General features: G+C 39.3%; 5 protein-coding genes across 66 annotated transcripts in view; 2 read left to right on the forward strand and 3 right to left on the reverse strand.

The window, feature by feature from the left end:
- Window positions 1-5611: 5611 nt before the first annotated feature.
- On the reverse strand, window positions 5612-28492 carry PRKRA (protein activator of interferon induced protein kinase EIF2AK2). Of its 8 annotated transcripts, XM_027055397.2 has the most exons (8): window positions 28354-28492; window positions 27633-27802; window positions 24227-24308; window positions 22049-22127; window positions 20873-20990; window positions 19304-19398; window positions 9933-10107; window positions 5612-6326 (listed from the first exon to the last, which is right to left on the reverse strand). In XM_027055397.2, exons 1-8 carry the CDS (start codon window positions 28416-28418, stop codon window positions 6169-6171), a joined length of 942 nt encoding a protein of 313 aa, XP_026911198.1. In that variant the 5' UTR covers window positions 28419-28492; the 3' UTR covers window positions 5612-6168. The 8 variants fall into 8 exon arrangements, with proteins under 8 accessions (XP_026911198.1, XP_026911200.1, XP_026911202.1 ...); XM_027055399.2 differs by lacking the exon at window positions 27633-27802 and having other exon boundaries at window positions 24178-24308; window positions 28354-28488; XM_027055401.2 differs by lacking the exon at window positions 27633-27802 and having other exon boundaries at window positions 28354-28405.
- A 26-nt stretch (window positions 28493-28518) lies between these two features.
- PJVK (pejvakin) lies at window positions 28519-37682 on the forward strand. 3 transcript variants are annotated; one of them, XM_015086721.3, is made up of 7 exons: window positions 28519-28649; window positions 30046-30791; window positions 31645-31840; window positions 32389-32530; window positions 34191-34308; window positions 35716-35814; window positions 36030-37682. In XM_015086721.3, the coding sequence occupies exons 2-7, from the start codon at window positions 30581-30583 to the stop codon at window positions 36320-36322; spliced, it is 1059 nt and encodes a 352-aa protein (XP_014942207.1). In that variant the 5' UTR covers window positions 28519-28649; window positions 30046-30580; the 3' UTR covers window positions 36323-37682. The 3 variants fall into 3 exon arrangements, with proteins under 3 accessions (XP_014942207.1, XP_053071300.1, XP_053071301.1); XM_053215325.1 differs by lacking the exon at window positions 28519-28649 and adding an exon at window positions 28743-28878; XM_053215326.1 differs by lacking the exon at window positions 28519-28649 and having other exon boundaries at window positions 28743-30183.
- A 1360-nt stretch (window positions 37683-39042) lies between these two features.
- FKBP7 (FKBP prolyl isomerase 7) lies at window positions 39043-50574 on the reverse strand. 4 transcript variants are annotated; one of them, XM_015086738.3, is made up of 5 exons: window positions 50371-50574; window positions 49124-49666; window positions 47682-47833; window positions 43032-43165; window positions 39043-39367 (listed from the first exon to the last, which is right to left on the reverse strand). In XM_015086738.3, exons 2-5 carry the CDS (start codon window positions 49330-49332, stop codon window positions 39206-39208), a joined length of 657 nt encoding a protein of 218 aa, XP_014942224.1. In that variant the 5' UTR covers window positions 49333-49666; window positions 50371-50574; the 3' UTR covers window positions 39043-39205. The 4 variants fall into 4 exon arrangements, 3 of the variants coding, with proteins under 3 accessions (XP_014942224.1, XP_053071304.1, XP_053071305.1); XM_053215329.1 differs by having other exon boundaries at window positions 43032-43162; window positions 49124-50574; XR_008295462.1 differs by lacking the exon at window positions 39043-39367 and adding an exon at window positions 44421-44535 and having other exon boundaries at window positions 43031-43165; window positions 49124-50574.
- A 721-nt stretch (window positions 50575-51295) lies between these two features.
- PLEKHA3 (pleckstrin homology domain containing A3) lies at window positions 51296-75327 on the forward strand. Its single transcript, XM_015086754.3, has 8 exons — window positions 51296-51690; window positions 55698-55814; window positions 61842-61997; window positions 64135-64271; window positions 65705-65869; window positions 68967-69010; window positions 70984-71099; window positions 74014-75327. Exons 1-8 carry the CDS (start codon window positions 51651-51653, stop codon window positions 74139-74141), a joined length of 903 nt encoding a protein of 300 aa, XP_014942240.1. The 5' UTR covers window positions 51296-51650; the 3' UTR covers window positions 74142-75327.
- Window positions 75328-93266: 17939 nt separating this feature from the next.
- Window positions 93267-143213, reverse strand: part of TTN (titin) — a 275212-nt gene continuing 225265 nt past the window's right edge. For 49 of the 50 annotated variants that reach the window (XM_053215372.1, XM_053215354.1, XM_053215355.1 and 46 more), the window contains 38 exons: window positions 126724-143213; window positions 125844-126140; window positions 125159-125746; window positions 124763-125065; window positions 124349-124645; window positions 122397-122684; window positions 121986-122285; window positions 121456-121758; window positions 121053-121358; window positions 119176-120942; window positions 118565-118858; window positions 117576-117863; window positions 117163-117462; window positions 115013-117079; window positions 114614-114916; window positions 114207-114512; window positions 113802-114092; window positions 113409-113705; window positions 112976-113281; window positions 111526-111831; window positions 111159-111440; window positions 110353-110946; window positions 109945-110232; window positions 109543-109842; window positions 108760-109062; window positions 107912-108214; window positions 107224-107808; window positions 106799-107104; window positions 106385-106684; window positions 105093-105668; window positions 104667-104972; window positions 103700-104293; window positions 97949-103563; window positions 97665-97821; window positions 95843-96534; window positions 95587-95740; window positions 94743-95045; window positions 93267-94610 (listed from right to left, as the gene is read on the reverse strand). The exon at window positions 126724-143213 is cut by the window's right edge and continues 616 nt beyond it. In XM_053215372.1, the coding sequence (XP_053071347.1) occupies window positions 94312-94610; window positions 94743-95045; window positions 95587-95740; window positions 95843-96534; window positions 97665-97821; window positions 97949-103563; window positions 103700-104293; window positions 104667-104972; window positions 105093-105668; window positions 106385-106684; window positions 106799-107104; window positions 107224-107808; window positions 107912-108214; window positions 108760-109062; window positions 109543-109842; window positions 109945-110232; window positions 110353-110946; window positions 111159-111440; window positions 111526-111831; window positions 112976-113281; window positions 113409-113705; window positions 113802-114092; window positions 114207-114512; window positions 114614-114916; window positions 115013-117079; window positions 117163-117462; window positions 117576-117863; window positions 118565-118858; window positions 119176-120942; window positions 121053-121358; window positions 121456-121758; window positions 121986-122285; window positions 122397-122684; window positions 124349-124645; window positions 124763-125065; window positions 125159-125746; window positions 125844-126140; window positions 126724-143213 (37654 nt within the window). In that variant the 3' untranslated portion in view covers window positions 93267-94311. The remainder of the gene's footprint in view (window positions 94611-94742; window positions 95046-95586; window positions 95741-95842; window positions 96535-97664; window positions 97822-97948; window positions 103564-103699; window positions 104294-104666; window positions 104973-105092; window positions 105669-106384; window positions 106685-106798; window positions 107105-107223; window positions 107809-107911; window positions 108215-108759; window positions 109063-109542; window positions 109843-109944; window positions 110233-110352; window positions 110947-111158; window positions 111441-111525; window positions 111832-112975; window positions 113282-113408; window positions 113706-113801; window positions 114093-114206; window positions 114513-114613; window positions 114917-115012; window positions 117080-117162; window positions 117463-117575; window positions 117864-118564; window positions 118859-119175; window positions 120943-121052; window positions 121359-121455; window positions 121759-121985; window positions 122286-122396; window positions 122685-124348; window positions 124646-124762; window positions 125066-125158; window positions 125747-125843; window positions 126141-126723) is intronic. The other variant, XM_053215357.1, reaches the window with a different exon arrangement.

The raw sequence follows: 143213 nt of genomic DNA on the forward strand, positions 1-143213 counted from the left end.
GAAAGAGGCACACACACACACACACACAAAAGCAGGAAATCGTGACACATTCTGAATATGTGTCACATATTCAACACAATGTTGATCACGGATGATTGTACCTCCCAGCACTGGAGGACCTCTGGAATCACTGTTCTCTGCTGGGCCTCACGAAATCTTACCCTGCACACTTATGCCTTAGTGTTTGGGGTCCCTGGGCAGGATTTGGAGGCTTCTTTCTACAGCTCCCTTCCCTCTGGGACCTGGCCCTACACATTCTCACCAATGCAGTATCTCTTATATCTCACAGATTCTACTTTTCCACACTGCAGTCTGGAATGTGCCCTAGGCAAAGAGCTACTAGAGCACCTGGGGGCTTCCGTCCTGTGTTTCCCCTCTCTCAGCTTAACAGTCCATGCTGTGATCCCATGTCTGAAAATAGCCTTGGGTCTTCTGTGCAGTTTTGCAGTTGCTTACAGTGGGAAGGCTAACCTAGAATCTGTTATGCCATCATGCTGAAAGCAGAAGTCAATTACTCTTGTATTAGAGGTGAGAAAATGGAAGAATGATAAGGTTGAATAACGCATCCAAAATCACACAGCAGTTTAAGTATCAGAGCTGGAATTCAGACCCGGGCAGTCTGACTTCAGAGCTCCTCATTTAATTACTGAATGAAAAATGGCCTCTATATACATGCAAGCTGTTTGGTTCAGTGTCAGGAGCATAGTATGTCCTTAACAAAGGGTAGCTGATTATTCTTAAAGACCCTAAATTATGAATTGGTATCAATCCTAGCTCTTCAAAACAGAAGATGGTCAATAGGACATTCGCACCACCACATGAGTTGGGATTCTTGATTAATACTAATCTTTACTACCGTCCTACCATTAACAAATGAAAAATGGGCATTTGCTGAAGTCCTTTATTGCTTAAGTCCTGCTTATTTGCATGCACAAAATATTAAATCCTTAGTCGGCTTTTTTGCCATTAAATTCTACCTTTATTCATTAGAAATATAAAGCAAAACAAATAAAACAATCCAAGCAATCAGGCATGGATGGGGACTCCTATCAATTTCAAATCAGTAGCTATTGTACAGTAATACCCCCATCTGGCCATAAAGCAGATTGCAGCAGAATGAGGGCACAAGTTCACAAATGCAAATATTTGTAATAAAACCCTGCTCTTAATCTACCATCTAATATTTAATTCTTTTTTTAAAGTTTCTTTTTGGGGGGGAGGGGCAGAGAGAGACAGAGAGAGACAGAGAGAGAGAGAGAGAGAGACAGAGAGACAGAGAGAATCTCAAGCAGGCTCTGTGCTCAGTGCAAGGACCAATGTGGGGCTCAAACTCATGAACCATGAGATCATGACCTGAACTGAAATCAAGAATTGGGCACTCAACTGATGGAACCACCCAGGCACCTCTAATTCTTAATTCTTAATCTACCACCTAAATGAGTCTAATTTTCCATCTTCTATAAAAATTGATAATGAGACCTCTTTAAGCCCATGCCTTTCCTTGGTTTTAGCCCATATGCTTGGAAAAGTTTGCCTCTGTCTTCTGCCCCTCCCCGCCCTTTTACTGAGATCTGTTAATTTCTTTCAAACTTCAGTTCTCTCTACTAGCACAGAATGCAATAGACACATGGCAGTTGTGCACTCACTCTGATTAACACAGGAAGGAGAACTAGTTTATTCAGATCATCTTTCCACTCCAATCTTGCTCCGGACCAAAAAGGCCACACAAGTAAACATGTATATATTCCATTCTATTGATGTGATATTCAAATTAACTGAGTAGCAGCTGGCAGATCATTGCACATGTTCTTTGTAAATGAACCTTTTGATAAATCCTAACCTTAAAAAACTTACAAAGGGAAATGACAAAATCAGGAAAAGGTAAATTAAATACATTAAATCAAGGCTTGTTTTACTGTTACCTTCCAACAAGCCCAAACCTTCCCTTCCTTTTTTCCTTTGCTCTTTTTAAAATTGGAAGTATCATCGATATATAGTATTATATTCATTTCAGAAGTATAACAAATAATTTGGTATTTTATGTATTGTAAAATGATCACAAGTCTAGTTAATAAGATTAATAATCATCACACATGATTACAAATTTTTTTCTTGTGATGAAAACTTTTAAGATCTCCTCTCTTAGCAATTTCAAATATAGAATTCAGTATTCCTAACTACAGTCACCATGTTGTATGCTACATTCCCATGACTTGTTTTATAACTGGAAGTTTGTAACTTCTGACCACCTTCATGCATTTCACCCACACCCACGGCCCCCCCACCCCTGGCAACCACCAATCTATTCTACATATCCATGAGTTGGACCAAAATTCCTTTTTTTGATATCAGCTTTACTGCTGGGCAGAAAGCCATCATCATCTCCTATCTGTGAATAATTCTGAATATGCTGTCAAGTTAGTAAAATGTTCAGAGTGGACCACATCTTCAGTAATCTCCACAAGTTTGCAATTTTTCAGGTAAAGCTGTACTTTAATGTGTCCAAATAAATTCATTGTTCTCTCAATCTAATAAAAGCTTTTCTTTGTTCTAATACTCAGAAGTTGTCAGGCTGTGAGTCTATACTTTTTAGAACTCATATTACAATATGGGGCTTTCATGATTTTTAACTGTTCTTCGGCCCTTGAAGTACACTGTTATTCTGGATGTAGGCTTACTCATGGTGGGCTTTGTCCTCACGTTAGGGTAATTTATATTTCATTTCTTACATATCTTTTAGATATCAAGAGGAATTTTTTCCAAATGCAAATATGCCTTGCCATGGGAGCACATACACAGATCACCCGCAGAGGCCCACTAAAAGAAAAAACTACCTACAAATTCATAACCAATCCTTTCTCTAGAATTATAAAAGGCAAAAGATATATCTAAAGAGAAACCGGAGTATTCCAGAGTTGTAATTTTGTATGATTTATAAATTACATGATTAATCTGATTTTTTCTATTAATATCTTTTCTCACTAAGCTATAGTCTATATCTTTGGTTGGCTTCCCGATGGAGCAGATGGAGAAGGAGACAGTGGGATTGGAGCAGGAGGTTTATTTAGCAAATGTTTTTGGGATCCTCATCTGTGGAAAGAATGGGAAGAAATGGGGATTGAGCGGAGGAGGAGTTGGTTTGTGATATAATCTCAACCAAGTTCTCACCTGACCCCATGGGAATCTCCGAAGCTGGATGGCCCTTCAGAATTGTCCCAAATTAGAGTAAGAGGGTCAGATCTTTGTTTGCCTGGCACTGGATTTAGCCTGCCAGAAGAAGGGGATGTGACTGACTTGAATGAAGTGACTCTTCAATTTCTAAGTTACTTCCAAGTTCTGATAGCCAGGGCTGGCATCGTGGATGTGCAACTTGTGTAGTTACACAGGGCTCCAAGCTTAGAAAGGCCTCACTCTTAGTTTAATACTCTGCCATCTTTGTCTTAAAACTCTTAATTTTTTATCAGGGAGCCCCAGATTTTCATTTTGCATTGGGCCCCACAAATTATGTCATTGGTCCTTTACAGGGTTCTTCCTCTTGGGCACCCAGATTCTCTCCTTTCAGTCAATGGGTCTGGGTCCAACAACTGGCTTGGGTCTGGAAACTGGATGAGGGATCATTTTTATTGAGGTGTTTGCCGTCAGCCTACTGATCATCCATCTTGATTTGACTGTACAGATAGAGCAGTACCCTTGCTAACTGACCATCTGTGTTACCATGTTCTTTTTTTAAAACTTTTTTTTTTTTTAACGTTTATTTATTTTTGGGACAGAGAGAGACAGAGCATGAACGGGGGAGGGGCAGAGAGAGAGGGAGACACAGAATCAGAAACAGGCTCCAGGCTCTGAGCCATCAGCCCAGAGCCTGACGCGGGGCTCGAACTCACGGACCGCGAGATCGTGACCTGGCTGAAGTTGGACGCTTAACCGACTGCGCCACCCAGGCGCCCCTGTGTTACCATGTTCTATAGACCCTCTCCATATCTTTCAGGCTGGCATGCTGGACTGGCCACTTATCATAATTGCAGCCGTCAGGTTTCTAACAGTTATGTACTAACAGTTATGTACCCTCCATTAATTGGGGTCCTATCATGTCCCTTGCTATCAGTGAGCCCAAATGGGTATTTATTACATAATGTAATGTGGGTCAACACTGTATCCCAGAAGCCTGTTTTAGTGCTGGGCACATTGGTGTTCATAATTTATTAAACTCATATTATCATATTGGGCTATTGCTACCTTTGTCACTCTTCTATTCATCACTTGATGCCTATCATGTGTTAGAACTGATGCCTTGTTAGAACTGAGGCTATGGCATTGTTGCCTGCTCAAAGCCTATTGGGAAATTCACCTAATGTGGTTAACAGGTAAAACTGATTATATGGGTTAAGAGCCTTAAGAAAATGGTGAAAATGTTATTAAAGATCACCTGATGGTGCAGCTCACTCCCTAGCAAGTCCCAACAGAGGGGACATTTGAACAGTATCTTTAAAAACACATGCTTCCTCCAGATCCAGAAAGCAGCAAACAGTCAGCAGGAGGAGTAGGATTTCTGGGCACCTTATACTCAGACCTCATCATTTCATCAGTACTATTTAGAACCAAATTATAGTCCTTCCCGTCCTCCTCTCCACCACCACCCCCCCCCCCCACCAGGATCTTTTCTTTTTCCAATGCCTTATGAAATCTTTCCTCAACTTACCCTCTTCAAAGTCAGCATTTTGCTGTGCAGAAGTCTGTCATCTCTAAAGTTCATTGTGCCCCTTCTATATTCCAGAGCATTCATAAAAACCTAAAGTAGTCTAAACTTAATGACCCACAAGTTCCTGTTTATGCCTAAATTTGTTTCTAGACTGTGTATTCCTTAACTTCATCAAGAACAGATCCTTAGAATTCCATGGTTTAACTGATATGTATAGCTATAATATGAAACAGTGTTCTTTACAGTTTTAAATAAGTTACATGCATTGGTTTTCCTTTATTGTTTTGTTCTTCTCAAAGGATTCCACTTAGGTCTGATTTTTTCCCAGACAGAAAATACTTGTTACATACTTCCTGCTAGATTATCACTTGAGATTGTCAAAACCTACCTTTATCATTCAGCGCTCTCTTGCTCTGAAGCTTTCCCTGAGCTCTGAAAACAGGCCTGAGACTTCCATCTAATCTACAAAAGGAGCACTATCCACTGGTGCTGGCAGATGGACCGCTTGAGGTGTTAGATGATGATATATGGAAACATAAAAGGCAAAATTAAAATTTGCTCATGAAGCTTCTCTCTTAACCTTTCAATCATTCATTGCTTTGTTTGAAACATTCTTGCAATGGAATTGAGTTATAATTCAATTTTAAGTTTTTGGGTTTTTTTGGTAATCTTACTAATGCTTTTTCAACTGCTAACTCATCTACAAACAGTTATGTTGAGGAAAAAGACCAACTTGCAGTTGCTTAGAGAAAATATGGAAGTGATTCATCACGTATACATTTGTAAATTTTTGCTCAGGCCATAGGTTTTTTCCTCAACTTTGATCTTCAGAAGTACACTAGAGATATTTAAGTAACAGAATATCCACATTATGTCACTCACAAGAATGGCTAAAAAGAAGGGGCCAAAGTCAGGTCAGTAACACTTTAACAAAACGAACGGAATCTGTTATAACAACAGCTTTTTATTACATGGATTCAAATGAACAGCAGACCAATCATGTTCCCTGAAATTCAACACTCACATTCAACAGAGGCCTGATAGTGCACTCCTCAACGCTTGTAGTTCTAAGGGGCTTCCTTCGAATTCCCTTTACAAAGCCTTGCGCAAAGAAGAGGTTAAGCACCAGTAAGAAAGACTGTTGCTAGCAGTTTTAGTCTTCATCATCTTCATCATGGTCATCAACAACAAACATGCAATTTCTTCCTTCTATGTACATGGCATTGTAAAATGGGTGCTACACTCTGCCTATGGTACAAAGTTTATAAATACAATATACCAATACAAAGTTGAAGCCATTAAAAAGAGCTTAATAACTACCAGGAGATAATTAAATCTGGGGTGTTGATGGACTCTATGAAGAGATTTAGAAATGACACACAAACTCAAACATAGTAAACATTTTACTTGGGAAGGGGTGAAAGGGGGACTTCTTATGTGCTACGGGGGGTTTCTAAGTTGCTTCAGGCTTACTTTCTTTCTGCTATTATCTTTAAATACTGTAAAGCATTGTGAGCTGCATCACTCTGGGCATTGCCACAGGAGATCCCGGAGCCATGACAGACTGTGATGGGACTGGTGGATAGTTCAGCGAGACACTGATACTGTCCATTGGCACTCAGCTCTTCTGCAATGACATTCAAACGGCACAGTTAAGACCAAGTGGATAGAAAGCAGATTCTCTGTGAAAGCAAGTTTTTACTATTGTCTTCCTTTATAGACCTATGGTATAGGACTCTGCTTCCTCCACATCTTTATCACCCTTATACAAACAGACACCAAAACACAACTGATCAACTCTAGTAGCTCTCAAACACAACTGGGCTTCATAATCACCTGACGGAGCTCAAAAGAAATGCAGGCTCAATCAGACACACAGGACTAGGGGTTGGAGTAGCCAGATTCTTGCATTTCCTCTTAAGAGCTCCCAAGGCAATTCTAATGTGTCTAGTTGAACAGTGTTTGCAAACTGAACCACAGTGACTTTTTTAGAGAGGAAAAAGCCATTTGCTAGAGAACTAGAGAGATTGTCTTCTTCCCTATGAAGTCTAGAGTTACTTTCAGTAGACATCTGAACCAGGAAATACAGGGTTCAGAGCAAGACTTCTCTCTTGCCTTCAATGTTCTTTTGTTATACATCTATGCAGATAGTCTAGTTCCATACTGCATATGGGTTAGGATGTTTTAAAAATACCTAAACTCAGGAAACAAATGTTATTCTCATCAATGGATCAATCACTGTCACTAAAGACGGTTAGATGACACAAGGGAAAGAGGTAGAAACAGGTGAGTTACAATTTGTTAAAAGTGGTCATGATTAAACGCTATTTCAGCTAGAGTCCATATAACAGGAAACATCCAGATACAGTGGAATGACTTCATGTGTGAAGAGGCTTTCTAGTGCTGGCGTTGAGACTCTTTTGTTTTCTTTTAAATTGAGGTAAAATTCACATAACATAATGTTAACCATTTTAAAGTGAACTATTCAGTAGCATTTAGTACGTTCACGATGTTGTGCAACCACCACCTCTCACTAGTTACACAACATTCACAACATTTCATTTCCTCCAGAAGAAACACCAGATACATCAAGCAGTTGCTCCGTTTCCCCTCCCCTGAAGCTCCTGGCAACCATCTTGGATTAACCTACCCTGGATATTTGATATAAACGGTATCATACAACATGACCCTTTTGTGTCTGGCTTCTTTCACTTAGTATGTTTTCGAGGTTCATCCATGTTGTAGCATGTAGCAGAACTTCACTTCTTTTCATGGCTGAATAATAATAATTGCACGTATATCCCATGACTGATTTATCCATTCATCTGCTTATGGACATTTGGGCTGTTTCCACCTTTTGGCTACTGTGAAAAGTACTACTATGAACATGTGTGTACAAGTATTTGTTCGAATACCAGTTTACAATTCTTTTGGGTATATACCTAGCAGGATTGCTAGGTCATATGGTAACTCATTCGAAGAGCAGCAAAACTCCTGTTTTCCACTGCAGCTCAACCATTTTCCATTCCCACCAGCAGTGAGGAATGCTACAATTTCTCTACATCTTTGTCAACATTTGTTATCTCTTATTTTCTTCATCATAGTCATCATCCCAGTGGGTCTGAATTAGTACCTCACTGTGGCTTTGATTTGCATTTCCCTGATGACTAATAATAGTGAGATCTTTTTGTATGCTTGTTGGCCTTTTGCATATCTTTTTTGGAGAACATTTAGGTTTTTTGGAAGGTAACTGCATGGACGTTAGGCCAAATTAGGGGCGCCTGGGTGGCTCAGTTGGTTGAGTGTCCAATTTCAGCTCAGGTCATGATCTCATAGTTCATGAGTTTGAGCCCTGTGTCCAGGCTCTGTGCTGACAGCTCGGAGCCTAAAGCCTGCTTCGGATTCGGTGTCTCCCTATCTCTCTCTCTCTGCCCCTCCCCAGCTCGCTTTCTGTCTCTCTCTCAAACAAATAAACCGAATTAAAAAAAAAAAAGGCCAAATTAGCTGTGGTTTTTAGATTGCTGTTCTATATTTACAAGAACTACTTAGTTCTTAAAATTGGTAAGATTCGTTTTAAAGGCATCATTAATTCATAATCTCAAAGGCCATCTTAAGTTTCCTTCTTTTCCCAGATTCAAAACCATCCATAGTCCTATTCATAACATGGCTTATTCATCTCTGTATCTTAAACACTCAACAAAGTGTAGATACTTACAAATATGTTTGTGGGAGATGCAGGAGAGAAGCATCAAAGGAAAAGACTTCAAAAGGGAAGGGCTGGAGAAGGTACAAGGCCTTAGGACATGTTTACATAGCTGACCGCTGCTGCTGCTGCGTAAGGAATGCCTAGAGCCATTAACATTGTCCAGGGCCGATCCTCCTTCACACCTGACCCTTCCTAGTGTTGTAGAAACCAATTAACTCGAAATTCAACCTTGAAAAGCTAAGCCATTAGATTGATTAACACTTGCTTAGCTGACTTTATGCACGTAGTCTTTAGCAATTATCCTAATAAAAAGAAGCTTCATTCTGGGGGTCTTCATTCTGACTCAAGTATGAGGACCTTCACTTAACTGCACTTTGTTTGTGGACTCATCTTTTGTGACTCCGGCCATACTCCCTGCAACATATTTATTGAATGAATCGTCTCCCATCCACCATCTTTTCTGACAATGTGTCCGTACTAAATTCCCAGGTTCTGCATCATTTTCAGTATATTAAGATACTGCACTCGGGAAGTAGCAGACAATCAGAAGTTCTTTAAGCACCTAAACACCACAGCTAACAGCTCCTTCAAGCTAGGTCCCCATAGCCCACTGGGGATGCTATAAGGGATATCAAATTCTTCACATATTACACATGTTAAGTCAAGACACCAAAGGCACATGCACACAGGCCACAAACACAGGCTGGCTTTATAAAGCTAATTAAAATCCAAACTGACTTTCTATGTAATTTGTCCACATTTGTCTATCTAAGTGATTAAGAGCTCGAGGAAATCTAGAATAGCTGGGATGGAACAGAGTTATAAAGTACTTGTCCCCACTGATCTCCTTGAATGGGCATATGGTGACAAAGTGGAGAGAAGGGGTCTGGCCCCCACAACCTTGGTACTTATTCTATAAATGTGGGTGCCTTTTTATTTGTCAAGCTCTCCATCAGGGCTAGTTTAATAGACACTGTATCTGTGTCTGGGGGCCAGACTGTATCTGTGTCTAGGGGACTCCTCCCCTAATCTGACTCTACCACTAACTAGCTGTCATCTCAGGCAAGTTTCCGAACCTCTCCTGTGCCTTACTTTCTTTCCTTATATGTAAAAATAATAGACCTATTTCACAGGATTAGTTTGAGAATTCAGTTAAGTTGAAATATGTAATATCCCCACAACAGTGCCTGGCCTATAATAAAACTATAAATATGAGCTACTGTTTTTATTATTACAACTGTATAGATGATAGCTATTAGCATTATTTATAAGAATAGGACAGACAGATCAATGATAAATATTACTATTCTAATTATATATATGTATAAAATATGTATTTATTATAAATAAAAATGTATTTATAAATGTGTGTGTGTGTGTGTATATATATATACGCACATATGTATATATATATATTTTATATTTGTAATCCCTGGTCAATGAAATAAATTATAACACAGGTTTTGTTTTTCAAATACATTTTAAAAAGAAACAGGTTTTGCGGTAAGCTAAGGAAAAAAATCATACCTATATCCAAATATGTTATATTAAAACCTTGTTCCTTGGCGATTTCACTAAGCAGCTGGATGTAATCTGTATTTGGAATACTGAGGAGGCTTCTTTTCAGTAAGTTGATCTTTTCACCAGGAGAATTCCTCAAGGAATGCCAAGTACATCCTAAAGAATGTCCTACTACATTTGTCTGAAAAACAGAGATGAAAATTAAGACTTTTAACTCTGACTGAGCTCTAATGCTATGATATAATTAAAAGTATTTATTAGGCACATTTAATGCTCTCTACCAGAGAGCGTGTTTAAAAGGATACCATTTGGTTAAACTTCCCATTTAAAGTAGACAACACCAACAAGGACACTCTTAACAAATACCACAATGTTACAGAAGAAAGAAACACATACAATAATATACTGGAAGTATTTAAAAATACTTTTGTGTAGGACAAAGGTCTCTCAGCCAAATTTTCTGATGGCCACATTAAGATGCATGTTAAAAAAAAGATGTCTTAAGAAATTTAAGAGCAGTATAAACCAACCTGAAAATAAGTGAATCTGCCTAATGGAGCAATTTACAAATTAAAATAAAAACCAATGTTCTTATCTTCATGATTTCCTGTATTAAATACCAACCAATCACTGTAACTAACAGCTGTAGAGCAGAAAACAAACTGTAGAAAAGGTGTGATGTGCAAGTTAGGTTTGAGAAGAACAAGTCATTCAAATGAAAGGAAGGACGTCTAAAAGTTCTTATCAGACTTTTCCCAGATCCCAACTGAGTTTATGGTTTTTGTTTTCTTTTTTCCCCTTTTCTTTATTCTCCCTTATATCCTTCCCTTTCTACCATGTTTGTTTATTTTTCTCAAATTGCTTTCATATCGTACGCCAAAAACAAAGTAGGGCAAGCTATTCTTAGTCTTATTTATTTTTAAAATTTTATTAATATAACTTGTCAAGTTGGCTAACATACAGTGTATACAGTGTGCTCTTGGTTTTGGGGTAGATTCCTGGGATTCACTGTTTACATACAACACCCAGTGCTCATCCTAACAAGTGCCTTCCTCAATGCCCATCACCCATCTCCCCCTCTCTCCTATCCCCTCCATCAACCCTCAGTTTATTCTCTGTATTTAAGAGTCTCTTATGGTTTGCCTCCCTTCCTCTCTGTTTATAACTATTTTTTTTTCTCCTTCCCTTTCCCCATGGCCTTCCGTTGTTTCTCAAGTTCCATATGAGTGAAAACATGTATCTTTCTCTATTTCACTTACCATAATATCTTCCAGTTCCATCCATGTTGCTGCAAATGGCAGGATTTCATTCTTTTTTATTGCCAAGTAGTATTCCATTGTATATATAATCACACCTTATCATTTCATCAGTTAGACATTTAGGCTCTTTCCATAATTTGGCTATTGTTGAAAGCACTGCTATAAACATTGGGGTACATGTGCCCTTTCGAATCAGCACTCCTGTATGCTTTGGATAAATTCCTAGTAGTGCCATTGCTGGGTTATAGGGTAGTTCTACTTTTAATTTTTTGAGAAACCTCCACTCTGTTTTCCAGAGCAGCTGCCCCAGTTTGCATTCCCACCAACAGTGCAAGAGGGTTCCCATTTCTCCACATCCTCACCAACATCTGTTGTTGCCTGAGTTGTTAATTTTAGCCACTCTGACTGGTGTGAGGTTGTATCTCAGTGTAGTTTTGATTGGTATTTCCCTGATGTTGAGTGATGTTGAGCATCTTTTCATGTGTCGGTTGGCCATCTGGATGTCTTCTTTGGAAAAGTGTCTATCCACATCTTCTGCCCATTTCTTCACTGGATTATTAGTTTTTTGGGTGTTGAGTTTGATAAGTTCTTTATAGATTTTGGATACTAACCCTTTATCCAATATGTCATTTGCAAATATCTTTTCCCATTCTGTTGGTTGCCTTCTAGCTTTGTTGATTGTTCCCTTCACTGTGCAGAAGTTTTTTTATGTTGATGAGGTCCCAATAGTTCATTTTTGCTTTTAATTCCCTTGCCTTTGGAGATGTGTTGAGCAAGAAATTGCTGCAGCTGAGGTCAAAGAGGTTGTTGCCTATTTTATTCTCTAGGGTTTTGATGGTTTCCTGTCTCATATTTAGGTCTTTCACCCATTTTGAGTTTATTTTTGTGTATGGTGTAAGAATGTGGCCCAGTTTCATTCTTCTGCATGTTGCTGTCCAGTTCTCTGAGCACCATTTGCTAAAGAGACTGTCTTTTTTCCATTGGACACTCTTTCTTGCTTTGTCTAGGATTAGTTGGCCATACATTCGTGGGTCCAATTCTGGGTTCTCTATTCTATTCCACTGGTCTATGTGTCTGTTTTTGTGCCACTACCATACTGTCTTGATGATTACAACTTTGTAGTAGAGGCTAAAGTCTGGGATTGTGATGCCTCCCACTTGTTTTCTTTTCAACATTACTTTAGCTATTCAGGGTCTTTTGTGGTTCTGTACAAATTTTAGGATTGTTTATTCTAGCTTTGAGAAGAATGCTGATGCTATTTTGATTGGGATTGCATTGAATGTGTAGATTGCTTTGGGTAGTATTGACATTTTAACAATATTTGTTCTTCTAATCCATGAGCATGGAATATTTTTCCACTTCTTTGTGTCCTCTTCAATTTCCTTCATAAGTTTTCTATTGTTTTCAGCATACAGATCTTTTACATCTTTGGTTAGGTTTATTCCTAGGTATTGTATGGTTCTTGGTGCAATGGTAAATGGGATCGATTTCTTGATTTCTCTTTCTGTTGCTTCATTAGTGGTGTATAGAAATGCAACCCTCAAGAAAGTTGGGATAGAAGGAACATACCTTAACATAAAAGCCATACATGAAAAGCCCATAGCTAATATCATCCTTAATGGGGAAAAACTGAGAGCTTTCCCCCTGAGATCAGGAACATGATGGGGATGTCCACTCTCACCAGTGTTGTTTAACATAGTGTTAGAAGTCCTAGCTTCAGCAACCAGACAACAAAACGAAATAAAAGGCATCCAAATTGGCAAAGAAGAAGTCAAACTTTCACTTTTCGCAGATGACATGATACTCTATGTGGAAAACTTGAAAGACTCCACCAAAAAGCTGCTAGAACTGATACATGAATTCAGCACAGTTGCAGGACAGAAAATCTTAGTCTTAATTATTAGTGAGCCTGACAGAGGTTAAAGAATTTTCAAAAAGATCACAGGGATGCCCAGTATATAGAACTGAATAATCTACAAAATCTATTAAATAGAGGTTTTTTTTACTAATAAAATTGTAATTATTTTAAGTTTTTATTTAAATTCTAGTTAATACATAGTGTAGTACTGGTTTCAGGAGAATTTAGTGATTCATCATTTACATATACCACCCAGTACTCATCCTAACAAGTACCCTCCTTAATAGTCCTCACCCATTTAGCCTATCACTCAACCCATATCCTCTCCAGCAACCCTGTGTACTTTGTCTCTTATGGTTTGCCTTCTTCCTCTCTTTATATTTTTCCTTCCCTTCCCCTATGTTCACTTATTGTTTCTCAAATTCCACGAGTGAAAAAATAGGATAGTTGTCTTTTTCTGACATATTTTGCTTAGTATTAACACATTCTAGTTCCATCTATATTGCAACTGGCGAGACTTCATTCTTTTTGAATTTTGTAATTGTGTACACACACACACATCTTCTTTATCCATTCATCAGTCAATGGACATTTGGGCCCTTTCCATAGTTTGGCTATTGCTGATAATGCTGCCATAAACATTGGGCTACACGTGCCCTTTCGAATCAGCATTTTTGTATCCTTTGGCTAAATACCTAGTAGTGCAATTGCTGGGTCATAGGGTAGTTCTACTTTTACTTTTTTGAAGAACTTCCACACTGTTTTCCAGAGCAGCTGCACCAGATTGTATTCCCACCAGCAGTGCAAAAGTGTTTCCCTTTCTCCACATCCTTGCCAACATCTGTTGTTGCCTGAGTTGTTAATTTTAGCCACTCTAACTGGTGTGAGGTGGTATCTCAATGTGGTTTTGATTTGTATTTCCCTGATGATGAGTGATGTTGAACATCTTTTCATGTGTCTGTTGGCCATCTGGATGTCTTCTTTAGAAACGTGTCTATTCATGTCTTCTGCCCATTTCTTCACTGGATTATTAGTTTTTTGGGTGTTGAGTTTGATAAGTTCTTTATAGATTTTGGATACTAACCCTTTATCTGATTTGTTGTTTGCAAAAATCTTTTCCCATTCCATAGGCTGCCTTTTAGTTTTGTTGTTTCCTTCACTGTGCAGAAGCTTTTTATGTTGATGAGGTCCCAATAGTTCATTTTTGCTTTTGTTTCCTTTGCCTCCAGGGACATGTCTAGTAAGAAGTTGCTGTGGCCAAGGTTGAAGAGGTTGCTGCCTGTTTTCTCTAGGATTTTGATGGTATCCTGTAGGTCTTTCATCCATTTTGAGTTTGTTTTTGTGTTTGGTATAAGAACATTGGATATTCTTTCCTGCTTTGTTGCAGATTAATTGGCCATACATTTGTGGGTCCATTTCTGGGTTCTCTATTCTGTTCCATGGATCAGTAGGTCTGTTATCATGCCATTAATATACTATCTTGATGATTACAGCTTTCTAAAACAACATGAAGTCTGGGACTGTGATGCATCCAGCTTTGGTTTTCTTTTTCAACATTATTTTGGCTATTCAGGATCTTTAAATAGAATTTCATATTCCTTAGTTGGAAATTTAAAATTTGGTTTTTAAAAAGTATCATTCTTTGATATAGTAATTGCAATAGGAACAAATATATAATGAAAAATAGTCTCTTTTGCTTACTATCTCTACCCAGGAAACTTATGTTGCCCTCCCCAGAGGTACTTAATGTTGAAACATTTCTTCAATATCCTTCTATAACTGTTCTAAATTCAAGCACACACAGTCTCCTTTTCAAACAAAAATGATAGCTTACTCTTCTACATCTTGTTCATTTTTCTCATGTCAATGCACATATATGCACTATATTTATCTTACCAGTCTTCAATTACGGGTTTTAGGTTATTTCTGATTTCTTGCTTTTACTAACAATGTTACAATAAAACTCTTTTGCACTTGGATGTCTTTACCTGTAGGATAATTTCTAGAAGTAGAACTGAGTCACAGAACATGTATGCTTTTAATTTTGATAAATACTTCCAGACTGATTTCTAAACCAATTTATACCTCCATCAACATTCTTGGAGGGTGCTTGTTTTCGGATACCCTCGCCAACAGCAGGTGCTATCGAACTTTGTAGGTTTCATCAATCTAAAAGGTGAAAATTGTTATCTAGTTTAATGTCCATGAATGAAGCTGATCATTTTTTTTTTAACCATTTGTATTTCTTCTACAGGGTTATCTTTTTTATTGATGTGTAAGAGCTTTTTATGTGGTACAGAAAACAGTCCATTTATAGATCAGTGTTCCAAATAATTTCTTCTTTCTTATTCTTAGTTTTATTTACAGATTTTACTGCCATATAATAATAGGTTTTGTGTAGTCAAATTTATAAATCTTCTACTACTTTATAGCTTATAAGTTATACTAAAATGTTTTTCCCTATGCTAAGAATTTTAAAAAGGAAAGCTCTTCCAAGTTTTCTCATACTTGGTTTCAATTCTTATGGTCACACTTTTTTTGTTTTTTTTATTTTTTTTAATTTTTTTTTTTACACATTAATTTATTTTTGAGAGACAGAGAGAGACAACATGAGCAGGGGAGGAGCAGAGAGAGATGGAGACACAGAATCAGAAGCAGGCTCCAGGGTCCGAGCTGTCAGCACAGAGCCCGATGCGGGGCCCGAACCCACGAACCGTGAGATCATGACCTGAGCCGAAGTCGGACACTTAACCGACTGAGCCACACAGGCACCCCATGGTCATACTTTTTTTTTAATGTTTAGTTTTGAGAGAGAGAGTGCGAGCAGCGGAGGGGCAGAGAGAGAGGGAGATACAGAATCCAAAGCAGGCTCCAGCTCTGAGCTGTCAGCACAGAGCCTGTCAATTCTTATGTTCACATTTTGATCCATCTGAAATTTATTTAGATATAAGGAATAAGGAAGCAACCTAAATATGTCACACATGCACAGGTATATACAGCTTCCTCTCCCTTCCTCCCTGCAAATGTGGCTGTTAAGTTACTTCTACATTATTTATTGAATAATCCATCCTCTTGCCCATTGATTTGAAATCTCACTGTTATCATATCCTATACTCCTATATGATTATGGTCTATACTTGGGTTCTCTATTTTATCCTTTGTCTATTCCTGTACTGGTACGTGTTTTATCACTATAGATTTACAGTATATCTGGTAAGGTATAACCCCACCTTCGGCACTCTTTCTTTTCAGTTTTCTTGGCTATTCTTGAGAGTTCATTTTTCCAGATAAATGCAGTAAAGCTGTATTGAGATCCAAAGTGAATTCCAGTAGATTTTTTGTTTGCTTGTTTGTTTGGTTTTTAAAGTTTATTTTGAGAGACAGAGGAGAATGAGCAGGGGAGGGGCAGAGAAAGAGGGAGAGACAGAGAATCCCAAGAAGGCTCAATGCTGTCAACCCAGACCCTGATGGCTTGATCTTATCAACAGGGAGATCATGACCTCAGCCCAAATCAAGAGTCAGATGCTTAACCAACTGAACCACCCAGGTGCCCCAAATTCCAGTAGATTTTGAGACTACATTACCTTCTTAAGTACTATATTAACAATATTGAGTCTTCCTATTTTTAATAAAGAAACAGCTTTACATATATTCAATTTCTGTTAAATCCTTCAGTAAAGTTTTAAAGTTTTTTTCACATGGGTCCTGCACATTTCATTTTACGTTCATTCCCTGGCACATTGTCTTCTTTTCTATTGTTGAAAATAAGATCTCTTTTATTCTACCTCTTAATATCTATAAATAAACTGTTGATTTTTTTCAAGTACACTTTAAAAAAGATTTCTATTTTACTATAAAATGATCAATGTTACCAAGCTCCATAACTTTTGTTAAGTAATACACACACACAACAAAAAGTCAAATAGTACAGAATTATAAAAGCAATAATCCTGAGCTTTGCTCCATCCCTACCTTTGGTCCCCTTTCCAGAAGCAATTTTTAAGTATCCTCTTTAATTATTGTGGTGGTTACTTTCATAACTGTAAATAATATGAAAAGCTATTGATTTTATATATTAATTTTATGATCAATTACCTTGATAAATTCTCTTATTCTAGCAGATTTTATAGGAACACAATCATATTATTTGCAGTTAATGATCATTTATATCTCCTTTTTTTGATTTTCAACCTCTTATTGTTTTCTCTTGTCTAATTATATCGATTGGTACCTCTATAACAAGGTTTAAAAAATGCCATTAGTGGATATCATTGTCATATTTATGAAATTAATGGGAAGGGATGTAATAAGTAAATACATAACTATGATTTTGATTTTTTTTTGAGGTATATATTTTGAATCACAATAGGGATATGTTAATAGTGTTTATCAATGATTGTCAAATATCTTTTTGGCACCCATTGGGAAGATTGTTTTTCTCTGACCCATTAATGTGATTAATTATAGTAACAGATTTACTAACCTTGAAATATCCTTGCATTCCTGAAATAAACCCAACCTCTCTATGGTATATTATTCTTTTATTGTTCCACTGAATATATTACTAAGATTTTTCACTATAAGGGAGATTAATCCATAATTTTTTTCCACCAGGATTTGCTATTGTCAGGTTTTGGTGTTAGTGTTATTGTTGTTTTTGAAAAATAAATTTAGAAGCTTCCCCTATGTTATAGACGTATTGCCTGGAAGAGTTTAAATAGCATTGGAAATTACCTCTTCCTTGAAGATTTAACAGAATTCACCTATAAACCAATCTGTGCTTTGTGATTCTGGTGTCATCTCTGATCCAATTTTAAAAGAAGTGGATGCAATGTTTTATGTTTTTCTATTAAAAAGGTAAAACCAAAATCATATTAATGTGTATGTCTTTGACTTTTTTTCTCTAAGAATGAGCCCTTATTTTATCATAAACTTGGCACTGCTATAATCTTCACTTCTCATTCCCTACCTCATAAACACTCAGATAATGAATGTACCACAAGATGTATCTATCTCTAAATATCAGAATCGCAAGTAATATGTCACTTGTAGCCTAACCTCTTAAGCTTTACATTTGTTTGCCCAACTGCCTACTATCTTTACTTAACATATTCTACAAACATTTCAGATTCAATACATTCTGCATTTAACTTACTATCTTCTCCCCCTTAAATCCCACTCATCTTCTGTGTTCCCCATATTATTAAATGATGCCATCATCTACTCAGTTGCCAATCTAAAAATGTTTATTTCCCTCGTTTTCCTTACTCCCCACATCCAATCAGTTACCATGCCCCATTCACTTCGGTTTTCGAAATAATTTTTACACACTGACCATTTCAACTGCCACCAGTGTAGTAGAGGCCACCATCATTTCTCATTCGTTTTCTGTAACAATATTCTAGCACGTCTCTAAGACTTAGTCACTCACCACAGTGCAGCCGGTGATTCCACTTCTAATCCTGTCCTTCCCAGATTAAAATTCCTAATGATTTTGCTCTGCCCTCAGGATAGAATTTAATCTCTTTACTATAATAGTCCCTTCCAGATTTAATCCCTCTTTGCCTCTCTGGCCTGACTGTTTGAGACACCCTCCTCCAAATTTATGCTCTATCCACACCAAATTATGTAGAGTTCCCGGATGGCATATAATGTATTACTCCTACGTGTCTGTACGTGCTTTTTTTTTTTTTTTCCTTTTTGGGTTTCTTTTCTCCTGTTCTCATCCTAAGGTCTTGACTTAGATATTACTTCCTGCAAGAAGTCTTCCTGAAACCCCTGGTCTTGGCTGGATCCTTCTCCTACGTTCCCAAGCACCCTCTCTATGGACCAGTTTGTTGGGGTCTTTTCTCTTTCAGTAGGCTACAAATTCCCTAGGGGCAGAAACTGTCTTATTCACAGTATGCACAGCACTTGACACAAAGTTTGGCACACAGTATGAGCTCACTAAATGTTTGCTGAGTGGATAAATGAATGCATGAACAAAGGCATGGGAATGCATTGTTAATTTGAAGGCAAAAATGGCACTACTGGCCTATCATTTTAGAATCCATCATATGATTTTGAATTTGTGTCTCCCAAGCCCTCTTACCTAGTCACCCCATGACAACTAAAACTGGGGTGGTGTAGAACTGAACAGTAAGGAGATTTTTAAAAATTGCAACCCTGAGGTGTCTATACAAGAAGGAATCTAGGGAAGTTTCCTACAGTAAGAGCTACTTAATCACATTGACATCATAGGTGTCTTGATCATTACTCACTAAAGAAATGTGGTTCTCCGGAGAAATATTACTGAATTTGGCAAGAAACTTCTCAGCAGCGTTTCTCTTGGCTTGTTTTTTTGATGCCCCCTTTCCTAAATAATTAAAAAAAAAAAAAAGTAGGTTTAGGAAAGAAATTAATGTCCACAGAGAATAATCAGATGTATAAAATATTGTTTTTGATGATTTTTATACACTATTCTTTTGCTGACCTGCCATCTTTGCTTGTCGTACCTCATACAACTGTTAATTCTTACATTTCTGAAGGCACTTCTTTGGCAGTTTATCTTTAATAAACTTTAACTATCTTTAATAGTTATACTTTGTGTTTGGAACAGCTCTATTTCCCTATGCCTAGCTTCAGTGAATCCCATTTGGTTTAACTGTGACCAAGCATTCACATTTATCAAGGTACATTTGAATTGTAACTCTTATCTCTTGATGCCGACTTCTTGCTTGTAACCTTCTATACACTGACAACTGTGTGGAATTTTTTTAACATGAATAAAAAGGGCTTAGGGAAGATAACTGCAGTTGAAAGACATCATAAGTATCATCTACTTCCATCTTGTTATTTTATAGATTTAAAACGTGAGGCCCAGAGGGATTAGTGATAGGCCTACCTTTGCACACCAAGGACTGCATCAAGCATGGTTCAGTGCTTTCTGCATTGGTCCACACTGCCTCTCAAGGGCAAACAGTTGCTTACTATTTGAAACTACTATCTAGCCAAGGTAAAATTTCATTTCATGCCATTTTAAGAATGATAGAAACAGGCTGCAGAAGTGAAAATAGGAACCCTCACTAGTGCTCTATTAAGAGACTTTTTCCTTGTAGTTTCTGGCCTTTACAACATGGAAGTTAATAGCATTCAAAAGGATGATTTCTATTTTATTTTTATCTCACGCTAGTTTTTGCCACCTAGCCTCTTATTAATCATCTTGTCTTCAAATGTGATCTTCTTCTAGTCCTCCAATCTTCTACGATAGTTGTTGAAACTCCTAAGAGGTTCACTATTGCTTTTTTCTAAAATGATTTTTAAGTCACTAACACATCAGTGCAGACTGTGTAAAGGGTCAATTATTTGCTAGTTTCCATTACATGATTTTCCATGATTCTGAAAAATATCAAATTAATAAGAATTCTTTAAAAAAAAATTTTTTTTAAGTGTTTATTTATTTTTGAAGGAGAGAGAGACAGAGTGTGAGCAGGGGAGGGGCAGAGAGAGAGAGGGAGATAGAGAATCCGAAGCAGGCTCCAGGCTCTGAGCTGTCAGCACAGAGCCCAGCACGGGGCTCGAACTCACAAACTGCGAGATCATGACCTGAGCTGATCATGATTGGACGCTTAACCGACTGAGCCACCCAGGCGCCCCTGAAGTATAAGAATTCTTAAGCCAAATATTTAACTTAAGTTCAATTGCAGAAAGAGACAGTAGAACAGGAGTGTATCAATTTTTCCCCACAGAAATATTTGAAAGGAAATCACAACAGAAATTTCTATAGTCATTCATCATGTAAAAGTATTTCAAATGTCTTCAGTTTTAAGAGAGTAAAAAGAAGTAACTACCAGTTTCCATAAATGACTCGAGCCTGCAAATTGTGGTATATTCTCTCTTGTGAGCAGGTCCTCCCTCTTGGGAAAGGGTATATTCAGGAAGTCTCCAGCCATGATGAATAGCCAATTCCTAGAAAGTGGAGATGCGGCTTTAGTAGTAATTTTTCTATGCAATGGCTTAATCACATAAACGATATTCTTTCATGATTTTGATCCCATTTCTAAGTTTGAAAGGAATAATGATATTCTGCAATGAAAAAATGGGGGAAGACCCTACATTCCCCATAAATACTCCAGCATTTTATATCTTGCAAGCCCACAATACTAAAACTGAAGCAGTTTACCGCTAGGATAGGAATGGTGTTCTTCCATTAAGCCATAGAGAGCCACTATCAAAGAGCTCATAGAGAAAGAGGAGCTACTATTGCCCTCTCGGGGAACATCAGTGAGGACATCTACAGGTCTCACTGTCATTCAGTTCCTAATGCCTCTCTTTCCTAGTTATAGACTTCCTGCCCACAGCTAGCTAACTACTGCATTGCAACAACAGCAAGATGAGCAGAGGCGGCAAACAGACAGACTTGGACAAAGCTGAGGAAAGATCAGGGGAGAACACTATGGAAAAACTCAGACAGCAGGAAAGGGACCAAAGGACTGGCTGGGTAATAGGGAGGGGAGCTGTCCAACAGAGCACATGGATAATCTGCAAGAAGGATATTCCGCATGCAGAAATTCAAAGCTGAGGTTTTTTGTTTGTTTGTTTGTTTTATAGAATAAGCAAATAAACTACTTCCCCTTTCTTGGGTTAGGCTACCCGATTTGGGTTCTTTATAAAGTCTTCTGTTCTAAACAGAAGTAGAAAGAGGTTTGTCACAAGAGTGGCAAGAAATATTCTTAAAGTATAAAACACTCTACCCATGTGCACTGAGGTCCTGTTGATCTCAAATGAGAATTCCACAAACCAAAGGCAGATACTGTATATGGAAGAAAATCCAAAACGTAAATAAATAGGAAAATAATTTCAAGTTAGTGCTGTAATATCTAATGATCACAACTGGGAAAACAAAATATCATACCATCTTATCTCTAAAATATTTATTCCTTATTTCAGCCCTTGTGATATCATCAATACATGACATCTTTCTTCAATAGACAACATGTTAAGTAAGGAAAAACTGTGCAACGTACCTGTAATGAACCAATAGGATTAAGCTGGTTCTTTGGTTGCTTAGAAGGGTCGGGCATTAAGGGGTCAGGAACTGCAAAGCTAAACATTTTTTTAAAGTGTTATAAAACAAAATACTTTTCCCCAAACTATTAAATAAATGACAAGCATTTCCTATTTAATCCTCTATGCCTTTGCTCTTGCTTCTTCATGGAATGCTTTTCTTTCCCACCTGAATGAGAACATGATTTATCTATTATCCGAGATATATCTCAAATGCCACTTCCACTAAGAAACCTATCTTGTTACTCCAATGAAACATAATCTCTCCCTCCTTAGAACTGTTGACATTTGGGTTGACCCTTTCTTAGGCAAATTATATGACCATAAATTATACTCTTACAAATACATGTAATTTGTCCATCCCTCACCACACCTCTCCTGTGTTCAGACTGTCAAATCCTTGATGGTAGGGCCTACGGATTACTTACCTTCATAAGCCTTGTAGTGCTTTGTATATTATGTGTTCAATAAAAATGTATTTAAATAAAGCATACTAATGTTATAGCCACAAAAAGGGAAGACTAACAATTAGGCAATTTAGCCTGGTAAGGTGAATGATACAGGTCATAAAGTTGTTTTTTCCCCTCATATAATTATGGAAGAAAGATTTGTTTGATATATCATCTGCTCTATGCTAGAATGATCCTCCTAAGACTTACATATATCCTGCATAAAATAGATGGCCTGCATGAATCTGGTTCCAGCATGTGGGGACTGTAATTAGGGAAAAAGAGAACAATCTCTTCTAACTAGTTTAAATTTACTAGTTAGTTGGGGGATGAGTGTGTAACACTGAATAAAGCTGCATTCAAGGTTACTATCACCTACAAGGCTGAAGAGTCATTTCTTTGGTGACAAAAAAGGTTCAGTTATTGGCACTTCTTCAAGTTTCCTTTCCACCTGCCAGAACTTCAAGCTTTACATAGGCTGATGAGATATGAATATTCACTTACAATGCTGCACGCCGAAGCTACCCAAATAATTGTGATGGAGAAGTGAGAAAGTCTCTGTATTAAATCAGGCCACTTTAGCCCTGATTACAGCTTAGTAATTCCCATCTTATCTGTCAAGAAGCACAAATATATAGTAAAGTTTGTTAGCCTTTTTTGCTGACAAAGCGAAGTGCCCATGTGCAGAAAGGACACTACGTACACTCATTTCTACAAATGTACTCAACACTTTGGGTTGACCTTTGGACTGCACAGAAATAGCATGGTCACCACCAGCGAGGGGAGAATCCAATACCTGCCATGCCATTTGGCATGTCTAGAAAGCCAGCATAAATCAACTATAACATATGACCCCAAAGAATCAAGAATCATTTTGTGAGATCTGAAGTTTGTCAATGCTTCATTCTAAACTACTCAAATGGTTTGGAAGAGCTTAGAAATGGGAGGAGCACTGCATGAGGACCTAAGTACGTGCTAAAGCAAAAGTTTTGAGGCTGGAGAAAAACTCATCCTAAATTCCCATGGGCCTCTGCTGTCAACTATGAGCAGATAAACCAGACTGAACTCCAAGAATAACTGAGTGCACGTAAAGAGAATCTGAAGGCTCAGCATGCCCCAGGACGTGTCCATCAGAAACCAAAGGACATCATCCAATGAGACATGAGATGCTCCAGGACCAATACTCTCCAAAAGCACCTGAAGTGATAACACAAATTCATTTTGGAAAAATCATGTCAAGAATTAACATCCCCCTTAACATCTTCTTGTATTTGTTATACATTCCATAATAAAAGGAAATCTCTTTGTCTCCTTCTAAATTAGAATTCCTAAGAGTATTTTCCACTGATCTTTTTCCACTTCATTCCTTGTTTTCTGTAGTACAGAAGTTATTAAAGTCTTAATACAGTAAGATACTTGCCAGAAAAACTGGGGTTTTGTATTGTCGCATCCCAGTGAGGGGGGAAAACGCCTAGTTCACGAGAGCTTTCATTTAACAGTTAATTGGTGGAGTGAATTTCTTAAGGATAAAGTTGTCTTTATGGTGACAGGTTTTTACAAGGAAATAGAATTTTAGAGCTAAATACTAACAGCTGTTGACTTTGTTGCTTTTGTGACCATGTTCAAAATTTTAATCTTACCTCAGCCATGATATTTTTGAGCTGCAGAATACAAAGAAATTTAGCTCACCAAATACTTGCATTGGCTTTCAAAATGTTTATGGCAGCCTCTGCAGCTCTATGTTTCGCCAGCTTCTTACTTGTACCTTCACCTGAATTAAGGTTAAGAAAAAAATGTTTTTATATGCTGTGAAAATATGAGGCTTGCATAGCTGTTTGCATAATGCAAAACAAAGTCAGTACAGTTTTTGTATATATACACGCAGGTAATAAAAACATACTACATACTGTAACAAAATATTCACCATATGAAATTAATATATGAAAAACCCATGATTTTAAACATTTTACCTATTTAACTTTATGAATCCCTATATTAAAAAAATCTGTATATGTTTATTACATAAAATGGTAATGAAGTAGGCCATGCCACACTTTATGAAAAATACAACTTAGTATTTTACTTTTCCTTATTCCTAGAGAGAGAGGAAATTCTTCTGTAGCAAGAAGTTTTCTTCAAAGGAGCAGAGCTACTTATATCAACCCTATTTGACAGCAAAATGTACACAATTTTATTCTAATCATCCATCCTATACTGGATTAAAGCCCTGACTGGCTAAGCAGTCCTACATACATGTTGGGTACAGTGGGAGAAGGTTTATACAGGTAAGATGAGAATTTATGTTATGTGTCTTTGATATAATCTGTATCTCTTAGTAGTCAATGGGGTGGCAGGGGGTAGGCCTGACTAATCACTGAAATTGAAGCCTAATTTCAGTAAGAAATCACACCTGATAAATAGTAAATCCAACTAATTTCCTTCTGAGTTCAAACTAGGTGTTGAGAACCCTTCAAAAGTGGTACCAAAGTGCTGATGTCCATTTCTTCACTGTGGAAGAAAGAAAAGGGATATGGAATGAATTTCAACTGTGACTCTCAAATGTCTGAGGACATACAACCCATATGCCTTTATCTACTAACATAGTTATGAGGGATACGGTGGAATAGGAAACAGAATCCCTGCCCTCAAAGAGCACACAGCCCAGTATGGGATTTCGCCTGTAAATACGAATCTGAAATACAGTCGTATGTGTTACAACAAGACTAAGTGCAGGCTGGAGGGGAAGCACACAAAAGGGGTAGCTCCTCTACTTGGGAAGGATTCAGAAAGTTTTCATGCAGGAAGAGAGAACTCAATGAGGACATAAAAGATTAGTAAAAGCTAGTAATGTGAAGAAAGTTGGGGGTTAGGAAGAGTATTCTAGGCAGAGAAAAGAACACCTGCAAAGGTTCAGAGGCGACACAGAGCATGGTGTTCTCAAGAGCTCCAATCAGTTGGTAGGTGAATGCTTAAGGAGATGAGTTTTGAGATGAAAGGCTACAGAGTTGGAGGGTAGGAAGGGAGATCAAAGAACAGTCTCCGAAATCTGTGCTTTTCAAACTTTAATGTCCCTAGTAATTGCCTGGGAATTTTGTTAAAATGCAGACTCTGATCCAGCAGGTCTGGCATGGGGCCTGATATTCTAGAGCACTTGCTTCAAGTGCCCAGGTGATACTAATGTTGCTGCTGATCACACATTTTGAGAAGCAAGGCTGTTAAGTCCTATTAAGAAACCTGTATCTATCCAGAGGATGATGGGCAAACCACCGAATGGATTTTAACAGCAAGAAGGACACAAAAAGATTTGAATGCCAGTGTCCTTTGAGGAATGGACAGCCTGAGACTGGAAGCTGAGAGAGCATCTGTGAGATAGCAGCTGTGGCCCAAGTGCGCGAAGACAGCGGCCGAGACACCAGCAATGAAAACAAAAGGGAAGGAGGCAGGTACCAGAGACGTTTAGGAAGTAAGACTTAGTGGAAGAGTGGCCAAGAGGCAGAGGGATGGGAAGGAGTCAAGAAAATGAAACCCAACACTCTACTATGAGCGAATGGGTGATGGTGGTGCCTTTACTGAGCTAGGGAATAGAGGTGGAATAGATCTAAGGGAAAAGAGATGGATTCAGTCTGGGCCATCCAAGTGAAGATGCCCAGCAAGCACAGGTTGGACGACTGTTCTGTAACTGGGGCTGGGTTGAAGACAGATTTCAGAATTATCAACCTTTAGATAGTATTTGAAGCTGTGGAGGCACATAAACTTGCATAGGAAGACAGGGCAGTGTGGGGAGAGTAGGGGACCTACACAGAATAGTTGGTTGCCATAGGCTGTTAATCTTAAAGGGAAAAAGACCATTTCTTTTCTTAAATTTTCGCTGAATATTTAAAAATAGATCTGCTAAAGGAGTAATGTGATGATTGTATGGTTCATAATGAGTAAACTTGTAGCTGGCATTTACAATCCACCTGTCTCATATAGACAAAAAAGCCTCAAGATTTTCTTAAAGCAGTTTCAAGGAAAATAGTGGATTCCAGATTTTCAGGGACCTAAGCAAATGATGCCTTTCGTTTACCAGATGGTGCAACTCCAGCCTTCTTGTGGAATTGTTTTCTTAGCATTCTTCCAAATTTAGTATTCAATATTTTTTGTGTTTGCAATTAAATATACATAAGAAATAGAATGCCTACATTTACAAATGGGCAACTTCAGTTATCATTTGTTCAAGCTCACAGACCATAATAAGGGGAGTCTGAACTCTGAAACTTCATTGCTATGTGACTTTGGGCATGTTACTGATAATCTCTCTGAATCCGTTTCCTCATGTATAAAAAGGGAGATGAGGGGCACCTGGGTGGCTCAGTCAGTTAAGCCTCCCACTTTGGCTCAGGTTGTGATCTCATAGTTCCTGGGTTCGAGCCCTGCATTGGGGGCACATCGGGCTCTGTGCTGACAGCTCGGAGCCTGGAGCCTACTTCAGATTCTGTGTCTTCCTCTCTCTCTCTGCCTCTCCCCTGCTCGTGCTCTCTTTCTCAAAAATAAAATAAACATGAAAAAAACTGAAAAAAAAAAGGAGATGACATCTTACTAAAACCTGTACAGGGTCAGGAACTAGAAGGTGCTATGAAATGCAGTATTTGAGGCTTCTGTCTTCCTCATTTTGTTTGGATACAGAATCAAGTGTGGTACAACGGGCCTAAAGTCCCAGATGGACACTATGGACAAAGAGAAGAGGCTCAGAATATTTTGGGATCAGGTCTCTTGGCATCTGCTATAATCTATGACACTATGAAACTTGTCAGCACCTACTGACCCAGCTATGGTTGCTCCAAAAACCTTTCCTGCTTCTAATTCTTGGAAGAACCGTAGGAGGATCCTAAGGTATGTTTCTAAGCTTCTCTTGGTGTCTGGAGAGGAGAAAATGAAGGAGAGAATCAGATGAAGTTGGAAAGTCCCCATGACCCGAGATGAGAGGTCTCAGTTTCAAGAGCCTGCTCCTCACAGCTGTCCCTGGTTTAAAAAGGGCACTTTTCCGAACTGAAAAGCAATACCAAGTCTTGCCGGCCAACCCACATGGTCATCGGGGTTAACTGAGCACACAGACCTGTGCAGGTTATGTCACCAACGGTTACTCTGAAGGTGAAAGTGGGTACGTGTATTTGCACATCGGATCTTTCACATTCATAAACCGGGATGTTCTTGGTCTTCATGCCGTATTCGTGTAATACTTGAATCGGTGTTTTCCCTGGCTTAGCTGTAATCATCTTCCCCAAACTGCAAAAACCAGAAAAGGTGTGCCTTGCATGCCAAAGCGGAGAGGGAAGCAGAAGCATACAGAGGCTAGATTTGACTGCTACCAACAGTGATGCAGGAAGCGCCGAAGCTCCCCTGCGGCCAGCACCAGCGATGGCGAAGCGCACCAGTCTCCCAGCCCCGCTGCGGCGGGCAACCGGCAGGGTGAAAGGGGCTGTAAGGAGACAACTTAAAAGCGGGTGGGGAGGATTCGCTCGGGTCTTGGGTGCTGTTACCGCTCAGGACCAACCCCACATAAACCCCCTCCCGGGCGGCAGCCGCGGGCCATCTCCGCCCACCCCGCGCGCGCACCGAGACCGCAAGCGGGGCGGGGCCAGGCCGCAGACCCCGGCCCGCGCGCCGCCGGGAGGGCGGAGCCGAGTGCCGGCGGGTCCGCCCGCAGCCGCGCGGGCGAAAGCGCCGGGAGGGAGCTCTACCCAGAATGCCGCTGGAAAGCGGGCTCTCCCGCCCCGCCTCTTGTGCCCACCACTCCCGGCCCTGCCCGGCTCGGCCCCGACCGTTCGGGCGCTGACCTGAAGGTCCCGCTGTCCTCCCGCTCCAGCGGCGGGGCCGCAGCCCGATGCCTGCTCTGGGACATAGCGAAGAAAGGACGGTCTGGCGGCAGGCGGAAGAGCGGTGCCGAGCGACGTCCTCGCTCCCCGGGTCAGCCGGTCCCCGAGAGGAGCGCTCCAGCGGTGCCGCCTCCTCCGACTCCCCCTTCCCTCCCGGCTTGCGTCCCTCTTGCGAAGGGGACGGGCGAAGGCGGAGCCTCGGTGCAGCAGCGCCGGCCACGCCCCCTCGCTGTCTGGGCTGCGGGTCTTACTCTAAGGTGGGCCCCGCCTGCTTGTTCGCGGGTCTCCTGGGCGTCCGGCCCGCCCCTTTTCTTTCAGACTCCGCCCCTCTCTCGGTCCCGCCGGTACCCTGCTGTAGTCCCGCGGCTCCCGGGTGCTCGTTTCTCCGCTCCCCCCATGGCCTTGAGGAGGCCGCAGTTTTGTGTCCTTAAACAGGCGGTTTCCGGCCCGGAGAGGCGGCTTGTCGGTCGGCGAGCCTCACACTATGTGAGGACTGAGCTCAGCATTCTTGGTGGTGGGGCTGGGGGAAGTTAAGAATTGTGGTTGCTTCACCTTATGAAAAAGATTTCAAAATTCTAAATGCAAAATTGCTACGGAGCGTCCCCGGGCCTGGCCCCTAAGCTTGCGATTCGCGGTCTATCCGCCCCTGAGGGCTTCGATGGGCTCTCCCGATTCGAGGCCTGCCTGGAGGAGCTTTCAGGAATGTCCGGAGACCCCCTCCCGCCGGGTAGTCTCCATTGTCTCTAGGCTTTCGTCTGGAGAGGAATGCGGGGCCGGCGAATTTGAGCAAGGCCCGTTAGGTGTAAACGAAGGCTTTTGTGTGGGCTCCAATTAAATGCTGTTTCTGCACACCTGTGTTGCTAGTCGTAATTGCGATCGCCTGGGATGCACCGCCTTTGGTGGAGATCAGAGAGCGACGGTGGAAGTGTCGCCTAGGGGTTTGCTAGGCACTTGGGAAATGACTCCCTGTGCTTTCTCTGTGTTGAAGATTGCACTATGCTTTTCACACAAAGGGACATTATTAAAAACTTTTTCTTTTTGGTTTTGGTGGGTTTTTGTTTGTTTTTTGGTTACATGTGAGCCCTGGATGCTTGAAAACAAATGAAAAGTGTTTAGGATCTAATCAAATTGATTTATATTATTTGAGGCTTGAATTAAGTCTATTCTGTCTTCCACTATCCCCTCTGTATATGTATGTATAGCGATTACTACTATTGTTAGGTTTTAATGAGTATCTTACCATAAATAGCCACTATTTCAAAATATATTAACATCCACAAAATTAGGGCAATACAATATTTCAGCACTCAGATTTGTTCCTAAAACTTATTTTTCGCCATGATATCCTAAGCCCAAACTTTATTCAGCTCTCTTTAAGGGTTGAGTAACAGATAATGATGATGAAACAAAATAAACGCAGTGCTATTTCAGAGTTGTCTATGTGCCAGCCACAGAGTGAGAAACCCCTAAGTTGTAGTTTCTAGTTATTTATATATGTGTTAGAATTCTAGTTATTTATGCATATATTATATATATTTGTACATATATTTATGCATATATACAAATAACAAACTTTCATTTGTTATTTTAGTTGTCTGCATACAGTTGTTTCCCTATATTCAATGAATTTATATTAATTACTTGGTTTTGTAGCATACAAGAAAGAAAATGAGTGAACTGTATACCATAAGGATTCAAAATAGCACCTTACTATTGCCAACATTGGCATGGCAAACTTGTGAAGGAATTCCCTTTGGACTAGGTCCACTAAAAATGGTGTCCAGGGCTAAGGTGAGTGCCTAAACTGCCTTTTTCCCAGAGGGCTAGATGTTTCCTCAAAACTGGCAAACTACTATCAACAGTAACCCTCATCAAGGACATTGGTAGTATTTTTAAATGATTAGTTTTCTGTGTATATTTTAGTGCTTATAGACCGCAATTCCAAATTGACTGCTTTCAGTATATCATTTTACGTGGTTGATCTATAATTCATTACCTGAGCACACCAGGGGAGGCAGTGTTGTGAACTGTAACTGGTAAGCTACTTGGTGAAACCAGGCTTTGTATTTTTAATGTGTTTAATTATATTTAAAATCAAGGAAGGCTTAGGGTTGTGCCTGGTTTTCTTTGAAAATATGGATTTGTTATCTAAGGGTTGCAGTTGATGACGTTTTGATGTCATATTAATATGTTTGCTGCTGCTACCAAGAGCTTTGTCAAGCAAGTTGGAGATGGAGGGAGATTAGTTCCTGTTCCAAGCCTCAGTGAGGCTGACAAATACCAACCTCTAAGTCTGGTGGTAAAAAAGAAGCGATGCTTTTTCTTTCCCAGGTATAAATTTACTTCAACACCTTTTACACTGAAAGATATTCTTCTAGGAGACAGAGAAATTTCAGCTGGTAAGTTTTAATGTCTATTTCAGAGCGACTGCTCATTGGCTATATTACAACAATCTAAACAGGTTGTATGTACTACTTATTTTGTAATATTTACACATATTCATTGATAAAAGCAACTTATGATAGTAGTAATAAGATTAATAATATCTAAAATTTGTATAGTATCAAATCTTATTGGTTGAATAATTTTCCAACATATTTTGTAAAATCTTTTATTGTATAATTTTATTTCACTTATCTTATAGATTGTTTTGACCAAATAAACTTAGAGTATGACAAAATAGATTATAGATTTCATCTATAAAATGAGATATGACTTGCCTATTTACATGGTCACATGAGATGAAACTAATTTACATTTATTTCTTATGGCTCAGTTATTGCAATTGGTAAACTGAAATGTATCTTATTGTCATGTGTTACTCATTCCCAGTCCACCTTAACTGAAAGTAAATCCAGGCAGGTCTAATACAAATTACAAAGTATGCTCAAAAGCCATTAACAATCTGCCTCTCCTTTCTGTTTTCTTAAAACAGATTAGAAAACAAATTGACATTTTGACAAAGTATTTCTTATAAACACTTGTTTTTCTTTCAACCACTCTGTGGATATTAAAGCTTATAGAGTTCTGTTGGTGGAACGAAGAACTTGAGTTCTCTTTTAAGTACTCTATTTTTGTTGTCAAATTAATGCTATTTTAAATCTTGGCTTGACACGTTGCCTTTCTCAACATGTAACGTGTCTTCTTCTCAACGTGTGATGAAGTCTTACATAGTAAATTAATGCATTACTACATATAACATATTAAATGAATTCAGGACATTTAAAAAATATTGATTTCCTTTTCTTAAAGGTATTTCATCTTATCAGTTACTGAATTATGAAGATGAATCAGATGTTTCACTCTATGGAAGGCGAGGCAACCATATTGTGAATGATGTTGGGATTAATGTCACTGGATCAGATTCTGTTGCAGTGAAAGCTTCATTTGGTGTGGTGACCAAACACGAAGTGGAAGTATCGACATTACTCAAGGAAATTACTACACGGTCAGTAGAATAATACTTAATGTACTTGAGTGTTTACATAATTACAATATTTAACGAAAACTTCGTTATAAACAATGCTTAAAACATTCAGGTTCTGTATATTGTCTAATGTAATTTAATTCTTTCATTTGACTGAAATACTACAAATTAGCAATATATCCAGGCTTTAGATAAGGGTGGATATCCAAAATCATTGGGTTTAAACAGAATTTTTGATTGTTGCACAGAATTGCTTTGGTCCTAAATTGGTCCAAAATTGCTTTGGTGCCAAATTATCAGATGAAAAGAATGTACTAATCTGCATGCAACAAATATACTAAGGGGGTCTCCTCCAACAGAATCCTATAATAAGCATGTTTTAAGAAAACAGAAAGGAGAGGCAGATTATTAATGGCTTTTGAGCATACTTTGTAATTTGTATTAGACCTGCCTGGATTTACTTTTGGTTAAGGTGGACTGGGAATGAGTAACACATGACAGCAAAAATGTACTTGATGGTATGTAATTAGATGTGACAGGTTCTTGTGAATCTTTTTTTTTCTTTTCAGAAAAATTAATTTTGACCACAGCTTGATACGTCAGACAAAAAGCAGCAGAAAGGCAGTATTGTGTGTGGTCATGGAAAGCATTCGAACCACACGACAGTGCTCGCTGTCTGTGCATGCTGGAATTCGTGGGGAAGCCATGCGGGTAAACCACACTCATTAAGTTTCTCTTACTAAAAAGCTGCAATGGGAATTTTTACATAGTACTCAATTTCTAATGAGACATGTGTATTTTGTCAAATGTTGAGATTAAAGAGCTGCAAGTGTATATAAGATTTTGCACAGTAATGGTTTTGTTTGAGAGTTTTAAAAAAATCCAAGAAAATTTGGATTATAAATGTGGAACATAATGCAAACAAAACACGAATCCTTATGAAATAACTTACACTGAAGTCTCTCCTATTGCTATTTAAATGAAGTTTTAAGAATGCTTATGTTGAATTCTTGATTTTATTTTTTTATTATTTTTTAATGATTTTTTAAAATGTTTATTTTTGAAAGAGAGAGAGCATGAGCAGGGGAGGGGTAGAGAGGGGAACAGAGGATCTGAAGCAGGTTCTGTGCTGACAGCAGAGAGCTCGATGTGGGGCTAGAACCCATGAACCATGAGATCATGACCTGAGCTGAAGTTAGATGCTCAACTGACTGAGCCATCCAGGTGCCCCTTGATTTTATTTTTAAGTGATGTACTTTATACTTGAATTTTTAAAAGTTGATTTTATATTTTTAAGTTTTCTAAAATAACATTGTCAATGGCCAAACATGCCTCATTCAATGTTAAATACTTTTAAAAAACCTCTTGGAACTTGTTTTTAGTTTTTAAAAAGCTCCGTATTATTTGTCTTTGTCATTCACATAATAATGACACATAATAACTTGATTGGTTTTATTAAAACCAATTGTTAGGGTTCAGTGAAAAACTTTTAAGGTCTTTGCAAATAAAGGTTCTGTTCAGTGGCTATGTTTAGCTGCCTACTGAATTGTTTAACATTGGATCATTTCAGGGGCACAAACTGAAACATTTAATTGTCGGAGATAACTTTGGAAAATAAGTTGATGATTGCTTTGGAAAGCTGCTGAAAACTCTGGGGGCTTTAGAACAATAGACAGGGTAGGCTAAAAACAACTGTAGCACTTAAACAGTTGGTTTGTGGTTGAAAAGAAAAGGTTTCTATGTTAGAGAGCATTATTGTTGTAGCACTAAGTGCCAGTGTTAGTGAGAAAGTGGTGAGTGGTATTTCCTAGATCATGAGACCCCATTGGACCACTTGGACCTCTGGTATAAACAGTTAAATTCAATGGGATAATTTGTTTTTAAGTTTGAATTATTTTATTAATTTTATTATTTGTTTTTGAATTTACATCCAAATTAATTAGCATATAGCGCAACAATGATTTCAGGAGTAGATTCCTTAATGCCCTTTACCCATTTAGCCCATCCCCCCTCCCACAACCCCTCCAGTAACTCTCTGTTTGTTCTCCATATTTAAGAGTCTCTTATGTTCTGTCCCCCTCCCTGTTTTTATATTAGTTTTGCTTCCCTTCCCTTATGTTCATCTGTTTTGTGCCTTAAAGTCCTCATGAGTGAAGTCATATGATACATGTCTGTCTCTTGACTAATTTCGCTTAGCATAATACCCTCTAGTTCTATCCACATAGTTGCAAATGGCAAGAGTCATTCTTTTTGATTGCCAAGTAATTAGTTTTTGTCTTAATGGTAGGATTGTATGAACTGTTTTCTTTCTCCAAGAAGCTGTCTTTATGTGTTATGCTCCTTAATAATGTTATTTATTTATTTACTATAGTTTCATTTTATGGATGAACAGAATCCCAAGGGAAGGGACAAAGCTATTGTTTTTCCAGCACACACAACCATAGCTTTCAGTGTTTTTGAACTCTTCGTTTACTTGGATGGTGCCTTTGGTAAGTGAATGATTTGCACGAAACGCTGAAATGATTATATTTTTAAGAATTTAATGGGAAACACACACATACATTCTCTCTGTGACTGTAGAAGAATGATACTCTCAACACTGTCAATCATATGCTTGGGTAAAGTAGCTGGGAAAGACCCTCTGTCTTTATTCACCCACTACCTCTTTTCTGCCTGGTGAAAGCTGCAGACACCCCCCACCCAACTTGCAATTATAGATAAGAGCTCAAGTGCAATGCCATTGGCAAAGTATTCCTTGAGTTACATAGAGAGATAATAAATGACCTTCTAATAAGTAGTTTTTGATGATGGCAAATAGAGGAGTGGGTAGACAAGATGCCCGCAGGGGTCAGTGCCCAAACTAGGGTACCCAAAGACAAATTCTTTTCAGTTTTACCTACCATAGACCAGCTTCACCCCGACTCTCTCTAAAAAATAACTTTAATACAAATACTTGCCTTAAAATTGTCTTTCTATACTTTATACAATACTTTATATACCTTACATGATACCTCAGTGCAGTTCACTGTAGGCCGCTAAATTTCACAGGTCTTTAAGATTAGGAGGCCAACCAGCTCAAAGCACTAGGTGAGGGAGCCCCCAACCATGGTAATTTATAAACATTTGTAGACCTGTTTTTGTTTTTGCAGTTCTGTGGGAAGAGGGAATAGGGAATCCAGAAATGTGACAAAACATGCTACTTACAGCCTATTTGGGACGCTTCAGATGTAGGTTTTTACCGTTATTGTGATTGTTAGGAGCAGTGTCAACTGATAGAACTGATATATCCATCAAAATGTAAAATGTGCACATCCTACACTTTTAGGAATTTATCCTACAGATATACATATGCAAAGTGATATAAGGATATGCAATTTGTAATAGCAAAAGATTGGAAATACCCTTAAGATCTACGATCAATAACTAGTTTAATAATGATGCATATCCACAATACAGAACATTATGAAGCCATTAAGAAGAATGACGTAGCACTAGGGACCCTGACATGGAATCCTAAGAGATATTTTAAATAAATGTGTGTAGTGTTTAACTATTTGAGCCTAAACAATTTTATGTGCATACATACATACATGTATATTCCTTTATGCTTGTAAAATATATGGAGTATTTGTGGAAGTATACTCAAGAAATTTAACAGTGGTTACTTCTGAGGTGGAAAACTGAGGCTGGGGTCCAGACTAGATGGAAACTCATCACTGTATCCCCCTTTTGTTCTCTGGATTTTGTACCATGTGAATGTTAGCTTTTCCAAAAATATAGAAAATTTAACTTAAAAAATACAGTGAATGACATGTGCCAGAATTCATCAACCCCAACTAAAACTCCCAATAAAATGTGAGTTGTTCCAGTAATACCATCTAAAAATTTTCTTACAGACCTTTGTGTCACTTCAGTGTCAAAAGGAGGTTTTGAAAGGGAAGAAACTGCAACGTTTGCGCTGCTCTACAGATTGAGGAATACACTATTTGAGAGAAGTATGTCCGTTGAAAAGTATTTCAATTTTTTTTTTTTCCTTCTCAGATTAACACTTGAGTTTATCTGTTCAGTACTCCTGTCTGCTAAGGAAGAATTACAATCTAAAAGTAAAATCATTTCATGACTGATGGTTTAGATTCACGTATTTATAAATGCACTTTGGTTATATATTTTTTATTTGACCTGTAACACATTTCTGTTTTTGTGCTTTTAGATAGAAGAGTGATGGATGCCATTTCTCGTTCACAGCTTTACTTAGATGATCTTTTTTCTGACTACTATGACAAACCTCTCGGCATGACTGATATTTCTCTCAAAGAAGGGACTCATATCCGAGTTAACTTACTTAATCACAACATTCCAAAAGGACCTTGCATACTCTGTGGAATGGGGAACTTCAAAAGGGAGACAGTTTATGGGTGCTTTCAGTGCTCCGTCGATGGGCAGAAGTATGTGAGACTTCATGCAGTTCCTTGTTTTGATGTTTGGCACAAGAGGATGAAATAAAACAAAAATAATGAACGTACCTTGCTGGTGTTTTAGGTGCACCTGTGCCACACACCTTTCCAAAATTTTCTAGGTTTGCTTTGATGAATTGTGGCAAAGTAAAGAGGGAGAGGAAAGAGAAATTAACCTGTTTGGGCATCATTTTCTTCATCGATAAAAGGGAAGATAATAGTTTCTATCCTATAAATTGCCATAAAGGTTAATATTGTTTATGTGAAAAAGGTTTAAATATTCAAAACATAGTGATTCCTTCATAAAATCTGCCAGTTACTTTAGAAGTATACTTGGGAATTCAGTCTATCATCTTAACTTTACACAGCGATTTTTCTCAATATCAATTTTAGTTTTAATTGGCTTTTAAGTCAACATTTAAGAATGACAAGAGGTTAAATGTGGTGACTTTATGGTGCCTTACCCACTGCCTTAGGTCTGGTAAAATGAGAAAAATGTGTTAATAATTTAATGTAATCCTAAATATTTAATTGCGGTATCAAATTAAAAGCACACTGAGCTCAGTGTGGGGTTTTGTGTACACAGTTAACAGGGAGACTGTTAGTGGTAATGGGCTGCTGTCCTATATCATGCACATGCTCCCTAGTTTTGTCTTTATAAAAACTCACTGCTGTCAAGGTAAGGCAGCTAGAAAAAAAAAATAGTTAAGGCAACTAGGACACCTTTATCTTTCACCTTTGAAAATGTTTAAAATATTTAACATATTTAGTTCTGAGAGCTCATTTTCATCTACTCTGTAAGACATCTGAAATTTTTCATACACAGACAACCTAAGTTATTAATTTACTCAACACCCTCATTAAAATAATTGCAAAAGTGATATTAAAATTCTAGAACTCAAAATGTAGTGATACTAGGTATCTACTCGTATATGCCTGTGAAAGCATAAAACAATCATGGAAATATAAAACATCTGATGCCTGTCTGCACGTAGAATGATTAAAATGTTACTGTTTACTTAAATGTGACTAGGGTTTTTGAATCAATCTTCATTTCATTTAATATCATCTATAAATTTTAAAAACATAAGTTTAAAAGCACTTTGAAAACAATGGGACAGGATAGAACTGTGAATAGTTTGTATAAAGGGATGATTTCCTTGTATATCTTCCTTCCACAGTATTTTTGTTTTGAGCAGAATATGTGAGTCAAGTGCAAATACGAGTATACTGATGGCAAAATATTGTAGTGACTTTTTTTGTATGGATATAGATAATGGGAGTCGTTTCCAATGGAGGTTTTCCTGAGGGAAGTCAAAGAACAAGAATTCGCGATTAGCAAGTAAAGAGTTTACAAAACTGGGTACAGGCATGAAGAACTGGGAGGAAAAGAAGATAGTGAAGGTTTTGGTTTTATGAAGTGTCAAACTCTGTGCTATGTATCTGTGATATCCATTAATCTGGTGATTTTTGTGTTACCCCTGCACTTTTAGGTAATAGAATTTCTGGCAGTGTATCGATGGTTTGGAAAGGGCAAGTTTCAGGAAATGGAAAAAGCTTTGTTTTGAACTCACATGTCTTGAGCAGAGCTATTTACTTCCTGACCATACCTTCCTACATATGCAGTAGGCAAAACCTTACATGTTCCGATAAATAATGTGCCTTTTCTTTGGCACCAGTGTGATCTTCTACAGCATCTCTTACCTCCTGTTCTCAACAAATTGGATGTCATGATTTGACTGTGACACGGAATTGCCATGGCAGTGTATGTTCCCATTTGTATCCTCATTTGATATCCTCACGTATCCGTATGTATAAAATAAATTCTACACATTTTCAAAAATTTGATGGCATATGAATTTGTAATGCTCATTCATGATCAATAACAAGAACATTGTAAAATGAAGTGACTGGCATAGGATAGAGACACATAGAGAAAGGGAACTGGAAACTAGATGCCATGGCATCAATTTAAGACTATCAAGACAAAACATTAGGGATGATAGATCTAAAGGCCTACAGGAGGCCAGAGGAAATAACACATTTATAATGATTTCTGAAAAAGTACAGACTCAGAGCAGTATAGACTTTATTATGTCTGCTATAAGAGACACAGTCTTTGGTCTGATCAAATATCTTTAAACATTCCCCACTGGAATAATGACCCAAGGCCAGAGCTTGCACCAAACAGTACAGCGACGGTGTTAAGGCTCTCTGTGGGACAGAATTGTACAAGTAATATTTTCCTATATGCATACCAAAGGAAGATTTGTTCAGTCCTGTCATTTAAAAAAATTTTTTTTAATGTTTATTTATTTTTGAGAGAGAGTGTGAGCCGGGGAGAGGCAGAGAGAGAGGGAGACAGGATCTGCAGCAGGCTCTGAGCTGTCAGCACAGAGCCCAACACAGGGCTCGAACTCACAAACAGCGAGATCATGCCCTGAGCCGAAGCCGGTCGCTTAACCGACTGAGCCACCCAGGCGCCCTAGTCCTGTCATTTTTATATTATCCTTTCATTTGTAATGCTATGAAATGTATCAGCAAGTGAAATGTTAATTCCTGGGTCCTTACTGAATATTTTAAAAATTGGATATGTATACATGTTATTAAAGTTAGAACTGGGAAGAACCTCATCAATTTTGACATAGGTGTTCTCCTATCTCCTGAAGGGGGAGAACTGCCTACTGGAACAAAGAGGTCTATTTCATGGTGCCACTATTCATGTTCACAGGATAAAGCAACCGGAAACAGAATTCTCTTTCCTGAAAGTTAAATCTGCAAAATAACACATTTATTATGCCAAAATTACATGTATTGAGGGGATCAAAATATGTTCTCATGGAGGGAAAACAGAAAATACAAGTTCTAGAAAAGTAACTCTTTTATATATAAAGTACAGGAAGTAGCTAAGAAAATTTAGAAATAAAATACACTATAGTTCATCATGTTGATATACATTGTATTCCTTGGAAGAAATGAAGCCATCACCATCATGATCATTCTTCTTAAAAATATCTTCTAAAACTGCATTCTGATATGACTGGTCACGAGGCTTCTCATCTTTTTCAAATTCCCTTTTCAGGTAATTATTTACCTAGAGGGCCAAAATATGTCTTTAATAAAAAAGTACCACAGTAAATATCCAGTAACTTTAAGGAAATTTTTACGTAAGGAAACTGAAATCTACTTATAATAAGTGATAAAAAATTGTTAAAAGCTATTTGAGGTTTTATTTTTTAACCTTTAAAGCAATTTTCTGAAAAGAAACATCTTCAAATTAGCTTCCCCTGAGGTTATAGATGTTAGTTGTACATACTCAAAGATTAACATCGGAATTGAATTTTGTTGAAACTTAAGTGTTTTCTAGTAATCTACACTGTCCACATTATGAAAGGAAAATCATCCTTAAGGATTTCTATTAGTGAATAAAATCCAAATTGGCATTTTTATAATCTCTAAAATTAATGAATATATTCTATTATCAATAAAACTCACCCATAATTTTTGAAATAAAAATTTTCTTAATTTTTCTATGTTTCTATAACTCTCCTTCAAATCCATACATATGACAATCTCTATATAATAATGTCAAATAAAGAACAGATATTCTTTTTTTTCTATGTTTATTTTGAGAGAGAGAGAGAGAGAGAGCACATGAGCAGGGGAGGGGCAGAGAGAGAGGGAGAGAGAATATCCCAAGCAGGCTCCACACTGACAGCATGGAGGTGACATGGGGTTCGATCTCATGAACCATGAGATCATGACCTGAGCCAAAATCAACAGTTGAACACTCAACCGACTGAGCCACCCAGGTGCCCCTGAAGAAAAGGTATTCTTAAGTATTCTTTCTCTGTATAATATGACATTTCTACTAGCCACATGTGACTACTAAGCACTTGAAATGTGGCTAGATCAAATTGAGATATGCTACTACTATAAGGGTAAAATACACAACAAATTTTGAAGACAACAAAAAATATCTCACTGATTATTTTTGATTTCATGTTGAAGTGGAAATATTTTAGATATACTGAGTTAGACAAAACATACTATTAAAATTAATTTCACCTGTGTATTTTTGTTTTTTAAGATGTGGCTACTAAAAGTGTTTAAATTATGTACATGACTTGTGGCACACAGGTGGCTCAGTCGGTTAAGCATACCACTCTTAATCTCGGTTCAGGTCATGATCTCACAGTTCATGGGATCTAGCCCCACGTTGGGTTGTGCACTAACGGTGTGGAGCCTGCTTGGGATTCTCTCTCTTCCTCTCTCACTGTCTCCCTGCCCACCTCCCCCCACCCCAAGCTGTCTTTCAAAATAAACTCAGAAAAAATAAATTATATATGTGACTCAATTATATTTCCACTGGCAAGTGCTAATTTATATAATAACTATAGAAAGCAGTGTGTAATAATCTGGAGATAATGTTCAGCAAGGCTGGGCACTTTAAAAAAAAATTTAATGTTTATTTTTGAGACAGAGACAAAGCATGAGCAAGGGAGGGGCAGAGACAAAGGGAGACACAGAATCCTTAGCAGGCTACAGGTTCTAAGCTGTCAGCACAGAGCCCGATGAGGGGCTTGAACTCATGAACCAGGAGATCATGACCTGAGCTGAAGTCCGGCATTTAACCCACTGAGCCACCCAGGCATCCCAAGGCTGGGCATTTTAGAGGAAAGACTATTTTTGAAAGCTAAAGTTGAACTCTGAGAGGTATTTAGCAGTACAGATCCCAACTCAATCCATCATGAGTAGACTTTATTTTAGAATGATCAATGGATCTTAATGAAGTATATATAAACTGTTCTCAAATGGGACTTAAGTCCTATTGAGGGAGATACATTTTTATTCCAGTTGAGCCTCAGCAATCCTATGAAGGTGAAAAGAATTTTAAAGAACCTCAAATCTTCCTCAGTTTCTAAGTAAATATACTGACCCTCAAAATGTACTTTTCTAGTACACTGTAGTGGAGAGGTACAAAATGGCAGTGGGTAAGAACATAACCTTAATGTAGTGTATTCCCCTTCTCTCCCACCTTATACTAAGGAAATAATTGACACAATCTGATGATGAAGGGAGGAAGTTTCTTTTAGTTCATATTTCAAATCCTGGTTTTGTCATATACTGGTTGTGTGGTCTTGAACAGATAACGTCTTTGAACCTCAATTCTGTCATCTGTAGGAGGGAAACAGTACCTTTATGGTAGGATTGATGTAAGGATTAGAGTAATATTTATAGATGTCAATAAAAGATAGCTATTGTTATTCAAGCATGTGAAAATCCCTCTGACCATCTACTGATAATGCAGGCGATACCTGAGAGACATCTGGGCAGATGGTAGCTAAGCAGGTCACTGTTTTTGGACTTTCTCTACTTTTATTTTCCCGAAAAAACTAAAGATCTCATAAGGTCTCCTGAGGGAGTGTTCATACCGCAGAACATGCCTTTTTGGGTGCAGTTGATAATGAATGGTCTGTGTGCATAGGCTGAGCTCTTGGGTCCCATGTGAATTCATCTGCTGCTGTTCACTCTACAAGTTATACGGAGTCAACGCAAAGCACATACTGGGATGAATTTTCCAGCCCTCTAATTGTCCTCCTTCTTCAGGAATGGGGTATGTTCACATTCACATATTCCTCTTCCACTGGTGAGCAGCAAAGGACCTTTAGGAAAAGGTCCTTACTAATACCCTGGAGGAGGAAGTAGCATCAGGGTGGGGGAAGGACTAGGGATGGAGAGGAAAAAAAAAAAAAAAAACCCGAGAAAGGGGGCTTACTTGTCTCCTGAAATCAATGACTCAGGTACCTTTTATCACTTAGGTGGTAGAGCCATGCCTGTTAAACTGTTTTCAAACAAGAGGGCAGACAATTGGGTTACTCAATTTAAGGCAAAAGGGTATAGTCAGTGAGACTAGGTAAGGCACCAGTCTTCAAGAGTACAAACACTAGCCCTGAAACATCTGTGCTGGAAATTCCCTGAAAGAGGCAGGTTAGGCCATGGTTAAGAGCACAGAAGTAGAGCCAGACTGCTGAGCTGCAATCTGAAGTCACTTACAGTGGCGTGACCTTAGCCAGTTCCTCAACATCATTTCCCCCTTCTCTAAATAGAGATAATGACAGGTGTCTACCTCATAAGTTGTCATAAAGATGATGCTTGCTAGCCCTTTTCAGAATTTCATGTAATCCCCACAATCCTGTGAGGTAGAAATTATTTGCCCTGTTCCAAATTCCTATGGTGGTGCTTGAATGAGATTTGTTCCTGTAGTCTAGAAACTGGGGATGCCCTGTAGAAATTAGCTTGGTATTTTAATGACCCTCTGGCAGGGAGAAAGGCAGCTGAACAGGATGACTCAGTTACAAGTTTTATACTCAAAAAGCACATTTTCTTCTTGGAGCTTAGATTTTTTAGTAGCCAGCTCTATTTTGTTTCAAAGTTTATTTATTTTGAGAGAGAGAGAGCAGGGGAGGGACAGAGAGAAAGGGAGAGAGAGAATCCCAAGTAGGCTCCTCTCTGTCAGCACGGAGCCCCATGTGGTGCTCAAACCCACGAACTGTGAGATCGTGACCTGAGCTGAAATCAAAAGTTGGACGCTTAACCAACTGAGCAACCCAGTGGCCCCTTAGTAATTAGCTCTATTAAAAGCAATGTAATCAGCCCATGCTTGGTAGAGCTAAAAAATAACAGCTGTAACATGGATGTCTTTAAATTGTGATTAAAAAAACGAGACTGTACACGTGGAACTTAGTTTGAATTACCTCAGTTTTAGAGAGTTGCCTATCATTGTCCATGTCTATCTGTTTAAATGTTTCAATGCTTCGTGGTCCTTTGGTCACAGCATAAAGTTCAATCTCAAAAATCAATGTTGCATCAGGTGGAATCTTGCCTTCTGCTAAAGGTATAATTTTTAACAGTTTAACTGATGAAGATAAAGTTCACATATTTATTCACAAGTAGCCATTATAACATCGTGATTATATTATTTCATATTTATAAAAACTACTTACTTGGCTTACTTTTAAGGAGGTATTTTCCATGTTTTTAAACCAAATCAGTTCTAAGGACCTCATGGGCCCTTATTTCCTGGTTAAATTAAAATATAGATTGTTTAATTTTTATTAATTTACCCCATCATTATACAGGAGGGAGCTGGTGCAGAGAAGAAATAAATGGGCAGAAAAATTTCAAAGTGTAAATCAGTAATCTTTTAAAAAATGATATTGTATAGTTATTTGAAAGCATAAATAAAACATTTTTCCATAGACTTATCTTTCCACCCCTTTACAGACATCAAAACATAAGTGCAATGACAGAATAATCCAGTAACAATTTTATGAAACAATTTCTAATCATAATAATTTTAAGTATTAAGTTAAGTAGTCCTCTTTAATAAAGTTAACCTATTAACTGATATCACAGATGATTTTAACAACCTATGGGCTATTTCAGATGACTGTTTCATAAAAATAACCTACTGAAATGACTTGCTAAGAGGCAGCAGTTAGCTTGTGTCACCAGGATATTCCAGAGTCTACCAGGGTCTCATCCATTATAGGCACTCAAATATTTGTTGAATGAATGATCCCTCTGGTTTATTTTTAAAATGGCTATTTGTTCTTTGAAGGAAATAGTTATTTCTTTAATGAAACAGTGAAGAATTCTTGCTAAAGTATTTATATAACCCAAAGAGAAAAGAACTTGAAAGTTATAGCCGAAAGAAGTGAATCAGTCATCTTCAAAGCCAAGACAGAAAAATCTACCTCTGCATCATCACGTGACTAATGAAGTCCCATGTAATATATCACATACCTGACATTAGAGTAAAAGAGCTACAGATTAATTCCATGATCAGTTTTACAAAATCCATTCCTATTCTGTCCAGTTACAATCTCCTTATGACAGGAAAATAACTAATCATAATAAAGATAACCTCAAACACAAATTCAACTTAAGAAAAAATATTGCACGTACATATGAAGTTTCTGAATAGTTCTGCTGTAAAAGCAGAAAATATTGCCAATTAGGTTTTCTCTTACAAAGAAATTAGAGCAGAAAGAAAATGAAAAAGGTAAGTTTGCTATAGAATGACTTGTATTTAGAGAAGCAAATCAAAGACACAGGAGTTAATGTAAAGAATCTATACATACCACATGTACTGTTAATTAAAGTACTAAAAAGTCACATGCATTTCAAGACATGCAAGGGTGCTCTGTGACATGAAGCAAGGATACCGTGCAGAGGGAAGCCTTCTTCAAGTACTACCTAAAATAAAGTTATAGCTGGTGTTAGTAACATAAGTAACTTATGCAAGTAACTTAAAAATGAGTAATAACTTATTTTAAAAAGCTTATTTGATCAAGAAGTTGTTTGTTAAGCAGTTACTTACATCTTCACTACATCTTTTAAGTATTCTAATCCTACATATCAGGCAGGTAACCAGCAGTTAAGTATGCTCCAAAGAACATACTTTTGTTGGGCCTCAGTTTCCTTATGTGTAAAACAAGAGTGTTGGTGGTGTTACTAATGAGATTCATAATTTTTATGTGTATTGGAGAAACCTCAAATTAAATATGAACTAACTTCTTCAAAGTTAAACTTGTGTATCTCTACAGCAGGGGTCTGGTTTATTCATAGCTTAGGCAGCCAGGGTAGTCATTCATAGTTAAGCATAAATTAGTTTCAGAAAAGGAAACCTAAGTGGTCATTTGCTGAGGGGTAAGGGGGCTCAATAGGATGGATGAGCACCTATTGATGAGGGATGTGGTTAAAATGAGATTAAAGAGTCTGAAAGGCATACTCTGCCTATATCATTTTGCCTCGAATTGGCCTTGACCTATGACAATAATTTTGGACAAGTATTGCATTCAGTTTAATTTATCTCCAATTTTTTTTTCTCTCCCTCTCCCAGATTCCTCTATAACTAAAAACAGGATATATAAATTATGGTTCCATGGGAGCTATTTTGATGGGACCAAATGATTGGCCAAAAGCATCGAAAATGAAGTTGGAGTTACATGGAACTGTCTCTAGGAGTTTTAAGTCTGGGTCGGCCTTGCACCACTAACCTGTTTCTAGTCCACTTTGGTGCAGTGATCCCCTGCTCTTACTGGAAAGAGGTGAGGGAATTACTACTATTAATGAGGTAACCAAACAGCCTCAAAGAGGTTGTGCCATTTCAATGAAATATTTGGGAGTAATGACAATATCTCATTGTAGAAAACTAATCTTTAATGACTTTCATTATATACTAAGTATTTTAAGTAGGTGGGGTTAGCAAGTGTTCTAAATAGCCTGAGGAAGGAATGATTCTGTCTTCCTAGTCTTTACACAGCAACAGGGAGCAAGGACCTAACTGAGAATGCAAAGTAAAAACTGCCTCTGCCAAGCTGACCATTTTCCCCTTTTAAAAACTGTCCCTCTTTATTTAGCTCCACCTTTAATTTTAGTAATTTAAAAGATTTTCAATTTTCGAAAAATTGATACATATGCATGGTAAAAGATTTAAATAGTACAACATACTACAGGGTAAGAAGAAATCTCGTCACCCTTGACCCTCAGGTTACCTTCTCAGGAACACTTAATGTCGTCAGATGACTGTGTATCCTTCCACATATAATCTGTGTAGATACATGATGCATATGTGAAAATGCCCCCCTCACACGTAAGCTCTTTGAGGATAGGAAATTGTTTCTTCTATGTATGTTGCCTTATGCTCAGTGCCTAGAACTGGCCCTGGCAGTTGATGCTCAAGAAATACTTGTTGCATGAATACATTCTATCCCATTTTATTTTTAACATACTAATACATATGGCTTTACTACATTCTTTTTACTGGCTGCATCATAATCCATTGTATAGATATGCCATAATTTAACTAAAATAATTCCTTATTAATGGATACTCAGGTAGTTTCCAGTCTTTTACTACCGAATAAAAGTCTATATGAATGGTTTTTTATATATACCTTTGTGTACATTTCTATAAATGGAGCTATTGGGTCAGAGGATATGTGCTTTTAAATTTTGATAGAAATTGGTAGCAAGGTCACATGATTTATATTCCCAGCGATAAGGCATGAGACTGCTGGTGTTTCTATACCTGTGCCAACTTTTATGCCTTTGATAATCTGATGAGTGAAAATGGTGAATCACTTTGTTTTAATTTCCCTTTAATTATTAATGAAACTGAGTACTGTCATAGATTTACAGGTTATTTGTATTTTTTTGTTAGTGGGCTGCTTGTTTATGAACCTATCCATTTCTAGGGCTAGGTCATTTTTATTATTCGTTAGTAAGAGTCTTCATAATAGTTGCAAACATTTTCCCCATTTACCAGCTCTACCCAGGTTCTCAGGTCTAATTGTGAGATTTCAAATAAGATATTGAAGCAAGCAGTTCATTTCTTCTACATTTCAAGGCTTCTCCTGAATTTGGGTACCAGTGACTGACAGTTGTTATATTCAGATGTTCTTTTTTTCTATGTTCTAGTACTGTCCTTTTACTCTAAAATCATATGTTTCAGTTTCCTGAGTTTTATAAATTTGACTTTGGTAATGCTTACCAAAGGCATATACTATAGACATTTACGTAATAATAAAATAACATATACTAAAATACATAAAAATGACAAAGGCAGAGCCTATAGAATATACAGGATCATTATGAGTACTGCCATTATGTGAGGGAAAGAACTCGCCAGAGATCTGTCTCCCAACAATGTCTTATTTTCATTCTATGTAAAAAGTGGGGACCAAGATGGCCTGGACTAGATACAGCTAAAGTTTATTGGACCCAACAGTTCTGTAAATATTTCCTCTGTGATGTTTTGTTTGTTTTAGTGATTCAAAAGTTTTTAATTGTGGGATATACATGTAACAAATAGTTACCACTGTAACCATTTTAGGTTCAGTACAGTTAAATACATTCACATTGCTGTGCAACCAATCTCCAGAACTATTTCATCTTGCAAAGCTGAAACTTTACATCCATTAAACAACAACTCCCTATTCCACCCTCTTCGCAGCTCCTTCTTTGAATTTGACTATTCCATGTACCTCATATAAGTGCAATCATACAATATTTGTTTTTGTGATTGGCTTAGCATAATGTACTCAAGGTTCATCCATGTTGTAGCATGTATCAGAATTTCCTACCTTTTTAAGGCTGAATAATATTCCGTTGCATGTGTATATATGTTGTTTATCCATTCATCTGTCAATGGATATGGGTTATTTCCACTTTTTGGCTACTGTGAATGGTGCTGCTATGAACATGAGTATACAAATATCTCTTCTAGACCTTGCTTTCAATTCTTTTGGATATATATACCCAAAGCTATGATTTATTTATTTTTTTGCTAGGATTTATTTTTAAATATAACTTAAAGATATAAATATTAAAATACTTTACCATAACCTTCCTTTCCATATGCAAATGAAGGGGGTATAATCACTTTTCGCTTCTCTCCAGGGCACATATCCATCATCGCAATGTCTAGGCCTTTTATGACTTGCCCAACACCAAGAACAAACCATTTGGGGTGGCCTTCATTTTGTGTGCGGCTATAGTAAAAAAAAACAACACTTAGGTAAACTGATTTTAAGATCAGTGAAATCAAACTTTAAAATACATCTGGACGCTTAGTTATAATTTAAAATAGGAGGCCTCTCTCTTTTCCCATATTAACACTCATTCTGAACCCCCTGGTGGAGTGTTTGGCTCAAACTTCTTTCATAATAGCCAGAAAGAAGTATGATTTGCCCAAAGCTAGTCATTAGGAACCATCTCATCTTTTTTATTGCCATCTTTGCAGAAACGATTCAACAGTTACTTTTTTAATGGGTCTCTGGCCACTAACTAGCTGCATGGCTTGTCCAAATAACTAATTTAAACTTTCTGAGTTTGTTCTAAAAATGACGGTACAGGTTTAGCCTCAAAAAGTCATTTGAACAAAAATTAAAATTTGTATCTTTACTTATTAATCTATTTTCTTCTAATATTTATTTTATTTTTGAGAGAGAGATATACACAGAGTGTGAGCAGAGGAAGGCCAGCGAGACGGAGACACAGAATCTGAAGCAGGCTCCAGGTTCTGAGCTATCAGCACAGAGCCTGACGTGGGGCTTGAACTCAGGAACCGCCAGATCATGACCTGAGCCCAAGTTGGATGCTTAACCAACTGAGCCACCCAGGCGCCCCAATCTATTTTCTTCTAAGTACTAAGAACTTTCTCCAACCCTATCTTCATAGGATAATAGCACAGATGAAGAAAAGCCATTCTCCTTCTGAGTAATAAATGATCAATTAAATCAGAGTAGGCAGTGGTGGAATGAGGGAGGAGGTGGGAGAACACAGGGCCCAGAAGACACCAGGGAAGGTTATTGTTGTGGTTTTTTAATACAGTTGCAAAGTGGCCCTCAGCCTGTAAGTGTCGTGCCTCTGAAGGCCAGTTAAAATCACTTAAACTACCCTACCTAATACTCTGTAAGGAGACTCCCAATATAGGGAGAGAAAAAAAAAAAAAAGTGAACATCCTTACAGACAGCTCCATAACTGACTTCTATAGATCCCAGGGGTGGGGGCGGGGGTCGATTCCTGGAGGTACTGTATTTCTGATAATCTCTTGGGCCAACATTATCAATTTAAAAAGTAATAGTTCAATAGGGAACTAAGGCATATCATTAGGAATCCCCCCCCCCCCCCCCCCCCGGCCTCAGGAATACAAGACTCAAACCTTACTGTTGTTACAAGAACAAACCAATCAACCAACCACTTAGGCTTCTGGTTGGTAGAGAGGGAGGCTAGTTTTCATGTATCAACTGGATGCGGGAGTAGTTCACAGCATTTCCTACCTGCAGTAGAATTTCGAACCGTCTTTAGCCAAGTAGCCGTCGTAATGGGCATTTAGCAGGTCTCCCTTCTTGCTTGTCTTGGAACAGTTTTCTGGACGATGCACAACTTCTATTTTCACTTCCTCTGTGCTCTCCTCTTCCTTTTGTCCCTGAGCCCCCAAAATGCCCCATACATAAAAGAAAACGATTAACCTGAATAAAAACTGCATGATTCCTGAAATTGGCCCCAGATGACAACTGCGTTCCTTCACACTTGTCACTTGCTTCCAGAGGCAAAGGCAGCCCAGTTCCGACTCGTGGCAGGCATTGTTCTACGTCACAAAGGGCCGGGGGCGGGGCGGCCGATGGCCCCGCCCCCTCCGGGCTGCGCGCTTAGCCTTAGAATTTTCTTCCGTCCAGCGAGGTCCTGTCCCTCTGGTACCCGGCGCTTTAGATGGCTGTCATCAGTCGCTGAAGCAGTACTGAGCACTTGCACCGCTTCTCGTTAAATATGCAAATTTTACAGCCGGTTTCCTCAGAGTTCTGTAGTAATGCTCGCATTTCCTAAAATGAAACCGGCAAAAGAAATATAAACAGCCTAGGAGTGGGATGTTGTAGCTAGAGAATACGGATGTCATTTTTGGGAGTAAAAGGTTTCTCCTCAGACCCCTAGGCAACAGCGGGCATCTGGCGAGGCAGTCGGCTTCTGCGGTGTCCTTGAAAGCACCTTCTCGGGGTGGAGTCATGCCTTAAGAGGTTCCAGGCTAAGCCTCATACAATCTGACCGCCACCTGGTCGCGAGTCAAGAAAGGTCCCGCTGCTCCCCGCCCCTTTAGATGAGTTTCCCAGGAATCAGCTCCCGGGGTTTGGGCGGGGCTGCTAGTTTGCGCTTCTTTCCCCCACCAGTCGGGGGCCGCCGTTTATATGAGGGCTCGGGGGAGTTGAGGAAAACTCTTGATGGTGACCCTTTTCTTACCATCCACGGTACACAGATGAGAAAATGAAGTAATTTGAGTATTCGGCTTTCCCCCAAAAAACCTAATACGCAGCAGGGATTTGACCAAGTCTGACACAAAACCACCCTTCATCCCACCCCCAAACATTTTAGGATGAAAACTTTCAAACATACAGAAATACTGAATTTTATTACCTCATCGCCGCGGCCTTCCAACCACCACTTGGAGTCTATCGTTAACATGTAACTATATTCGATTTATTATCCATCCATCCATCCATCCATCCATCCATCCATCCATCCAACAACTCACCTTATTTCCAAGGGAATACCCAAAGACTTTTTACCCAAATCAGAAAAGCTTCAGCACAGGCCTGGATTCGGTTCGGGAAAGAGAGGTGTTACTCTATTTGGTGATGCTAAGCAAAACTGCAGCACTGAGCTTGCTTTGCTTAAAGATCCAGCATTTAGTAAACCTGATTATTGTCATTATGTAAGATGATCATTTCCAAACAGGATTTTTTTAAAATCATAAAAGCTAGGGGAAAGCCCTTATTTCTAGAATAAAATAAATTCCAAAGTTCGGTTCCATGTTTTATATTCTAAATGAAGTAGTGGCTAAGGTTAATTGTCAGCGTGGTGACAGTTCTCCTTGGGGCCCCTCGCGGTTCCTTGCCGGAGGATTTTCAGCGCCACACTGCCTAACTAGGAGATAGTTTCTTGGGCCTCCTGAATGTGAGGAGGGTACGAGGGAAACATAAACGGGTAATCTTTTATTCTCCTGAAACACCACCACCGGAAGGACCTGAGGAAAACCCGAGAGGCCTACGAGACGTAGGGACTTGTGCTCCTGCAGCGAGTCCTCGGGTCGGCCGGGGGCTGCGCGCGCCGCGGAGTCCGCCTGCCGGGCTTAGGAAGCTTTAGCCCCGGGGCACGGTCGGTCCGAGCCTCTCCGGGGATTGGGGTGGGGGGGAGAGGATGTGGGGAGCCCCGGGACCGCCGGCCGAAGGCCAGAGGAAGAATGAGGCGGAGTCAGGTGCCCAGGCTGGGAGGCCAAGGGTGCGCCGCGCCCGCCGGCCCCCTCACGCAGCCTCCGGCACCGCGGCTGGGCTGCAGGCCGCGCCCGCTCTTCCAGCCCCGCCGCCGGGGAGGGGTTTCTTGGGACGAGCCGGCCCCTTTCATCCAGGAAGTGAAAGCGACGTCGGGGTCAATGAAAACAAACGGGGAGCCCGGGGGGAAGGAAGGCGGGCGAGGAGGAAGGAGCGCCGGGGCGCGGGAGGGAACAGCCGTGTGGTGGAAGCGCGAGCGGGAGGCCGGTTGCGGTCGTGATCTTGCCGCCACCGCCGCCGCGGCTCGCCCGGGGATGTCTGAGCCCGCGCCTCGCGGCCCTCGAGCTCCACGCGGCGGCCGCCGTCCCGGCCTCTAAGGGCCGCCACGTCCCGGCGGCGCGCGCAGGCTGAGGGCGGCTCGGTGCCGGCGGGGTTGCCCGGGGAGGGCCCGGGCGGGCCGGGAGGGGCTGCCCAAGCTCCGCGCCTACCCCAGCACCGCGGCCGGCGCCCGGCCAGGAGGATGCGCGGCGCCGGGCTCTGAAGCATGGAGGGGGTTCTGTACAAGTGGACCAACTATCTCACAGGTCAGAGGGCTCGCGTGCTCCGAGGGCGGCCGGGAGAGGCCGGGTGCTTGGGCGGGTTTAGGTGGGAAGGCTGCGGAAAAGACCGTTCAGGGGCCCCTCCCTCTGCCTGGCCTGCGGTGACCCTCGCAGGGAACCGGCCCCTTCTGCTTCCGAGGCTAATCCCTAGCTGAGTCCCGTGTTAGATCTGGCGTCTGTAGGGGACGGTTCGAGACTGCGCACCTTCCTGAGGGTGGGAAGTGCGCTTGACCACTTCTTTGCCCCTGTAATAATACTTGTTTCCTCCTGTAGCTTCCGGGACAATTCCCAGTTACTCTGCCCGTGGTGCTGTCTCCATCCTTATTCACACTTAATTCGGCATTTTGCTAATAACTGAGTTGTCAGGGTATAGGAATAGAATGGACCTTGTAAGATCAAGATTTAATTTTAAGAAATCTTTTTTGTATTTCTTTTTAATTTCCTTAGCAACACGGTTTACTTTAAAAGTTCTCTTGTTGAAGTTGTTCAGCATAGAAAGCATGGTTTTCTGGGAAATCGTCCCCAGATACCATTCTCTTAAAAGGTGGTTGGCAATGAGATATCTTTATATTTTGGAATTCAGGTAAGTGTGTGAGAAATAGTGGAAGACAGTGCAACACACAGAAGTGGAAAAGGCAGGTCAGCATCACCCATGAAGTGGGTTGAAAGGAAAGACTCTGAAGAGCTTTGTGTTTCTGTAGAAATGAGAGGCCAGCAGGGAAGGGTCTTTTTCCACGACACCAACAGCCTGGCTTATTAAAAGAGACTTAATTCTGAGTTGCAGTCCCGTCTCTGCCATCATCCAACAGTAAAGACAAGTTACTTACTCTCTCAAGATCTCAGTCTGGGAAGGCCAGGATGAGCAGTTAGTTTATCCTGAAGGGGTCTTCCAACTTCAGAATTCTATGATTTCACCACATTAGACGAAAGGAAATGAGTTTAAAATAAGATTAAATAACAATCATTTCTTGTTCCAGTGTAATAGGAAAATCTTGATTTGCTACCCATTTATTTACTCTGCTCAAAGTACTGAACCCCTTTGTAACTGCATAGTACACTCAACTTGTGTCCACCTGACCTTGTGCAAAATCTGCACATAAACTCTTTAAGGCATAAGCATTGAGCTACAGTTGCCCCTTCCTTCCCTCCTTTTTTTTTTTTTTTTTGATTAATTGGAATGCTAAAGCCCAATTTATAGCAGCAAATGCTTTAACACTTGTATGCATGCGTGCTTTATTTTGCTCACATTAAAATGTCAAACAGATTGTTTCTATAAAGGATATATTTTAGCAGGAAACATTTAAAAACGAGGTAAATATTTTTTCTTAAGCATTTCGTTTGGGCAGTTGTGAGAGCAGTTATGCTGTTTAGTTGAGATATGGTATTAACTTTAAAGACAGTAGTTTCTATGCTTTGATATGCAAATGATCATCTCATGGCACACATTCATAAGCATAGTGTCCACAGTGTCTTGGGAGGAACCACTTATGCCTGCAATAGAGCAATTGGTGATTACTGAGATGAATCATAATTTATTCCTGGAGCATACTGTGGTCTTGGTGGCCATCTTTCTTATCTCCTCTGGCACTGAGCACTGTAGCTACTTGTGCGCTTAACGCTTTTAGTCTTTGCAGAGCGTTTAAGTAAACTGCTAGTATGTGTTGTAGGAGCTTGCTGCAATGAAATCTTTTGTTTGGAAGAATTCAAATTTAAATTTGACTCAGTGGCATCCTGATTATTAATTTTCGTTCATCTTAGGTCAGAAGAATGAGCAGCTGTTTGTACTGGATGATCTTGAAGGAACCTTTCAGTTTCATGACAGTGTTCTTTGAGAATCCTTTGTAGAGAACAAGGATTTCAGTAACATTTGGTAGTTTGAGATAAAAAGAAAGTGTTTTGTTTTTTTTTAAAGAATGCCTATGACTCTTTTTCACAGATATAGCCCTCTGTTATATAAATGTGTGAATCAGTTAGAGATTGTTTTAATTAAATATTTCTTCAAAAATGTGTGTAGAGATAACTTAATTATTTTAATCTATTTAATCATGGTCACCTTTCAAGTTGCTACAAATTGTTTAAAAAATTTTTTTTAATGCTTATTTATTTTTGAGAGAGAGAGAGAGAGAGAGTGCAAGTGGGGTAGGGGCAGAGAGAGAAGGGGACACAGAATCTGAAGCAGGCTCCAGGCTCCAAACTGTCAGCCCAGAGTCTGACACGGAGCTGGAACTCACATACTGAGAGATTATGACCTGAGCCAAAGTTGGAGGCTTAACAGACAGACTGAGCCACCCAGGCACCCCTAAGTTGCTACAAATTCTAAATAAGTCATTTTGCTCATTATTTGTTTTAAAGAGATACTGAATCACAATAATACAGGCTTACAGAATCCCAATTTGTCTTATAGGCACATAGGACCTCGGGTGGCGTGGAGTGTACTTTTACCACCCTGCTTGTAATTTGTTTGCCAAGGTGAATTAGTGTTTGGAAAGATAATGTTTTCATCATTTCTATGCATGCTGATATACAAAATACTCTCGTGGATATATTGCATATCTTTACTGTCATGGATAACGTGTAATATCTCACTTTTCTGGTATTTAATCACTTGAGAAATACATTTTGTTTTAGCACCTGTTATGTGCCAGGCACCATTCTAGGTGCTGGGAATGCAATGACAAGATAAAGTTCATGTACCAAGAGAACTTACCATTTAATTTGCTAGGCCTCATTAGGGGCTATAGTGTTTCATAATAAGAATTTTCCAAGTATTTAAAACTTGTTTTAATTATTTTGGGTATCCGTCTTTCTGAACTGTATTATGACATTCCCTGTTGTGAAATTTAACCTTTTTATGATGACTCCGTGCTGTCATTTCAAAAGTATTACAGGAAAAGCCTTTGAGGAGATAAGTCCTGGGTCTTATCAGCGTGTAAGAATGATTCTCCCATCTGCCACTGTTCTGGCACTATTTGGCCCTTGAAAAACCGAATTGATTAAGCAGATAGTGGGCTACATCTAATGTGACCAGACTGAATTATGATTTAATAGTTACAGAAAGAACAAGGACAGTCACACTGCCTTCAGTGAGGCACCCTGGTCATGGTCACTGTGTTATTAATCAGTGAACTGTTGTAAATCAGTAGCATGCTTGATAAGATTTTAGGGAACACTGAGTTTGGCTTGCAAGGGTGGCAGTTGAACTCTGAGGAAAGCCATCAACCTCATCCTCATCTTTGCCTGAGAGCTAAGTCTATGATAGTTGTGTAATCTAGTCACTGGATAAACACAAATGAAACGAATGATTGCAGTTTCTAGCATTTCGGCCTGAGTTGGGCAACAGCAGTACAAGGAGAGAGGTATTAGGGGCAATGCAGGCTCTCACTATAGTATGCATCTTCTGTGGAAGAGACTATACTTCATTCAGCACCCACTTGTGCAAGGGAATTTGCCGAGGCAACTTGTAAGAGATGGGAAAGTTGCACTGCAGAATTAGAGGGCTGAGTGGCACCTGAGAGGTCACCTTTTTCAATCCACTCATTTTTGAGACTGGGAATTTTTTATATTTATTAAAGTGAAAAGATTGCTTTCAGCTTATCTAACCAAAGAGTTAGAATAAAGCGGGGGCTAGAATCCATGTCTTTTAACATTACATCAAAACCCAACTCTGTTCCCTTCAGGAAAAGGGCAGTCATGTTGCATCCAGTATAGGTTATTATTGAGCATGAGTCTCATGGGTTGTTAATGAGAAGGTTGTGAACCAGATTAAAGGTATTACCCCCTATATTTATGCTGAACTATAGATTTCTCCAGAAATCTTTCCCAACAAAGTGGGATTGATGCAAGAACAATTTCGGCAAGGCTTGGCCATTAGAAATTTCATTGTCAGAATGTCACCTTAGAGCCAAGAAAACATGGATGGCAAATTTTGAAATCATACTTTTCTTTGTGATTAAAGTAATTTCTTACTAATCTGTTATTTATAATCTTTGCAGGTTGGCAGCCACGTTGGTTTGTTTTAGATAATGGAATCCTGTCCTACTATGATTCACAAGATGATGTTTGCAAAGGGAGCAAAGGAAGTATAAAGATGGCAGTTTGTGAAATTAAAGGTAAGTGAGTGCATGGAATTAGAGAAATTTGAAGTTAGGTAAGGAAAGCATTCTTCACTACAATCCAAAAAGAGGAAAAAAAGCATTTCTAGTCAGGTAGGGATCTTCTAATGCTGTTTATTTCCTTAGCAATTAAGAGTGGCACTTAACATTGTTAAGCACAGTTGGTTGGTTTTTTTTTTTTTTTTCCCTCCTTCTATTGAAACTCAAAATCTTAGGGTTAGTTTTCTAATTTGGACCTGAAAAACAATTTTTGTGGTTGCTACTTCAGCGTCCTTATGGAGTCCACAAGTGTTCTCTTTTATACTCATTATAAAATAAGGTATTGTAAAGATAGGAAGCTGAGCTTTAAAGGTGATGAGGTGCGGGGCCTAGCTGGCTCAGTCAGTAGAACATGAGACTCTTGATCTCAGGATCATGAGTTCAGGCCCCACGTTGGGCATGGAGCTTATTTGAGAAAAAAAAAAAAAAAGTTGAAGATTGTAGAGAGATGGGGCCTAAAGGTGTGGTGACGAGAATTGGGAGCAAGGGGCTAAGACTCTCCAGGAGCCGAAGCACCGGTCCCCTGGCTCGAGCCTCTTTTATTTTTTGCAGTTCGTCTGATAACAGCGAGCACATACAACATAGTATTTGGCATCTGGACAGGTCATGCACCTGCAGTGTATTCCATACTGGGTCATGAGTACATCTAGCGCCAGACAAAACAGTCTTATCCCTGGCCTGGTGCCCATATGATGTCCTTCTGGAGAGATGAGCAGTCCCAGAAGCTTTCTGTTCCTTGCTTTCATTTCCTTGCTGCTCTGTCCCTTTCCTTCAGGACATTCTTACAGTGCCTCCAGCTTCTTCTCCAACAAAAGATGATCAGGCAGGCTCTGCAGGGTTTTGCTAAATGAGTCAGTTTTGCTAAAACATGAAGTCAAAGGCATAAAACTCTGGTTCTGAATCGGAGATCAGCTCTTCTGGGTGATAGAGATGCTTTCCTTTTCTTTCAAAAGAGAAGAACTAAAGCAATAGGTCATGCTGTAATTTTCATGAAAGAAGGTTTCATGGACCATTGATTCATTTGTATATGTGGTTGGGTTGTGTGGGGTGGAGGCAGGCAGGGGAGATCAGACAAAATGATAATGAAAAGTACTAAGTTCTTCAGAGAATTGAAGGAAAAACTAAAGCGCTAGAGGAGCCAATATCAAGCACCTGCAGGCCTTTTTCATTTCTCCTCTGTATCTTGAATACTTGTCCTTCATGATGGGTACTTCCTTTGACATGGTGAGTGCTTGGTCACAGCTGTCAAACACTTGAGAGTAATCTTAATGCTCTGTGTATTTTCTTATTTAGATTAAAGCAAAGCAGCAGCTAGTGCATTATCTTATATTTTCCAGGGCCGGATTGCTAGTTTGGTGTAGTTTTGTGGTAGTTCTTAGTACGATTTAGCTATGGAGACAAAATAGAATTTTTCTTTGCTGCACATCTAATTCTTCACATTCGTTTAGGGTTCTTTCCACAGCAGTGATTTATAACTTGGGGTAGATAAGTGTCATGCAGGGAGCTTTCTCCAAAATGCACATAGCTGCCATGTGATTGTAACATGCCCCCTTTAGCTGAGAATTAGTACTGTTCTAATGGAAGGAAGTCATGGCTATCTAAGATACAGAAACACTTCAGCCTAATGTATTGTTATTGCATCGTCCCTGAAATATGTGGGGCATAGTTTTGTTGTTTATTTTAGACAAAAGTACTGAAATGTATACCAATTAAGTATTGGCTTTCCAGGTACTCAGTTTTATATATTTATTTTTAATTGCACCATCATCCCCCATAACTCTTTAGAACTCCTATTTTAGAATTGCCTTATAAACCAGTTTATAAATCACACAAGAAAAGCACAAAGTATGAGTTTTTATTTTTTAAAAAATTGATGGTTTTATCTCATTTTATTCCCCAGATTTGATTCCAAATGATATTTGGTGAGAGTCAGAAATCCAACTACACAGTTCAAAGATTTGCCACCCTTGAGGATATTTAAAAGACTGTTAGTAGCAGAATCCTAAGGCACTTGTAAAATGTTTCAAGATGTGGCAGCATTTTTACTGTTGTTGTTTGTTTGAAGTAATCATTCTATTCAAGAATAAAATACAGAAAAGGGAGCAAATCTTAAATATTCAGTTTGAAGAATGTTTACAAAGTACACACACTTGTGTCACTATCAACCAGATTAAGAATTAGAATGTTGTCAGCCTTTCGGATACAAGGATATTGTCATGTTTCCTCGGCCATTAATCCCTTTAAAAAGTAACCATTAATTTGACTTTTATCACCATAGATAAATATTGCCTACTTTTGAATTTTTATAGATGGAATAAATCAGTATTTTCTTTTGTGTTGGCTCCTTTCACTCAACATTGTGAAATTCATCCATGTTGTTCTGTGTAATAGTAGTTCAGTCATTCTTACTGATCTGTAGTATTTCTGATGTTATAAATATCCCACAACTTGCCTGTTCAGTCTAGTATTGATGTGTATTTTTTTTTGTTTTTTTTTTCTATTTGGGATTATAATGAGTAAGTAAAGCTGCCATAAATATTCTTATTATATCTCTTTTGCTGAACATACATATGCATTTCTATTCAGTATATATCTGGAAGTGGAATGGAATTGCTGAGGCATTGATACTCATACTTTTAGCTTTAACAGAATTAAGGAGAAAATTATTCTTGACACTTGCTAATAAGGCTGACTTTATTCAAGTCTCTCATGATAGGTATAGGGACTACTGCATTGGGCTTTGTAGTAAGGGAGAGAGATTGGGCTCAACTCCAAATATGATAAAGAAAAGTGGGAATTTGCAGCCAAGCAGTAGAGTGGGGGGATTGGTGGATGGAAAATTACTAAGAGGAAACATGAGGGATCAGGGGGCATTCTGGGTAAACAGATTCTTGCTGAAGGCAGGCCAGATATTACCTGGGGGATGTTGGGGCTAGAGGAATTTTTTTGGATATTGAGGGTAATCATATATTGAAGGTGGAGGATTCTGGCTAACTCTGACTTAGCAGAGTTCTTACTAAGATTGGACTCTACAGGGACAGAGAAGGAAGCCCAAGGTCGGGCATAGTCAAGCAGAGGGCTCAGAGGAGCCTGACTGAAGTTTGATCAAGGAGAGAATCTTTGTCACAGGTAATGCCAAACTGTTTACCAAAGTGGTTGTATCAGTTTATTCTTGAACTAGCAGAATATGACTGTTCCAGTTGCTTTGCATCCTTGCCAAAACTTGCATTATCAGGTTTAAAATTGTGAATATTTTTAGTGTATATGTTGGTATCTGATGGTGGTTTTAACTTGTATTTCTTCAATAACTAATGATGAATAGTTTTTCAGGTATTAATTAGCCATTTGAATGTCCTCTTCTTTTGAAGTGTCCTTTCTAGTCTTTGGCCTAATTTCTAAATTGGGCTGTCATCTTTCATGTTGTTTGTGGGAAGTCCAAATGTGTGTGTGTGTGTGTGTGTGTATACATATATATATATATATATATGTATATATATGTACACTATGTATATATATTCCAAATATATGTATATATATATTTTCCATTTGCACACACACACACATATTTGGACTTCCCACAACATGAAAGATGACAGCCCAATTTAGAAATTAGGCTAAAGACTAGAGATACATATATATTTTCCAAATATATATGTGTGTGTGTATATATATACATATATATATGTATATATTTATGTAGTCCAAATGAGTCTTTGTATTGTATCTTCTTCCACTTTGTAGGTTGCATTTTCTTTCTGTTAAAGGTTCTTTGGATAAGCAGAAGTTATTAATTTCAATAAAGTCCAGTTTTTCAATATTTTTAATTAGAACTTTTTATGTCCCGCTTAGGAAATCTTTTTTCTTCTTGAAGGCTTATTGTTTTACCTTTTATATTTAAGTCTGTATTAGGTCTGTGATTGACTTAAAATTTATTTTTATATATGGTATCAGCAGGGGTTAAGATTCATTTTTTTTCTCATAGGGATATTCAGTTGACTGAGTATCAATTATTGAAAATATCAACCTTTCACCTACTGCACTGTAGGAACATCTTTGTCACAAAGCAAATGACCATGTACATTGGGTCCTTTTCTGGACTGTCTTTTGTTTCATGGGACTATTTCTCTATCCTTGTGCCATTATCACACTGTCTTAATTTCTTTAGCTTTATACTTCTTAGTATTTGATGGTCTAAGTCTTCTAACTTTGTTTTTTTTCAGGATTGTCTTGGCCATTATTGGCTCTTTGCATTTCCTTAACACGTTTTAGAATCTGCTTGTAAATTTCCACAACTGTCTGCTGGAATTATGATTGGAATTATATTGAATCTATACATCAATTTGGGAAGAATAGTATTCTTGACAGTGTTGAGTCTTCTGATCTACTAACATGGTGTATTTGTATATTTAATTAGGTTTTTAATTTCAGTAATTTTTTACAGTTTTGCATATAGAGTTCTTGTCCATTTTATCTTGAGAACTTGATGTTTGGGGAGTCTTGTTCTTAAGTTTGTTGTCTTAGGTGACTACTTTGTAGGGGACACTCTTGGTTAATACATCAGTCTTGGTATGTTTAAAAAGGAGTCATCTTATTTTCATTTGTAGCAGCATCATTGGTAATTAGAGCTTTGTTTTCTTTTAAGGTAGTTATTGATACTTTCACTAGTATTAACAAGCAGCAAAAAAAGAGTTACTCTTGGGGCCTTGGGATTTCAGTAATTTTATCTTGGCTTGGAAATCTTTGCACCCATCATTGATTGTTGCATGTTTGTATATTTCACTATCTACCTCTAAGAATGGCCTTTCTAAATAGAATAATAAGCTAGCAAAGCTTTTGTGGCACTTATTTGCCATAGTACATCTGGTCAATATTTTTGGTAATTAATCATATAAATTAGGGCTTCTGCCAGACTTGCAGAGCCCCTGATAATTTGGCTCAACTCAGCTTGTCCAATTGTGAATATTATTACTATGTAATATAACACAAGGCTTTATTTACTCCTGATACCCTCAGTACATATTATGTTTATTTCCTCATCTAGGCCTTTTTTAATGCAGTTTTTCTCTTAACTAAATCCTACTATTGTCAAATCCTTCTTCAAGAAGCCTTATTTCCCACCTCCTCTCACCTTTCTCCCATCTTAATTACACATGAAGTCACTGTACCAAAGAGTTCATCATTTAGGTGTTTTGATTATTTTTGTTGTGTCAGTTTGTTTCCTTGGTTAAATTGTCAGCTCTGTTAGAGCAAAGACTCGTTTCTTTCTCCCCTTGTGTCTTCCCCCTCTACCAGCACTTCTCTGAGCTGAGTGAATACTTCTTGATTAAGGACACTGTAACACAAATTTATTCTTAAAACGACGATTGAGGATTGGCTCAGTATAATTCTTGGTTAGTTCTCTTTTGTCAGAGTATCAAGGTGGGGGTTGGTTTAGGAGAGGAGGAGGAGGAGGAGGGGGGTGGGAAAGAGGAGAAGGTCTCCAAAATACTCACACTTTCTAGGTGATTGTGATGTGCCCCTTAGTTGAGGGCTGCTGTTCTAATGGAAGATGGCCATAGGTACATTTATTCATTTATTTATTGTGCTGCTTCTGTATGCTAGGCACTATCCTAGGCTTGGAGGATACTAAGACGTAGAGTCTGTTTTCAAAGAAATCAGTAAAAAAATGTGTGGTAAGTGTGACAGTGCGTGTGTATTTAAAGTAGTATAGGCAGCCCCAAGAGAGGGAGTTTTTAGTTTTCATTGCTGTTTTCTCTTCCTCTTGCCATCACCACTTTAGCACCTCTGCCAGCATGAGTAGATGTGAGAAGGTGGTTTTGAGGGTGTCACTAGATAGCCCTTTAGGGAAAGTCAATGCCTGCATCTTGAATCTCAGTTTCTTGTTGTAGGTGTCTGTAACATCTAATACTGCGTAAGAGTGATTGTTTGATTCTCCCCAGATTACTTAAGTTCATGACTGTATTTCTCTTGTGTTTATCATCATAGTCCATTCAGCAGACAACACAAGAATGGAATTAATCATTCCAGGAGAGCAGCATTTCTACATGAAGGCAGTGAATGCAGCTGAAAGACAGAGGTGGCTGGTTGCTCTGGGGAGCTCCAAAGCTTGTTTGACTGATACTAGGACTAAAAAAGAAAAAGGTAACTATAAATTTTTCTTTGGTGGTGAGAATATTTTCTTAAACATAAATGTTAATTGTCTTGTCTACTTTTAGGAATCTAGCCTCAAGAAATATCAGAAATGTAGATGAAGATTTACGTGCATGACATTCATCATAGTAAAAAAACTTGTAAACAATGCAAAAATTTAAATTTAGGGGAATGGTTCAGTTACCTCTAGGCTAGAATAAGCTGCTATGTAGCCAGTAAAATGTTTACAAGGAATTTTAATAATGTGAGAAAATGCCCAGTGTTAAATGATAATTGTAGAAAAGCAGGATTCAAAATTACATATCCATTCATTGGCCAGCTCAGGAAAGATCTATGAAATCAGTCAAGTTGTTACCTTTGGAAAGGTAATTTGTGAGAAGGAGACTCACTTTTTACTGTATATACCCTTTGGTACCTTTGACTTTACCATGTTCATATATTGCCAACTCCAAAGGATTAAACAGAAATCAAAAGCAAAGTAAATAATTTATGGTATTAATTCAACCGTATGCAGATACAGTGCAAAAATAATAAAATAATTTATGTCTTGGCAGTGAGTTTGTGGTTTTGATTTTTCTTTTCTATATATATTTTTTGACTTTCTGAAAGTTTTCATTGAGTGTATATTACTTTTTATAATTAAAAAATGATAGAAGTTATTTAGATTAGTGACAATGACTGAATTATGGGTATTGAAAATGAAGGTCCAGAATTGAATTTATAATCCTTGAAAAACATATGAAAGAACATCATGCATAGAGTATGGCTACAGGTAGGATAAGAAGGAATGGAAATTCATAATAGCCAAAAGATAAAAACAACCCAAATGGACATAGACAAAGAAATAGGTGAACAAAATGTAGTATTATACATACAATGGAATATTATTCAGGCTTTAAAAGGAAGGGAATTGAGACACATGCTACAATGTGGGTGAATCTTAAAAGATAAGTGAAATAAGCCAGTCACAAAAGGACAAATACTGTATGATTGTACTTACTAGCATACCTAGAGTAGTCAGAGTCACAGAGACAGAAAGTAGAGTAATGGTTGAAGGGGCTAGGGTGTGGGAAGATGACAGAGTTCTGGAGATGGATGATGGTGTGGTGATTGTAGGACAATGTGAATATACTTAATGTCACTGAACTATACACTTAAAAATGGCTAAAACAGTAAATTTCATTACATATTTTGCACTGTAATTGAAAGAAAAGAGGGAATGGACTTAAATTTGAGTAGAACCTAATTTAGGCTAGGTCAAATAAGCAGATAGAGCTTGTTTGGTCCACTGTGGCCAGAGTTGCTTTGTGGCTAGTGTCACTAGCCACTGACTAGTGGCTCAGGGAATATGGAAAAACGCCAGGATCTGCTACATGTATTTTTCCTTACTTCTGCTGTTTATATTTCTAGTTTAGAATGAATTGTATGGCTGGATGTTTAGTGTGTCTGGACGTATTAAATAAAAGAAAGTAAGCTCTTAATAAGACAATTATGAAAACAATATAATGTGAAAATGAAGTTATGAAAGGAACAGAAGAAAGCACATGTTTAATACAATAGTTTTAATGACATAAAAATTAAAAACTTCTCTGCGTTAAAAGGTACAATAAAGAAAGCTGAAAGAGCAGATAGAACTGGAAACATACTTGCAGTATATAGGACAGGGGAAAGATTGCTATCTTTAGTGTGTAAGAACTTTTATAGATTAATTTGTATATTATTAAGAGAAAAACTGAACATCAAAATTGGAAAAATATGTAAAGGACAGAAAAGACAATTTACAAAAGAAGAAATATAAAGCACTTTTCAAATGAAGAATGAGCAATGGAATGGAAATGTCCTGTATAAAACATCCAGTGGTCATCATCTTGCATCTGGAAATTAATCTACCTAAGCTTCATGTCAGACATATGACTTCCATTTTTCCCCAATTATTTGAAGAGAGGGTATTTCCTCAATATCCTTGTATCTGTTTCCAAGGGCCCACACCTCTTAAGCTATAGGTATTTATATCTATTCATATAGGTATTTATTATCTATTGCATTACTTTTAAATGATTCCATTTTGTTTTATTGCTGAAAGAATATGAAAACAATCTGACTGAATGTTTATATATATTCCTTTCAGAGATAAGTGAAACCAGTGAATCTCTGAAAACTAAAATGTCTGAACTTCGTCTCTACTGTGACCTCCTAATGCAGCAAGTTCATACTATCCAAGAATTTGTTCACCATGATGAGAATCATTCATCTCCCAGTGTAGAGGTATATATACAAAGATGATCCCTTCATGTCTGATTATGCTTTGTAATACACTGGTGGGTGAGGTTCTTCTCATAAGGTGGCAGAGAAGCATTTTCAAAATGAGCTATTTTTAGCTCTTCTGGGCAATCCCTACTCGAGACTCTGGAAATCTCTAGGATCTTCTAGATTGTATCTGTGCAACCAGAGTAAAGCAGGAAGCAGCACACTGCCCCAGGGAATCAAGGCTTATTTAATCAAGGGAATCAGCCAATCTGATAATTTGGAGGTTGGGGTGGGGAAGAAGCATTCCAGGCTTTGTTCTTTGGGCTAGCTGAATGAATCATTGGACAGCTGCTCTTCTCTTTCTTTTTGTGACGAGGTCCCAGTTTCTGTGACTCAGAGTTGATAACTTAGCTTTGTCAAATAACTTTTTAAAAAAGTCCTTCTCAGAACAGTAATGCAGTAATCAAATTTCGAATTTGTGGGACCTGGCTATGAAATAGGTTCATACTTTCTGATAAAGGAGGACCAGCGGGCCCTACTGTTCTCTGGGTGAAAAGCCAGCATGGTTCCCAGTCACCTTTTACCTAACTTAGGAGAAACGGGACAAGAAATTTTCCTACTTCTGTGGCCTTCTCCTGGTGGGGAACAATCTTATGTGAGGTCATATTTAGTTGTAGGTACATTAGACCCTCAGGGCACTCACTGTTTCACCACAAGCTCTCTGGAGGTGGGTGCCCTCACATTTGCTCCAGCGGCTCAGTGACAATATCAAGGACCTGGTCTTGCTCCAGCCTTTCACTCTGCCATTCTTGGTGTGTTGGATTTGCCCCCTTATGTGCAAGGCCAAGGTCATACAGAGGCAGGAGGCAGTGGGGTAACCAGGGTGGAAAGAGACTTTCTTAACTTGCTGTCCTGGGCTTTTATCTGGGAACAAAAGTCCCAGAAACTCCTTAACAGACTTCTCATCTTTTTTTGTCTGGGTCAGTGGAAATTAAGAAATCTCAATATTTGACAGAGGGTCATGGAATAGCCATGAGTGGCTTCCACCAGTCAGGAGAATGGGTTTGGAGTAGATATGAATTGTGCTTGCCACTTAGTAACGCTCAGGGTGTTCTGCTGTGACCACCTTCAGAATTTTGATACTTAGAAAATTACTGTTTAGGTTAGGTTTATCTAAGATAAATTTTTGGATATAGTTTTTCAATATGATATTTGGTTTAAATGCAAAATTTATTTTTTCATGGAATCTAATTTCGTACACTGTTTGCCTGATAGACATTTTTTATTTATATATTGCTTTAATTGTCTAAGGTAGTATATTTTAAATAGATTTGCATGTAACCTAGTAAGGTGTCTGTTGTTAGGTAAGGTTTAGTTACGTGATTATAATGTGCTGCATGATTCCATATAATTGTGGTTGAATCTTTTCAACTCAGTGTGTAATTTTTCAGAACATGAATGAAGCCTCTTCTCTGCTTAGTGCCACATGTAATACATTCATCACAACGCTTGAGGAATGTGTGAAGATAGCGAATGCCAAGTTTAAACCTGAGATGTTTCAGCTGTCCCATCCGGATCCCTTGGTTTCCCCTGTGTCGCCTTCTCCTGTTCAAATGGTTGGAACTTGTTTTTCTTCCAGTGATGTTGCATTTTTGTTTTTGTTTTTGTTTTTGTTTTTAAAGATGGAAACTGGCAGTGGAGGGAAATGGTCAACAGATAGAATATTCTGTATTGGAGCCTCTTAGCTCTGTGGGCTCAGCATGTGCCAAGGTCCTGTCCTCTTCCCTTGGAGGGACTGTGCCATTTACCCCAGAGTGCCAGAAATATATTATAATGCTCTGTGGGTGTTGTGACACAGAAAAGGTTGGGGACAGTGCTCTACTCGGTAAAAACATCACAATGGGGTGATGTTTTACTCACAAAGGAATAAAATTAAGCAGATCTTTAAAGGAGTTTGACAGGGGTTTGAAAGAACATGTTACAGGGAAAACAGTATTTTATAGTCCATATTTGGACTTGAGCCCTCTGAGTAGGCAAGTTACTTTTTTTCTCTGGACCTCATTTTCTTCATCTATAAAATAAAAGGTCTTCTCCATCAGCAGGTCATTGCAAAGGAGCTGATCTGTGTAATGCAGGTGCTTCATGTCAGTTTCTTTCGTTGTGATCGTTCTGAACGATTACCCTTTGCCAGGGGTGGTGAACTCCTTGTCCTTTCCAGGTTAATAAACTTGCCCAGGCAAGCTGTAGGGAACTCATAGGTGAGACAGAGTCTGATGAGACTTTACATTTCTTTCATCCAAGTGTTTTCGGGAGCCCTTTTATAGAAGGAACAATACCACTTGGCTACTACTTTAGCAATTACCTGAAGGCATATTTGTTAGGAGAAGGAATTGGGTACAACTCATTCCGAGGTTCTCTTAACCACGCCAGCCAATTTAGTTATATGAGATTTAGTAAAGATTATTACCTACGTTTATTTAGATCATCATTTTCTTTTTTTTTTTAATTTTTTTTTTAATGTTTATTTATTTTTGAGAGAGACAGAAAGAATGCGAGTGGGTTAGGGGCAGAGAGAGAGGGAGGCACAGAATCCAAAGCAGGCTCCAGGCTCTGAGCTATCAGCACAGAGCCTGATGCGGAGCTCGAACTCACAAGCTGTGAGATCATGACCTGAGCTGAAGTCGGATGCTCAACCGACTGAGCCACCCAGGCGCTCCTAGATCATCGTTTTCTAATCAATGTATGGTGGGCTAATAATGTCCTCTGAGACAGGTATACTATGAAAATGAGTTTTATGGGCAGATTAGTTTGGGAAGTTCTAAATGGGTCTGTCACTGGACATCTTAGAATCTCTTTTATGATAATGTGTATTATGAATCTCTGAGGAGAGGTGGTGTGCATTGTTTCTGAAATTTATTTGACAAGTGAACCCTTCCTGTGTATTTTTAAATAACAGCTCACAAGACTGTGGTGTTCAGTAGAACATTTTGACAATATTGCCTTATAACACAACTGTAGATACGTTATGAACTGTGAGATAACCTGTATGGTTGAATAACAAGAAAAGGTCTTTTGAGGTGGGTGTATATATAACACTGTGTTCCTGAAGTTGATATATAAGGTGTCAAATACAGACTTCACTACAAATACTACTATGTTTGACCTTATAGAATCAAATGCAGTAAAGCCACCTCAAAACTGCCTGTTTTTGTACTGAATTTCTGAGGAAAATGCCTTCTGTTATAAATGCTCCATAGTCCAGAGAAGTCATATGTGTATTTTATGCATAAGAAGCAATGATAACTGTTTCTTTTAAACCAAAACTTTTTATCAGTAGCAATGTTACAGGAAATCCAATAGGTTAATCTAAAAAATACTGGTTAGAGGCTGTTTATTTTTCCTTGCTTTGCCATTTTACTTCATACATAAAGCAACAGTTGTGGCTTATGAGAATTAGTTCTGGAGACACAGATGGAAAAAAAGGTCAGTCTTTGTGGGAAAATATATATATTTTTAATAATATGAGTAAATGGGAAATAAACCTGAAAGATTTGAGAATTCTAAAACTATTAAAACTCATTGTTAAACTACTTTATGTAGCTAATATCACTGTGTCCCTCTTAGAATAAATTTGCATTCAGTCTTATTTCAGGTCATAATGGAAGTTCAGAAAATCATCATTTTGACTCCAGACTGAGTGATAATTGTAGTGGGGATATCATTGGATTAGTAATCCCGAAGGGAGTGACTTCTGTTAAAGGAGATGTTAATGTCCATTTGTATCTTAATGTCAATCATATTAGATGTTCTGGACTACAAAATGGGTTGGTCATATCTGTTATCATTTCAGCTGGGATTTCTCAGAGCTATTGTTGGCTTACATTACAAATACAGCAGCCACTCTTATTTACATAACAGACTTTAGACTTGGACTGGTAAGACCCTTGAGCCCCTGCATATAAATACAAAAGCAACCTGTAGTATAAACTGTGCTTTTCTGCTACCTTGCTAAACATTGAAATAATCTGTTTTAATTGGTGGTCTCTATTTTTTTGGTGGAGTCATTGGATCTTTTAAATTGTGTTTAGTATTTGTCATATTTATTAACACTCTGGTCATTCAGGTTTTTTAATTTTTAAAATGTATGTTTCAGAGACTTGAGACTTAGGGTTCTTCTGAGTTCTTAAAAGACTCAGATTATTAATGCTATCTTCCACAAAAACCACACTTTAGAACATCTGTATAACAGCTACCTGAATAATGAATTACAAAGAGAAGCTTTGCTACCAGCCTCTTTTCCTGGCCTTTAAGAAAAAGAGAGAGGAAGATATTTATTAGAATACTTTCTGGCTTGCTAGATACTGCTTTAAATAGTATGATTTTTTTGGATTAGTTATATATTTTTAAAATATTTTTATATACATGCACTCACATATGCACACATATATATGATATATATGTTATGTATATGATGTAAAATTTGGTTTTTAGTATTGAGAAAAGAATCTAGCATGTTTTTGATAGGTGTTGAGAAAGATTCCAATTAATTGTTATTAGGGACAAAGCTTGACATTGTGCTAATAGTGTTGCTTGAGTCTGTAAAAAATAAATATCTTGGCTAGTCATCTTTTTTTGTGTTAATTATGATAATGATAATAAGAGCTGTATTCTACTTCGCATACTAATTATGCTTATTTTATTTTAAATTTCTAGATGAAGCGTTCTGTCAGCCACCCTGGTTCTTGCAGTTCAGAGAGGTAAAATAATCTTTTCTTTTAACCAAGTACTCTCAGAAATTTACCTACTTAGGGAAATTCTTTGGGCCTTTAATGTGAAGTAGTGTGGAATGGAAACTCTTTTTGAGCAGAGCTTGGTTCTGATTTGCTCAGCATTATATCTCTTAGTTACTAGTTTAGGGCCTGGTCCTAGTAGGTAGTCAGTGAAGATAAAAATGAGTGGATGAATTAACCAGCAAGGTAAGCACCTTGCCGACTATTGTACCTTTTTTAGATGTTTGAAATTATATCAAATGATGGTAAAAAAAATCCAGTTTTGAGGTGAGCTTAGACTCACTTTACTACAGCTTTTTATAGTCACATATTCATGCTGATCTGTTGTTTATGAATTAAAGATCTTACTGAAAAGAGAGAAAAACCAATTGATATTTTAAAGTATATATGCATATGAACACATTAAGACATTCGCCTTCTAGATAGATCTCGCCAATATCCCAGGTTATTAAAATGTTCATTATCTTAGTAGATAATAGTCTTTCAAGTTGCCCTAGTTGTCATATTTGGTTCTTCGGAAAATGATGAAATTGTAGTGACATTAGCTTTATTTCTCTATGTTAAGAATAACTGCCGGGGCACCTGGGTGGCTCAGTCAGTTAAGTGTCCCGACTTTGAATCACATCATGATCTTGCAGTTCGTGGGATCCAGCCCCGCGTTGGGCTCTGTGCTGACAGCTTGGAGCCTGGAGCTTGCTTCAGATTCTGTGTCTCCTTCTCTCTCTGCCCCTCCCTCATTCTCTCTCTCTCTCTCGTTCTGTCTCTCTCAAAAATAAATAAACATTAAAAAAAATTAAAAAAAAAAGAGTAAGTGCGGCACCTAGGTGGCCCCAGTTGGTTAAGCATCTGACTTTTGGTTTCTGCTCAGGTCATGATCTCACACTCATAAGTTTAAGACCCATGTCAGGCTTTGCACTGATAGTGTAGAGCCTGCTTGGGATATTCTCTCTTTTCCTCCCTCTCTGACCCTCATGCTCATGCTCTGTCAAAAAACAAAAAACAAACAAACAAAACTCTTAAAATAACTGTTAACTGAGCCCTTACTGTTGTTTTGTCACTGCCCCCCCCCCACCTCCATGATTATGTAATCTGTGATTGGACTATTATGTGCACAGAGTCCAGTGATGAATATATGTATCCAGTCCTGTCAGGGAATAAAGAGTTTCACTAGCTGAATTTTCCAGAAAAATAGAAGCTTGATTCCTTTTATAAACTTTCATTTTTATGATAGAAATTTTTCTGAACTGTATTTTATCTTTTCTACCTAATTAGATAAAATATAATTAGAGTTAAAAAAAATTTTTTTTCGTAATGAATCAAGATTATCATTAAGAACAGTAATGTTGGGTTTTTATACAGTGGTAGCCAAGGTGCTGTTGAGTGGTGGTGGTTTATTTCTATATTAAATATTTTAGATTGACTTGTCTACTTTTCTGATTTTCTAGACTGTTTTTTAAAATAGTTTTTACGGCCTCCATTTGCCACATTTATTTGTTCTTGCTGCTGTCAGTGAGTTGACCTCTAGCATGTTCCTAACCTACTTGCCCACCCCCTTCATTCTGCTGTTTTTGATGATATGGATTGACACTAGATTCATGCACTTGTGTAGGTCATAACTTCTAGTTTTCAAACATTTGTTAACCATCTGGTATATCTAATGTCTTGGTGGACCCTTCTGTATAAAAGAAGTTGCTTCATGGTTCCCCCTTTCCATTTAATTCGGCTCAGAGGCCATATTCTTCAGGTTACCGGCTGGATTGTGAATGATTTGACTTGCCTGTGGCGTGACCTTTGAAGGAGTCAAATGTTGCTAAAATAGAACTTTGGGCATAAAAATAGTTCTCTTTCATTTGAATAAGTCATGTAAAACTACAGGTAAGTTCAGGGTGTTATCATTTGTTTAAGGCCTTATGATGCAATGCTTTTTATTTAATTTGCAGGAATAGCCACTCTGTAAAAGAACCAATATCTACACTTCACCGACTCTCCCAGCGACGCCGAAGAACCTACTCAGATACAGACTCTTGTAATGATACTCCTCTTGAAGACCCAGACAGTAAGTTAAATGGGCCCTCTCTCTTTCTTTGGCTTATTCCCCCAAATTGTGGTGGGACTCTATGTGTGTTGTAGTCAATGAAGGACACAGACAGTGAACACTGTCTTTTCCCTTTAGATTAATTCCTTAATTCAGAGCCAGGCAAATAGCACACAATCAACAGAAGCTCATAATATCCTCCTACAGACACCTTTATTATTAACTAAGAAGTGCTGAGTAACTGTGTAAATGCCATAGCTTAGATTAATATGTATAACATCAAACTGTTTTCTTCCCACTATATTTTAGTAATCTCTTAGTAATGTTCTACTCCCACTATATTTACATTAAAAAAGCGTTTTAGAACAAAGCATCAATTTTGGTTGGGATTCTAGGGGAAAATAAAGGCAAGTTCTGAGTGCAGAGAAAAAAAAATCGGTATTATTGCTTAAATAATTTGAAATGGCCAAGGAAAATAATTTTTTCTGGTGGTGGTGGTGAATTATGGTAGCATTTATTCCTATGCCCTTTTCTCCTTTTTTCTTTAAAGAGCAGCATCCTGTGATTGAATACTTTAGGCAAGGTTTTATGATTTAGGTTAAAATTTATTTTTCTCTTCCAAGAAAAAGCTTTGAAAATGTGTCAGAATATCTAGTTAGACAGTAGTGACCATGATTTCCAGTGAACACAAATAGAGTCTTATTATTACAGCTCTATTAATATACTTTTGCTTTTCGGGGTCTTTACTATTGCCCATGAAGCATGTGTGATGGAAATTACATAGAGTTCCTATTTGGGGGGCAGGTTGTGTTCCAGGAGTTTGTAAGTCTGTTGTTGGGAACAGATTTTATTTCCCTTGTGGAAATGGTGTGATAAGTGGTGTTTAGATTCTTTAGGTTGTCTAGAAGAGCTCAGCTAATTCACATTGATTAGGATAGAATTGTTTCACTGAACCAGAAGGTTAAACAGGTTTAATTAGAGGAGAGTGTAGAGTTCACGAAAATGGTGGAGGTTGGAGAGGGCCTGCTGCCCATTTTCAGATTTTTAGGAGTTGATGGCATCTTTTTTTTTTTAAGTCCATTTTCTTCACAGAACTATTTATTGACATAGAGGACTACTCTACACTCATTGCCATTTTTAACTCAAGTTGAGGAAATGGGTAAAAGAAATGAAGGAAGGAAAATGGGTGAGGGTGGGAAGGGGAAGGGAGAAAGTAACTTTCCTGGGCCAATTTAGTACAACTTGAAAGAGATAAGAGGAAGAGGGTTAGGGGTTAGGTGTGGGAAGAAAAATTACTGGGGGCAGGTAATGTATATTCTGATATACCTTGTTCTTTCTGCCTTGTATACATGACCCTTTTAATCTAGAGCCCATGAAAGAGCTCTATATGCTGCCTTGTACTTTTCTCTGGATGCAGCTCTTTTTTACTTTATGGGGATCATTTTTATTTGTGACAGTGAAAATAATTTTTTTAAAGCTAGCCATTTTTCTTTGCTCTCTTTTTAAGCACGCTGGTTTTGAATTTTTTTTTTAAGTTTATTTATTTATGAGAGACAGACAGAGAGCAAGCTTGTGGGGGAGGGGCAGAAGGAGAGGGAGAGAGACAATCCCAAGCAAGCACCATGCTAAGTGCAGAGCCTGAAGCAGGGCTCAGTCTCATAATTGTGATATTATGACCTGAGCCAAAAATCGAGGTGGATGCTTAACAGACTGAGCCAGCCAGGCGCCCCTTAATTTTTTTTTTTTTTTTTAAGTAGGCTGCATGCCCAGTGTGGGACTTGAACTCATGACCCTGAGATCAAGAGTCGCATGCCCTACCGACTGAGTCAGCCGGGCACCCCTGGTTTTGAATTTTTGAAAACAATTTTTATAAGTTCTGAGTATGCATGCCTTATTCCATGTAGCATTCCCTTAGTTAGCTGCTAAGGAGTGTAACAAAAGTAGTCACACATATCTGCACAAACATACACACATGCATACATATTTATATACATACATGTGTCTCAGTTCTCTAGAACTTTTTTTAAATTGGGAAGTGTAGCCTAGGTCAGAAGTTTTATCCTTAGGTTTCCTTCTATTTGTCCTAAAGTTTAGTGTCTCAGTTAGTTGACAGAGCAGAGACTGAATTACTGTTCTTCTTTACAAAGTACATGTTTTACAGTTGGGTGGTCTTAGTCCGAAGCCTTTATCCCCAGATATTCTTTTCCTTGAGAAATAAAACTGCTTCTATTATTTATTAACTGGATTTTTAAAAATTATAGAAGTAATAAATGTTTATGGTAAATTCAAATAAATATGTACATATAAAAGTGCAATTGTTTTGCAACAGGGCCATGCCAGTGTGTTTAACTGTATTCAGTCGGAACTGCAATGATAGTTCTGTCAGCTGCATTCCAAGTGGAGATATGGGACCTTTCAGTGTGAAATACCTTGTCAGCTCTGCTCAGAAAGTCTTGTGGTAAAAAGAGCAAACCTGAATTAGTCCTAGTTCTGTTACCAGTTGGGTAATCTTGGGTTAGGCATGTAACCTTTTTGGGTCTTTTTTTTTTTTTTTTAACCCTAGAACACAAGGAGGATACGGACAGCATTAAAACAAATCAGGCCTGAAAAGCAGTTGGTTAGCTAAGAAAGACTACATTCAGTTCAGCACATGTTTATTGACTACCCATTACATGCCAACCGTGGTTCTAGCAGTGAACAAAACCGTCTCTGCTCCAGATAGCTTCATAAGTTATTTTGTTAACTCCGAAGCTTCTCCTTATGACTGCCAATAGTGGGAAAGTTAGATTTTTCTCTATTCAACAGTCAACCAAAAAATTAGTAGGAAGCTGAAGGAATTTCATGTCCCTGAGTAGGAAATTTAAAATTGTTTTTTTCATAAAGAACTGGAGTTATATTGATAGGCTGTTTAACCTTTTAATTTATCTCTGAATAGGACCTGTTCACTGTTCAAGAAATACACTTAATGGAGATTTGGCATCAGCAACCATTCCCGAGGAAAGCAGACTTATGGCCAAAAAAAAATCTGAATCGGAAGATCCTCTTCCATCCTTCTCTTCCTGAGGAAATGGAAGTGTCCAACTTCCTCTAAGTATTGCTATGCAAAAGCTGCTGTAATTAAACTATGTTCTAGGGAGTAGTTTTTCCCTTAGGATTTCTCTGCACTTTATAGAATACTGTAAAACAAACAAACAAAAAAACAACCCACATACCTTTGAAGTGTATTTTATCTTTATATAGTTTATTTGCAAGAGTATTTTCCTAATAACTTCACAGTATGAATGTGCATCTTTTTTTTTTTTTTTTTAAACAAATGATGGTGTAACATTTTGACATCCATAAGGACAAATGTAGATATTTTTCTAAAAAACTGTGAGGGACTGACAGCTTAGTCAGGGTGTATTGTAGCTTATAAACATGAAATCTTATAAACATAAGGTTTCAGTTTGACAGACGTGTGATATGTAACTTGTGCCATGGACCAAATGGTCACTTTACCCCAGCTAAAAATGAGTTACGATAGCAGCTTGATGGTGATTCTATTGTATTCTTTTAAGCAAAAGGAGACATTTAATATTCCAAATATTTTTAGCCCAAATACCATGACACATTGAGGATTTTTTAACAACCAGACTGTGCTGTCCTTCATATGTGAAGTTGACACTACTGATTTGTCAGTACCAAATGTTGGGTTAAAGTATTTAACTTTTATTTATTTATTTTTCTGTTGCATCAAAAAATGATTGCATCCTGACTTTTATGACCTACCAAATTTAAGATGTGTATACATTTGTTATTTACATTGTTCTAGAAAAGAGGTTAATGTTGTAGTGACCTTGCTCACTTACACCAGAGAAATAAACGCCTTTCAATGGAAGAGGATTTTAGTGCTTTTTTCCTAAAATAGACATTAAGCTGCTGTTGTAAGGTATTAATGTTTGCAGCTCTTTAGACTATCTAGAGACATTTTTTATTTATGACTATTTATACAAAAAAGGAATTCTGTCAAAGTGACCACTCTACATCACTTGAGAATGGCATTATTTAATTAAAGAACAAATAGCATTTTTTGGTAGTGCCTGTCCATACCTATTGTCAGTGTTTGCCTTGTAAACTGTTTTTTTAAAAAAATTCACTTTGGAGTGATGGTTTTGTCCAAGGTCTTGGATGAGGAGCACTTTAAAACAAACTGGTTTGGTGTTTTTAAGTTAATCACATGTTTAATAAATATATGGTTTTTGCATTCAAACATATCATATAATACATTGTATTTTTTACATTGTTGATATTCTGTCTGATCTTTATCAAGTGCTATTAGTATTCTTCATTGCTTTGATTTTGTTTGTATATTTGGACCGCCTAGTGAATACACAAATGAGTCATATTTTTAGTTTTGTTGCCTATGAGCTTAGAATAGTGTGGCCTGTTTCACTTTAAATTTCTCTTGTAGGTTTATGTGGGAAGTATTTTTAAACAGTTAATATTTGGTATTTACTTCACTAAAATAAATCTGTAATTGTAAGTTTAAAATGGACACAATCTAAATACATTAATATGCATTTAGATAAACTGTATGCTGCTTAAAAGTATTTGTGACTTTAAGTAGCACACAGGTCATTAGGCTAGATTAAGTGGAATTTTTCCATTCGTATGTTGTACTTCATATGTCGAATTTGAGAAAAGTTTAATAATGTAGTAAGTTTCATGTTGAGTGAGTAATCAGACTTTTTCCTTTTTTTTGTGGTAGTAAGAATTTGCATAGTGACTAGATAATGAAAGTCAAGGTGCTACTGATAGGGAGTTTTTCAGGTAGGTACTTTTTTTGAACCAGTAGGTTTATAATGAAAATACTATAACAAGCTTTTGAACTCATAGGAAACAAATCCATTTTTTTATTGCTTTATCCAAAAAGATGAGTTCCTGAACAGTTTTCTGTAAATATTTTTTAAAATAAAATGCTATCATTTCTGGTTTGTATCATTTTTTCCCCCTTGAAACAGGTGCTTTGAACAGGTGTGCCATATTCCTAAGTATGGCTTTTATTGTTACTGGGACCTGCTTTTTCCCTTAGGAACCAACACATTTGTGAAATCATTTTTTGGGAGGAGTATAAATGTATCTTGAATTATGTCTAGGTTTTGATTAGTGAATTGATAGCATGAAGCAATCGATAAAGCTTCAGTGAACCTTGCAGTTTGAGGAGCCCTGTGTATGTTCAAGTGTGCCTGACTTTTCTGAATTTTAAGGAAAAGATAAGCCAAATAAGAACAATCCTGTAAGAATTTTAGCTTGTCATAACTTTCTCTAATGTATAGGTAGTGGTTGTTCCTTTTTTGCTTTGTCTAGCTAGGCCTTGGGGTTATCGAGAAATTTGGAGACTGTTGGTATGTCATTGATCTTCTAACCAAAGCCAGTGCTTGCTTTTCTTTTCAAGTGCCTGATTTCCGTTGTGTGGGAATCCAGGCCTCCATGGTTAAAGTGACTTTGATGAGAATTGTTTTATAATTGGACTATTTTTGAATTCTCTTACATTACGTTGAATTTATTGTATTACCTTCGATCAGGACAAGTTGAGAAATGGATGTTGTCACTTGAACTTAAATTCTAAAGCAGGAGATAAAGTATCTTCATTTGATAGTCACCATGGAACCTTTAACCCTGAATTGTAGTTTTTCACTGTGTATTATTACACTTAGTATTTAGAAATCACCATTAAGATCTCAGGAAATATATCTTTGTAATATATTAATATTATACTGCTGTTAACACTAATTCCACATACATTATTATATCATTAATTTGGACTGTACCAATTCTTCACTTCTTTTATTAAATGAAGTGCCTCCATGCCTGTCCTTTGAGCCTTGCTATTGCCACTTGGTACAGAGGGAGTGTTCTGGCCTGAAAGAAAGCCTGGTTAGACTGCAGGAGATCCTTCCAGGAGGTCTGTCTTTTAGTAGCCCAGGTGGGGCAAGGAAGTTGTAGCTGGTAGATAGGGTTTCCTTTTCATGTTTTTCCAGGTCCCCGGTTCTCCTTTCTTTGAATTCATACTGAATTTGTAAATTAAAAAAATTTTAGAAAAACTTTAGTTTTCTTTTTATTAAAGTAATTCATGTACATAGTTTAAAAAACCAAGTAGAACTAGAAGGCTTATAAAAAAAAAAAAAGTCCTCCCTCTCCCCAGCTGAGTTTCCAGAGATGAGCACTTTCAACTCCTAGTGGTTTGTTCCTATTTGAAAAGATACTGTGTTACTTTTTCTTGATTTATCAATTTCAGAAATGCTTTCTTGAGTTCCTTTCATGTTAGGCAGGATTTTTCTTTTTTTTTTATTTAAAAAATAATTTTTTTAACGTTTATTTATTTTTGAGAGACACCGAGAATGAGCAGGGGAGGAACAGAGAGAGAGGGAGACACAGAATCTGAAGCAGGCTTCGGGCTCCGAGCTGTCAGCACAGAGCCTGACATGGGGCTTGAACCCATGAACCGTGAAATCATGAACTGAGCCGAAGTCAGTTGCTTAAATGACTGTGCCACCCACGCGCCCCAGGATTTACTTTTCTTATATCCCTACCTCTCCCATATTTCTTTCCCATCTCTCCCACTACAAGTTAGCCACAGGTTTTTGTAAAATCAATAGCTATACAGTCAATTACACCCCCCCCCCCCCCCCCCCCCCCCCCGCCAAATCTGCTGCTTTGCTTTCTGTGGTTTTGCTTTCTTTGGTTTCAGTTACCTGCAATCAGTCCCGGTCTGGAAGCAGATGATCATCCTCATACCATCAGGTCAGTAGTAGCGTAATACTTCATCTCAGCGCCTGTTTCATTCACCACACTTTGTCTCATCATGTAGGCATTTTATCATCTCATGTCATCACAAGAAGAAGGGTGAGTACAGTACAGTGAGATATTAGAGAAAGGGACCACATTCATACAACTTTTATTACAGTATATTATAATTGTGTTATTTTATTATTAGTTATTGTTGTTAATCTGTTACTGCATCTAACTTATAAGTGACACTTTATCATAGGTACGTATGCATAGGGAAAACCTAGTATATAAAGTGTTCAGTACTATCTGTAGTTTCAGGTGTCCACTGGGGGTCTTGGAACATATCCCCCAGGGATAAGCTGGGGAACTACTCTAAATGTTGGTCACTAAGGAACCCCGTGGTGAACTATCATTATTTCCTCTCAACTATAACCTTATTTTTCCCTGAATTAATAATTACCTGATTTTAAAATTTGCTTAGTTTTTTATATTCAATTGCAAAGATTATTCAAAGGGTTAAATGCTCCAAAACATCATATAATCTATCAAATTCCTTTTTTTTTTTTTTTTTTTTTGACCTTCGGGGACCTTTCTTCCACAATCCTTCATCTTCTGTCATCTGGACTGTTGTTTTCTAGGCCTGTGCATGGCTCAGCGGTCATTCTGGGACCTACTTTGTTTTTTAGTTTTATGTTGGATTTCCCGTTTATTGGATCCTATGACTTCCTATTTCTTGATTCACTGCCCCTTTTTTTGCCAACGTGTATTCACTACTGAAAACTTCCTAGAAAAAAGTATGGCAAGCTAAAGACTTTGAGGCTTTACAGGTCTGAAAATGTCTCTACTCTTGAATGGTTGGTAGTTTGGAGTATATGTCGAAAATAATTTTTTCTCAGAATTTTAAAAGCAGTGCTCCATTGTCTTATTGCATTCATTATTTCTGTGAGAATTCTGAAACTATTCTTTCATACAGACCTGTTCTTTTACACTCTGGAAGCTTTTAGAGGCTCCACTTTACCCCTGACATTTCATGATGTTGTGTGGGTCTTTATTCATGCCAATGGGTACTCAACTTGGTGGAGTCTTTCAATTTGTAGACTTGTCTGTTTCATTTCTGGGAATATTTCTGTGTTATCTTTTTCACAATTTTCTCTCCTCCAGTTTCTCCATCCTGTCTTTCTAGAATTTCTATTATTTGAATGGTGGAACTCCCAGATTGATCCTCTAATTAAAAAAATTTTTCCTCTCCGGTTGTTCATTGTGTTGTATTATATTTGTTCTTTTTGTTATCATCCAGCTCTTCCAATGATTTTTTTTTTTTTAGCTATGTATTTTAATTTCTAAGATTTTTTTTTTCTCTCTGTTCCTTTTTTATGATACCGTTTCATTTCAGTGGGGATCTTTTCTTTGGAGCCATTTGGTTTCTCTAGAAAGGACTCCTAAGTTTTGGTAGGGTAGAAAAAGAGGGCTGAAGACCCCAGAGTTTATATGGTGGCTTTTCCTTAATCTCCTACTTTCAGCGTCCCTATGTCCTGACCCGCCCCACTCCAGCCTTCTGTGGATGGTGACCCTCTCATTCAGTTTCTTCTGTGCATAGAGGTTGGGTGGGTTGTCTGGCTGTGGAAAGTGGGAAGAAGACGTGGGGTCCAGTTGCTTTTTATACAGATTTCTAGTCCTATATTCAGCTGTATACTTCCATCCCTTTTTCTGTAACACCTGGTACAGGTCCTGAACTTATTAGGTGCTAGGTAGAATGTATTTGTTGGCTTCTCTCTTCTGGGGACTAAGGCTTTAACTTCCTCCATTCTGCTAGATTAGTTATCACACCTCCTCTTGTTTTCTATTTTTATGAACTTTATTAAAATCTCATGGCTGTATAGCCTGTTTTCTTTGTCTTTATGGATTAATACCATTTATATTCCTTTGATCTCTTTTTGGTGGGGTTTGGAGGTAGAGAAAACAAATATAAGTGGTCAGTCTACTGTATTTAACTGGAAGTCTAGATTTCAATTCAGATAGTGTGTAGAAAATAAAACTGTGTGTGTATTATTCTGTAATTTATTGTTTCCACTTTCTAATGACTTTTAACTAATATGATTCTACTGTACTACCTACCTTATAGAGTTGTTGTGAGGATTAGAAGAATCAATACATCTGAAGCAATTAGAACAGTGCCTGACACTTGGTGTGTGTTAAATCAGTGTTAGCTATTATTAATATTGTTGCTACCATTATTATTTTTACTACTATCACCCTTATTTCAGTAATCCATTAGATCTAAATTAAAATGTTTTCATCACAGGAAGAATTATTGACATATGGAAAAATCTAGTGTTTGATAATATTGACCCTCATTTAACTAGACTTCACATGGAATGTTCAGGGGTTAGATGTAATCTTTCTAAGATACATGAAAGCCTTAAAAAATCCAATCAGTAGTGATTACTGCATAAGATTTTAAAAGCATATAATAACAATTTTGATGTGTTTTTAAGCTTTATTGGTATTGTGTTTTGATCATCTAAATGTGAAGTATAGAAAATAAATTTATGGAGGTGATGTTTATTATGCCTTTCCTACAGCCAGTAAATGTATACTCTTTGAGTATATAGAGTATAGAAATGGACAAACAGTGGACTCCAGTCACTGGATCTATGACCTTGTCAGTGGTTGTATAGTTTTCAGAAAATGTTGTGAAGTTATAAATCAAAATGTCTGCATTTGCTCAGTTATTTAAAGTATCTTCTTTGTATCTAGATTGAGTGTATGATAATGCTGAATTCTAATTCTTAGAAGTGAAGTGGCATTAGGTGCTCACACTCCTCTTTTTATGGGTAGAGAGCTGCATACCTTGGGGAAGTTTTTTTATTTATAAGGAGATTTGCATTCTCTCTCACTGAAGTAGAGTCCCATGGTTGTGACAAATGGCTGTAAATATTAATACTATTAGAGGTGAGAAATTTTTCGTTTTCTTTTTTTAAAGATTTTAGTTTTAAGTAATGTCGACATCCAACGTGGGTCTCGAACTTACAACCTTGAGATCAAGAGTTGCTCGCTCTACCAACTGAGCCAACCAGGCACCCCGAGATGAGAAATTTTTCTACAAAAGAAATAGCCAGTTACTTAGTGTGAATAAACTTCTTTGCAAATTATCAGGTTGACTTTGCTAGTATAGAATAAACAGGGAGACATGGCCAGGGTTAAAACCGTGCCTGCTATTAGCTTGATGTGGGCATTTTCCTCTTTCCCGATGGGAATATTATTGTGTGCCCTTACTATTTGCTTTGATATTTCATCTCTGAAGATTTAATGTCTACAGCTTTGGAGCCCTTATGCTGTCTTTTCTCCAAATGCAGTAACTAATCTTGTATATTTTCATAGGATAGAATTTTTCTTTTCTCATAATGTGCTTTCCCCAAAAGAGTATTTTGTTGATCTCTGTGATAATAAAACATTTGTAACACTATGGGCCAGTTGCTTTACCACATTATAGCCTTGTAACAAAGATATTAAAGTGCAGGCATACAAAAACATCCAAAATATGCAGAACCAGGATTAACTCATACATGACTGATCAGCATGATGAATATTTTGTTACTATATCCTGAAATACTAAGTGTTTAAATTAATCTGTTTATTAAAAATTTTTTTTAATGTTTATTTATTTTTGAGAAAGAGAGAGACAGAGTACGAGCAGGGGAGAGGCAGAGAGAGAAAGGGAGACACAGAATCTGAAGCAGGCTCCAGGCTTTGAGCTGTTAGCACAGAGCCTGACATGGGGCTCGAACTCACAAACTGTGAGATCATGACCTGAGCCGAAGTTGGACGCTTAACCAACTGAGCCACTCAGGCACCCCTAATCTGTTTATTTTATTTAGTATTTTAGTTTATATGCTTTTGGGCTACAGTTAGTTGCTGAATAAATAGCCACACACAGAATTTACAGCAGGATATATTAGGTTTTTATTAACTGTGATAGATAAAGGAATCAATGTACAGGGATATTAGCAAATTCAGAAATTCCTTTGACATCAGTGAAGGATAGTTTATATGGGTGATGTATTCAGAATATCAACGATGAATAAAATGTCTGACTATAATGAATTCCTCCTTAGTTTCATTCTGTCCAAGTGAGAGGAGGATGCTGTTGATACTCTTTGTGCTTTTGAAAATTTGTCACAAAGACTGTTTTACCCACTGAGCTTTCAGTATAAAGTATATTACCAGGTTTGGTAGCACGGGGACAGTCAGCAACAAAGGAGAGAGAACAGTGTCACGAAGGGAGCCATAGCCACCAGGAGCTATCCCCCCACACTCTTTTCTTTCCCATCTGCTCTCGGCATTAACAGAGAGAAGTTGGCATTTTGGATGAGATGTAGCAGTTTGGGAATAAAGACTAATGAGTTATGTGCAACGAAAAGGAGGCGTTCTAGGGAAACTTGTCAGTCTCACTCAGTCCCGCCATCTTCTCTCAAGACTCTAGACTTCAAATTCAGAGAGCTGGGTTATTTCCCACCCTTTCTCTTATTTTTTTTTAAAGCAGTACCTGAGTATATTCTCTCTTATTAAATAATCATTTAGACTATGAATAAAGCGAAAGTTCACCTTGACACCCCCACTCCCCCTGAGATAACCACTCTTTTCTGGTGAGTATCCTTACAGACCTTTCCTATGCATTTTTTTTTTTAATATGAAATTTATTGTCAAATTGGTTTCTATACAACACCCAGTGCTCATTCAACAAGTGCCCTCCTCAATACCTCAATACCCATCCCCTCCCCTTCCCCCCCACCTCCATCAACCCTCAGTTTTTTTTCAGTTTTTAAGAGTCTCTTATGTTTTGGCTTCCTCCTGCTCTAACCTTTTTTTTTTTTTTCCTTCCCCTCCCCCATGGTCTTCTGTTAAGTTTCTCAGGATCCACATAAGAGTTAAAACATATGGTATCTGTCTTTCTTTCTATGACTTATTTCACTTAGCATAACATTCTCCAGTTCCATCCACGTTGCTACAAAGGGCCATATTTCGTTCTTTCTCATTGCCCTGTAGTACTCCATTGTGTATATAAACCACAATTTCTTTATCCATTCATCCGTTGATGGACATCTAGGCTCTTTCCATAATTTGGCTATTGTTGAGAGTGCTGCTATAAACATTGGGGTACAAGTGCCCCTATGTATCAGCACTCCTGTATCCCTTGGGTAAATTCCTAGCAATGCTATTGCTGGGTCATAGGGTAGATCTATTTTTAAGTTTTTGAGGAACCTCCACACTGTTTTCCAGAGCGGCTGCACCAGTTTGCATTCCCACCAACAGTTCAAGAGGTTCCCGTTTCTCCACTCCTCGCCAGCATCTATAGTCTCCTGATTTGTTCATTTTGGCCACTCTGACTGGCGTGAGGTGAGATCTCAGTGTGGTTTTGATTTGTATTTCCCTGATGAGGAGCGATGTTGAGCATCTTTTCATGTGCCTGTTGGTCATCTGGATGTCTTCTTTAGAGAAGTGTCTATTCATGTTTACTGCCCATTTCTTGACTGGATTATTTGTTTTTTGGGTGTGGAGTTTGGTAAGCTCTTTATAGATTTTGGATACTACCCCTTTGTCCGATATATCATTTGCAAGTAACCTTTCCCATTCCGTTGGTTGCCTTTTAGTTTTGTTGATTGTTTCCTTGCAGTGCAGAAGCTTTTTATCTTCATGAGGTCCCAGTCGTTCATTTTTGCTTTTAATTCCCTTGCTTTTGGGGATGTGTCAAGTAAGAAATTGCTGCGGCTGAGGTCAGAGAGGTTTTTTCCTGCTTTTTCCTCTAGGATTTTGATGGCTTCCTAGGCATTTTAATGTGGGTGTATACGCAGTCACTGAGATTAGCTCATTGACAGCAAGGTGGCACATCTGTATGGTGCAGCTGGTGACACAGAAGGAGGTAACTCTATATATCTTCACAGGTACTTTCTGTGTGTGACAGCAGAATAATTTTGACCTCTGCTGTTGTTGACCTGACTGACATTTATTTTGGCTCTTTTATTTTCTTTTTAATCCTCCTTTGCAAGGGACTGTGAATTGACTGCCTTTCTTTCTTTCTTTCTTTCTTTCTTTCTTTCTTTCTTTCTTTCTTTCTTTCTTTCTTTCAGATAGCTAGAATGAGGCCATTTTCTTTTGAAAGGCAGTCCTAGGATTTCTAGTGCTTTTCTGTAATCGTGCATACATGAATGTGTTTGCATGTATGTCTTTACATATAGTTTCTTGGTTGTGGACCATGAGACCTGGAATCATTTTGTTTTCAGATACATACATACAGCTTTACATTTGTTTTCACAATTGATTTTACAAGTTTACCTACAAAAGATAGAACACGTTTGCTGGAGAAATTACTATGACTCAGTCAAAATAGAGTTGTATTTTTTGTTTGGCAGCAATCAAAAGTGTGGCCTAGAGGCAGTAAGCATTAAGCATCCAGATTTCTGTCTTGGAATGTATACATGGCCATGTGATTAAAACTTTATTTGACAAATTTATATGGTAGATGAGCATACAATAAATGTCTTTGAAGTCTTACACCAGAATCAGACTGTAGTTGAGTTAAATAGGAAATTTCTAGACTGTGCCCTTTTCTGTGGTATTTGTGGTTGCTGGGACTTGCTAAGTTATGCAAGTGTTCCAGCACGCCCAGAAGACTGTCTAGAGTCCCTTGCTACGATGTCTAATTTTGGTGAGGCTTTACAGTACAAGTAATATATACAATTGCTGTTTGGCTTATTATTTTTTGTTTGTTTGTTTTCTTGTTTTGCAATGGTTGGCCAGAGAGAAATGTGTGGCAATAAATACCTGTGGTTTAGTATTGTGACCATGGATGGCATACTGCCTTTTTTTTTCCTTCTGTGCCAACTCTGATCAGTTAGCTGTAGCTTCCAGGGATTCTGAGTTTGAGGCTAGGATCAGCAGAGAATAACCCACCTACTTGATTAATGATGCCCGTCATGGGTTTGGTGGTAAGGTGTGGGGAATGGTGGCAAGGGTCATCCAGAATACAGGGCAATGATTGTGGTCTGACTTTGCATAACTTTGCTACGTTACATTTTTTTAAGAACTCAAAGTTGAACAACTCATAATTGATTCCTTATTTTAAGTTTACACTATTATACTAGGATGAACTTAACCATATGTATATATTTTCAAGGCAAACAAAACTAGCCATCGCCTATTCAGGCCAAGTATATATGTGTGCATAAGTAATACGTACCATTCACTTACTAACATTGCTTTTGTGAGTTCGAAGACCTTTGCAACCTTGACATTGGTGCTCAGGAAAAAAGACCCCAAATAGTGCCATACTTTTAAAAAACTTTAAAAAGTATGAGTTTAGCAAGTGAAATTCGATAGCATACCAGAGTTTTTTAGAAGTCACCTTTTGTGTTTCATTGCCCTTGGTCATCTCTTGAGAGACCATTTTTTAGTTCATCTGCAGTTATACCTAAGTAGCAACCCTCCTTAGATGAGTTGTCCTTTCTCCTTGCTGCATTTTTAAAATAGAGGCCATGGTTTTGGTGCAGGGGGTGGGGCAGATGTGCAGATTGAAACTTTTTCTTTCTTGCTTTTGTGAATCAGGCCACGTTGGCCACACAGTATCCTTGAATATGGCTTGAGTCATGAAGCCTAGCAAAATGTACCGGTGACCTACCATTTTTTGACCTCATAACAGTATGTTTTTGGGGGACACATGGCTTCCTTTACCATAATGTTTGTATCTGTATCTGCATCTCTCAAACTCAACTCCTGCAGGTGTCTTTCTTTCTTCTGGAGGAGAATGAAGGGAGTGAGGGAGTAGATACAGTTTTAGATGAGGTTTTTAATAGTTCAGATTCATTACTAGCTTGACCAAGAGAATAGGAAAGACTCACTGTGTGATTTTTGCCTCTGGTTTTCAAAATTCTGTATGTTATTTCAACCTTTCCTTTCTGCCAGCTCTGGAGAATTCATGGTTGTATGTTATGTTATAAAAATCATGGTTGAATGTTAAAAGTAAATTTCTAAGAGCTTTCCAATATTAATCTAGCCAAAGAGAAAGTCATAGGAACTTTGCTCATCCTACCTTTCCTTTTTTAAAATTCTTATTCACTTTATCTTTTTGTCCATTTTTTAATGGCTCAAACAAAATAGAAAATTGAGATATAATTGACATATAACATTATGTTAGTTTTTTTTAAAAAATTGAGATATAATTGACATATAACATTATGTTAGTTTCAGGTGTTTACACATAATGATTTAATATTTGTAACTTTTTCTCTGTGTTTAATTAATAATGTAGAGTCTCTTATAATAGCCTCCCCAATATTTCCATATTTGGTGAAACTGTTTTAGAAAACAAAAGAATCACTTGGGAAGAGTGGAGAGTTCAAGAGGGAATTTAAATTTAAGATAGCTTAGGGGCACCTGGGTGGCTCAGTTGCTTAAGTGGCTGACTCTTGGTTTCAGCTCAGGTCATGATCTCAGGTTCATGAGCTCTAGCCCAGCATCAGGCTCTGAGCTGACAGCTACTGAGCCTGCTTGGAATTCTCTCTCTCTCTCTCTCTCTCTCTCTTTCTCTCTCTTTCTCTTTGTTTCTGCCCCTCCCCTACTCACCCTCTGTATCTCTCTCTCAAAATAAATGAATGAACATTAAAAAAATTAGGATAGCTTATATATTTATCCAACTTAAAAAATTTGTTCAGTCAATATTCATTGACTGCTAAGTGCCATTTTGTTAGCATTCTTATTTGCTGTATAATTCTTGAGTGCACTGAAAACTCACTGCTTTATTTTTAATAGTTTAGATAAATTGACTATCTTAAATTTAATTGGCTGTCCTAAATTTTCACTTCTTTTAGTTAACTAGTTGAATAGTATTTATTATTCACATTTGCACACCAACTATTATTTTACCAAATGCAAATAAGCAAGCATTGGAAAATATCACGGTCGTTTTAAAACAGCTGTTTATTTATGTATATAAATATTATTAAAAACATAAGCACCTGATTTTTTTGCTTTTGAAATGTTTTTATTTTGGGTTAGTCATAACTAATACACATAATGGTTTTTGCAACAAGTTTGTGGGTACTTAATGAACAATTTGTAACTTTAGAAGTTAAATAAATTGGAAATACTGAAAGTGATAGAAAAGCTAGTCTCTAAAAAAACTTAATAACCTAATAGCAAACATGGCTTTAGATTGATATAACTAAGCACTTTAATATTGAAACATTTTCAGAATAGGATTTTTGTTCCCAGGGGAAAAATAAACTTGATTTTAAAATATATGTATACTTCGTTTTTTTTTTTCTCTTCCCAATGCCAAAAGGTGTACTCTCTATTTTTGTTATGAAAATGCTGCTTGTTTAAAGTATTGTAGCAATTTTGTAAATCAATAAACAGAACCATGTTAACAGCGTGGGGGAAGCTTTAATAAATTTGCCATGTCACTAAGAAAATTTAAGGGCAGCATGTTTTGAAAGTTTAAGGAAGGGTAACTCTTTGCTTTTAAAATAATGTGACAGTTGGTTTGCTGCACACTTAAATGTAAAATCTGATTGGCTAAATTAAAATTAGTGGTGTGATGTGAGAACAGATTGTAGGAGAAGTAATAGTTGACCTTTAAATGAAAGCATTAAGTGGATCACCTTGTTTGGCTAGATCAGGGGTTCTCCACCTTGGCTGTACATTAGAAACCCCCAGGAGCATTCAAACTTCCTTACGGTTGGCCCAGACCAATTACAGCAGATTTGGTAGGGGTGGACCCAGTTCTTGATATTTTTTAAAGCTCCCCCACAATTCCAGTGAGTATCCAAGGCTGAGAACCACTGAGCTAGGTGGAAGCTCTCACTCCTGATTGTTGTATTTAGGAGGTATATTATATAGCATTCAAGTTTGGGGCCATCATCTAACAGCCAGAAAGTCCAAACATTTTTCAGGTCCTTAGTAGCATGGCCTGATGATCAGCAGCATTGGCTTCACTTGGAAGCTTGTTGGAAATGCAGAATGTCAGGCCCCTACCTCAGGTCTACTGATCCCCAGGTTATTCTCAGGTATTTTGGAGGTGATATTAGGGTAAATGTAGCTCTTGATACATCCTGCCTTCAGCTTCTGTCTCTGGTTGTCTGTCCTAGGTAAGTTGTGATATTTTCATACAGGGTTGGAAAATGAAACTAGTGCTGTGTGCTCACATCAGCAGGTTACAAGCTAGAGATGATTTTTCTGATCTGGAGCACATGTAAAGGAAATGACGCCCACTATGACCATCAGCACCAAACTGCACTCTCCCCAAAATGGGGAAGAAAAAGACACTGAAAGAATGGTCACTGGGCTGAAGGCCATGTGTGCTCTTTCACTCCCTGCATACAGCTTTCTTACGTATTAAGGAAAAAAAGAAGTTATAGTCCTTGCAAGAATACTTCTTCATACACATCTTTATTTTGATAATTCTTCTCTGCAAGAGAAAGTTCCTTTTAAGTAAGAAATTTACTCATCCCAGTCTCAAATGGAAATGAAGAAAATCAAATCCTCCAAATGCTCTGGAGTGTCTGTCCAACACCCAGCTTTCAGAAACCTCCCTTATCATGGCTGCGGTCCCCTACCTTAAACATTCCAGGAACTCTCAGCTGGCTTCCCTGTGTCTAAACATGCACTGAGAACAAGGCAGATTACCTCCTTCCTCTAAAGTTGGAAAGGTTCTTTTCTATTATTTCTTCAGAGCCCATAACATGGTTTACAGAGAGCTTTGGCTCTCCCATCCCTGTCTGTTCATGTGATATGTTGGGTTAGATAAGCACCCTATTTCCAGGTTTGGAATTGCAGATGGCAGTGAAGGGCTCTAAGCTTTCTGAGAAGAGGAGTTGACTACACTGGAACTGAGAAGCCTCTTTCTGGGGAGTGACCTGAGGGGATTTTGCTGTCTGCCCTACCCTGGAAACATAATGACCCTGAAAGTAGAATAGAATCCTCTTCTCTCTAAAGAGGCCCTCCCTCTTGCCCTCTCGCTCTCCAGCAGGTTTGAATTTTGGTGTTGTGAAAGGGTGGCAAGACCACACTGATAAGTGGGGACCTGGGTTCTAGTTTCAGCTCTGCTACTAACTATGTGGCTTTGGGCACGTTATTCAAAGACCCTGGGTCTCAGTATTCTCTCCTTGCAGCTTTCTTTCTGGTGAATATCTCCATTAGGGGCCCCTTAATTGTGGTCCTTCCATTTATTAGGGCGTCAGCCTCCCATCTGGTCTTGGCCTGCTGGACCTGGTGATGTCCCTTCTCTGCATCTTCTTTGAGTTGTTCTAAGCAGGGACATAAGGGTAGAGGAGGTACCCAGCCTCTCCTATAGATGGTGGTGAGGTTCTCAGCGGATTGGGGGAGGAGGAGTACCCGTGGGCCTCACCTGACTACAGTGCCCTTAGACAGAACTGGCAGCTGTCAACAAAGAGCTGATTTTGTTCATGTGTTAGAACTGCAGGGAAGAATTCTGTCTTCCTGTTCCTCTCGAAGTCTGAGACTGGTGTCAGACAGGGTCCCCTCAATATCCCTAGAAACTCCCCCTATAATTCAGGATATTTGTACCTATTACATCCTTCGCAAGAAGCATTTGGCATCCTGAGCAGCAGAGCTCTGGAAAGGTTTTCCAAAATGGGGCTTATCACTGCCTCTTTCTATGGGGAGCTATGAGTATTTCTCAGAAGATGCCTTGGCATCTATCTGCCTGTTCCCTTTGAAACATGTAGGGCAGTATTTCTTAAACTTTTTGAATCACTGACATCTTTAAAAATGAAATGAAAAGTAGGAGTCATGTCCCTAAAAGATACACATAGGCATAATCTCGGTATGCTTATGGACCCCTAAAGATACGAGGATAAGCATGAATTTCAGGTTCGGAGTCCTGACTTTGAGGACATGCTGCCTTTTCCACAGGATTCCTGACAGATTTGAAAGCTCTGGTATGTCTGCTCTCTCCTCTTACTTGCTTCTTACCTTTTCTTAAAATGTAGTAGGAGTGAGTGGGAGTCATCCCCATGAGCCACATTCTCAACACGGCATCCTCAGGGGAGCTCAGCTTGCTGGGCTGGACTGTCCTACCTCTCCACTGCCAGTTCCACGGCAGCAGTCATTGTCACTGGGAAGGCCGTGGGCACTAAGGTGCCCTCTCTTCTCCACAAGTTCCCTCTCTCCCACACCTCTTATGTGCCCAGAGAGTCTACCAGCCTGGCTTTATTACTGTATTCTTAAGACCCCAGACAACCTTAAGAAAGACCTTTCCATGAATGGTTATAAAGCCCTGGAGCCTTAATAATTTAATTTTAATAATTTACGGGACCACTATGGGCTAGAAATTTGGTGTTAGGTCAAGGTCTTCCTGTGAAGTCCTCCTTCCTTTCCAGGTAGAAATAAGCTCATTGATGTAGAATGGCAAGCAAACATCATAGCTTTCTAAGAATAGCTAAAGACTTGTAAATCTAAAATTTGATCAAGTAAGTACTTTGCTTGAATCTCTTTCATGCTCCTCCTTAACCTCTTAGGGAAAAGCCCAAACTGTATAATGTTTCTGAGGCTTTTTGCAGTGCTGCCTTTCCTCTTGCCCCCAGCCCTTCAGAAGCTATTGTACCAGCCTTACTAATCATTTTTTCTACTTTTTTGAAAGCCTCTGCAGGTGCAAAGGTCCTCTGCTTGGAAAGCCCCACCCTGCTTTTCCTTATTCTGCCCACACTTTAGGTTGAAGCTTTGACAGGGAACTTCCTCTAACCTGATTGTTCTGCATTTCTCTGACTGGATCAGATGCCCCAGCGGTGTGGTTTTGAGCACTTTTTTTATTTTTTAATGTTTATTTATTTTTGAGAGAGAGAGACAGAGCATGAGTGGGGGGAGGGTCAGAGAGAGAGAGAGGGAGACACAGATTCTGAAACAGGCTCTAGGCTCTGAGTGGTCAGCATAGAGCCTGACACAGGGCTCAAACTCCAGAACGGCGAGATGATGACCTAGGCTGAAGTTGGATGCTTAACCAACTGAGCCACCCAGGTGCCCCTGGAGATATATATATATATATATATATATATATGTATATGTATATATATACATATATGTATATGTATATATGTATATGTATATATATGTATATGTATATATATGTATATATATTATATATACATATATATACATATATATTATATATGTATATATATGATATATATATTAACCATAGCCACTAAATTTCATTTCTTAGATGATATCCAATTCCTCCTACGAGGATGTAGTCCTGTTTACACCTTCCATGTTTCAATCTGCCATAGCCTGGCTCAGCCTGCATCAAGTGCAGCACCCGTGAAAACTGTTCCATCATCAATTAAGTTTAGGAAGCACTGTTCTGGAGAATCACAAACACATTTAGCTCATCAAAGACTCTGAGAAGTCCTGCATAAAAAAGTAGAATTATCCATGTCCTAAGTTTATTTGGCTGTGAAACACTTTTTTTCAAAACATCTACCAACATCCTGAGAAGAGAGTTTGGGAAATATTGACCCAGAGATACCAAAAGGCATAAAATTAAGCTTTAAGCCTTCACTTTTTATAACCTTAGACTAAAAATTGATGGGCCAATCTGTTTTTAAAAATTCTGTTTAGCACTCTTTCCTCCTTTTACAAGGAAACTAAACTTTTTCTGTTTGAATTTTTCAAAGTTATATTTGGGGCAGAGTAAACAAATACAAATTACTTTCTCTTTTTTTGGAGCAGTATCATAAAACATTATTCTTGAATCAGTCTCCATAGAGACCGTCACTTGAATATGTTATTTTACCTGCTGTTTGTGATTTACCTCTCTCCTTACCTCTACATGGCTCCTCTATATAATCAGCTACTATTGAAAACAGGTAATAAGTTCACGTGGCTGCCCCATGTTGCCTGCCTAGGCTGCTGCTTCTGCTAAGGCATAAATAGAGGTCAGGCCTTGCCTCTGGCGCAGGTGTTCTTGGCTAGATAAACCGGTGCTCCTCCCCTCTCCCCTCCCTCAGTGCCTGCCAAGCCTGCGAGCTGCAACTACAGGAAGTATGAAATCTTTGCAGCATGAAGAGTTCTCCTGAGCATGGACTGTAGTACATGTGAGGATATTAGCATGTTGGGGCTGGGAATCATCCTCAGGAACCACCAGTAAGTTCTGCCTCTTATTTTAAGGTAAGAATAGGCATTTAAAATGGTTACCTGACATAGTGGATGCTGTTGGTGCTACCCAGATCCCCCAGGGTACGTGTACCCCACTGGGTTTCTTGAGTGTTGGCTGTTTAGCTACCCTAGTCTGCAGAGACTGCCCTGGTCAACAGGTACCCCTCCTTACCTGGGAGATTATTTCCCTCCCACCTTCCATCCCCCCAAACTCACAGCCTGTAGCTGCTGGCTGGTAAGGGGGTACAAAAGGTCAGCCCCCTTGTTCCAAGATGGAACCAACTGTGGTACAATTTATGTTCCCTTGTGGGATAGGGGTGATGTCCCCACTGAGAGTCTAGCTTAACCTTCTTCCTCTGTTCTGCTTCCCTCACTTCTTTTTCTGAGATGAGATCAACTGCTTCTGTAGGAATCCCTGTCTTGGGCTCTGTTTCTAGGGAATCTGACTTAAGACAGAATATTTGCTGAATAAATTAAATACCCCAATTTTGTTTTAGAGAATAGAAGTTGACAGTATATGTACTTAAGCTTTGGCCACTTGTATTGACATTTAGAAGGCAATTGTACTTACATTTAAGAGGTAATTCATTAGGCCAGTAATCATCTTTATTGGTTTACAATTATTAATTAAAGTGGATAAATACAGATTTTTCTGGCACTAGGTATTTTATTAAGTATAGAATAATTGTTTAAAAAAGCATGGTAGGAGTATACCATTGAACATGTGTTTTTTAGTTTTGAGAACCTTTATTCTGTCTCAACTTGGAGTTGCAGTAGGGGATATGGATTCAGTTGCACAACATCATTTTCCCTGAAGTTATCATTTTCTCTTGACTGCCTTCCTTTGAGGGATAGGGTCTGTATTATCTTGCTCAGTTTTGCGTCGTTCCCTATGGTGTCTAGCACAAAATAGTGTGAATTGTAGATGTTTGGTATTTTTGATGGATTTAGTTGAATGAGTTCCCCTAGAAATATTTTTCTTGGTAAGTTTAAAAGATGTAAGCTGTTATTTTGGTTTTTAATTGACTTTTGAGGATGAATTTATCCATGAGAATCAAATCTATGCTTTAAAAAATGTTGACTATGTCCAACACAATAATTCAAATATTTGCTTTAAGGAACCTATCGTTATGGGCCATTTTGAACCCTATCGTCATGGGCCACTTTGCCTGATCTGTGATCATTTCTGTGATTTGTTCAGTCATACTCCCCAACCCTAGGATTTCACACAAAACAACCAACCACACATTTTGAGGTGCAGATAGCTTGCTTTATTTTGTTGTTACTATTTCTCAAGGAGGTCCAACAATTGTAACTAATAATCGAATTTATACCTGCATGAAAGGAACTACATCAAATTGACATTCTGGGTAGTTAGTAATCTTGCAGTTGTTTTTAGTTTAACGACAGCTTTATTTTGTTGTTGTTCTTTTTTTTTTTTTTTTTTTTTTTTTTTTTTTTGCTGTGGCTCATTGCTTAGTTGCCCCAGTTTCTCAGGTTTCAATTTAAATTTAGAGCTACCACACGAAGGCATTGGCTGCACCCCAGAACCTCCAAGAGTTGCACTGCTCTGGCAAAGGAATACTTGAATAGCTTGGTGAAATGAAGGGATGGCCAGGCGATGTTACTTTTCCAAGCTATCCCTGCATTCTCTATGGTCAGAGACAGTGCAAAATGAGCGAACAAAGTGTTGGCCGTTACACTTTGCTCTGGTAATATCTAAGTCATAATTTTGAGTGTGACATCATCAGAAAATGTAAGACGTTCAAGTGTTGCTTACAGGAGGGTAAATGCAAACATCACCAATGCCTTACATTCCTGATTCAGTAGGTATTGGTGCACATGTCAGGTTACACGCATGGCATCATCTTTTAGGTGGATAGGACATCTTCAGTGGGGAATTTCTCAACCCACTGAGGCATACTTAGACATCAACGTTATGTTGAGGCACAAAGATTGATTAAGTGTTGAGCAGGGTATTCATTCCATAAGAAACTTTCTCCTGCCAACAGTTAGTTTCAAAAGTTACATTGTAAAATGTCATAAAATAAATGGTACAAAACTTTATAACCGTCAATCCGGCTATATACAGTATGTACATGTCACTAGAAAATGTATATTCTTAGGTCAACAATTATGAAAAGATTGAAATGTATAATTTTGAACTTTGACTCATTTAGGTTGATACACAACTACTTTTTCTTTTTTAATATTTACAGATCAGAAAGATTAGTCCATGTGAATCATGTGTGAAAGGTTAAGAATGAGTAGGAGTATGAGAGCACGGGCTCTCTTAAATAGATCGAATGTTTATATTCACAGTGGCAGAGTCAGATCCAAATTCATTCCCTAGACTAAGGGTATAAAGTCCACCATCTTGTTTCTGTACATCCATGATGATGAGAGTCGTCAGGTCATCTGTGTTTTCAATGTGGAATCTCCCGTGTTGTTCTTGATGTTGAATTTTTCTTCCACCACGGGACCATGTTATTTCCGGGATAGGCTCACCCGTAAAAGCACAGGCTACTGTTAAAACTTTGCCCTCATCAATGCTGATGTCAGAGGGAAGAGCTTCAATTTTAGGTGGAATTCCTTTATGGAACAACAACAAAAATGTTTTAGGAACTGAAAACACAATGATTTACTTTCTACTAAATTGTATGAACTAAAGGCTATACCGTGCTACTAGGCTTATCTACCTCTACCAGTAATTTCATTGCTCACCTCTTATGCCTGCTTTAAGCATTCTACTAGTTGAGCTTTCCAGTTGTGTCATACTAGATTTTCCCATAAAACTGCTGGAACTCATTTCTACAAAGGACTCTTGCATGGAGGACATGCTTTGGGCAGACATGCTTGCAAATTTCATTTCAGTCATGCTGCTAGCACTGCTGCTGCTGAAACTGCTGAAGGAGGCCTCCTGCTTAGAGGCAGACATTTGGACTGACTGAGACGAGAAGCTTCCTTGCAAGCTCGTGTCACCACTTGTCCTCAATACTACCTCTCTGGGAGGTTCTTCAACTAGAGCTGTGGAGCATAGCAGATACACAGTGAACATTGATGACATCCGGTTAATTGGTGACATCTGACATTGACTTGCAGAAATGGAAAACTTACACACACACACACACACACACACACACACACACAGTAACATAACCCAAACAATTTGCTGTGGAAGCATAAGCAAATACATACATTTGTCAAGAGCTAGCTCAATGTCTCCAAGAAACGTATCTTTTATATTTCTATCATTGTATTACATGCAGGTGCTAGAATAACTGGGAGAAAAATGATTAGTCATATAGAAAATAATATAGATTTTGTGCATTCTGGAAACAAATGTAACAGGGCACTTGGTAGCTTGGCTTTGAAAGTTAATTTATCCACATATCTGTTTAGCTGTCAAGAAAATTTGTAAGGATGAGGGGAGACCTGTGCCTCTTACTCACGGAATTTAATAAGGCTCATCGGAGTTGGTTGTGCTTGGAAGACAAGGGCAAAAAAACAAAAAATATATAAAGGCCTTAAGCAAGTAAAAAAAAAAAAAAGGGAAAGATCTACTTACGAAGGACCGTTAAGGAAGCAGTAGCTGAACACTGGCCATGGAAATTTTTGGCCTTAACTGTGTACTTTCCACTGTCGCTTACTGATGCATTTCGGATTTCAAGAGAATATACATTTCTGGAGCGACTTACACTGATATTTGAAGAAACAGAAATCTAAAATGTAAGGGGGAAAAAAAGAAATGTTTCTTTGAGCTCTTCAGGAATAGATGTGCCATTTTAAATTTTCTTCAATGACATATTCATAATTAAACTTACTGGCAAGTTGTTTTTAAACCATTCGATTTCAGGGGATGGCTCACCACTGATTTCACAAGAAAAGAGAACATTTTGTCCTTCATTAATATTTTGAGATCTGGGCTGTGAGATGAAGGCTGGAGCATCTGAGAGTTCTTTGCTCAGGGTCAAGTCATACTGACACTTGATGATCCCTTGGCTGGTTTTGCCAATGCAGGTGAGGATCCCTTCATCTTTGTGACCGGCCCGCTTGATGGTTAGGGTCTGATCACTGCCTGAGACACCGTATCTGTACTCTTCAGAGTTAGTGAGCTCTACTCCATTCAGTACCCATTTCACATCAGTGGCACCAGCAATGTTGGCTTTTAAGGTCACTTTCTGACCATCAGTTATGCTCATCTGAGTAGAAAATGCTTTAATCTCGGCATGTGTTCTGATTTCTTCCGATGCCTGTGATGTTTTAGTGATTTCCTCATGGACAATGGATTTTTCCAGAGAGGTTGCTTCTGATTTCTTGACTTTTTCAGAAATGTGAACTTTTGAAGCTTCCTCCTTGATGGCTAACTTTTCCTGAGATTTCACTTCTGACATTTTCATTTCTTCAGAAATGAGGGCTTTTTGGGAAATTTCCTCTTGGACAACCGCCTTCTTTTGCAATAAAACTTCAGAGGTCTTTTGCGTAGATACTTTCTGTGCCTCAGTGTCTTTTACAGCTAAAAAAGAAACCTCTGTTAGGTGTTAGGCAAACTTAATTGGAAAGAGGTCCCACCCTTTACTCTTTTGTAGTTCTGCAAGTGAATAAATAATATACACACAAAAAAAGTTGTTATGCATGATTTTTGAGATCAGTGTAATGATTCTTTAAATTGAAGATGGTTCTTATGACTTAAGGGAAAAGTCTCAAAAGAATAGTCAAATTATTTAGGATAGGTGTGGATTTAGGAAATTTTGATTAATAAAAAAATTGAATTATGTTTTAGAAGATTGAAGGAAAGCAACCTAATTTTTTTTTCTAAATTTTTATTTAGTTTTGAGAGGGAGACAGAGACAGTGTGAGCAGGGGAGGGGCAGAGACAGAGGGAGACACAGAATCCGAAGCAGGCTTCAGGCTCCTAGCAGTCAGCACAGAGCCCCATGTGGGGCTCGAACTCACGAACCATGAAATCATGACCTGAGCCGAAGTCGGATGCTTAACCAACTGAGCCACCCAGGTGCCCTTGAAAGCAACTTAATTTTAACTGGGAAAAGTAATATAGCTCTTTTACAAACTGCACTGCTTTGGAAAATTAGCAAGAGTGAAAGTTTATGGAAGCAGTACCATTTTGTATATTCACCTGACTTTATTCCTAAATATTCTTGGGAGCAGTGGCTGCCTCTTTGGAATCTTAAATAATACCACATATAATTAGGTACCTGATATGTGCTTTTTATGCTACTATTAGGCTTTCTTTAAATATGTGTATTTGTGTACAAATGGTATTCTGGAATTTGGAAAACAGTTTTACTGGGTACCTCAGTCAGTTAACTGTCCAACTCTTGATTTTGACTCAGGTCATGATCACAGTAAGTGAGACGAAGCCCCACATCTGGCTCTTCCCTGACAGAGTACGGTCTGCTTGGGATTCTCTCTCTCCCTCTCTGCCCCTCCCCTGCTCATGCTCTCTCTCACTTTCTTGCTCTCAAAATAAATAAATAAACATTAAACCTTAAAAAATGAAAACAGTTTTGTTTTAATATTTGTGTGTGTGTGTGTGTGTGCATGTGTATGTAAGGGAGAATGTTTAGAAAGTTTCCTTAATATCGTTTTTCTGAAAAATATTGGTACGAACAAAAGCCAACCTACCTTTTATAGTTAATTTACAGCTAGAGGACACAGATCCAGCTGAATTTGTTATGGTGCAAGTATAAAGCCCGCTGTCAGAAGTATCAGTCTTATGAACTTCTAAGAAGAAAACTCCTTTGTCTTCAGAGAGTTTATATTTACTTCCTTGTGTAAGAGCCTGTAGAATGCAAGTTATTTGAGTGTTAAAAAGTGAGTTAAGTTTAAACATTTTTGGGGAGATGGAGATGAGGGAAGAAGTTAGATTTTTAGGAGATACCATCAGGAGATAATTAAGAAATGGTTACCTTTCCATCCTTTGTCCAGATGACTGTCGGCCATGGTTCTCCAGTAGCTTTAACTGAAAATTTAGCAATGCTGTCTGAAGAAGCAGTTGTATCCTGCAGCCCAGTAACAATTACTGGTTTGGAGGAAATTGGTTCAGGAGCTTTTGCTTCCGTTTTCTTGGTTTCTGTAGACTCAGCAGTTTTCTGAACTGCTTTCTTAGTTTCTGATGTGCTTGACACCTGCTCATGGATACTCTTAAAGGCTTGTCCTGTAAACTGGAAGTTAGTTTTGGAAGTTCCACCTTCACTAGATATCTCGCAAATGTATTCTCCACAATCCGATTCCGTGAGGTTATGGATCTTGAGCTCATAGGCACCATCTGCTGAATAATGAAACTGGAAATGCCCATTTTCCTTCAGTTTCTTGCCATCTTTATACCAGGTGATCTCTTTTGCACATAATGCACTACTTTCGACTGCACAGGTCAGCTTTGCAATATCTTTAGAAGCTTCAGCCTTCAGGGACTGAGTTATCTTGGGTGGGACGGAGACTCGGAGCTGCTGAGCTTTCTCAGTCGGTGTGGGTTTTGTCTCTGTGGGTGATACGGATTTTGGGTGAGAAGTAACTGGTTCTGGGGATTTCACTCGTTTTGGAGCCTTACTGGTTTCTGGAGATTTCACTCGAGGCTCTGGGGATTTGACTCTCGGTGGTGATGTCACAGCCTTTTCAGTAGCCCTGGCCTTTTGAACAGTCAGAGTAAACTGTGCTTCTTGCTTCCCTTCACTGTTTTCTACCACCACGCTGTAGTTGCCCTCATCAGAAGCCTGGACTGAAGAGATCTCGAAGGTCGATTTGTACTTTGTGGTGGTCACTTGGTGGCGGGCAGAGGTACTTATCACTTGTCCTCCACGCAGCCAGATCACAGTGGGTACCGGCTCACCATCTGTGTCGCAAGAAAACCTTGCGGACTCGCCTTCATACACGGTTATGGACCTTGGCTTTGTTAGAATTCTTGCGGCCAGAGTCGTCTTGATCTTTCTGTGTGTGGATTTTTCTTCCAGCGACTTTTCTTCTACTGCAGCGCTTTTCATTTCTGCAGAGGCGTGGTGTTCATATGCTAAGAGACTTTCCCTTGTCTCTGTCATCTGTGACTTCACTTCCCTGACCGAAGAAGAAGCTTCCATCTCAGATGTTTTCTTAAATGATGAAACCGCATACTCCTCTGTTCTTGTTAGCTCAGGGAAGACAGACCGGGGGACCTCTTCGTCTCTGCGTCGGGAAGCATAGGTGGTGTAATCCCCGCCTGTTACATCCAAGGTCGCGTAGTCTGAAGCCTCACCTTTGTAGTTGGTGCACACAGCACGGTATGTTCCACTGTCCTCGGTGTGACAGTCCAGAATTTCCAGGGTCAGGACCCCGCTCATGTTGGTGTAACGAATCTTACTGCTTTCTTGGAGTTCAACGCCATTATGGTACCATTTAACCTCGGCAGTTGGCTTAGACTGAACGTTTAAGATAAAACGTGTATTTTGGCCATATGGTACCCTGTGGGAGCGCATTCTCAGTGTGATTCGAGGCGCATGGTCCAGCGTAAAAGGCTGCTGACTCAAAACTTCATACATCCTTTCTGATGTCTTCTGAGTCTTTAAAGCAGCTTTCATGGACTCGTACCTGGAAAAGATATCAAATCTTGCGGACCTCTCAAATCTTGAGAGTGATCTCTCACTGGACACAGGGCTGGGGGAACGTGGGCGAGTTCTCTCTGGAGTAGGAGACCTTCTTTCTGTGTCCTCTTCATATTCCTCCTCTGGATGTCGACGTGGCCGGATCAGCTCGGACACTGGCCTCATTAACTCAATGTAGGTTGGAGACAGGGAACGCCGCCGCCTCAGTAGTCTAGACACAGATGAGGAGGACTCTCTTTGAGCATGTTTTGAGATTTCATATTCTTCCTCAATTTCTGTTATTTCTGTCACTTCTCTCTGTCGCCTGGATTTCTTTCTAGACTTTTCCTCCTTTGACATGTGTTCAAGCTCACTTTTGTATTCCGACAGTCGCTGAGTGGTAGTAACTGGGCGAAGCAACTCTTCATCTTCTTTCTCGGCCATGATCCTTTGCCGTTGTTTCGGCTGTCTGTAGGAGGCCCGGGCGTGCCGTTCCCGCAGTTCTGCATAACTTGTGCTAGTCTCCTCCTTCATGGGGATGTGATAGGTTGAATATCTGAAGTCTTTTTTTGTTTCCTCCACCTTGACATGAGCTTGTGGTGAAGAGTAACGCAGGCTAGAAAGCTCAAAACGTGGAGGGCTTCGGCTTGGTGGTGAGGCTGAGAAGCCTAATTCAAGCTCTTCTTCAAGACGCAGCCTCTCTTCCTCTGTCCTTTTCATTGCCAAGTAGTCATCAATGGGCAGGAGAAGTTCTTCATCCGACATGTCTCCAAGAGAACGTCTTCTAGGTCTGTAATAAAAGTCATAATCAGGAGAAGGTGTGCGGCGGCGGGCTGGTCTCACCATTTCAAGATCATCTTGGGACAGTTTGGGAATACGCCATCTAGGTCTGTATTGATCTGTAATGCGTGGAAGAGGCATCACATAGAACTGTTCCCATCTGGAAAGGCGGATGCGCTTGGGTCTTTTCTGTACAACTCTGTCAATTTTCCCAGGCATTTCATATTGATCACGTATCTTTTTGTACCATTTCATGTCAGACATAGGCACAAATTGCTTAATGCGTTGGTCTTCTTCTATTAGAGTCTGTTTGTATTTGCGTGGCTCTGGTACTTCATAAGGCATACGGAGTTTTCGCTCTTCCTTCTTTTCTTCCGTCTCAAGTCGGAATTCCCCTTTTACGGTCTTGGTGCTTACAGCTGGTTTGTAAAGGATGGCAGCTTCTCTCAGAGCCTCTTGGGCCACCTGGGTCAGTGGCACCGTTTCAGTGCCAGAAAGGATTTCCGCCATTCTTAGTGTCTTGTCAATTTGCTTTTGTACGTGTCGTTCACGCTCCTCCTTACTCTTGAATTCTTGTTTGACATACCTTAGGCGTTCCACTTGTAGGTGAGCCTGGCAGCTGGTAGATCCAGCTGTGTTTGTGGCTGTGACCCTATAATAACCTGTGTCTTCAGGCAAAGTGTCTCTGATGTGCAAAGCATAATAATCCAAGCCTTCATGGAGAATTTCAATGTTAGGCCCAAGGGACAGTGGCTGACCATCTTTCTCCCATTTTAATGTTGGTGGGGGGATGCCAGACACTCTGATCTCAAAGCAGACACTTTGGCCTTCTTGGCACTCTGCGTTTGCCAGCAGCCGTTTGAACATGGGTCTTAAGGTTGTATCTGTTGGCGGTGGGTGTGGGGTTACAGTCAGCTTTGCCTTACAGCTGTCCTCACCATATTTGTTCCTTGCCACAACAGTATATTCAGCATCATCATCCATAGTTACACTGCTGATTGTTAACTGGTAAAGACCCTTGTCAGACTCAAAGGTGTACTTTGCATCATCATCACCTGGTTTGATTTTCTGACCTGACTTATACCATGTTACACGAGGCTCAGGGTGGACAGTTATAGTTACTCCAAACCGGACATTTTCACCCACATAAGCTGTCTTGTTATAGAGAGGTAAGGTAAATTCTGGTGGCCTTTCCAGAAGTCTCATTGTGTCAGTTCTGCGCTTAATTTTCTTCATGGTTCTACGGCAGTAATAGTCATAAGTTTCTCTCACACCTTTAACAAATAGCTCTGCGTAAGAACTGTCTTCACCGTAGTCATTGACTACTTTGCATCTGTAGGTACCATCATCAAATCTGGTAATGTCTTTGATGTACATGGTGGCTACTCCATCTGCATAGGTGATTTCATATTTCTCACTGTTCTCCAGCTGTCTGACTCCAAAGTACCAAGTCACTTGGGTAGACTGATCATAATTTTCAATTTTGCATACGTATTTGGCATATCCTCCTTCTTCGCCAACTGCATGCATTATCTGTCCAGAAACAGGGCCAATTTCAATGGATGCTACTTTAACTTTAGCAACACTGACTCCCCTCTGAGATCGAATTGCACCGCCGCAAGAGATTCGGGCTGCTGACACAACCATGTTGAGGTCTTTCTTGATCAGAGTGTGGTAGTAACGCCGGTGTTTTAATGTTCTGATGACTTTAGTACTGACTCTTTCTATCTTCTGCTTCAGCCATGGATGCTGGAGTGCCTCAGATGCTGTCATGCGAGATTTTCTCTCTTTCACTAACAGCCGGTCAACAAAATCCATGGCTTCAAGGCTAATCTCTTTGAATGCTTCTTCATCAAAAGTATATTCGGCATTCATGATGTTCTCAATTATCTGTTGGTTAGTTTCTGCCAGGAATGGATTAATACCACTTAACAGCACATACACGAGCGTGCCAAGTGACCACATGTCTGTGGCAGTGCTGACAACATCATGCTGGTGGACTTCAGGTGCATAGTATTCTGGGGCAGTGAACAGAAGCCTGAAGTTGTCCCCTGGCTTCAGCTGACGGGCTTGACCAAATTCTATGATTTTAATGACGGAGCTCCTTCTTGTTTGGTAAATGATATTTTCTGGTCTAATGTCAAAGTGTCCAATATTATGACTATGTAAGAACTCAAGTGCTTCACAGACCTGGCGAACATAACTTACAATCTCTCTTTCGTTAAGTTCAAAAGCGCTTGTGTTAATGCGTTCAAATATGTCAAGTCCTGATATGAACTCAAAGATCATAACTAATTCTTCCATGCTCTCAAATGATTCGTGGAGGTATAAGATGTTTCTGTGTCTAGCAATGTTTAGAATGGAAATTTCCTTCTTTACCAAAACCTGGTCAGTCCCTTTAACTTTAACAAATTTGGCCATGTAAGTCTTCTTTGAGGATGTTTCAACACAACGGTGGACAATTCCAAATTGACCACGTCCAAGATCTTCAGCAATCATATATTTCTCATAGAGTTCCTTAGTTGAAGAGTGAGATGCTTTAGTCATGGAAACTTCCCTGGTTTCGTCTACCTCTTCATCATAGTTCATAGCTCTGGTCTTGTCTTCTTTGGTTATGGTTGGCTCTGAAGGCTCAGAAGGCTTACTCAGGCCAAATTTGTTTTCAGCTATCACACGGAACTGGTAGCTTGTTTTTCCAAATAAGTTGACCACGGTGTAACGTGTTTCTCGGGCCTGTCCTACACGGATCCATCTTTCTGCAGTAGTGGCACATTTTTCGACAATGTAGTTGGTGATTTTGCTGCCACCATCAGAAGCTGGCTCAGTCCATGTTAAGTTGACAGAATCTCGTGAGACATCACTAACTTTGACTCCTCTGGGTGGGTCAGGAACATCTGCCACATCCAGTTCAACAGTCTTCTGATCAATTCCAAATCTGTTCTTAGCACAGACCACATAGAAACCAGCATCTTTTCTCTCTACTCCATTGGGGAAAACAAGTGATGTGAAAGATCTTGTGACAATAACTTGGTAGTGTCCATTATTGTCGATCAGATCTTGTCCTTTCTGCCAGGTGATCACAGGATCTGGTTTGCCACTGAAAGGGATCTTGATGCTGACCACCTCACCTCGGAGAGCGTGAACCGCTCCCATGCCTTCAAGCGTTTTAGGCAAGTGTATCTTAGCTGGAACTGTATCAGAATAAAAGAAGAAAGAATATAATTTAGCAATCCCCAACACTATTTAAGTGCAACAAACACCCCCCACGAACCCTAATTAATATGTCATCTAGCACCAAACTGATGTTTATAGATTTGTAGTATTTACCTTCCACTTCCAAGGAAGCTGTGCCAGACACAGATCCCCCTTGGTTGGTAGCTCTGACTTGATAAACTGTGGCATCATCATCTGTGACACTTGCAATGATGAGCTGGTGGTAACCACCCTTAAACTCTTGAATCCTATACTTTAATCCATCTGCAATGATTTCTTTGCCTTGTCTGTACCATTTCACAATAGGTTTTGGGTGACCAGTCACTTTGCAGACCAGGGTAGCATTGCTCTGATATCTGACATTTAGATTTCTCAGTTCCTCTTTAAAGTGTGGCGCCTGAATTGGGACATCAGATTTAGGAATGGCAGGTTCTGATATTTCACTCCATTCACTTTCCCCACCTAGGTTTTCACATTTCACACGGAACTCATATTCAAGACCTTCAATAAGGTTTTGCACTGAAAAGACAGTTTCTCGAATTTCTTCTGTTGTCACAGCAATCCATTTATTCTGCTTCTTCTCACGTTTCTCAAGGTAGTAATTTCTAATCTTTGCACCTCCATCACTGGCAGGTGGCTTCCAAGCCACAACACAAGAATCTTTTGTGAGAGCAGTAATAGTTGGTTTGCCAGGAGCACTTGGCTTTTCTGTTTCAAAGAAACAAAAAGGATTTTAGTCATGAGGTGAAACAAGCAGCTCTATTAAAAACTTAGTTTTCAAAAATAAAATTTTATGAACTCCAAAGTTCTAAGAATAGCTATTCCAGAAAAACGAAATGGGTTACTTTATACTAAGAAACTTATCAAAACACAAAGTTCCTTTTTAAATAAGAAGATGGGGTTTGTTTTTTGCCCTTCAAGATGTGCAAAAATTCAATTTAAATGGGATAAAAGGTGCTTGTACTTTGCCTGAGTCTTGACTGTTTCCTTTCAAAAGTTATTTCTATTAACAAGAATTTTACGTAAAGATGGAATTTTGCCATATGAAGATTGTAGAGGTTGTACAAGAGGTTGTACTCACCGAAAGGACTCTTAATGATCACAACTGAGGCAACCTCTAGAGGGTCACTGATGCCAAAAGTGTTCTGAGCCGAAACTCGGAAGTAATAGCCAGCATTTTCTATGAGGTTTACAATTCTACAGGTTGTCACTGAGATGGCTGAAGACACCAATTGCCATTCAGCCCCTTCCCTGGCCTCACATTTCTCCACCACATAGTTGGTGATCCAGGAGCCTCCATCATCTGCAGGCGGTTTCCAGCTGATCACTGCAGAGTTCTTCAATAGAGCTTCTATCACAATTGGTCCTGTAGGTTTGTCGGGTTTATCTGTTGGGAGAAAACACAATTGTAGTGGTTTTTTTTTTTTTTTTTGTAGTGTGTCTCCTGAGATCTATTTTTTCTTCAAAAATTAAAAAAAAAAAAAAAAACTAAACTAAAACGAAATACCTTGTATTTCTACATCAAGGATGGCATCAACTGTTCCAAAAACATTGCTGAGCTGAACTTTATATTTCCCAGCATGAGTCTTACGTTGGACATTCTTCATGACAAGATGAGTATAGTGCTCAGTGTTTTCAATAGTAATGTTTTCTGAGTTTTGCAAAAGTTTCTGGCCATAGAACCAAGTGATGGCAGGTACTGGACGACCAATGTACATAACGTGAAGTCGAAGTGTCGAACCCACAGCACCATAATACTTCTCTTTCAGTGGGTAACCAGGATGGAACTGCGGTGTTGCTTGTAGGAGAAGCTTACTACTGGTTTCTACCTCTCCAACCTCATTTGTAGCTATGCAGGTATAAACACCTTCATCTTCTTGTTCCTCTGTCATTACTGTTAAAGTATGTGTGCGTCCATCTGAAGACATTTTGTACTTCCGGCTTTGTACCAGCTCCTTACCAAACCGGTACCATTTAATATCAGGAAGAGGCCTTCCAACAATCTGGCATGAGAGTTGAGCAGCTTCGCCCAACTTGGTGGTAACATCCTTCATTTCTTTGCGCACTCCTGGAGCCTCTCCAGCTGAAGGATATGAAAGATAATATTAATGTATTAATATTACTACCAAATCTGTAATCCTCTGTCCTTGTATATCAGGAATGAATTTATCCTTTTGACTAACACTTTATTAGATACCATGGTTTATATATGAGTCTAATTCTTAAAAATTTCATAGTGCTTTTCCTGGGGTCCTACGGAAAACAGGGATTCAGTGAGCACACCATTACATTATTATGTAGAGTGACTTTTCCCTTTACATTGGGAAACATCAACAATGTAGAGGAGTGGGATGCCTGGGTGGCTCAGTCAGTTAAGCATCCGACTCTTGATATCAACTCAGGTCATGATCCCAATGTTGTGGGATTGAGCCCCACATCGGCTTGGGATTCCCTCTCTCCCTCTCTCTGCCCCTGTCCCACTCTCGTTCTCACTCTCGCTCTCACTAAAAAACAATGTATAGGGGCTTGGAGAAGTATGAATTATGTCTATAAATCTGTAGCATCTTGGCCCTTGTTTAGGTTCTGCACCTAATATCTACTGAAGTTATGTGCTTGGAATGACTTCCTGTAGAATGTATTGGCTATTCCATGTGTGTGTATATGCCAAAGTGAGTGATTCTGCCCAAACACTTGGCCTCCAATAAAGTTTTCTAGATATCTACTTAATATAGGGAAAGAATTAGCCTTAACATGTTACTTAGTTTGTAGGTCATGAGCAGAGAACTAATGCCAACTTACATGTTAGTTTAGTCTTTACAGACATAGCAGTTCTTCGAGGTCTGCTAAGCCCAGTCTCATTCTCAGCAAAAACTCTGAATTCATATTCAGTAGATTCTAGCAGACCCCCTATTGTGAATTGCCTGTCCTTGATGCGGTCCTTATTGCTCTTCTTCCAGGCACTGTCTCCAGACTGCCTATATTCAACCCAGTATCCAAGGATTTCTTTGCCACCATCACATTCAGGTTTCTCCCACTGTAGAGTGACGCTGTCTTTGGATATTGAAAGAATCTCAAGTTCTCCAGGTTGGCTTGGCTTATCTGAAATATTTTAAAACAATTGAAAAGGGAATCAGCTTTATTGCTGAAATAAAAGAGAAAGACCAAGATGGCTTGCCTCTATGATTTGAAACCCTTTAGAAACTCTCTCCTTACCAAATGGATCTTTGCAAACAACTGGTTCAGAAGCAGGGCTGGTCTCACTTAGGCCAACATCATTCTGTGCAATGATGCGGAACTGATATTCAGCATCAGGAACAAGCCCAGTGACAGTGTACATTGTGGTCGTTATCTGAGTCTTGTTGTGTCTGACCCACTTGTCAGTTGATGTCTCCTTGCGTTCAATGTAGTAGCCTGTGACTCGAGAACCACCATCGTCTTTGGGCCGGGACCAGGACAGGCTGACAGAACTCTTGGTCACATCAAGTACTTCTGGAGGATTGCTTGGAGGCTCTGGAGGATCTGGATGTAAAGTAGGAAACGTGTTAAGAGTACAACCCCATATCTTGTAAGCTGATGGCTTACAAAACAAAAGAGTACTGAAAGAATTTTTACAGTGTTGTGGTTGGAAGAGTACTTACTCAGTGGTGTTTTTGGTATGACTGGTTCCTCAGACTTCAAAGGTTTGCTGATGCCAAACTGGTTTTCAGCTGAAACACGGAAATGGTATTCCACGTTCTCTTTGAGGCCTTTTACAACCAGAGATGTACCTCGGACTCTGGAATCAATGGTATACCAGGCGGCTTTAGACACTTCTCGTCTCTCAAGAATATAGCCTAAGATGTCGGCACCGCCATCATCGGCAGGGGGTCTCCAACTGACCCTTACAGAGCGAGCTTGTATGTCGTCATATTCAAGTGGCCCTTCAGGAGTGTTGGGATTTCCTATCACCCTGACTTTGATGTAAACAGCCTTCTTGCCACACTTGTTTTCCAGAACCAGGTCATAAGTGCCAGAGTCATCCCTGTCTGCTTCTTTGATTACAAGCTCAGTGTGTGTTTCAGAGGTTGCAATCATGGCACGTTTACTAATATCTTGGCCTTCCTTGGTCCATTTACATATTGGGAATGGTTTTCCTTTGATTGGTATGGTAAGTCTGATGACTCCACCTTGTCTTACAAAGATACCTTCTTGGTATCTTTCATCAAGTTCATAATCAGGATATTCTGGGAAAAAAGATCCAGTTACAATTAGCATTTTTGTGGGGTGGATGGTAAGAAACAAATCTTAAGACAGTCATAGCAGAAAGTAAATGATCGTATGTCTTACCGAGCATTTCAGTGACTTTGACTGTTCCTGGTACCTCAGCAGGCTCCCCAGGTCCACCAGCGTTACAGGCTAGGACCCGGAATCTGTATTCAGCGCCCTGAGGTAGGTGTGTTAGAGTATACTCCCGAATCTTGGTTGGAGTGGTGTTACATTTGGTCCATTCGTGTTGATCTACTTTTTGCATTTCAATCAAATAGCCTGTGACTTTAGATCCTCCTTCATCTTCTGGAACACTCCAGGCCAGGGAGACTGATGTCCTTGTTGTATCAGTAACTCTTGGGTTTTGCGGCTTTCCTGGAGGAGCTGGGAATAAGACAACAACATATTATTAAAGTTGCTGCAAAGCTGAAAATCAACTGTGCCACCTAACATTCAGTTGTGTAAACATGAACTGTTGGCATTAGAATACACTGTTGTTAAAATTTTATTCATTATTATCAGTTAAAAATACTCAAAACTCTTTTTCCTTTGTCTTAAATGTGCTTTATTTATGATTACTGCCATCTTACGTTCATTATCAGCTTTTAAAGTGCTTTCAGAGATATTGTTCTAAACATTTAACACTGATATAGGTCATATATTTTAAGTCCCTTTTTTTTTTAAAGAGTAGGGAATAGACTCAAGAGGAGAATAAAAAATTACTTGCCAAAAGTTGCTAGGGGCTGGAGCGGGGAGGGGATTGGTGACAAATGAACTTTTTGGGCTGATGAAAGTATTCTGTATTTTTATTGTGGTGGTGGTTATATAACAGGACCTTTTCAAAACTTAGAATTACATATTTCAGAAGGGTAAATTTTACTACATTAAATTATACCTCGATACATTGACTTAATACAAAATGTATTTACCAATTGGATCCATGGCAACGATGGGTTTGGAAGGACGACTTGGTTTTCCGGTCCCTCTCACATTAATGGCTGTGACACGGTGTTCATATTCTAAGCCTTCAATAAGGCCAGTGGAACGGTACCGTGTCATAGTCACTGGTACTTTATTTACACGGACCCATCGATCTGCTCTCACTTCTTTGCGCTCTATAATATATCCAGTCACTTGGGAGCCACCATCATTTTCTGGTGGATACCAAGTCAGTGTCATGCCATCACGGGAGACATCAAATATCTGTAATGTTTCTGGAGGTCCAGGAATACCTGCAGCAAGACAGAGGTAAACACATTATGGCAATGGGAATAAATTAAAATAAAGACGCCTACATTTCTGTGTGTCTTAGCTTCTTAAGTAGTATATAAGGCTTGTGACCCTTTTTCTAACGTTTTCATTTTTGTACTTTTCTTGAGGTTCCTCACTTTCTTCTATTTTATAAACATTTATTAAGCACACATTCTGTATTTTTTTCTGTGACCTAGCTAGTCCCTCTTGCCTCCCTCCCTCCTTCCTTTTTGCCTTCCTCTTCTCTTTCATTAAAACAAAACAAAACAAAACAAAAAAACAACAACAAAAAAAAAACTAACCATGTTGAAAACTTCCAAGAAAATTCAGAAACCTTAGAAAGACCCTGGGGTTAATTCTGTGATCTATTTTTGCTTAGGGCATAGTAAAAACAAATTCCTTTCTGTTAACATTCAGAATAAGGTGGGGAGAATGGGAGACTTAAGGGTCCAAGGACTTACTGATGCTGCTGCGACATTCTATGACCTCAGACTGTAAGTAGGAGCCAATCCCGAAGCGGTTTGTTGCAGCCACACGGAACACATACTCATTTCCTTCAATGAGTCTGGTAAACTTAAATGTCGGTCTAGTCACTGATTCAGACACTGGCAGCCATCCTGGACGATGGGCATCACGTTGTTCTACCACATAACCACTCAGTGGAGCACCACCATCCAATTCAGGTGGTTGCCAGGAAATGGTAATTGAAGTAGCATCAATTTCATCTATCTTAATAGGCCCAGTTGGTGGACCAGGCTTGTCTATGAAAGAGAAAGAAATCCAGGAAGTTAGTTTTCACTTCAAATCAAAATTGGGTGACTGAACATCAACAACTTGTGTGTGTCTTTGTCACACATCCTTACCAAGAATGATAACTTTAATGGTCTCTGAAGTAGTTCCAGTTACATTCTTTAATTCAAGTGTATATTCTCCAGTATCTCTGATAGTGGTTTCACGGATGGTTAATTTAGCTACTTTAGTATGAGTTTCAACTGTGACACGCTCTGATTCTCTTAGTTTAGAACCAGCAAAGAACCAGGAAGCAGCAGGAGGTGGGCGACCAGCAATTGGTATCACCAGTTCTACTGGTCTGCCAGCTGGGACATGGATAGTCTTTTGAGGCATTGTAGAAAGATCGATTGTTGGCAATACTGTGAGGAAAGAAAGTAGGCATTTATTCTTAAGCATTATTTCTAATGACGAAGTATCATGAATTCAGAATTTTTATTTTACCTACTATTATTGATGTTTTTTGGCAATTTGATACATACCTCTGAGGTCTTGTACAGTTACGGCTGTCACGATCTCTCTTGGTTCTGACACACCTTTCTCATTTTGTGCCCTTACTCTAAATAGGTACTGTTCGCCTTCGTTTAAGGAAATAACAGTGTGCTCTAGGACTGTGGGTTTTAAGGTGACAACCTTCATCCATCTCTCAGTGCCAGCTTTGCAGGCCTCAAGAACATATCCAGTGAGTCGGCTACCACCATCGTAGAGTGGTTTTTCCCAGGCAAGAGTAACAGTTGATTTGGTGACATCGACCACTTCTAGCTTTGTAGGCACCAGAGGTACTTCTGAGACCAGAACTGCATCAGATGTTTCACAAGGTTCCCCAATGCCATAAATATTTTCTGGCAGCACTCTGAAATAGTACATGGTTCCTTCTACAAGTCCGGAAATTCGATAAAGTGTCTTGCTGCATTTGGTAGTTACTGTTTTGAATGCTCTCATGGCAGCTTCACGCTTCTCAATAATGTAATTGTTGACAGGAGCTCCACCATCAATTGTGGGAATTTCCCAGGTAATGGTCACAGAATCTCTTGATACTTCCTTAACTCTCACTGAAGGACAGGGACCAGGAGTATCTAAAAAAAAAAAAAAAAAAATAGAATACAAGATTCATACTTATTTGCTGATTGGTTGATAGTTTTTTGTTTTTTGTTTTTTTTTTTTTATGGGAAAATGTATTCAACATAGTTTCTTTCTAGAAAGGTGATCAATCATAGGACAAAGTGTAATTTTTTTTTTTTGTAAGAAATCTACTCCTGGCATAGTCATTTTTAAGACAAATACTTACCATATACTTTAACAAGGACGGTTGCTGATTTCTTGCCAGATTGATTTTCAGCTTCAATGGTGTATTTTCCAGCATCGTACCGGTTAACTTTGTCCACGATAAGTAAAGAGTAGCTGTCAGTGGTGTCAATAATTGCCCGGTTTACAAGGTCAATGCCCTTCTTGCTCCATGTAATGACAGGAGGTGGTCTTCCAGATACAGACACCATCAGGCGCAATGAGGCCCCAGCTCTGATGGTCACGGTCTTCTTTAAATCATCTGCGAGTTCTAGGTCTGGTATTTCTGGAAAGTAAATGTCAAAATTTAATTAATTCATCAACAGGTATGATGAGAAAATAATTCACCTAAAATCTTATATTACAAATACCTAGTCTCTCCACAGGCTCAATTTCAGCAGTTGACTCGCTGTATTCACTCATACCCTTCACATTCACAGCAGCAACCCTGAAGGAGTATTTCTGGCCCATTTTAAGGTCTGGCACAGTGAATTCAGTATTTCTTATTGTGGCATTGGTATGCACTCGGTACCACTGATCGGTGTCTTTCTCTTGCATTTCAAGAACATATCCCGTGATGTCAGTGCCACCATCATACATGGGCTTGGTCCATGCCAAACTAATGCTGTACTTGGTGGTATCCACAACTCTTGGAGCAGAAGGTGGTCCAGGGGTATCTATGGAATTTAAAAAGGGGGATTCAGACATGATACAAATAAGGAAGTTTTGAGGTTTGTATTTTTGGTTTTCGAGACTCACAAGTGCATTATTCTCCCCCCGCCCCACCAGTATTTCAAAAGGTCTTTTAATGTTGTAATTAAGGTTTAAGAAAAAAACCCTATAATTTATTAAATTCAGTATTTCCAAAGGTCTTTATTTAGTAAAGGATTAAAAATTTAAAAAGTGGGATTCATTGAAGATGTATCCTTATGGGCCATAAGAAACACAAGTTAACTTATAATCTTTGCATCTCAACCCACAAGTATGTGGTTAACTGATCTTTCTTCTGATTCTTCTATCCCCAGAAGTGTAAGGCATTATTGTTCTTTGTTAGCATTCACCAAGATAATCTGTGTAATTTAGCTCTTCTGCTAATATAGGGCAGCACTGTATGCTATATCATTATCCTCATCATTATTGAATTTAAAAAATTACACTTTCTTAGAAAGCTAGATGGTTTTCTTCTTGCTACTTTGGCTAGCTATTCTGGGTTCTTCTAGTTCAGCTCATTGCTTAACATACCTGTTCTCAGGGACTTTTCCTTAGTTGCTCAGCTTTCACAGTGTTAATATCACTTGTTACCTCTATGTTTCTAGTGAGTACAGGAATTGGTTTCTTCTACTTCCCCTATTCAGCCACAGTGGTTTACTCTTTAGTCATTGAGCTCAAACTCTGTTCAAGGATTTGTCACTCATTTTTGAAGGTCTTGTGGCAATGATTTTGTTAGGTACTTATTAAAATACTAAACTTTATGCTCTTCTTAAGAGAGACTTTTTTTCTTTTTAGTAGTTATCACTATACCACATTTTTTCCATTCTTAGGAATATTTATAAAATATATCTCTTTTGTATTAGTAGTAAAATAATTTATTTTTTACATAGACTAGAAAATATTGCAATAATTTTCAACAATGTAACTGCTAACTTATCAATGGAAGTAGTAGTTAAAGTGTTCTGACTTGGCTATACTTAAGATCTCTCTAAAAAGCATATGCTTTTCTAGATCATAAATTCAAGAAGGTCTTGGAAATGGTATGTTGGAAAATTATTTGTAACATGGTTTTGATGGGCATTAGGTTAATGTGCGATTCTTAGAACTCACATGATGGTTCTCTGCATGAGATAAAGTTGGAAGCTTCACTGGGTTCACTGTTACCAGCGGCATTCACTGCGGTCACCCGGAACTGGTAATCACAACCTTCCATGAGGCCAGTAACCTTCAGCCTGGTATCATATATCACATAGTCTTTGTTGACACGTGTCCAGCGCAAGCTCTTTTTCTCACGTTTGTCTACTAGGTAGTTGCTGATCTCATTGCCACCATCAGATTCAGGTTTCGTCCACTGAATGATGATATGCTCTTTGCCAGCCCCAACTTCTTCAGGTATGCCAGGTTGTGATGGAATAGCTGTTTATATTTTTATGAAAATAAGGATGGTCAGAATTATACAAAATCACTGTTGATATGATTGTCCTCCTCTCCCCCGATCCCATTATATTTAACTACCAAGTTGTTTAAAAGTGTTAATACTCACTGAATGAGTTTCTGGCTACAATTGGCCCTGATTCAACAGGCACACCAGGGCCGTATTTGTTTACTGCCCGCACTCGGAATATGTATTCATTGTTCTTGATGAGTCTGGTAACCACATGGGATAGTGTTGGGCATTCGGCTTCAACAATCACCCAGTTGAGCCTACTGGTCTCACGTCTTTCCACGATGTAGTGAGTTATTTCTGCTCCTCCATCTTCCTGAGGAAGGTTCCAGGCTAAAGTGCACTTTTCCTCTGTTACTCTGCTGACAGTGAGATTTCCACATGGGCCAGGGGAATCTGAAACAAGTGTAATGGCAAGCAATGATTAAGATCTTTTTTTCTACCCACACTTAAAAATGCTATAAAAAATAAAAGAACATTTGACATGCTTACCAAGGACTTTGACCATGACAGACACGGCCTTGGTCCCACTGGCATTCTTCACTGTTAAAGTGTATTTTCCACTGTCACTTCTGTCACAGAACTTGATCACAGCAGTTGCTCGTTTGCCTGTATACTGCAGAGAGACTTTCTCACAGAGATCTAGTTCCTTGTCTCCTTTGGTCCAGATAATTTTGGGTTCAGGTTTGCCACCAACGGCAGCATCAAGGACAAGATCTGAGCCTGCTCTTATGGTAACCAGATCACCCTGTAATCTGGCATCCAGTTCAGCTTTGGGTGGAGCTGTCATGGGCAAAAATAGATGTGAATAAATATAGGACAGTTTATTTTCACATAAATTGCGATAATTTAAAAGGAGAACATGAACATTGAAAAAAAAATTTTTTTTTTTTTTACCATATTCATCTCGGCAAGTGACAGGGCCTGTAGATTCTGATCCTTTGCTAATTACTCCTGCTGCATTCTTAGCCAACACACGGAATTCATAAGTGTCTCCTTCACTGAGAGCAGTCACAGTGAAGAAATTGTCAGATACGATGGTATAGTTGCACTTTAGCCAGCGACCATCTCCAACCTCACTGACTGGTTTACGCTCAATGATGTAGCCCACAACCTTGCTGCCTCCATCATATACTGGGGCAGACCAAATCAGGGACACTGTTGATCTTGTAACATCTGTCACCTCTGGTCTTCCTGGTGCATCTGGAAGGGATGCAAAAATGAAGTTAAAAAATACAATTCTGAATTTTAGTACCAGTAATGATGATAATAAATGAATGTACCCTTTAAATATTGATACATACCAACTGGGTTTTGAGCCATCATAGGTCTTGAAGCCTCACTGGCTTTGCTAACACCTGCAGCATTGAGTGCATAGGTTCGGAACTGATATTCTAGTCCTTCTACCAAACCAGTCACTTTGTAGTTACACTCTAAGCATGGCACTTTGTTTTCTTTCACCCAAAGAATGGTGTTACGTTCTTTCTTCTCAACCCAGTAGCCAATGACTTTACTGCCACCATCATGGTAGGGTTCTTCCCAACGAATAGACATGGCATTGGCAGACACATAGTAGACTTCAGGTCTTGTAGGAGCACTTGGTGGGACTAAATATAAATAAAGGTATCAAATATGAATACAGTTTTGTAAAATTCAAGGGAAATATTTAATAATGGACTTCGAAATATTCTTATTTTTCTTACCGAATGGATGCTCAGCAACTATTGGTGCTGATTCCAGAGGCTTGCTGACACCAAATCTGTTCTCTGAACTGACACGGAAAGTATATTCCATGTATTTTGTGAGATGAGTGACTTTAATCTGAGTGCGCTTGACACTGGAATTGACAAGCTGCCAAGCTGTTGTACCTGATTCACGCTTTTCAACTATGTAATTAGTAATGTCAGTGCCTCCGTCATCTTTAGGTTCAGCCCATGATAGGACACATGACTCAGCCGAGACAGATGAGACTTCAATGGGGCCAGTTACTGGACCTGGCCTTCCAATGACCACGACTGTGATGGTAAATGTTTTAACACCAGCTGTATTTTCCAGGGTCAAGAAGTATCTTCCAGAGTCACCTCTCATGCTGTCCTTTACAGACAGGGTGGTTCTGTCCTTTGTTGTTGTGATACTCACTCGATCTGTGTCCTTAAGTCTCATTTCTTCAAGCTTCCATGTTACTTTAGGAGCAGGACGACCAGTGATTGGGACGTCAATGGTAAATGTGCTTCCTGCTTTGCAAGTTATGAGCTGATTAGTAATTCCAGTGAGATCAGCAGTGGGCTCAATTTGAGGCTCCTTGATGATGACAGAAGAGAAGGCTTCTCTGGGTTCACTGTAGCCAGCGTCATTTTTGGCCTTCACACGGAATTCATATTCAGTGTTCTCAACAAGGCGCTCCACTGTGTAAGTCAGCTGTTTGGTGTGACCAGCCTCAACCCAGAAGTCAGATCCCTTTTGTCTCATTTCAAGGAGGTAGCCAGTGATCCGGCTGCCTCCATCATGGTCAGGTTTAAGCCAAGCTAAGACTGCAGAGGATTTACTTGTGTCAATGATATCAAGTCTCTTAGGTGGAGCAGGCTGTTCTGTGGCTACAATTGGTTCTGGCATTTCATAGGGTTCACCTACACCATACTCATTTTCTGCAGAAACACGGAAATAGTACGGAACACCTTCTGCTAGGTCACTGACCTTGAAGATCTGACGAGTGCATTTTTCACTGATAACCTGCCAGCTACGACGACTTGCTTCTCGTTTTTCTACCACATAATGATGGATTCGGGCACCACCATCAAGGATAGGAGCATCCCACATCAGTGTAACAGATCCGCGGTTCACATCCTTGAAAGTGATTGGGCCAGGTGGACCTGGAGAGTCTAGCACCTTTACAGTGAATGTGATTGACTTGCTACCACTATTGTTTTCTACAGTGAGGGTATATTTCCCTGCATCATTTCTGTTGCAGTTTTCCACGGTGAGGGTGCTGAAGGAGTCTGTTGTATGGATATCAGCCCGAATGCTGAGGTTAGAGTCAGGTTTGCTCCATACAGCTGTAGGAGTAGGTCTACCCTGGTAGGCAATGAAGAGGCGAATACTGGCCCCAGCTCTAACGACATGAGTCTGCTTGAAGTTTGCATCAATATCTAACTCAGGAGCTGTTAATCGGTCAACTGCTTTAATTGCACCGGTCGCTTCACTGCTGTCTCCTTTTCCGGCACCATTGACAGCACTAACCCGGAATTTGTATTCTTCACCTGCTTGTAGATCAGTGACTGTATATCTTGTTTTCACACATGCCTCTGCATTTACCTTGTGCCAGTCTCCCAAGTCAGCTTTGCACATTTCAATGATATATCCAATTATTTCCATGCCTCCATCAAACACTGGCCTAGACCATTCTAAGCTCACAGTTGTCTTGGATGTATCTGTCACTTTGACCACAGTGGGAGCACTTGGTGGGCTGACTGGCTCTCTACATTTGATTAGTCTTGAGATACCGCTTGCAGGTCCTATTCCTGCAGCATTTTCAGCCATGACATGGAACTCATACTCATTGCCCTCTATCAGACCAGTGACTTTGTATCTTGTCTCAGAGATTGGTCGTTTGCTGATCACTTTCACCCATCGTGTGCTCTTCTTTTCTCTCCTTTCAAGGATATAATGTTGAATTTCGTTGCCACCATCTGATTCTGGCCTTGTCCATGTCAGCGTAATGCTATTGCCTGTTACATTACTAGGTTCTGGAGTGCCAGGAGCATCAGGAATAGCTGTGAAATGAAAACAAATTAGACATGTTTGGTTGGAAGTTAATCTTTTGACATTATACCACTTAGTGAAAACAGACACTTACTGTATTGTATTTGAGCAACCACTGGGTCAGAATCAAGTGGCCTCCCAACACCAAACTTGTTGACTGCAGAAACACGGAATTGGTATTCATTGCCACTTATTAGTTTAGTGGCAGTATAGCTGTGGGCTTGACAATTATCTTCAATTAGTGCCCAAGCAAGTCTGCTGGTTTCCCGTTTTTCAATGATGTAGTGAGTGATGGGAGCACAGCCATCATTGAGAGGAGCATCCCACCACAGAGTCATCTTCTCGCCAGTAATATTGGTGAATCTTATTGGCCCAACTACTTTTCCTGGTGTATCTATAAGAAAAAGTTTCCAGAGTTAATTTATCCTTCTCTATTAAAATGCAACCAGGCATGTCTCTACCCCAAGACTTGTAAATGGCAAGATTAAGAAGCTATTTCAGAAGTACCTTGTACTTTAACTTTAATTTCTGCTTTTGTGGAGCCTGATGCGTTTTTGGCTTCCACACTATATACACCACTGTGGTCCCGGGTAGCATCTCTAACAAAAAGGCTGGTGGATCCAAGGACATCAGTTATTTCCATATTCATCTTCTTTTCAATTTCTACTCCATCTCTGAACCAAGTTACTCGAGGTACTGGACGTCCCTGCACCAAAGCTTTAATTCTAAGGCTCTCTCCAGACTTAATAATGATGCCATCAAAGTACTCAGGGCCAAACTCTACAGTTGGTGGAACTACAAAAAAAAAAAAAAAAAGAAATGATATGTGTTAGTTTGGCTTAATAAAAACATAAATGTGTTTTTCATTAGCACCATCCTAAAGCATAGAAGGTAATGTTTATCCTGTGTTACCAAGGGCTATTATGAAAGTAGGATTGATAATTGAGAATTTAGATTACGGGGTTGAACATCTGCATGCTATTAGGTTATCTCCTTTTTATGTCTGTCATGTTATTAATTTGCATTGCCACTTATAAAAAGAGAAGAAACATTTGTAGATTGCTTACTTCCTAATGCTGCTGTATAGTCAAATAAGTTCCTATAAGAGGTCATCAGCTGCACTCAAGCAAAATGCTGATTGTACTGCTGGGTGTATATTGTATTTTAGTAACTTCGTAAAGCTTGACAGTTATTCCCGAGAGTGTTTTTCTTTATTATAAGTGACTGAAATCAAAACTAAGAATTCATTCCCACTTGCATGCTATTTATATGGGAATGAAGCAAAACCATAGTCATGGTAAAAAGAATTGATGCCAATGTTGTTTTTCCTTCTCTTCATCTGAAAGGTAGAAAATCTAATCCATCCACTTAACCACCCTGGGTAATCTGCATGAAATGAGATTCCTGCTCCCCCTTTTACAGACCAGGGGCCAAAAGTATCTTTAAAAAGTGTGAATGCTTTTAATCATATTTGGAAATCAGTTGTAAATGCTTACCATTTTCATCTCTTGTCATAATAATGCCAGAAGACTGTGAGGGTGGACTTATGGTTCCAACAGCATTTCTTGCAATTATTCTGAACTCATATCGATCCCCAGGACTAAGTCCTGTGACTGTGTACTGACATTCACTGACGTCGGTAAAGTTGCATCTGACCCAACGATCACTCCCTTGCCGTTTCTCAATGCTGTAGGCCACAATCTTACTGCCTCCATCACGCAATGGTGGGTTCCACTTAAGTGTGATGGTTTCCCGGGTAACATCAATATAGTCAGGAGTGCCAGGTGGGTCTAAAAAATTATATGGAAATTAAATGCATCATTTCTGTAACCAATTCTTCATTAGCAATGGGAGAAAAGTAAAGTGAATAAATCCCTCAAACTCATTTTAATTTCAATTTTTTGTAGCATGGGTCTTTAAAAAGAACTTTAAATTATTTTATTAGACTGACTTAAAATCATTTCTTTTGCTTTATTTGACCAGCACTCTAGTGATCAGAAGATATGTGGGAAGGTGATACGTGAAAGAAAAGCAGTGTGTGATTTATTTGTTAGTGACATATTCACTTGCTGAATTAAATATGCTTGAATAATATTCAGTTACTTACCTACTGGGGAAACAGCTAACGTAAATTTGCTTGGGTCACTGGGCGAGCTTAGGCCAGCAGAATTTTCAGCATATACACGGAACTGGTAATCTAGGCCTTCCATTAGTCCAGTAGCTCTATATTCTCTTCCAGATATAGGTGTTGTATTAACTCTTTGCCAGAGGATGCTGTTTCTTTCTTTCTTTTCAACATGGAATCCAGTAACTGCTGAACCACCATCGTAAGCTGGAGCATCCCAAGTTAGTGACATGCCATCAGAAGTCACATTGTATATAACTGGCTTTCCTGGGGGGCCAGGAATCCTGAACTGGTGTTTCGCCACAATAATGTTTGAGACAAGTGGCTGGCTGACTCCATATCTGTTTTCTGCCCTAACTCTAAACTGGTATTCAGCATCTTTGATTAGATTAGGAACTTTGAAAGTTGTCCTGGCAACACTTGAACAAACCATCTTCCAATTAGTTTGTGAAGCTTCCCGCTTCTCAATGCTGTAACAAGTGATTTCTCCTCCTCCGTCATCTTCAGGCACGTCCCATGACATGATGACACTGTCAGCCTTGATTTCATCAAATCGAATGGGCCCTTTGGGCTTTGATGGTGGGCCAAGTGTGATGATTGTAATGGGAAATGAGTTTCTACAAACTGCATTATCAAGAATAATGGTGTATTTCCCTCCATTCTCCTTCTTGACATGCTTAATATTCAAAGTAATTTTGTTTTCGGTTTTACTGTAACGAACATACTCGCTTTCTTTCAATGGCAAACCATCTTTCAGCCAACTGATGGATGGTTTGGGTTTTCCTTTATAAGGTAATTCCAGGTGCACATTATGCCCAATTCTCACAGCGACTTGTGCCCCAGGGATTTCTGACAGGTCAACTTCAGGTGTAATTATAAGTTCTTTCACTGTAATTGGCCCAATAGTGACAGCATCACTCAGTCCTTTCTCATTTTTGGCAGACACTCTGAATTCCAGCACTGAATGTTCCTTAAGTTGGCCAACTTCAATTTCACAGGTCTTACTTATGCCAGCATGTGACCATATTTGTTCACCTTTACCTTTTCTTTCCACAACATATTCTGTGATGACACTACCACCATCAAAGTCAGGCTTGGTCCAGTGCAGGGTAACAGATGTCTTTGTGGAGTCTTTCATTGAGAGATCGCGTATAGGAGCTGGTACTTCAGCAGCCTTCACCGGCTCTGTAGTGCCACAGGGTTCCCCAATTCCAATTTCATTTTCTGCAAGAACTCTGAAGAAGAATGGAGTTTTCTCTGACAAATCTGTTATCTTAAAGGATGTACTAGAACATTTGTGTGACACTGAAGACCATGTTCTCTTGGTGGCATCTCTCTTTTCAATGATATAATTAATTATGGGAGATCCTCCATCAATGAGAGGAGGATCCCAGAACAAAGTGACTGTGCCTCGAGAAACATGTTTAACCTGTAGTTTCTGACAGGCAGCTGGTGTATCAAGCACTTTAACACTCACAGTCGAAGACTTTGGTTGACCAACACCATTTTCAATTGTAAGAATATATTTTCCTGTATCATTGCGAGTGACTTGAGGAATAATAAGTAATGAAGATGAATCAGTGTTTTGAATGTTGTATCTGGCATCACTGCCCAGATTCTTCTCATCTTTTCTCCACGTGACAGTAGGTGGAGGTCTGCCTTTAAAGGGAATCAACACATGTACATCTTCACCGGCTTTAGCTATAACAGAGGTTCTGAGAGCCACATCTAGGTCGATCTCTGGTTCCTCTGTAGAAACAAAATGGACATATGTTTTGAATTTTAAAGCAAGAAAATGAATGATTTCTTAGCAGCACTCTAATAAAAATAAACACACAACCATACCAGTAGGTACATACCAAGTATATCTTTAGCTTGAACAGGTTCAGTCATTTCTATAGGTTCTCCTTGTCCAGCACAGTTTATAGCAGATACCTGGAAGTAGTAGTTGACTCCAGGTTTCAGGTTAGATACCACGTATTCTGTAGTTCTGACCTCTCCCTTGGTAGAGACAACAGTCCATTCCTCTTCCTCTCCTTGTCTCATCGCAACAACATATCCGGTAACAGCGCTGCCTCCATCGTAGACAGGTTTACTCCAGCCAAGAGTGATGGACGATTTGGTTGAATCTGCAATTCTTATCTTAGCTGGTGGGCCTGGAGGGTCTGGAATGACCATTCATAATACCATAATTAGAAAATCATGTACAATTTAGTGACCTCAAAGAGACATAGCGAGGATGCGGCATTTATGAGCACTTACCAATAGGATCAGCAGCTTTGTAGAAGTCAGATGGTTCAGAAAATGGACCCTGACCAGCAGCATTTACAGCACAAACTCGGTATTGGTAGTCATTGTTTTCTGTGAGTCCTGTCACTTTCTCTCTGGTGTCACGGATAGTCTGCTTTAGGACTTTAAACCATCCTAGGCTTTTCTTGTCTCTTTTCTCAAGGAAATAGCCACTCACTTCACTACCACCATCAGCAATTGGCCTGCTCCAGACAACAGTCATTGAATTCTTGGTAATCTGTGTCACCTCTGGTACGCCTGGAGGTCCAGGAGTAACTATTTAAAAAGAAAAGGAAAAGGAGTTTGAAGGATCAAACACCACTGATAAATTCATTTTCAAGAATAGTAGTTTTACTTATTATACTTTCCACCTTTTGAAAAGGATGATAATGAGGGGAGAAGTGAGATAAAAGAAAATCAAAATCATTCTAAGAAAACATATTCACAAATTTGTAAAATATTCAAGCATTTGATTTCAGTTTCCTAATGAAATTATGTCTCACCAAATGCATTCTTTGCTACCACTGGATCAGATTCCAGTGGATCGCCAATTCCATATTTGTTCACGGCTCGAACCCGGAAGATGTATTCATTTCCTTTGATAATTTTGGTGGTTGTAATGATGCACTCTTCCAAATTTTCGGACACCATAGACCACACAACGCGGCTTGTCTCACGTTTTTCCACGATGTAGTGAGTGATTTTTGCACCGCCATCATCTGCTGGCGGGCGCCAGAGAAGAGTTATCTTTCCAGCAGTGACCGTCTTGAATTCAATTGGTCCACCTGGAGGTCCTGGTTTGTCTGTTAATGAAAGCATGAAACAATATGTCAGTACTTTTTAGAAGACTACTCACTTAAAATTCCTAAGTTTTAGATAATAAAATATGATGTTGTCCTATAATCAGCACCTACCAAGGATCTGTACTCTGATGGTGGCTGAGGCTGAGCCCATGGCATTCCTTAGTTTTAATTCATAGATTCCGCTATTAAGGCGATTTGCATCTTTGATGAGTATAGATGCAAGGTCAGTGGTATTTTCAACACACACCAGTGCATTGGTTTGTAACTCTTTACCATCTTTGTACCACTCAATTGTAGGCTCAGGTTTCCCAGAAATGCCAGCTCTGAGCTTCACAGATGTACCTGCTCTATATTTGACAACTTCTGTATATTCTAGAGGCAAATCAATTACAGGTCCACCTGCAAGAGAAACAGATGAGAAATATTTAAAGGATCACAAGGATGGAAAAAATAATTGCAACTTCAAAGTAAGGCCATTGGCCTTTATTAAGTAATATAGTACTTTTTTTTTTACATGGTAGTTCTAATTTTATTCACCTGTTATTTTAAATTTTTTGTTAATGTTTTTGTTTTATTTTTAAATAATGTTTTAATAATGTTTTAATGTTTTATTTTTGAGGTGGACAGAGCATGAGCAGGGGAGGGGCAGAAAGAGAGGGAAACACAGAATCGGAAGCAGGCTCCAGTCTCCAAGCTGTCAGCACAGAGCCTGACGTGAGGCTCGAACTCACAGACTGTGAGATCATGACCTGAGCTGAAGTTGGATGCTTAACCAACTGAGCCACCCAGGCACCCCATATTTAGCTATTATTTTAAACTGTAAAACTTTACAAGCCGTAGTTCTATCCCAGATGGGGAAGAAAGGTTGTAAGGAAGCTCTGCCCTCCAATGACACACTAATTGCACAAGGATTTCAATGCCTTTGAAATGTATTTTAAAGTCTATCAGGTATTTAATTCTAAGGATAAAATGGGATATGGTAGTGAGAACATCCCTACAGAAGTTGTATTATCCATTTTATTTCATTTCAGATTCTCCTTTCTTTTCCTCTATCTCCTATTCTTGTTATTTTCTCTTCCCAGTTCACTGATATCCAAGTGTGGATTGTTCATGTCTGACTCTTGAAGTCTGAATTCATTACTCACAGAGTATTTCACTGGACAGATTTTCTGCCAGGCTGGTTAGAAGCTTAGGACTTTTGAGAAACTAAATTTGAGAATAAATTTGACTTGCTTCACAGTCTCACAACAGTGTTCACAAAGCCTGATTCATAAAGAGCAGCCTTGAGGTTCTCAGCATGAGGACAGGAGTGGATACCTATGCTGAGACACCATAGAGACTCCTTGAACACACGGAACTTTTAAAAAGAGTATCATAGGGTACATAACCCTCATGAAATTTTAATTTTGAAACCACTGTTGAGTTGAATCTGTTCTTTATCTTCTTTAATGGTCAAGTGTGTGTATTTTGTAATGACAGCAATGTAGACAGAGTTCTGGAGTCTGTCTCTTTGAATTCCCACTCTACACTGATAAGCTGCTTGATGTTGGGGAAGTTACATATAAGCACTCTAAACCTCAGTTTCTCTTCTGTAAAATAGGATAATGTTAGGGCTGTTAGAACTAAGAGAGAGAATTCATGAAAGCACCCAGTATATGTTAGCTGCTGCTAATACTATCATTAATGCCTCTGTTTAGTCTTTCATTTATGTAAGATGAAAATTATCTGAGCACTCAACCATGGTTTTAATTATTAATTCTCATGTTTTAAAATAGAAAAAAAGGGAAAGTGCCAACTCATAAATACAATCAAAGAATTCTAAAAGGTTGAAGTTGCAAAGGACTTTAGATATCCTGTAGTCCAAATCTCACATTTTATAGTTAGGTCAAGAGACCAGGAGAGATTAAGGAATTTTCCTGAGATTCTCAGCTAGTTCATATAATTTCTTCAAATATCTAATTAAGGTGCATAGTCAAAGTTATTCTTTGGATTAGAACCAGAAAAAGCAAGGAAAGATATCGGGTTAAAATGCTATTGGGATTAAAAGTTCTAAAAATGCTTACCATAAGAATCGATGCACGTAATGGGGCCTACAACCTCAGATGGATTGCTGACAGAACCAACGGCATTCCTAGCAAAGACCCGGAATTCATACTGGGAATTCTGAGTCAAGCCAGAGACAGTGAATTGAGTCTCGATAACATTGGTGAAGCTGGCCTTGGTCCATCTGCCATCTGGAAGGTCTCGTCTCTCAACAATATAGCCTGTAATCTTGCTTCCTCCATCGAAAGCTGGTTGTTGCCATGAAAGGTGGACAGAGTTTTTGGAAATATCAGTGATACGGACATTTCTTGGGGGTTCTGAGGAAATAAGAGAAAGCAAATCAGTGGAACTTATGTCAACATTATTTTGCTTTTCAGAAATAAGATTTTCATTTTTAAGTAGTCAGAATTGTCCTTCTTATGAAAAATACATACCACAGGCATCAATGGCTAGGACTGGTTCAGAAGGATGGCTGGGTTTTCCAACACCAGCAGCATTTTCTGCATATACCCTAAATTCATAAATAAGTCCAGCACTGATCGTTGTGACTTTGAAGTGAGTTGTGCGGATGACCAATTTGTTGGCTTTCTGCCACAACATACTGTTTCTGTCTTTCATTTCCAGGTGGTAGCCTATAACTGCACTGCCTCCATTGGACACTGGTTCATGCCAGCCCACGGTGATGCTTTCCCGAGTAACATTAGTGACCCATGGTGTAGAGGGTGGTCCAGGTGTTGCTACAAAAGACAGGAATCCCTTAGGTTAGTACAGATATTTAAAACACTTATGTAAATGAAAACCTGGGATCTTTGAAAAGTTCAACAACTTACTGTATGGTAATTTGACAATCACACAAGCTGAATCTATGTGATCACTGATGCCAAAGCGATTTTCTGCCTTGACGCGGAATTGGTATTCTTCTCCTGTGGTCAGTTTCATGACTTTAATCATGGTCCTTGCAACTGTTGCAGACACTTCAGTCCATACTGCAGTACTTGTCTCTCTCTTGAGTACAATGTAGTTGGTAACTTGACTTCCACCATCATACTTAGGTGGCTCCCATTTGAGAGTCACGCTTTCTTCTGTTATATTGCTAATAACAACAGGGCCAGTAGGGGGACCAGGCCTATCCAATACAATGATGTTAATGAAAGCTTTTGTTGTTCCACTGGCATTGGCGGCAGTGATCTCATATCTTCCAGCATCAGCAGTAACGCTTTCTTTGAGATTGATGGTCAGGTTCTCAGCAGTAATTTCAGTGTTAAACCTCATGGTTGCTTTCAGGGGGACACCATCTCTTGATAAGGTCACTTTGGGCAGTGGTTTTCCAGAAATAGGAATGTCAACTTTAAGGTTTGAACCAGCTCTAACATATACAGTATGACTTGGGAAATTCTTCATATCAATTTCAGGTGGTTCTGAAAGATAAGAATATGTCAGATGAAGGTGAAAAAGAGTTTCTAAAAATTAATACAAGCCATTTCAAATTTTGCTTCTACATAAAATTAGACATACCCAGTTGTTCCTTAATAAGAACAGGAAGCAGAAGCTCTCTGGGGTCACTCAGACCAGCTTGATTTTCAGCAAACACCCGGAAAAAGTATTCAGAATTCTCCCTCAGACCAGAAACAACATGATGGGTTGATTTCACCACTGCGCATTTAACCCAATTTTTCTGTCCCTTTTCTAGTGCTTCAACGACATAGTGTACAATTCTGCTTCCACCGTCGTGTTCTGGCTTCAACCAGGTCAGGGAAACACTATCTTTGGATACACCTGTTACTCCAAGTTTTTCAGGTGGGCTTGGTTTTTCTAAGAAAGTAAAACATCAAAATAAAGGGATTATTACAACATTCCTCCCCTCATATGTGTTCTTTCTGCATTGTCAAAGAAAAATTTTAAATGAAGGCTACATACTTAATCTTTGATTTGAGTCTCTCTTTTCATATGACCAGTTTAGCTTCTGAGCCAAGCAAAACTTCCCCAAGCTTTGGTCATTACATGTCAGGATATGTCATTGGAGTCAAATTCAAATTAAATGTCAAATGACTAGATTAAATGGTAAAATGCATCCCAAATTTATCATGGGTATAAAAGTGAGGAATAAGATGAACAATCTTGTAAGATTTTGGCACACACATACTATATATGTGCAAATTCAGTTATACTTAAATTCAATATATATTTTCCAATTCCAGCTATGTAAGTTTCTGCAATTTATCAACAAAAAAACTTTTTGTATTAGAGATTTCATGCTGTGAAACAATTCATGCAGTATGAATTGTTGAGGTGTGAACTAAAAGCCTTTAAAATTAAGTGAGACTAATTAGAATGATTCATCATATTCTAGGAAAATTAATATAGATATAAGATGTTCTTTGTTCTTAAAACATACCTGTTATTTTTACTCCTTCTTTTGTTTCTGCTGGTACACCAACACCAAACTCATTTTCTCCAGAGACTCGGAAGTAGTAAATTGCCCCTTCTTGTAAGTTGGTAACTTTGTAGGAGAGGCGGTTACAGTTGTTGGTCACAGAGACCCATGCTTTCTTACTGGCCTCACGTTTTTCTATGTGGTAATTCTTCACTGGTGCTCCACCATCGTTTTCCGGAACATCCCAGGATAACACTGCAGACTCTTTGGTTATATCATGTACAGTAATACTGGCCGGAGGACCAGGAGAATCTAAAACTTTGACAACTAAAGTCAGTGAAGCAGCGTTCAAAATATTCTGAATTGTTAATGTGTATTTTCCAGAATCACTTCTGTTGGCATTTTCAATAGTAAGTGATGTGCGAGAGTCTGTGGAATCAATATAAGCTCTAGTGCGGAGGTCAATGTCTGGCTTACTCCACGAGACACTAGGTACTGGTCTTCCTCGGAAAGGTACGGTCATGGTAAATGAGGAACCAGCCTTGACAATCAAGGTCTTCTTCATTTCACTGTCAAGTTCAAATACAGGTTCTTCTTCTCTTTCTTTTGCTATTTGGGGATCAGAGCTATCACTGGGATCACTAGCACCAACCTTATTGATGGATCTTACTCTGAAAACATATTCAGCTCCTGTTGTTAGTCCACCTATGGTATATTCTGTGCCTCTTAAGTTCTGAATGGCAGTTTCCCATTCAGTCTCATCAGATTTTTTGTATTCTACAGTGTATCCAGTTACTGGGGCCCCACCATCAAACAAGGGCTTAACCCAGCTAATAGTTATATTTGTCTTGCCTGAGTCCACAATTCTGGGTTTGGATGGAGGAGATGGTAAGAACACTGGATCTTCTGCCCGAATTAAGGGAGAGGGTTCACTTGGAAGGCTCAGGCCAGCAGCATTTTCTGCATAAACCCGGTACTCATATTCACATCCTTCCCGAAGTCCAGTTGATTTCACTCTCAGATCATAAACTGGTTTTTTGTTTACACGCACCCATCGTAGGCTGTTTTTCTCTCGCCTTTCAATTATATATCCAGAGATTTCACTGCCTCCATCACTCTCAGGTCTTGACCAGCAAAGTGTCATGAACTCTTTGGTCACAGACGTAATCTCCAAAGATGTGGGTGGACTTGGAACTGTAAATGGATCTAGTGCCTTTACTGCCACACTCTCTAGGGGCTCACCAACACCATATTTATTAACGCCTGTTACTCTAAAGATGTATTCATTGCCTTTGAGTAACTTGGTTACTTTACAGGATGTTGTCCTTAATTCTCCTTCGCATATTGTCCATGCGAGGCGGCTCGTTTCACGTTTTTCTACAATGTAATAGTCGATGTCTGCGCCACCATTTTCTTGGGGCGGTCCCCAGGAAAGAGAGCATTTCTCAGCTGTGAGGCCAGTTATTTCAAGTGGTCCTGCTGGTGGGCCAGGCTTATCAAGTACCTTGCAATTAATTGCCATAGACCGAGTTCCTGCAACATTCTTTAGTGTTAGTACATACTGCCCAGTATCTCGTCTGACACAGTCTTTCACTGTTAACAGAGTATCATAGTCCGTTGAGACAATTTCTGTTCTTGCTCTTTCTTCAATTTCTACACCATCCTTGGCCCAGGAAATTACTGGCAGAGGTCGCCCTGCAATGTCTGCATGTATCTTAAGGAGCTCTCCAGCTTTGACAACAATAACATCTCGGAACTTGACATCCATCATAATTCTTGGAGCCTCAACATCGTCTTTAACTGTAATAGGTCCAGTGGATTCAGATGGTTCACTAATGGAGTCAGCAGCATTCTTTGCAAAAACCCGGAATTCATAACGCTGATCTTCAGTAAGTTCAGTTACTTCAAAGTATGTTTCTTGTATGTTAGTAAAATTGCACTTCAGCCACCGGCCATCAGGTAGTTCTCTACGTTCGACAATGTATCCTGTGATCTTAGCTCCACCATCATAATGTGGTTTAGACCATTTAAGTGACACTGATTTTCTTGTGATATTTGTGACTTCAGGTTGTCCAGGAGGGTCACAAGGATCTCTTGCAGGGACTGGCTCACAAGACTTACTGCATTTACCAATTCCAGCAATATTCTCAGCATATACACGATACTCATACATCAGTCCTTCATCAAGGCCAGAGACTTTCATTTGAGTATCAGTGATGAGGATTTTATTTGCTTTTGACCAAAGAATACTGCTTCTCTCTTTATATTCAAGGTGATAGCCAATTACTTGACTTCCTCCATCATTTACTGGCACTTGCCAGGTTACAACCATGGTAGATTTTGTGGCATGTACAACTTTAGGAGTACCAGGAGGACCTGGGGGGCTGAATGGATACTCTGCAACAACAGGTGAAGATTCACTGTAGGAACTCTTGCCATAGCGGTTTTCTGCACAAACACGGAACTGATACTCACTTCCCGTTGTCAGACGAATTATTTTAATGGATGTTCTTGCAACTGCTTGTGAGACTGTGTGCCATGTTGTAGAAGTGGTTTCTCTCTTTTCAACGATGTAATTGCTAATTTGGCAGCCACCGTCATAGTCTGGAGGAGTCCAAGAAATTGTTACATTGTCACAGCTAACTTCATCAATATGTACAGGTCCTGGAGGTCCTGGTCTGTCAAGGACAATCACAGTAATAGGAACTGTTATGGATCCAGCACTGTTTGAAACACATAATTCATAAGTTCCAACATCTTCCCTTGAAGCTTCCTTAATAGATAGTGATGTTACAGTCTTTGAAGAAGAAACATTGACCCTTGTGGTTTCTTTAAGAATCTGACCATCTTTTTTCCAGCTTACAGTAGCTTGAGGTCTTCCTTTAAATGGAACATCAATCTTAAGTTGGTCTCTAGCCTTTACATTGAAAGTATTGAAAGGAAGCTCAACTGAGGGCTTTATTTCAATATCCCTTGCAATTACTGGCACTCCAAGTTGTCTTGGATCACTTCGTCCCTTTTCATTAACTGCAGCTACCCTGAAGGTATACTCTTCTCCAGCAGTTAGCCCAGATATAGTTGCTTCTAGAGTCTTGACTTGTGTGCAGGTGCTCCATTTTTCACTCCCTTTAGTCTGCATTTCAACTACATAACCAGTAATTTTGCTGCCACCATCACTTTCTGGTTTCTCCCACTTAATTGTAGCTGTGTTACGAGTCACATCGACAAGAGTTACTCTTCCAGGTGGAAGGGGTGGTTCAGAAACTTTAACAGGTTCAGCTGTTTCAGCTGGCAAACCAATCCCGTATTCATTGGAAGCCAAGACTCGGAAGTAATAAGAACATCCTTCTTGTAGATTTTCAATTTTAAAAGAATTCTTAGTGCAATTGTTTGTAACAGTAGCATATGCTTTTCTTGTAGTTTCCCGTTTTTCAACAATGTAGTTTGTAATCTTAGCCCCACCATCAATAAGTGGTGGTTCCCAAGACAACGTCACCGAGTCTTTCTTTACCTCTCTTACATTCAAATTCACAGGGGCACTGGGCGAGTCAAGAACTCTGACGTTAACAAAAGCTGTTTTGGAGCCACTGTTATTTTCTAGTGTCAGATTATACCGACCGCTATCAAATCTGGTAACGTTATCAATTACCAACATTGTGTACGAGCTGGTCACCTCAATCTGGGCCCTCTCAGTGAGAACGCCTTCGGCCTTTTCCCATTTAACTTCAGGCTCTGGTCGACCTTTGATTGTGACAAATAAGCGTAAAGTAGTACTTGCACGCAGAACGACCACCTTTCTGAGATCAGCATCAAGTTCTATTTCTGGTGGCTCTAGCCTCTCTTTAGCAACAACTGAGCCAGGTATAGTTGCAGGTTCACCTACACCTTCAGAATTGATGGCACAAATACGGAAGTTATATTCAGTATTTTCTTTAAGCTTGGTCACTGTGAACTGCTTTCCTTGTAATCCTGTTGGTGGAGTGCAAATTGTCCATTCATCAGCCGCATCTTCTTTGACCTCAACAACATAGCCCTTGACAGGTGCGCCACCATCATAAATTGGCTTATTCCATGCCAGGGAGACAGAAGATCTGGAAGTATCTGTTACTTTTGGATTACTTGGTGGACCTGGTGGATACAAAGCATCACATGCATGATAGAAAACAGATGGCTCACTAGGTTCACCCACACCAGCTGCATTTTCAGCAGCAACTCTGAACTCATAGGAATGACCTTCGGTAAGGCCAGTTACTCTGAGTCGGAGATCTGTTAGTGTTTTCTTGTTGCACTTGGTCCATCTAATTCCTTCCTTATCTCGTTTTTCAAGAATGTAGCCCTCAATTTCAGCACCTCCGTCATCCACTGGGCGTGCCCATGTTACTACCATAGAGTCTTTGGTGATTGCTGAGGCTTCAGGTGGTGAAGGAGGACCTGGTGGTTTATAAGGATTACAGGCTATGACAGGCTCAGATTCCAAAGGCTCTCCAATTCCATATTTATTCACAGCCATGACACGGAAAATGTACTCATTACCAGGAAGAAGTTTAGTGACTTTGTAGTTAAGGGCTTGTACCTCAGTTGAAACCTGGGTCCAGGAGAGTCTGCTTGTTTCTCTCTTTTCAATGATGTAATGTGAAATACTAGCACCACCATCTTGTAAAGGTGGGTTCCATGCCAGGTAACATTTCTCAGCAGTCACTCCAGAAACTTTCAGAGGTCCTTCAGGGGGCCCTGGCCTGTCAAGTACCTTTACGGTAATTGGGATAGACTTTGTACCACCAACATTGCTGAGTTTCAGAATATATTGTCCTCCATCAGTACGTATGCAGTCTTTGACAACAAGAGTGGTTCTCTGAATAGTAGACTTAATTTCCATCCTAGCAGCTGTTTCTTCAAGCTCTCTTCCATCTTTTGACCAAACAACATCAGGTATAGGTTTGCCGCGGATATCAGCTTCAAGGACAAAAGTCTCTCCTGCATGAACAATGATTACATCTTTATATTTTGGATCCATCGAGGCATTTGGTGCATCAATTTCATCTCTTGCAGTGATGGCACCAGTGCTTTCAGAGGGTTCACTTAAGTTGCCAGCTGCATTTCTTGCAATTACTCTAAATTCATATCTTTGGTCTTCTACAAGTCCACTCACTGTAAATTCAGTTTCTAATACATTGGTAAAGCTGGCTTTCATCCAGCGGCCATCAGGTAGATCTTTCTTCTCTACAATATAACCTGTTATTTTGCTACCACCATCATAGGCAGGTTTCTTCCATTTCAGTGTGACATTGTTTCTTGTAATAACAATGGCTTCAGGGCGACCAGGTGGGTCACATGGATCACGAGCGACAAAGCATTCTGACACTTTGCTAGGCTTGCCAATGCCAACAATATTTTCAGCAGAAACTCTGAACTCATACTCAAGGCCTTCATCAAGCCCAGTTGTTTTGAATTTGGTGTCTTGAATGAGAGTCTTATTTAATTTGACCCATAAAATGCTGTTCTTTTCTTTCTGTTCAAGATGGTAGCCAATAACTTTGCTACCTCCATCATTAACTGGCTCATGCCACTGCACAACCATTTGATCTCTTGAAATGGATGTCACAAAAGGAGTTCCAGGTGGTCCAGGTTCTTTAAATGGATATTGTACAATAACCGGTTTAGAATCCAGAGGGGCACTTTTTCCATACCTGTTTTCTGCAAAAATTCTAAACTGGTATTCAGTGCCTGTTTTCAGTTTGGTTACTTTTATCGTTGTTCTTGCAACTGTTGCTGATACTATATGCCAAGTGGTGGTAGTTGTATCTCGCTTCTCTACAATGTAGTTGCTTATTTGGCAGCCACCAGTATAGGCTGGAGGTTCCCAAGATATGACCACAAAGTCTGCACTAACTTCATCAAACCTAACTGGTCCAACTGGAGGTCCAGGCTTTTCCAAAACAATAATGCTGAGATTTTCTGTTGCTGTACCTGCACTATTTGTTGCTGTTATAGTATATTTTCCAAAGTCATCTTTGTTACTCTCTTTAATGTGCAAAATAGTTGAAGTAGCTGTTTCCTCAACATTTACTCTTGTTGTCTGTTTAAGAGGTTCACCATCTTTGACCCATGAAATTGTAGGTCTTGGTCGGCCGATAACTGGAATTTCAATTTTAAGATCTTCCCCAGCTTGGACACTGTATGTGTTAAATGGTAACTTAAAACTAGGCTGTATAGTCAAGTCCTTGGCTATCACAGGAACACCAAGCACTCTTGGATCGCTTTTTCCTTTCTCATTGTAAGCCTTGACACGGAACTGATATTCTTGTCCAGAGCTCAAACTAGTAACAACTGCGTTACAGACTTTGGATTCAGCCACAACACTCCATTTTTCTGTTCCTTTAGGCTGCATTTCAACAACATACCCCAAGACTCTGCTACCACCGTCATGTTCAGGTTTCTCCCACATCAACGAGGCACTGGTCTGGGACACATCAGTGAGTGTAACTTTTCCTGGTGGGGAAGGAGGTTCAGCAGCTTTCACAGCATCAACAGTTTCCACTGGAACACCAACTCCAAATTCATTTTCAGCCATAACTCTAAAGTAATAAATGGCTCCTTCTGTAAGATTCTCAACTTTAAAGCTTGTTTTACCGCATTTATTACTCACATTAGCATATGCTTTTCTGGTTGACTCACGTTTGTCAATAACATAGTTCTTGACCTTTGAACCCCCATCAATGACGGGTGGCTCCCATACCAGAAGGACAGAATCTTTTTTCACTTCTTTGACTGTCAAATTCTGTGGTGGTCCTGGGGTGTCAAGAACTTTCACAGTTACAAAAGCAGATTTAGATCCGCTGCTGTTTTCCAGCTTGAGAATGTATTTTCCAGCATCATTTCTATCACAGTTATCTATTGATAGTTGGGTATAGTTTACTCCCTTTTCAATTTGGACCTTATCTGTGAATTCACCTTCCTCTCGAGACCAGGTGATTTCGGGTGTTGGGCGACCTTTGAATGGAATGTGAATTCTGGCAGATCCACCAGCTCTTACAACGATTCCTTTCCTTAATTCAGAGTCAAGGTCAAGTTCAGGTGCTTCAAGTTTATCTTCTGGCTTCACAGTACCAGGAACTGATGTGGCCTCACCTAAACCAACTTTATTGAGGGCACAGATGCGTATTTTATACTCTTGGTGCTCAATGAGTTTTGCAATTTCAAATCGAGTGACTCTCAGGCCAGTCTGTGGAGTAACTATTTGCCATTCTTCTTCATCTGCTTTACAGATTTCTACTACATATCCTAGGATCTCACTGCCACCATCATAGATGGGCTTACCCCAGGCAAGTGTAATTGAATTTTTAGTGGTGTCTACAATGTGTGCATTTGTGGGTGGGCCAGGTTTGAACACAGGATCGCAAGCCTTGTAATAAACTGTAGCTGGACTTGGTTCTCCAACTCCAGCAGCATTTTCTGCAGAGACTCTGAATTCGTACTCGTGATCTTCTGTTAATCCCGTTACTCTTAGACGCAAATCTGTAATGCGCCGTTTGTTACATTTTATCCACCTAATGCCACTTCTGTCTCTTTTCTCTACAATGTAACCAATAATCTCACTTCCACCATCACTATCTGGACGGTTCCAACAGACGGTCATGGAATCCTTGGCAATGTTTGTGACTTCCAAGCTTTTCGGTGGTCCAGGAAGCACAAATGGATTTTTCATTAGTACTGGTGCAGATTCCAAAGGCTCTCCAACACCGTATTTGTTGACAGCCATTATACGGAAAACATATTCATTCCCTTCTAGGAGTTTGGTAACTTTCAGAGAATTGGTCACAACTTCCGAAGCAACAACAGTCCAGGCAAGTCGACTTGTTTCTCTCTTTTCAACAACATAGTGAGAAATGTCACTGCCACCATCTTGAAGTGGTGGAGACCATGTTAAAGAGCATTTTTCAGAAGTGACTCCAGTAACCTGGACTGGCCCTTCTGGAGGTCCTGGTCTATCTAATACTTTCACATTTACTGGGAATGACTTAGAACCTGCAACATTGGAAGCTCTTAAAATATACTGTCCACCATCAATTCTAATGGCATCCTTTATAATAAGTAAAGCCTTGAAATCTGTGTTCTTTATTTCACATCTGGCAGATTCTTCAACTTCCTTATCTCCTCGTAACCACTCAATGGTAGGTAGGGGCTTTCCATGGACGTCAGCCTCAAGCCTGAATGTTTCTCCAGCATTTACCACAATCGTGTCTCTGAATTTTGGATCCATTGAAATTCTTGGGAGTTCAACCTCATCCTTGGCAGTTATTGGTCCAGTACTGTCAGAAGGTTTACTTATTGCCCCAGCGGCATTCTTTGCAATGACTCTGAACTCATATCTTTGATCTTCAGTAAGACCTGACACAGTAAATTGAGTTTCAATGACATTTGTGAAGCTGGCTTTCATCCAGCGACCCTCCGGCAAATCACGTTTCTCTACAATGTAACCTGTAATCATACTTCCACCATCATATGCAGGTTTGGTCCATTGTAAAGTGATTTCATTTCTTTTAACCATTATTGCTTCTGGGGTTCCTGGTGGGTCACAGGGATCTCTGGCTACATAGCATTCAGAATTCTTGCTTGCTTTGCCTACTCCAACAATATTTTCAGCATAAACTCTGAATTCATATTCAATGCCCTCTTCCAGATTGAGTGCTTTAAACTGGGTGTCATGAATAATAGTTTTGTTGACTTTTGTCCATAAAATACTATTTCTTTCCTTTCTCTCAAGGTGGTAACCTATGACTGGGCTCCCACCATTATTGATTGGTTCATGCCACTGAATGACCATGGAGTCTTTGGAAATGGCTGTGGCAAATGGTGTGCCCGGGGGGCCTGGTTCTTTGTAGGGATATTGAGCTACAATTGGATCAGACTCCAAGGCAAAGCTTTGTCCATATCTGTTTTCAGCAAAGATTCTGAATTGGTATTCTGTACCAGTTTTCAGTTTGGTCACTTTGAGTGTGGTTCTGGCAACAGTAGCAGAAACTGTATCCCATACTGTGGTGGTTGTATCTCTTTTCTGAACAATGTAGTTGGTGATCTGGCAGCCCCCTGTATATACTGGGGGATTCCAAGATAGTGTAATACTTTCAGCACTGACTTCATCAAATTTAACAGGTCCTTTTGGAGGATCAGGTTTATCTAGAGTTGTAATTTCAATGGATGCTGTTTTCTGACCCACAATATTAGCAACTGTGATTCCATAATGTCCACCATCATCCTTATGAGTTTCTTTAATACTGAGTATAGTGAGGTCAGGTGAGTCCGTGACATTGACTCTTGTAGTCTGCTTCAGTGGAAGATCATCTTTAGTCCAGGTAATGGTTGGCTTAGGACGTCCAGCAATTGGCACTTCTATTTTCAAGTCTTGGCCAACCTGTACACTGTAATTGTTGAATGCAGGTCTTACATCTGGCTCAATGACCAGATCTTTGGCAACTATTGGAACTGCAAGGGACCTAGGATCACTTCTTCCCTTTTCATTTACAGCAACAACTCTAAAGAGATATTCTTCTCCCTGAGTTAGGTTAGTAATCACTGCTTCAAGGGACTTGACACGAGCACACTCTGACCATTTCTCACTGTGTTTAGCTTGCATTTCCACAATATACTGAATGATTTTGCTGCCACCATCATGTTCAGGCTTTGTCCAACTCAAAGAAACACTGTTTCTGGTGACATCATCCACAGTTATTTTTCCTGGAGGTTGTGGGACTTCTGCAACCTTAATTGGATCAGTAGTGTGGGCAGGAAGGCCAATACCATACTCGTTCTCAGCTGTGACTCTAAAGTAGTAACTGCATCCTTCTTGGAGTTGATCAATCTTCCAAGAATTCTTATGGCAATTTGTTACAACTGCAGCATATGATTTTCTTGTGGCTTCACGTTTCTCAACAATGTAATTTTTAATTTTGGATCCTCCATCCAAAAGAGGAGGTTCCCAGGTAATAGATACTGAGTCTTTAGTGATTTCTGTGACTTTCAGATTAACAGGTGGACTTGGTGTATCCAGGACTCTCACAGTAACAAAGGCAGACTTTGTTCCACTGCTGTTTTCTAACGTGAGAGTATATTTTCCACTATCGTATCGGTTGACGTTGTCAAGAACAAGAGAGGTGAAACTGCTAGTGACATCAATTATAGCTGCATCTCGGATTTCACCATCCATCTTCCCCCATTTAACTTCTGGTGTGGGACGACCTTTAATAGGAACAAATAGCCTTAAGGAGCCACCTGCCCTTATATTTATAATTTTCCTTAGTTCTAGGTCAAGCTCAATGTCTGGGGCTTCCAATTTTTCTTCAACTATAACAGGTCCAGGGACATCAGCATGTTCTCCAACTCCAGCTTTATTAATAGCACAGATACGGAAGTTGTATTCATGCTTTTCCAACAGCTTTTCTACTTCTATATTTGTTTTATTGATTCCAGTTGGTGGAGTGCACATTGTCCATTCACCAACACTCACATCACATTTTTCAACAATGTATCCTTGGATTTCACAGCCACCATCATATATTGGTTTGCTCCAAGAAAGGAAGACAGAAGATCTGGTAACATCCACAACTTTGGGATTGTTTGGAGGTCCTGGTTTATAAATAGGATCACAAGCCTTTTGGTAAGCAGAAGGTGGGCTTGGTTCACTAAGTCCAGCAGCATTCTCAGCTGAGACTCGGAATTCATAATCGTGATTTTCTATGAGTCCAGTTACTCTCAGGCGCAATTCTCCAATCAGGCGTTTGTGGCACCTTGTCCATCTAACGCCCTCCTTATCCCGTTTTTCAAGAACATATCCAAGAATCTCACTGCCACCATCAGATGCTGGTCTTTCCCATACAACAGTCATTGAGTCCTTGGTCACTGTTGTGATTTCTGGGGCCTTTGGTGCATCTGGCACTACAAACGGATTCTTGGCAATTACTGGTTCAGATTCAAGAGGTTCGCCAACACCGTATTTGTTTACAGCCATTATACGGAAAACATATTCGTTGCCTTCAAGAAGCTTAGTAACCTTATGGCTGAGAGTTTGCACATTGGCATCAACCAGGGTCCAAACTAAGCGGCTGGTTTCTCTCCTTTCCACAATATAATTTATGATGTCACTCCCACCATCCTGTAGCGGGGGTTTCCAAGCTAGTGTGCATTTTTCTGCTGTCACTCCTGATACAACAACAGGTCCTTCAGGTGGCCCTGGTCTATCAAGAACTTTGACATTTACAGTAACTGATCTCTCCCCTGCGACATTTTTGGCCTTTAGTATATAATTTCCACTGTCAACGCGTACTGCGTCCTTTACGCTGAGACTGGTGGCAAAGTCCATGCTCTTTATTTCTAATCGGGCTGTATCTGAAAGCTCCTGATCGCCTTTTACCCACTGAATGGTTGGTATCGGTTTGCCATAAATATCTGCATCAACCCTGAATGACTCGCCAGCATGAACCACAATCGTGTCTTTGTATTTTGGATCCATACTTATCCGTGGTGGCTCTACCTCATCCCTTGCTGTTATTGCTCCTGTGCTTTCTGAAGGCTCACTGAGCACTCCTGCAGCATTTCGAGCTATGACCCGGAACTCATATCTATGATCTTCAACTAGGCCAGTTACTTCAAACTGAGTGTCAATGACATTTGTAAAACTGGCTTTCATCCAACGACCCTCAGGCACTTCTTTCTTCTCAACAATATAACCAGTGATCTTGCTTCCACCATCATAAGTGGGTTTCTTCCACTGTAGAGTCACAGAATTTCGCGTGACAATAATTGCCTCTGGCCGTCCTGGTGGGTCGCATGGGTCACGAGCTACATAGCATTCTGACACCTTGCTTGGCTTGCCGATGCCCACGATGTTCTCTGCGGAGACTCTAAATTCATATTCAATGCCTTCATCGAGGCCAGTTGTTTTAAACTTGGTTTGAGGAATAGGTGTTTTATTCACCTTCACCCAGAGGATACTATTTCTTTCCTTGCGTTCTAGATGATAGCCGATGACTTTGCTACCTCCATCACTGACTGGCTCATTCCATTGTACTTCCATGCTGTCCTTGGAGGAGAGTGTTACAAATGGTGTGCCTGGTGGACCAGGAACTTTGAATGGATACTGGGCTACAACAGGCTCTGAATTGAGGTAGGTACTCTTTCCATATCTGTTTTCAGCTGCAATCCTAAACTGATATTCACATCCAGTCTTTAATCTGCAAGCCTTTATTGTTGTCCTTGCAACAGTAGCTGACACAATTTGCCAGGTTGTTGTGGAAGTGTCCCGTTTTTCTACAATGTAATTATTGATAGAACTCCCACCATCATACTTAGGTGGGCCCCAGGAAAGAGTAATACTATCAGCTGTCACTTCATCCATTTTAACTGGTCCAGTTGGAGGCCCTGGTTTGTCAAGAACAATAATATTAAGGGTTTCAGTAGCTTCACCAGCCGAGTTTGTCAATTTAACTGTGTAATGTCCAACATCTTCTCGGCAGGCTTCCTTTATTGTCAGTAGTGAATTATTTTCTGTGCTCTCTGCATTTACTCTAGTTGTCTGCTTCAGTGGTACGTCATCTTTATGCCACATAACAGCAGGTGTAGGGCGTCCAATGAATGGAACATCAACTTTTAGGTCTTCACCTGCCAGTACAGTGAAAGTATTGAACAGGAGTTTGAAGGCCGGTGGGATGACAAGATCTTTGGCAATCACTGGCACACTCAGTTGTCTAGGATCACTGATACCCTTTTCATTCTGAGCGGAAACACGGAAAGAGTATTCTTCACCCTGAATTAATCCAGTTATAGTGGCTTCGGTGACTTTGACTGTGGCACATGTGGCCCATTTGTCACTACCTTTGCTCTGCATCTCAACAATGTAGCCTAGAATTCGGCTGCCTCCATCATGCTCTGGTTTTTCCCAAGAGAGTGACACGCTATTTCTGGTGACATCCATCAAAGTTATTTTTCCTGGAGGAAGGGGTCGTTCTGATGCTTTCACAGATTCTGCAGTTTCAGCAGGCAGCCCGATGCCATATTCATTTTCAGCAAGAACCCTGAAATAGTAACTACACCCTTCTTGAAGCTGGTCTACCTTCCAGGAAGTCTTGTGGCAATTTGTTGCAACAGTTGAATATGCTTTTCTTGTTGATTCCCTCTTTTCAACAATATAGTTCTTTATTTTTGAACCACCATCAAGGAGGGGAGGCTCCCATGTCAATGTGACAGATGTCTTAGTGACCTCCTTTACCTTAAGATCCTGTGGAGGGCCTGGTGTATCTAGTACTCTAACATTGACAAATGCAGACTTGCTGCCTGAGCTGTTTTCTATAGTTAGTATGTATTTGCCACTGTCGAATCTGTTTACATTTCCAACAATGAGCAGGGTGTAAGAGCTTGTGGATTCAATGCTAGCTTTATCTAAAGATTCTCCATGTTCCCGGGTCCACTTCACCTCAGGTGCAGGCCTTCCTTTGATTGGAACAAAAAGTCTCAGGGTACAACAAGCCCTTATCGTAACAACTTTGCGCAGGTCAGCATCCAGCTCAATCTCTGGAGGTAGCATCCTATCTTCAGCCTTTGGAGTTCCAGGAACAAGTGCAGGTTCTCCCATTCCTTCAGAATTCATGGCATAGATTCGGATTTTATATTCCTGATTCTCTTTGAGGTTGGTGATGGTGTAAGAAGTTGCCTTGAGCCCAGCTGGTGGAGTGACAATCTGCCATTCATCTTCCTCTGGCAGGGCAATCTCAACAATATACCCAGTGATTTCTGAGCCACCATCATAGATTGGTTTATTCCAAGCAATTGAAATGGATGATCTGCTTGTATCTAGAACACGTGGGTTACCTGGTGGGCCGGGCTTAAACACAGCATCACAAGCTTTATAAAATGGACTGGCAGGACTTGGTGCACTAATTCCAGCAGCATTTTCAGCCATAATCCTGAACTCATATTCGTGTCCTTCTGTCAGTCCAGACACTTTATATCTTAAATCTGTAAGAGTTTTTTTGTTGCATTTAACCCAGCGTTGCCCAGCTTTATCATGTCGTTCTACAATATAATTGATGATTTCACTTCCACCATCAGAGTCAGGATGTCCCCAGCAGACAACCATTGAATCTTTAGTAATAGCTGTAACTTCAGGGTTTTTGGGTGGATCAGGGGGTCCATAAGGGTTTACTGCAAGCACAGGCTCTGATTCCAGTGGTTCTCCTACTCCATATTTATTTACAGCCATGACGCGGAATATGTATTCATTGCCTTTCAAAAGTTTAGTGACCTTTAGTTTGGTCACTTGGACTTCGGAGGCTACATTCGTCCATGCCAATCTGCTGGTTTCACGTTTCTGAACTATGTAATGATCAATTTTGGCACCTCCATCATCCAGTGGAGGCAGCCATGACAACACACATTTTTCTGATGTCACTTCGGATACAGTTAAAGGTCTTTCAGGTGGGCCTGGTCTATCAAGAACTTTGACATTGAAAATATGCTTAGCAAAACCACCAGGATTAGTTGCTGTAAGAGTATAGGCACCACTGTCTCTTCTTGATGAATCCTTGTTTACCAGATTAGTTGAGAAATCCGCAATTCTTATTTCTAACTTTGCTGTGCCTTCAAGCTCCTTTCCATCTTTGGTCCATTCCATTGTTGGAGGTGGGCGACCTGAGACATCAGCTTCTAGCTTGAATGTTTCACCTGCTTTTAATATAACTGTGTCTTTAAATTTAACATCCACCATTATCCTTGGTGCTTCCACATCATCCCTGCACGTGATAGCATCTGATGGCTCAGATGGTGGACTAATAGCACCAGCAGCATTTTTAGCAATGACACGGAATTCATAGGCAGCATCTTCTGTTAGGCCGCTGACTGTAAATTCATTCTCCAAAATGTTGCTGAAGTTGGCTTTCAGCCACCGTCCATTGGGAAGGTCTCTCTTTTCAACTATATAACTAGTAATTTTAAAGCCTCCAGTATATTCAGGCTTAGCCCATTTAAGTGTCACTGTGTGTCTAGTAATATTTAGAGGAACTGGTTTCCCAGGTGGGTCAATGGGATCTAAAGCAAGCATGGGTTCAGATGGCTTGCTTGGCTTGCTTTTTCCTGCCATGTTTTCTGCGATCACTCGGAATTCATAAGCAATACCATCTGTAAGTCCACTTGATTTGAAAATGTTGCCTGGTACTAATGCTTTGCTCACAGTCTGCCAGAGAATACCGTTTCGTTCTTTTCTTTCAATGTGATATCCTAAAATAGGGCTTCCACCATCAGTAAGAGGTTCATGCCAGCTAATTGTTATTGAATCCTTGGTAACCGCCGTCACCTGAGGGGTCCCAGGAGGCCCAGGAACCTTAAATGGATAGCTGGCAACTACAGATGCTGAGGTGATTGGTGGTCCAACTCCATATCTATTTTGAGCTTTTACCCGGAATTGATACTCCACTCCAGTAGTAAGGCGAGTGGCTTTATAGGTAGTGCGTATAACGGTGGTGGCTAACTCAACCCACGTAGTACTGTCAGTCTGTCGCATTTCTACAATATAGTTGCTTATTGGTACACCTCCATCGTTCTCAGGTGGGTCCCAAGAGAAGGTTACAAAATCAGATGAAACTTCATCAAATTTGATTGGTCCAGTAGGTGGCCCTGGGATATCATGGACTTGAATGGTGATGGTATCACCAACCTCTCCTACAATGTTTCTTGCTGTTAATGGATAGGGTCCACTATCACTTCTTACACACTCATTGATATTTAAGATGGTTGAAGTTGCTGTATTTTCAACATTAACTCTCTGTGTCTGTTTAAGAATTTGGTCTCCTTTTTTCCACGTAACTGTGGGCTTTGGTCGGCCAAGCACTGGAATTTCAACTTTGATGTTGTCACCGGCTTTGGCAATGACTAATTTCTGATAAATGCCACGGAGATCCAATTCTGGAAGCGATGTCTGTTCCTTAACAATGACAGGTCTGCTTTCTCTAGGCGCACTTCTTCCTGCACTGTTCACTGCCATCACTTGGAAGGTGTATTCTTCCCCTTCGGTTAGATTCTTCACAACACATTCTAACCCTTTCACAGTTGTGATATGGGTCCATTGGTCAGAGCCTTTTCTCTGGGCTTCAATCACATAGCCAGTGATCTTACTGCCACCGTCATGCTTTGGTTTAGGCCATGCTAGGCTGACTGTGCTCTTAGTTATGTCCATAATGTTAAGACTGTCAGGTGGTGATGGTGCTTCGGAGGCTTTTACAGGTTCTGTTGTTTCTGCTGGCTCACCAATTCCATATTCATTTTCTGCCATCACTCTGAAGAAGTATTCACATCCTTCAGTCAAGCCAGTAACTTTATATGTGCATTTATGGCACTTAGTGGTGGCTGTGGAGTAAGATTTCCGTGTTGCTTCTCGTTTTTCCACAATATAGTTTGTTATACGTGAGCCCCCATCTATCAGAGGGAGGTCCCAGTGGAGGGTGACACTGTCCTTTGTGATGTCCGTA

The sequence above is a fragment of the Acinonyx jubatus genome, chromosome C1 (assembly GCF_027475565.1).
Source record: "Acinonyx jubatus isolate Ajub_Pintada_27869175 chromosome C1, VMU_Ajub_asm_v1.0, whole genome shotgun sequence".
Taxonomy (NCBI): domain Eukaryota; kingdom Metazoa; phylum Chordata; class Mammalia; order Carnivora; family Felidae; genus Acinonyx; species Acinonyx jubatus.

Excerpts from the sequence above, each read along its gene's own strand:
- FKBP7 (XM_015086738.3), bottom strand. The coding sequence starts at position 49,332 with ATGCAGTTTTTATTCAGGTTAATCGTTTTCTTTTATGTATGGGGCATT. Across the intron at positions 43,166-47,681 it reads ATATGGAAAGGAAGGTTATG|CAGAAGGCAAGATTCCACCT; the intron begins GTAAAGTATTTT and ends TTATACCTTTAG. Across the intron at positions 39,368-43,031 it reads GGCAACTCTCTAAAACTGAG|GTAAATAATTACCTGAAAAG; the intron begins GTAATTCAAACT and ends TTGGCCCTCTAG.
- PJVK (XM_015086721.3), top strand. The coding sequence starts at position 30,581 with ATGTTTGCTGCTGCTACCAAGAGCTTTGTCAAGCAAGTTGGAGATGGA. Across the intron at positions 31,841-32,388 it reads CTCAAGGAAATTACTACACG|AAAAATTAATTTTGACCACA; the intron begins GTCAGTAGAATA and ends TTTTCTTTTCAG. Across the intron at positions 35,815-36,029 it reads GAATACACTATTTGAGAGAA|ATAGAAGAGTGATGGATGCC; the intron begins GTATGTCCGTTG and ends TTGTGCTTTTAG.
- PRKRA (XM_027055397.2), bottom strand. The coding sequence starts at position 28,418 with ATGTCCCAGAGCAGGCATCGGGCTGCGGCCCCGCCGCTGGAGCGGGAG. Across the intron at positions 22,128-24,226 it reads AAAGCCAATGCAAGTATTTG|CTTTGCAGTTCCTGACCCCT; the intron begins GTGAGCTAAATT and ends AAAAATGTTTAG. Across the intron at positions 10,108-19,303 it reads CGGAGAACCACATTTCTTTA|ACAAATGTAGTAGGACATTC; the intron begins GTGAGTAATGAT and ends TCTGTTTTTCAG.
- PLEKHA3 (XM_015086754.3), top strand. The coding sequence starts at position 51,651 with ATGGAGGGGGTTCTGTACAAGTGGACCAACTATCTCACAG. Across the intron at positions 55,815-61,841 it reads GGCAGTTTGTGAAATTAAAG|TCCATTCAGCAGACAACACA; the intron begins GTAAGTGAGTGC and ends TTATCATCATAG. Across the intron at positions 64,272-65,704 it reads ATTCATCTCCCAGTGTAGAG|AACATGAATGAAGCCTCTTC; the intron begins GTATATATACAA and ends GTAATTTTTCAG.